Source organism: Oryza sativa, chromosome 3, assembly GCF_034140825.1.
Source record: "Oryza sativa Japonica Group chromosome 3, ASM3414082v1".
Classification (NCBI taxonomy): domain Eukaryota; kingdom Viridiplantae; phylum Streptophyta; class Magnoliopsida; order Poales; family Poaceae; genus Oryza; species Oryza sativa.
The window spans coordinates 4137883-4271078 of NC_089037.1; the positions used below are offsets into that span (position 1 = coordinate 4137883).

A 133196-nucleotide genomic window follows, 5' to 3' on the forward strand; every position below is an offset into this window, starting at 1 on the left:
CGTGCGTAGGAGCATCGTGCGTCGGTGCGTGTCATGTTGCTCGATCGCGATAAGCAACGGAAGCTGCATTCTCGGGGTAGACAATATATTGTCACGAATCACATACTCCGTATGCTCGTATTTCATCGATAACTCAGTAACTCACAATATAGCCTTGTCAGTGTCTAACTGACCATAAGCATTGTCAGTTGTCACCTTGATCATTCAACTGGATTTTCGTATGAGATGTTTGCGTTGTAATAACACCTCTTTAAAGAACATGTAGCTTATTTTTTAAAAAAATCGTACATCGTTTTGATCTATTTACGAGCGCATATCATATCTACTTTTTTTTTATTTGAGACACAACTAAATGGTCGTGGACTCGTGGGCTTGTGGCTCATCAGATACCTCCTTTCTTTAATAAATAACACCATTGACTTTTTATCACACGTTTGACTATTTGACTTATTAAAAAAATTATCTAATTTTAACTTATTTTGTTGTGAGTTGTTTTATCACTCAAAATACTTCCAACATGATTTATATCTTACACATTTTGTATAATTGTTTTAAATAAGATGAATGATTAAACATATTTTTAAAAGTCAACGGCGTCATCTATTTAAAAAATAAAGGGAGTAATTGGTGCCCACTAATAATTATTACAAACTACTTCTCCGTCAAAAAAATCCTAAATATGTATATGGACAACATTTATATCCAGATACATCTCAATTGGACTTTTTTTTTAACTGTGGGAGTAAAACTTAAGATACAAATACGACGCATTATCATCCACTAACAATTACTCATGCAAGCATAACTAATCATCTAAAATATGATATTGTAAAGCTCAATATACAAGTATATCAAATCATATTCCTCACATTGTTTTCATAAATACTCCAACATTCATTATTTCTATAGTATGCAACATATATCATATCTTACTATAAAGTTATCCCCCACTAATTTATTAAGCTTAACATGCAAAGATGCTACATCATCATCCACTAAACAAGATGTCACATCATCATCCACTAATTAACAATATGTCACATCATCATCCACTAACAATTATCACATTTAAACATCATGCAAACATGCTATATATTTATAGTTTTTATAATTTAAGAGCTTTTTAAATACAAACATGTTAAATTATCATCCAACATAATTCATATAATGTTTCAATGTATATATTTATTATGTTTTATGATATCCTATATATTTATATAGTTCATCCTCACTTAGTTAGTGCTTAAATGATTAAACTATGGTCCAAATTATCTTTCTCCTTTTTTCCTCTAATTAATTTATATCACATCAATTGTTTTTAGCATTTAGATTATTAATCTACGGTCCAAACTATCTCCCTTCTTTTCTTCTTCTATAAAGTCATACCACCTTACTTTTTACGTTTGAATCACCATTCTACATACTATTTAAATTTAAATTATCATAAACCACATTAATTTACTTAATCTGTTGTTATCCAGCTATCTTACACGTTATTTTTTATTTCTATCATAATAAATTCCCACAGCAATACGTGGGGTTTCACCTAGTTTACTCATACAATTTGTAACAAAACGTGGGTATCACCTAGTAATGCTCGTTGGCTAAAACTCCAATATTAGAGGGTGTGGATAGTGATTGAGTGGGATTTAGGTCCTCTCACTACCGCAATAAATGCTAGTGCAATCTTTCGTAGCTACAACACTCGCTATTGGATTTTGAGGCAAATTTCACTTGGTGCTCTTGCCATATCAATTGATATGATGCATACATCACAAATCCTAGGTGTATAGTGTCTCTAATGGTGTTACGGCAGAGGATCTCATTTCACTTCGATAGATCTCCGCCTCCTATTAAGTAGTTCTTCTATTAATGTCATCGCTAATATAATGTTCTAAGTGGCTCCTTTGACAAGCAATGTCGTTTTATCCTTTACATATAACCGATGGTAAAATAATTTCAAATTTAATCAAATTTTTACAGCAGAAATAGACAATTAGGAAGTCATTTGAGCTTGTCTTTAAGTCAAACTTCTCTAAACTTAACTAAGTAAATAGACGCAACAACATCTACAATATATGTTCTACAATATACTTATTTTGTTTTGAAAATGTTACTAAGTTTTTATTTAATTTAATCAAATTAAAAAAATGACTTGGAGTAACAAAATGAGCATTTCCAACACAAAAGTAGTACTAGTTCAGAAATACTAGAACGTACCAGGGGCAAACTCCAAAACCTCCCATCCGATCACCTCCGTCCCGAACGTTATCTCTAACCCCTTCGTTTCCCACCCACCACCTCTCTCCGGCGTGCTCGCTCGCACACAGTCCCCAATGGCCTCCCGGAACGCCGACCCGCCGCGTCACCACCCCTCGACGCCGCCTCTCCTCCTCGCCATGCGCCACCTCCCCTTCCCGGGCGTCCACCGGCCGCGCGCGCTCCCCGCCCCGGACCTCGCGCCCCTCGCCGCCCGCCTCGAAGAGCTCGCTGCCGCCGCGGCCGCGCACCCGCTCCTGAAGCCGCTCTTCGCCTTCCACTCCCACCTCGCCGCCTTCTCCCAGGTAGGTCGACGCCCGCGGCCTCCTTGAGCTCGATCACACGAACAGACGTGTATGTGCGAGGGTTGCTCACGACGCGCGGTTGTTGGTGGAATGAGCAGAGCAGGAGGCGGGCGATGGCGACGATGCGCCGGCGGCGGACGACGGGCGAGTGCCCGCTGTCCGGCGAGCACTGCTTCGCGGCGGTGCTGGGTGACTCCGTGGCCGGTGTGGTGGTGTCCAGCGGCATCAACAACTTCCTCAGCCTGTACAACACCGTCCTCGTCGTCAGGCTCGTGCTCACCTGGTTCCCCAACACGCCGCCCGCCATCGTCGCGCCCCTCAGGTACATAGTACTCGTATGTATGTATACAGTAGCTACGCACACGGCGCAACGTAGCACTTTAGTGACAGTGTTTATGGAGCCAACAATTAGCCTGGTCTAATTCAGAAAAGAAACTCAAAAACATTCTCCCTCCGTTCATAATATAGACATATAGTGCATATTTTCGTAGTCTAATTTTAAGCTTAGACAAATCATTCAATCCAATAAAAATGATAATTCTGAATTCATATCGAAGGTACTTTCTTATTTTGTAACTGCAATCAAAATAGTGCAAAAAAAAAAGTGCATTGACACATCTGACTTTGTGCAGCACGATATGTGATCCGTATCTGAACATTTTCCGGGGAATCATCCCGCCGCTGGGGGGAACGCTCGACCTGTCGCCCATCCTCGCGTTCCTGGTCCTCAACGCCTTGTCCAGCACCGCCGCCGCGCTCCCGGCCGAGCTCCCGGACCCAGCACCGCCGACGTCTCGCGGCGCAACCTCGTCAAGCTCCGTGCTCACCGCAAACCGGAGGAAATGGATGCGGAGAATCCGCCCGGTAAAATCGCAGGAAGGAGAGGAGGAAATGTGATGCTCTATCTAGGTGGGACTTCGTTTGAACCAGTTTGGACAGATGGAATCGCTGTCTCACTGACATGGTGGCCATCAGACTAAGAGTCTGGGCATGTTCAGACGCGAACGATCATCAATTAAGCAGGCGGAATTGTTTTGGTTGTGTTGCTTCAGAAGATTTTTGCTTGTACGCTGTAGAATCCATCCCATTGAGGCTTCGTGTTTTCTGCATGTATGCAGAGGAACAACCTGCTTGACTAGTTTGACATGTTCCAGTCTTTTGGATGAGTTTGTTACTTTGTTGATGAATCGCATGCTCACTGTTTATACTACATCACAGCAGTACACGAAGCATTTTTATTCTGTATGCATCCAGTGAATTTGATTTTGGAGTTGTTATTAGGCTATTAACATCGTACATCACACTTCAAGCGTGCCCCTCCCCCCCAAAATTCTTTTCTTGTATTTTTAAGGGTCATGGGTTTTCTGCAAAGCTGAATCAAACCAGTCGACCATATGTATCTAATGCTCGTTTGAAGGGGAACCTTGAGATCCAAGCAAGAAGTCCAACACGATCTTGTTGAACCGATCCGGGTCCTCCATTTGAGGCACGTGGCCTGTCTTCTTGATGATCTCCAATCTAACATGATCTCCCAAGCAGCTGCAACCGTCATAAGCACAAGGAAAAAGGTTAATCTGCAGTTGCAAATTTTGTATTGCTGTGAATTATTTTACCTCTTGACAGCAAATGCCTTATCCAAGGGGAATATCTGATCATGGTCTCCCCAGATAAGCAATACATCCTGAGCCAATGGTGTAAGCTGGAATGCATCCGTGCCCACAGTTGTAGCATTCATAAGCTCGATCTTCTCTTCCCTCTTGTCCGAAAAAAGTTTCTGCAAATTGCTGAAATGCAACATTAGTGTGTTTGCTAGCATAACAGTGCACCCAAGCTATGAAAGAAACTTGTGCTCTGCACAATGTTCAAAATATAAACATGAGAACACGAGGAATTCGCTGGAATTTTGAGTGATTTATATGGATCCTTCGTCACCTTCATGATGTCTCGGATCACGAAGTCCGGTAGCATGGCGCCGGCCTGCTTCCGGTAGAAGGTCAGCTCCATGAGCCGGCGAGCTCCGCGCGCGTCCAGCGGCATGAGCACGTCGGCCGGGTGCGTCCACCCGCTGCCGGCGCGCTCGAGGAACGCGCCGTCGTCCTCCGCCGTCTTGAGCAAATCGGAGTTGGATATCGCCACGGGGCCGACCCTCTCGGGCCCCGCCTTGCGCGCCATGGCGTAGGCCACGAACCCGCCGTAGCTGGTGCCGGCCACGGCGACGCGCGCCGCCGTCCCCACGAGCGCCGGGAGCGCGTCGAGCAGCGCGGCGGCCTGCGCCGACTCGGACGGCGGCGGGGAGGAGGAGGAGGAGGAGGCGCCGAAGCAGAGGAGGTCCGGGACGATGATGTGGAAGCGGCGGGAGAAGGGGCCCACCTGGCGCCGCCACTGCCACGTCGCCATGGGGCCAAAGCCGTGGATGAGGAGGAGCGGCGGGAGGCGCGGCTCCCCCGGCGGCGCCCAGTAGTGGATGGTCCGGGCCTCACCGTCGCCGGAGGTGGAGGGGAGCGTGACGGTGCTGGGGCGGAGGCCGGCGGCGAGGAAGGCGCGGCGGGCGATGTACTCCATCAGCGGGATGACGCCGAAGCCCATGGTGACTTACGTGGACGTGATCAAGTGATCGAGACGGGGCTCTAGTAGAGAAATTGGATAGTAGCAGGTAGTACTAGCTTGGCATACGCTGATACGCAACGCCGCCACGGTGAGATGCATACAGAGGAGAAGGAAGAGCGGTGGGGTGTAAATGTAATGACGTATACCACCCTAACCAGCTCTATAGCTGCTTCTATAGAGGGCTGTATACATAGGGAGTGGATTTTAATCCTGGGTGGGACGTCCCCTCGTATATTTTTCTTCTAAATTTGATACAAATAATTATAAAAAAAGCCTATAAAAATTAAATGTAGAGTATAGTTATATCTATTGGTTCATAAAAAATTAAGTTCAAATTCGATCTACACACCAAGAAACTAAAAAGACATATTCAAATGTGAACAATATATGGTACTATTCATATGTTAAATTTGTTTTTTTAATCTCGTTGTGTGAGTTGAGTTTTGATCTAAGATTTTGTGGAGTTGAATAGAGTGTTGTATAAGTATTGTTAAATTTTTCTAGATTTTTTCATAACTATTTGGATTTTTTTTTTGATTTTTTTAAGTAAACGAGGGATATTCCCTCGAGGGTTCCCCTATATATGCTTATTTGATTGATGTTCACCAGAACTTTTGGTGATGTGATAAATTTAGTCATTGTTTGGTTTGCTATTAGAATCTTGAGGGTGCCAATCTATTTGAAGATAGGATTTTTGGTAAGCATGTTGATATTTAAAATCTTCACATCAAACAATAATCCTACCTACTCTTTCAAAGTTTTGATTTAATTCAGCAACAGATACAAACGAGATGCACCAACATTACCAAAACTTCACAGAATTTAGCTTACTGATATTATGGTAAGCTAACCAACATTTGCCCTGACTCTCCATTGACTCCATTCAATGCTTTAGATGGCTAAGAAAACAAATCAACAATCCACCCATTTTCTTTAATTATTTCTCAATGTGCGTTCTCAAATAATTCGTAGTACAAATTTTAGCTATGAATGGACGAAGGTGGCTAACCATCTTATTTCAATCAATCAAATATTCGAGTGGGCATCCGACTTATTGCGATGCGCCATTTGACGAAGGATCAGGCTTGTGAGTAGCCAGCAAGAAGTCTAGCAGGATCTTGTTGAACCGGGTTGGATCCTCCAGCTGTGGAGCATGGCCTGTTTTGCTTATGATTTCCACTCTAGCTTTCCCATCCAAAGAACTGGACAGAGCGAATTTTGTGCAGGAAACGTCAATCCGTGTTCAGTTAAATACTGAAATGGAAGCTTCGTACTAGTATGTTACTATCCATTACCTCTGAACTGCATAAGCCTTCTCAACCGGGAACAACTGATCTTGCTCTCCCCAGACAATCAACACTTCCTACAATGCCAATGAAACATGAAAGGTTTCAGCTACGGTAAGTGTCAGTGAATTCACTGGTTGAAATACTGTAATAAGTCTGTCACTTACCTGAGATATTGGAGTTACTGGGAACTTGTCTGTGCCAACTGTGATCCCCTTGAAGAGTTGAATAAGTTGCTCTCTGTTCTCCGTGAAAAGTTTCTGATATAGTAGAAGATAACAAAACCATCTATTTCAGAGGACAGTGGCGTTTGGCTACTTCTGTGAGTAATCTGAAGTTCTGAATGATATACTACCAATCTCAACAAACATGAGCTGTGTAAACTGTAGCACCCGCTAAAAGTAGTTGGGTATTATTGCAGTGTGCATGGCTTTGCCTCTTGCAAATGGATGCTAGATTCATTACTTAGCTGTGAGTTGTCGTCATTTGTTTAGATGCCAGTGCAAGTTCAAAACCAACATTTTTTTTACGAGAACCGAATATATTACTGTGACGATCCAGCCAAATCGCTGGTCACCAGACGTTCCAGGCCCAGGCGGAATATCGGCCCAGCTGGAAATGTTTTGGAGATTGCATCCCATGGCTGCCAATTCATGCGGCACCTTGTTACATTCCCGAGGACAGAAATTAACCGAAAAAGAGAGAAAACAACTGGAAATTACATTTTTGGCTTACTACTGAGAACAGAAAAAAAAAGCAACTGCGTATTTCGATCAACAGTTGCATATTTTGATTCATGCATTTCAACCGTCAGATGGAAATGACAGGATATATAATCTTCTACTATGCTTATTTGGTACTCCCTCCATCTCATAATATAATAAGTTTTAGAGTTGAGCGTGGTTATATTAAGAAAGTAGATAGAAGTAAGTGGTGGAGGGTTGTGATTGGATGAGTAGTGGAGGTAGGTGGGAAAAGTAAATGGTGGAGGGTTGTGATTGGTTAAGAAGAGAATGTTGGTGTAAAAGTTATTATATTTTGGGACGGAGGGAGTACTACTAAGAGCAAGGTCAATAGTATAGCCAACTATTAGCTCCAAAACATCTATAGCCAATCTAATAGATCATTCATACAATAGTTAAATATAAAAATATACTACACCATTAATATCTGGTCCCATCTCTCATACACACATAACATTTTGGAGTCTGTGTTGCAGCCGGCTACAAATCTGTAGCCCGCTTTCTTCTCTCTCTTCACTTTTCTTCTCGATATATGGTTATAGCTGGCTTATAGCCTGCTATTGTACCTGCTCTAAGAGCAAGTTTAATAGTATAGCCCACTACTAGCTCCATATCATTTATAACTAATGTAATAGCCAATTCATACAATAGTTGCTTACTATACTATTAATACCTGGTCCCACCTGTCATACACACATTACGTCTTGGAGTCCGTGCTGCAGCTGGCTACAGATTTGTAGCCCACTGTTCTTCTCTCTCTTACTTTATCTCTTTAAAATATTATTATAGCTGGCTTATAGCCTGCTATTGTACCTGCTCTAAATGGTAGGAGTAATTTACATGGTTGTTTTCAACATGATTTTAGTAAGATTATAGATATATTGTTGGTTTATGTCTCTTTGAATATGTGTTGGACGAGTGTGATTTTGTGCGTGTAATGTTATGCGTTCTTGTTCATCCGGCGTTTAATTAAATTAAAAAAAAAACATGTTTGCTCTCCACTGTCAGTCTTCACAGTTCAGAGCGTATATAAAAATGCGAGCAGCAGTTCCACGGATCGAACAGGAACATGATGCCCTTCTTATACTTTTTTTTTAAAAGAAATCCAACTTTATGCTACGTACGAGCGATTCGAGACGGCCTAGTTTTTGAATTGTCAGCGCGAGAAGTAGTGGGAGTGGTTTCAGTTTTGACCTGGATGAAGTCGCGGAGGATGAAGTCCGGCATCAGCACCGGCGGCGGCGGCCGGCACGAGGCCATCTCCAGCAGCTTCCGCATCGCGGCGGGCTCGGCCGGCAGGAGCACCTCCTCCACGCCGCTCCACCCGTCGCCGGCCCTCTTCAGGAACCCCCGGTCGTCCGCCGCCGTCTTGAGCAGGTCGGAGCTCGCGATCACCACGGGGCCAACCCTCCCGGCCCCCGCCGTGCGCGCCAGCCAGTACGCCACGAACCCGCCGTAGCTGGTCCCCGCCACCGCCACCCGCCTCCCCTTCATCCCCGGCAGCGCGTCCAGCAGCGCCGCCAGCGCCGCCGCCTGCGTAGCCTCCGACGGCGGCGAGGCGGCGGAGTCGCCGCCGAACGAGCTGCCGCCGAAGCCGATGAGGTCGGGCACGATGAGGTGGAAATGCCGGGACAGTGGGCCCACCTGGCAGCGCCACTGCCAGGTGGCCCGTGGGCCGAACCCATGCACGAGCAGCAGCGGCGGCAGCAGCGGCTCCCCCGTGGAGGCCCAGTAGTGGACGGTGCAGGTCGCCTCGCCGCCGTCGCCCGGGTACGGCAGCGTGACGGCGCCGGGGCTGAGGCCGGCGGCGGCGAACTCCCGGCGCGCGAAGTAGTCGAGGAGCGGCACGAGGCTCAGGCTGGCGCCCATGGTGGTGATGGTCTTCTCCCTCCACTGAGCTCTCGCAGTCTCGCTCACGCAGCAGCAGCGCGCCTCGTGTGATAACGTCTGGTCGAGGAAAAAACGTAAGGCTCACACTTAACACTGGTGGTTGGGCGTGTACCAAACTTAATCGCGAGTTAAGGAAAGGAAAATTCCGGTTCGTTAGTTGGTGGTGGGCTTCTTTGAATGGGAGGCGATGTTATTGACGGGGTTAAGGAGAGCCGTCCGTTTGGTGAGGGCGGGCTCCATGATGCTGACACGTGTATATCGCCAGTGGTGCATTGTACTAGTACTCCGCTAGTGGAGGTGAGAGAGTAGCGGCCAAGGGAAGAGATTGCCGCACTGGCCTTCTCAACAAAAGGAGAAAGATAGTCGTCAAGTGAAGGACAGCATGAGATTGCCATCTGAGCTGCACTGTGCTAAATAATACCAAGTGGGCAGTAGCAAGCAGCAACAGATTAATTACTTTATCGACCTGTCAAGAACATATGCATCTGACGATCTCAGAATGATCACAACAATAAATTAGCCACTTTAGTGGTACTGCCATCTGCCTGCAGTTCCATAGTCAAGAGGAAAAAACAGAGTCCGTGAGCATCACATTTTTTTATTGGGAGATTTCATATTTGACAATTAATCAATAGTTCACGGTATATATTTTTTACATCCCAAATAGGGTCATTACACTATCGGCATCTGAGGATAGAGGGCAAATCCGGGTTACAGTTGGATTGGTTTGGGCCTTTCCGAGAGCTCCTGCTTCTAGTACTTCTTAGCAGGGCTCTAGTACTGGGCCACTCCCAACTTCCGGCCCATTTCACGAGTCCAGGAGGAAAGACTTGATGAAGCGGTTCACTTGGTCGGCTCCCTCCAACTGCAACGCGTGCCCTGCGTCCTTGATGATCTCTAGCCGTGACACGTCTCCCAGATGCCTGCAGCCACAGCCATGCGAAGGCACAGTGATCACTGCTTTTTTTTGCAATCAAGCGTCCATCAATTCTGCATTAATGCGGTATACCGAAGTGGTGAAATTAGGTACTTGATGTCCAATTTTACCTTTGCAGTCTGTGGCCGAGATCCAACGGGAACACCTGGTCCTTGTCACCCCACAGAATCAACGTTTTCTGTGGTGCACACCAAAACTTATTTAGGCTGAGTTTGAGTGGGAGGAGATTGAGAAGATTGAGAAGATACGCAAAACGAGGTGAGCTATTAGAGCATGATTAGTTGAGTATTAATTATTTTAAATTTTAAAAATGGATTAATATGATTTTTTAAAGCAACTTTCGTATAGAAACTTTTTGCAAAAAACACACCGTTTAGTAGTTCGGGAAACGTGAGCGCGGGAAACGAGACAAACTCACTCACAATCTCCTCCTGCCGAAAGCTCCCTTAGTTGCTTACAAACAATAAAATTAAATAAAGGGTCCAAGGGAAGATATCGATCGGGCAACAGTACAGAAGAAGAGAGAGAAAGTACAGTGTAGACACGCATATGACAGAATGAAGTAATGAACAGCATTACAGCAACAGTACGGGATGATGACGCTTTCTGTGTGGACTCCGTTTGAGATTGATGACTAGACAAACGATCATGGGATATCGATCGATCAGATCACCTTTTTTTTTTTGGCCCGGCAATCAGATCATTTGCATTAGAGTATTTATTTTCTTTTGTTGAGTGCTGTGAAAGCATGGCATATGAGATGCACTTAAAGTACAGTGATAAGATGGGTGTGATTTTAACCCTAAAATCCTGTGTTCAATTTTCAATGTGGTGGGACGTTTCTTTCTCTAAATCTCGTTTTTAAAAACATGATATATGTATGCTATTTTTTGAAAAAAAAATTATCCGGCCTCTATAACCATATTGGCGTATGTATGTATACACAGCCCATACACTGGAAATGTGGATGTGGCATACCTGAGTGAGAACGGGGAGGGGATCGATGCCAGCTCCGTTCTTGAGAAGCTCGTGTAGCAGCTCGGCCCTCTCCTTCCTCTGAACCACGCACATCAACTGTGCAAAAAAAAAAAAAACAGAGTCAGTACAAAATTACATTCTGACATACTGAAATGCCATATATCTCCCCGTTTAGAATCGAGTCCAGTTCGAACTGCATATGTCCTGAACTCCTGATCAAATGCTCATCGTTAAGGGAGGGAAGCACACGTGAGTCCCCTATACTTTTTTTAATGCAATCAGTACGAGATTGTACTATTTTATTAAATATAGCGGTAGAAAAATACAACCTCTAAAGAAAGAAAGAAAAAAAAAACTATACAGACTATACGTGTGGAGAAAGAAACTCGCTATTTTTTTTTGCTTCAGCGAGAACCCAAGTTCGTGCTTCTTCCTTCATTTTAGCCAACAGCCTAGGAACCACTCTTTATATTTGAAGATACGCTGATTTCTCTCCTTCCAAATCTCCCAAACAACAAAAAGGAGTAGAGTACGCATTGATCTGCTGATTGGCGACCAACTCGGAAAGGGGCACACGGCTGATAGAGGTGGGTGCACATGCAATTCATTGCTCGATCCAAGCGGCGTATCCCATGTAGGATCGAGTTCATCGCGAAGATCGTATCCCTCCATACCGAGGGACATTCTATCGTCCGTGCTAGTTGCTGATATGTCCCCTGCATATGCTCTGCTCTTGGAGTTACTATGTGCTACTGTACTTTGCCGTTGTATACATTCAGTGCGTGCACCAGCTGGCGTACGCGCGCGGTCGAGAGCTGGTCGTTCTTCGCTTCCCCCACCCCCGACGTTATTACGCACGGCGGCGCACGGCATGGCGTCTTCATCTTATACCCTTTGACTTGGTCGGATCCACGTCAATGGTGTCCATACATGGGGTTTTGTTTGTTCTGTTTTGCAAAGTTAAAATGAGGCAAAGCTTTTTCCCTCCATTGAAAAATCAAAGAAAGTTACGAGAAATGTGAGATCTTGTGCTACAAGTTCGTGTAGTGCAGATTGGTGCTGTCGTGTTGCAAGCTTGCAATAAGAAAAGGTTACGCTTTCACCGTCCTAGACCAGCTCGAATCACACGCCAAAGTTCGAGGCCATACTTTAATTGGAGTGCTTGATCGGTGTTACATCCACCAAAAAAAAAACAAAAAAAAACAAAATACGAGTAAGTGGCAGCTAGTGGAGCAGCAACATTATTTTGGGGCTGGCCCTCGCCTAATTTTCGAGTCGATTTTGCTAGATATTTGTCATCAAATTTCTCCCCCTAATATTTGTCAGATGTAATTACAGTACAATCGTAGTGTAATTACACTGTAACTTGCATGTAATTACACTGTAACTATAATGTAACTTGTATGTAACTTTCAAGAATCTCTCGGTAACATGTTATTTCAGTAAAATAGAGGTCGTGGGAACAAATTCTTTCATATATGTGTGTGATGTGATTTTTTTCTTCCTCCATAGAACAAATCTTGTAATAGATCTAACGATTCAAAATTACGTGAAACTTACATACAAGTTACACTGTAGTTACATGCAAGTTACAGTGTAATTACATACAAGTTATATTGTAATTACACTACGATTATACTATAATTACATCTGTCAAATTTTTAGTAGAAAATTTGTCGACAAATGTATAGGTGGTCCCTTTTCGAGTAGTATTCCTGAAGACGACACGTGGGCCACGTAAGGGCCCAGCGCCCATGACAGAATCCACGAGATTTGACGTAACGTACGGCATCACCGCCACGTCAGTCCAGATCTACCGGAGCACTTTACCTTTACGTGCCCGTGCCACTCTCCTCCAGCACTACACGTGTAGGAGTACTGAATTGCCGATCTATATTTTACTCTAGTATTTTTCAAATTTGCTACTAAATGCAAATCCAAATTAATCTCTGGTGGTGCCGTATGGTGCTGTACGATCTGATTCTGGAATTGCTCACATGCAAAGGATAGCGTGTTCTACTCTGGCTTAATTTGGATGTGTCCACCTGACCATGCAATTTATATGGCACTGTTATCAATTGTTCTCGCTTAATTCCTGCTACCATGTTTGGCCTAACTTTATATTCAAACTCGTGGAGATCTCAATTAGGCTTATACTTAAAAGTCAAACGCATATGTATATACAGTACGATCTAAACGAACACTCCAGTCTAAGCTGGAGTTTCGTATATAAACTCTACTAACCTCGCTCGACCGGCAAGATTGCTCAAAAACCGATCAATGTACATGTTTTTCGTGAGAAAGAAACTTAGGGGGTTCTGCATCACAATCCGGCACGTGCACAACACATGCATATACGCCACCGTACAAAGAGTGCAAGTTCCCCGTACTGTTTTTGTACCAATTAACGAGGTTTTCCTTAAGAGGCTTGTTCCATTCTATCAGTAAGTGGAAATGTTGCATGTGAATCTTGCAGGAACAATTAAATTGCTCCCCAATTTTAAATATACGTCACTGGTGATTTTTAAAAACAAGATGTTTGCCTGTTTCGGATTATTAAAATGGATTTAGTACAAATATAAAAATACAAGTCAGATTTTAAGTATCTTCATATCAATGCAACATACTCCCTCTGTCCCATAAAAACGAATCTAGAATCGGATGTGACATATTCTAGTACTACGAATCTAAACAAATGTATGTCCCATTCATAGTAGGGGCATCTGCAAATTTGCCACCGGTTTTTTCAATTTTGCAAGAATACCACCCGAATGATAGTTTTAGTGATATTTTTGTAATTTTCTAGTGACAGTCTTACAATAACAATTATGTTATATATGGTACTAGATTAGTTTTTTATGAGACGGAGGGAGTAAATAATACTTGTATAATTTTATTAAATAAGATAAATGATCGGACACCATTTCTAAAAGTTAACTTATATATTTAAAACCCGATGACGATACTATATACAACATCACGAAGTTAAATTTGTCCCACATGATTTTTATTCATTTTCTTATCTTGATGTTTGAGATAGACTAAAATATAAGATAAAATTAGTGCATGCAAAATGAAGCACATGTAAGTTTTAATTATTACAAACATAAAAATAACTTCTATTTGCTAATATTTAAAGGCAGCTTCTATATGAAAAGTTATTTTAAGAAAATAGCGTTTGCTAGTTTAAAAAAACGTGCTAATTATCTGACGCTAATTTCTAGCTAAAAAACGTGCTAATGAAAACCTTGGTAAATACACATATTAATAAAAAGAAAAGAACGGGGCCTGTAATTAAGACAAGGCTTTAGTAGTGAAAGTTAATCGTGCCAGTTAATTATTTGAAAACGGCAAGATGTACTCTTGCCTTGCACAGGCTAGTCATTATTGGATGGATTAGCGAGTGTGGTAGTAGGTGCTGGAATGTGCTGAGCTGAAGCAAAGCACGTGCATGCTGAGCTAGCGCGCATAGCACAGCATCTGCTCGATCCATGGGAGTAGCAAACAAAACTGCGCCTAAAAAACCAAGCAAACACACAAGACGACACGGGCCATCGATCGGACAGAGGCAAGGCACTGACCTTGATGAAATCGTCGAGCACGAAGTCGGGCATCCATGGCGGCGGGCGGTGCATGGACCGGCGGACGAGGCGGCGCAGCCCGTCGGCGGTCTCCGGGAGCAGCGACTCCTCGACGGCCCTCTCCTCCCGCGCCGCCATCTCCCTCATCTCCCCCGGCGTCGCCGCCACGCCGCTGGTCATCACCACCACCCTCGGCACCCGGTCCCTGCCCTCCACGGCGGCCAGCCGGTACGCCACGAACCCGCCGTAGCTGATCCCGACCACGTCGTAGCGGTCGACGCCGAGGAGCCGCATGGCCTCGGCGGCGCACCGGGCCTGGAACGCGACGGTGCGGAGCGGCGAGGCGGATCGGGAGTGCGCGCCGAAGAAGAGGAGGTCGGGCGCGTAGACGTGGAAGTGGCGCGACAGCGCCGGGAGGTTGCGCGCCCACGTCCACTTGGAGTCACCGCCGAAGCCGTGGAGGAGGAGCAGCGGCGGCTTGGCGGACGGCGCCGCGGGGCACCAGACGCGGACCGTGGTGGCGTCGGTGCCCGGGAGGCGGAGGTGGACGGGGCGGATGCGGAGGCGGGCGAGGAAGTGGAGGGACAGCGCGGCGTCGCGGAAGGCGGCGAGGCGGAGCCGCACGAGGAGGACGAGCAGCCGGAAGAGCAGCAGCGACAGCGGGAGCAGCGCGAAGAGCGCCGAGGCGGTGGCGGTGGCATGCCGCTGCTTCATGGCGCGGACACGCGGTGCACTGTGCGTGCACACGACGAGCAGAGGCCGAGAGGGGTGTGGGTGTCGAGGGGCAGAGAGGATGATGGCCTGCCGTTGCTATTAATAGCGGGCTCCTTGGCTTCACAGAAAAATGGCTATGGATCGATGGATCAATTAGCTCGACCGCGGAGTATATACAATTAAAGAATTGGCTTTGATTCTGTTGGAACTTGGACAGTTGGAGTGTTGGGATAATTCAAAACTCCCTTTTGCAGTAGTTTCCAGAAAATAAAACTCTCTGTTGCAGTAGTTCCATTAATCATGTACTCTCTTGCTCCAAATGATCTATGTGGTGCCTTCTCTGTCTCAGCTAACTACATCTGGAGGGCGATAACATATTAGCATACATGGTTAATTTCATCGTGCGACATGCTTCGTGCATGCCTTGAGCTGCTATGTCAATTACCTCTTCAAATCTGTGTGTACTCTGCACTGGCATCAGAGCCATCAAGTGCAAGGGACCATGCAGGTACAGCGGCGACACCCAGACAGGGACTCAACGAACGGTGAGGAGCACTAGATCATTCGTTTTTGATCCGATAATTGGCAGGAAACTGGTGACAGGCTGACAGCGCTCTGCATTCTCAAAATAATGATGTCAAATTGGTCTCGATCGTTTTGATTTGTTTACCCTGCTTGTTTTGTTAGCGCTTCATGGCCTGCTTTTTCTCTAATATGTCAAAACGATTTATTAGAAAATAAAAATATATTTATAGGTAAAACTTTTATATATGTATTCTTACTGACTTAAAAACTAATGTAAAAAAACTATGCTGAAAAAAAAATCTCAAAATTAAGTTTAAAAATTTTAAATATAACTTTTTCTTTGGGTTAGGCCATCGGATGGGAGCATCCAATGCTCTTGCCTCCGTCAGACAAAGACCACGGAATGGTATGGTCGTCTGTGCGTACGCCAAACAGAGTCACTGTCTATTATTCACGTTTTTTTTTAAATATTGTCTAGTGTTTGGTTCTGACTTCTGAGAGGTGCTCATGAAAAGAATCAAGGCTGTAAACGATTCTAGACTTGAGGTGTTTATAACAAAAAAAAAAAGGCAATATTATACTCCCTCTGTTTCACAATAAAAGTCATTCTAGCATTTTTCACATTTATATTGATGTTAATGAATATATATATATATATATATATATATATATATATATGAATGTATTCATTAGCATCAATATAAATGTGAGAAATGTTAGAATGATTTACATTGTGAAACGGAGGAAGTAGTACCGAAGAAAATCAAGGCACTCGTTCAACAGAAAAAAAAACATCAAACGTTGGAGGGAAGAAGACATTGAGATATAAAAAGGTTCAGATTAGAGCTATGGCATATGCTGTCCTTGCTGGTGGAAATTCGGCTGAGAGCCGCGCAGCCAAGGCCCATGGGCCATGGACAACAGGCCACGATATTGGCCCATCTGTCACGCGCGAATCATAATGGGCTTTATCCGCACGAATCCTAGAGCCTTGTCGTTGGCAGAACAGCGCACATTATTCGGCGGGCATCGCCATACAAGTCTTATACTCCATGTAAATTTGATCCTAAATAAACCATTCTAATCCATGAAATTGATCGTATGGAGATTTAGAATTCAAGTTTCCTGTTTCAATGAACCATAAAAGGTTCCATTAACGATGAAATCACTCCACAATCCAATACAATGCAACTGTGCAAGTGCTTCTAATGTCTTCTTTTGAAGGTTAAGAGTCATCATCCCTGATCTTTCATGGTCCAAATCTAACAGTGGACTTCCTGTGAAGTTGTGAACCACATTGTCACCAGCAATACTTAGTGTGGGGCAAGCAATACTTAAATTCATCAACACCAAGTTTCCAGCACTGCCATTTTTTTCGTGGACGCGCAAAAGTTTCCAGCACCGCCATCACCCAGTTTACTCAACAAATCATAATGACTTGGATCATGAACCATGATTTCGTCAAAACTAGCCACGCTGTTAGAGTTTGTGTCGAATGTGTACGTAGTTGGTTACAGTTTAGGACTTGGAGTTGTAATAGGTATGAGTCGGACTCTATCCTAGGTTCACTCATAAATAGAGGGGCATGCCTGTTGCAACCGCATGGCGACTTAGCATAGCGAGAGGGAGCGGCTGCCGGCATCGACCGGCCGTGAGTCGTTGTAACTCTGATACGCTGTATATGCTGGATCGGGGAGGAGCGCCCGTAATCAGTGCCCCGGAGATGTAGGCTACGGCTGAACTCCGTTACCAAATATCGTGTCTCGGTGTCGTCATTGTTTTGGATCTCCTATGGCGTTTTCTTCCGCGTTTAGCTACCGATGTCGATTTCGGGGTTGGTTTTTATAACAAGTGGTATCAGAGCCTGCGGGAGGTCCATGGTAGAGGCGCGATGGAGGTGCTCCACACTGCGTAGCCTGCTGTAATGCCCAGGGAGGGGCATTGGCGCAAGGTGGAGCACGGCGGCGATCAACGGAGTCTTGATCGGTGGATCGAACACTTCTGGCGGTGGCCGGAACCGTCGATGGCTGCTTTCAACAGGGAGATGACTAGACGTGGTGCTCAGGTTGATGGCGGTGGAAGCGATTGGCGATCCAATCGATGGGTCGGACACTTCGGGCGGGTGGCTCGGACTTTCCGGTGAGCTACTCTCGACAGGGAGGCGTGCGGCCACACGCTCGGGTTGATTGAAGCTGGAGGCGATCGGCGTTCTCGATCGGTGGATTTGAACACTCTGGGCAGGGTGGCCCGGGCCTTTCGATGAGTTGCGTTCGACGGGGAGATGGCTAGACGTAACGCTCGGGTCGTTCGGCGGCTGGGAAGACGGCATGTGACTTGTCGGCTTCGGCTCGCGACTAGATTGATGGCGTTTCAATCGGAAGTCGGAGCGGGTGGATCCTATAGGCTGTTTTGGAGGTGTTGACGAGGTATTTGCACGATGGAATTGCTTCAAAGGCGGCGTATTTTGTGGCATATGGCTGAACAAAGCCTAGGGCGAATAGAGCAGCATCTAGTAGCGGTTCAATCCTGGAGAGGTTTTGGTTCAACCTGTTTTTCCCTCTAGCAGACAAGAAGTAAACCACATGGGCTGTAGATCAATGACAACAGTTGTTGGTGGAGTCGTCGGTGGTGCTTGGCATTGGTGCTAGATGTTGTCAGAGATACGAAGAAGCCCAGGAGGTCAGGGTCGCGGCGGTGTGCGCGTCTTGCGTCGAAGCCGAGCAGGTGACGGAGATCAGGGCGATGCCGAGAAGGAGCTGGCTAGGGTTTTAGCTAGGTCGTGCAGGGTTCGGTCTTGAGGGTTTGTGGTGTGGAAGACACGGACATGGAGTCGTCTCCGGTTCAGTCATGGCACGGACACAATCGAAGACAAGCAGTGGATACCAAGTTTCAACATGAAGGGGAATCGGATGAGGACTACGATTCGTTCATGAATCGGACTCGATTTTTCCCAAATAAAAGCAGCAGAGGACCACGGGATTGCAACAACGCAATCGAAACAAATCACCTAGCAGAGGGCGAGATTCGTACCCGATTTTCACAGAGGCGGAGGTGGTTTGGGCGGTGAGGTCACGGGCGGCTGGAGGCGCATCCTTGCAGGCGGTGCGTGGCGGCGTGGTACTCGGCGGCGTCCGTCGGAGCTCGAGCAGGAGCTTGCGGCGGCGGCTGCAGCGGTTCTCGGCGAGGAACCGGTGCAGGTCTTCAGCGGCGGCGCTCCAAGGCGGTGCGGCAGCCTCTTGCGGGGCCAGCGGCTCCCCAAGGTCCGGCGGCGCGACGGCTCCTCGCAGGTCGGCGCAGGCACTGGACGGCGGCGGGAGGCGGTGGTGGTGTGCGGCGGCGCAAGGCAGCGGTGTGCGGCGGCTTTGGCAACGAGGCGGCGGCGCATCGGATAGGGCGGCAGCACGTGCGGTTTCTGGGAGGAGCGAGAAAGGCCGAAGGAGGAAAGGGGATCGGCTCGATCTGTTTCCCTTTAACCGCACGTTTGACTGGTTTTTTTACTAGAAAAGAAAACCGACCGGTTTTTTTCTGGAGAAAAAAGAAAAAGGGGTTGGTTTTGTCCGGCTGGTGACTGTGCAAGTTTAGTCGGTGGGTCAATTAATCAGGGCAGATCAATTTAATAGGGCAACAGCTGTTGAGTTGATTATCGTCGATGGCGGTGACAGTTGTTTCCAAATTTGAGGTGGTGAAGTTCGATGGCATCGGGAATTTTGTTCTTTGGCAGATGAGGCTGAAGGATCTGTTGGCTCAACAGGGGATATCCAAGGCTCTTGAGGAGACGATGCCGGAAAAGATGGATGTTGGCAAGTGGGTGGAAATGAAGGCACAGGCAACTGCAATAATACGCTTGAGTCTCTCGGATTTTGTCATGTACCAGGTCATGGATGAAAAAACGCCGAAGGAAATTTGGGACAAGTTGGCAAGCCTGTATATGTCCAAGTCGCTGACGAGTAAGTTGTATCTCAAACAACAGCTGTATGGTTTGCAGATGCAAGAGGAGTCAGATCTTAGGAAGCACGTGGACGTCTTCAATCAGTTGGTTGTGGATCTAAGTAAGTTAGATGTGAAACTTGATGATGAAGACAAGGCCATAATTCTTCTGTGCTCGCTTCCACCATCGTTTGAACATGTGGTGACTACCTTGACGCACGGCAAGGATACTGTCAAAACTGAGGAGATAATTTCGTCGTTGCTTGCACGAGACTTGAGAAGATCAAAGAAAAACGAGGCAATGGAGGCTTCTCAAGCTGAGAGTTTGCTGGTCAAGGCAAAGCATGATCATGAAGCAGGGGTGTCGAAGAGCAAGGAGAAGGGGGCACGATGCTATAAGTGTCATGAGTTTGGACATATAAGGAGGAATTGCCCGTTACTGAAGAAGAGGAAAGGTGGCATTGCAAGTTTAGCAGCTCGTGGTGATAATTCAGATAGCAGCAGTCATGAGATTCTCACAGTGTCTAATGAGAAGTCTGGAGAAGCGTGGATGTTGGACTCAGCTAGTTCCTATCACGTGACATCGAAGTGGGAGTGGTTCTCTTCATACAAATCTGGTGATTTTGGTGTTGTTTACTTGGGCAATGACACGAGTTATCGTGTTATTGGAGTGGGCGATATCAAGTTCAAGATGTATGATGGAAACGAGGTGCTACTTTCAGATGTGAGACACGTGCCAGGACTAAGGAAGAGTTTGATTTCTCTTGGGAGCCTACATGAGACAGGTTGGTTGTATCAGGTGGATTCTGATAGGAAGACCATGAATATCATGAAGGACGGCAAGACTGTTATGACTGGTGAGAGGACAAGCTCATGTTTGTACAAGTTACAAGGAAGTGCTGTTGCAGGTGGAGTCATGGAAGATGGGCATGCTGGTGTTGCTGTGCACGATCCTGAAGGCGGCAAGCCTGGCGTAGGCTCGTCGGGCGGCTCGGCATGAGCTGTGGCAGAACCAACTCAAGTCCTGGTACACGGAGGTTCGAGCAAGTAACAAATTCAGGTTGGAGTGGCATATTCGCCAAGGTAGAGTTTGTTAGAGTTTGTGTCGAATATGTGTACGTAGTCGGTTACAGTTTAGGACTTGGAGTTGTAATAGGTATTAAAACTAGAGTATGAGTCGGACTCTATCCTAGATTCTCTCATAAATAGAGGGGCGTGCCTGTTGTAACCGCATGGCGACTTAGCATAGCGAGAGGGAGCGGCTGCCGGCATCGACCGGCCGTGAGTCGTTGTAACTCTGATACGCTGTATATGCTGGATCGGGGAGGAGCGCCCGTAATCAATGCCCCGGAGATGTAGGCTACGGCTGAACTACGTTACAAAATATCGTGTCTCGATGTCGTCATCGTTTTGGATCTCCTATGGCATTTTCTTCCGCGTTTAGCTACCGATGTCGATTTCGGGGCTGGTTTTATAACACACGCCTTGTTCCAAAAGTATCCGTAAACCATCCTATCCTATATCACGGCCCGGATTAGGAGCAGCTAGCGTCTTTGCAGGGTGGTTCTAAGTCCGAGTCATAGAGTATGTTTGCTTCTTCCCCATGGCGTCTTCTACCTTGAGTAAGAGATGACAACCGTAATTAGCACATGACAAGCAAGTCTAAGCTCTACACAACACTACTAGTTGCTCGGCTAGTAAGGTGCAGCCCGTCGTTGATGCCGGCTGCCACCAAGATCAGTGCGCCAGGGCCGCATGCTAATAGGTTGCGGAACAGGTTTAGAAATGGCCCGTGGAAGATCATTCACTTTCCAATCACGAAAAGAACCTGCAATTACAGTAGTACAATTAGTAGGAAACAAGAGCGATTTGATAATTTAACACTTCTCAAAATAGGATTCGATTATTTGATATACTAGTCCACTTTCATTCACTCAGATGGACCAAGCAGTACTCCTTCCTTTAAAAGCTTAATGATTAATTACCTGGACTTATCTTCAAATACTTTGACAGCGTACAAGGTCTGTATGGGTGGCAGGTCTTTCTTTCAGGACCATATAGTGCAAGCGCTTCCACTGTCTTCCTTTGAAGGTTAAGAGCCATCATCACTGATCTTCCACGGTCCAATTTGACAATGGAACTCATATGAACCACATTATCACCACCAATACTTAATGTGGGGGAATCAGTACTCAAATTCATCAATACCAGGTTTCCAGCACTGCCATCTCCTAATTCACTTAACATCTCATAGTGACTTGGATCAGGAACCATGATCTCATCATAACTAGCCTTGCAAACCTTATTCCAACAATTCCCATAAACCATCCTATCCCATATCACTGTCCTCCAACCAACAAAGCTTTTAAGCCAGATATCAGGATCAGGAGCATCTTCTTTGCAGGGTGGTTCTAAGTCCCAGTCATAGAGTATGTTTGCTTCTTCCCCAGGGCGTCTTCTACCTTGAGTAGGTTCTTGAGTGGGTTCAACAGTAGGTATCAAAAAGTGCTCCATCTCAATAAACTTGATCACTCCACCCATACAATGAACATCTCGAATCATATGCGGAGAATCATGGCAATAATTACCCGGCATGAGCTCTGGCAGACGGATGAAACGTACCACAGGGTGATCAGCAAGCACGTCGCAGATCAAAATGCCCTTCCAAAGATCTACCCATCCTAGCAGGCTTCCTCCAAGCTGGATCGTCTTGTGTGGTAAGGCTGGGTAATACTTACTATCAACCCTTTCAAGATTGCAAGAAGGGTCCAATGGCACTGATTTCATAGTCCACTGATCCGATGCCGAGGAATAAAGGTGGAGAGTAAACTCACGAATATTGCAAGAGGTGAACAGGAGAGCAGCCAGGAAGAATTGTCCATGGTCACCACACCGGATGATACCAATGTCCTCGCCGCGATTGTATCGTGGATCGTGGGTTGGGATCCGGCGAAGAGACGGCGACTCGGTGCCGGATCCGGCCTTGTACACGAAGTACTCCTTGTCAACCCTCCCGGAGAACATCCCCGAGAAGGCCATCGGCATGAGCAGCAGGAGCAGGTCCTCCGACTAGCAGGCGACGGAGGGCGCGGCGGTGAAATCGGCCGCCGTCAGGGTGGGGCTGTGCACGCACGAGATGGCCGGTGGGTTGTCGACGCAGAAGGAGACCTCGACGACGTCGCCGTGGCTCGTCGTGGCCGTCGCCGTCGTGGCATTTGTGCACTGCGCGTGGTGCACCTTATCCTCGAGGAGCATCCACGCGGGAGGCCGGAAGGCGGTGGCGAGGCGGGTTTGAATCATCATCGTGTAATGATCTAGGAACTAGGGTTTTGGAGTACCTCTCTAGGGAAGAGATCGAAGCAGCTATTCGATTTATGTACGGGATTTTTTTTTTTGGGATATGTACGGGAAAATTAATTTTCCGATCTTGAATTATTGATTGGGATTTGCTACGGGTGGCGCCACCCTTTTCTCCCTGGACCTATATCTACTGTGTGTGGATTTTAGTTTAAAAAACTCGGCCCATTCCTTGTGGATAAGGCCCATCCAACAGCATGTCTACTACCACGCGGCCCAAAAAGCGCTTGGTTGCTATTGGGCCCATGGGTCAGGGTGTGAGGCGGTTTCACCAGTCGCTAGCTCAAGCCTCTAAACCCTTCTTCTCCCCAGCTCACCCCGTTCGCCGCCGCCGACGCCGCTCGCCGGGGGCTATCGCCATGTCGCCGGCCGCCGCCTCACCGGATGATCGCATCCGGAGCTACGAGGATTTCGCGAGGGTGCACGCGTACCTGCTGGCCGCATCCGGGATCCCGCCGTCGCTGCACCAGCGGCTTTACCGCAAGCTCGCCGACGAGGTGTTCGACGGCGGGGAGGCCTTCTCGGTAGAGCCCTGCGAGGGAGGGAGGCAGCGGAGGCTCGTTCTCGCCGCTGAGTGGACTCTAGGGAGGGAGTCCGATGTCTTCCTCGTCGACCACGCCTGGTCCTTCCGCCTCTCCGATGCGCTTAAGCAGGTACTAATACTATCCCTGGGACCGTGGTTTACTTCTGTGGAATCAGTTGCGCTAGTTTGTTGGGAAGTGATTAGTGCGATTTTGGCGGCTTTTGTGCTGCCTAGCTGTATTATGGCCCATAACGTAGTGTATTACTGATGAATGGGAGCGCAATGACGACATTATAACGGACTTGTTGATTTAATTTGTTTACTCTTGTGACTTCAAGTAGGGTTTATGCTGTACTATTATGCCATTTACTTTTATGTTGGATACATGGAACGATTTTAGCATGGTCCTTGCTGATTGTTAATGTGTTATTACTGTGAATTGGAGTATTGACTAGTTAAGTGAGCGCAGCTACAGTTCGAACTAACTTAAGAGTGTCATAGTTTTTTTTTTTGGGTGCTGTTAACGTCTTGTACTTATTAGCTTTCTTATGCTGGTTAATAAGTGGTCGACACTGCAAAATCAGGGTCCGTTTTATTCTTTTCATGCTATCATCTGATAGCTATGTCGACTGACCAACAAATACACATTTTGTGAGTGTTCATTTACAGAGCTTTTTACTTCCATGAGTGCTCTTATGCTCTTATTTTGGTGATATGCAGTTGAGGGAAGTACCAGGACTGGCTGAAAGAATGGCAGCATTGATGTGTGTGGATCTGGACGAGAGAACTGAACTTGAAGAAGCAGATGAACAGGACAATGGGAATGGAGGGAGTTTGGAGAGTGCCTTGGAGGTAGTTGAGAAAGAAAGGACTAGAATCCAGGAGAAGGGAAGTGACTTTGCAGCATGGCTGGAACTTGAGGAGCTTGGAATTGATGATGACATGCTAATAGCTTTGGATCTATCTTCAAAATTTCCGGTCCGTTCCCTTTATATATTATTTATTCATGTTTTTACTTTTTAGTTGCCGTTGTCTGCAACATACACCAAAAAGTTGTTTATCTGCCTTATCTGATAAAAAAAAAACCCTGCTGTGCATATCTTTGTAGATGATCCAATCCAATAATTATGGTTTGAATTATTCTTCAGGAAAAGAAACTTTCCAGTGTTAAAGATCGTTTCAGTAAAAAAAAAAGTACTAATGTTTAGTACTGGTCTTGCTCCCCAAAAACATTATGACTTTGAGATGTGTATTTTTACCATAATTTCATGTTTCTTTGAATTTTGTGTATGTTCTGAAGTTTTCCTTTTATTTTCTTTGTATGCCATTAGAATATGGTAGCCCTCAACCTATGGGGAAACAAGCTTCAGGATCCAGAGAAAATAATGAAAGGAATAGGGGAATGTAGAAGGCTAAAGGCACTTTGGTTGAATGAGAACCCTGCACTGAAGGAAGGGTCAGAATCAAGCCTTATTTGTTTTTGTTGAAGTTTTAATTTTGTTAATTCTGTTGTGAATATTTTTCATTTCAAGTTTTTCACTGTTATAGCCTGATAAGTCCAAGTAGGAAAATAACTCTGGGGGTCCTGATGGAAGTTGACCAGCAACTAGTTATTGTGGAATCATGTAGTTATCTCAACATGATTGATAGGAGAAAATTGTAACTTCTGTGCTTGAACAGAAAGCAAGTGAACAACATCTTAAGATAATTGAGATATTATTTTGCTTAGTTATAGTATATGTCCTCTTTAATTTGAAGAATAAAACCATCTTAGGATGAGTTGGTTCATCATGAGGTCTTCCCATGGTTTTAGTGGGATGACTTCCTTCTTCATCATAGTAATAAACATGTACTAACAAACATAAACTTATAAAAAAAATGCTGAGGTGATAAATGGATCCTCAAACCAAACAAGTGACCAGTTTTGGTTGGGCCATTCGCCATCTCTTCTTTTGTCATGTGGCATTCTGATGTTTTTTTCCTTAATGTTGATAGTGTTGACAAAGTTATTCTTGACGGTCTACCTGAATTGGAAATATACAATTCACATTTTACGAGGAAAGCTGGAGAATGGGCTTTAGGTTTCTGTGGGGATATTATTGGAGCAGACAATCCCTGTTCCTCAGCGGAAAGCATACCATTGGAGAATATTGCGTCTCTCGATCTCTCAGATAGGTGTATCCACAAACTACCAGTGGTAATAGCTATAACTGGTCTTCTTTATTGACATTATTCACTAATTCATTTTCTTGATCAAAATTATTCACTAATCCATTTGGCACATTTTGACTTTAAGATGTTATTTTCCAAACTGTACAATCTTGAAATGTGGAACTCTTTTGCTGATAATTCCCTTCTCTGCATATACAATTCAACAGGTGTTCTCTCCTAGAAAACTTTCCTCCCTGTTGAGCTTGAACATCCGTGGTAATCCTTTGGATCAAATGTCCAGTGACGATCTCTTGAAGTTAATTAGTGGATTTACCCAGTTACAAGAGTTGGAGGTATTACCAGCCTAACTGCATGTCTGTCTCATAAATAAGATCACCTTCTTTATAAATTAATAAGATGATTGCAATCAAGGTTTTCATGGCAAATTTCTTTCCACAGGTTGATATTCCTGGCTCTCTTGGAAACAGTGCTATTTCCATTCTTGAGTGTCTTCCTAATCTATCTTTGCTAAATGGTATCAATGTGGCAAGTATAATAGAGAGTGGTAAGCATATAATTGATTCTGCACTTAAACCACGTCTGCCTGAATGGTCACCACAAGAATCCCTTCCTGAAAGAGTTATTGGTGCAATGTGGTTATATCTTATGACATACCGGCTTGCTGATGAAGAAAAGATCGATGAAACACCTGTTTGGTATGACTACTTGCAAGTTGCAACCTTTTCTCATCCCTTTATGGAGCATTGTGCGTAATTTTAATAACTTCGAGGTGAAGTTCTGCTAAAAGTTTGAACATAAATAATTATGATTGTGTCAACTAGCCCCTAGCCATAGGTAGGTTTGCCTAGTGTAGATATTCACCTTTAGACGATCTAGAACATTGCTTTGTTTTCACTTTTCTGCAGTCATAAATATTGAATCGAATGGCATGAAAAGAAAATTTTGTATCTGATTAACACTGTGTCTACTATTCTGTGGGTTTGTGTCTGGTTATTCATGTAGGTATGTCATGGATGAGCTGGGTTCAGCTATGCGCCACAGTGACGATGCAAACTTCAGAATAGCACCTTTCCTGTTCATGCCCGATGGTAAACTAGCTTCTGCCATAAGGTATTGTCCTTCGAACTTCAGCAACATGTTAGTAATATGTAGCTTGCTAATACCCAACATTTTCAGTTACACAATTTTGTGGCCTGTTCATGATGTTCATACTGGAGAAGAGTGCACTCGTGATTTCTTGTTTGGTGTTGGCGAGGACAAACAACGCTCGGCTAGGCTTACAGCCTGGTTCCACACACCAGAGAATTATTTTATCCAGGCAAGAAACTTAGTCTGTAAACTTGTGGTGCTGGGATAAACGGTCTTATCTTTTGTCCATATGTTTATCTTCCTCTCCCTTTTCAACCTTTTAGGAATTCAGAAAGTACAAGGAACAACTTCAATCAAGCAGTATCTGTCCTTCAAGAAAAGTAACACCGGTGACCAAAAGTATCCGTCCAAGTGATGGCCATGCACTTCGAGTATTTACCGACATACCCCAAGTAGAGGAGTTTCTAACACGTCCAGAATTTGTTCTCAGTAAGGAAAATTCCACCCTACCTTATCGTTTATCTGTTTTTTTTTTTGGTAAGGGTCAACTGTCTTTAGATAGAAATAAACTCTTAACTTCTGTTTATGTAAAACATTAACTTTAAGCTTGTAATCAACTTGTCCTCCTTTCCCTTGGAACTTCGTTTATGTAGGAAGCATTGATGTAGCTTGCTGGTGATGCACATTATAGAACATTCATTTATCTGGGTAGTTTGAACCCAATCGTAGATGTTCATTTGAGATTAAAAGCTTTTGTGTTTGCTAGCACTAGTTTACCTAAGGAATCAGCTAGGTATTATGTTTTCTCTGACCAGTCCCAAAAAAAATATTGATAGTGCTCTTCCATCGTATGGTTTACTTATATATGGTCACCAAATGTTCCTCATTTGTATCTATTTTGTATGCCTGCAGCATCTGATCCAAAGGAAGCTGACATCATTTGGGTAAGCATGCAAGTGGATTCGGAATTAAAGAATGCACTAGGACTTACAGACCAACAATATACAAATCAATTTCCTTTCGAAGCTTGCCTGGTCATGAAACATCACTTGGCAGAGACTATCCACAAGGTGAGCTACTGAGCTGTTTAGCTTAGATCTGTTTTTCAGGGAAAACATTGCGTGTAACTTATGTCAAAAAACCATACAATAAACACCATATTCTTTCAATGGCATCTGAAAATTAGCATCAACTTCTACAGGCATGGGGTTCACCTGAATGGCTTCAACCTACGTATAACCTGGAGACACATTTATCTCCACTCATTGGAGATTACTGTGTGAGAAAGAGAGATGGTATGGATAACTTATGGATTATGAAGCCTTGGAATATGGCAAGAACAATTGACACTACTGTTACTGGTGATTTATCTGCTATCATTAGACTCATGGAGACAGGTCCCAAAATATGCCAAAAATATATCGAATGCCCTGCACTTTTCCAAGGAAGGAAGTTTGATCTGCGGTATATTGTTTTCGTCCGCAGTATATGCCCTTTAGAGATATTTCTTTCTGATGTGTTTTGGGTATGACCTTTAATTCGAATGATACTTTTGATCGATCTCATTGTTCACTGTGATACTTACTAATTATTTTGTGACTCTGGTGCATATAACTTATTATTCGCAGGTTAGGTTAGCAAACAATCAGTACACTCTGGAGAAAACAAGCTTTTTTGAATATGAAACCCATTTCACCGTGATGGTATGTTCAAATTTGATTGTAACTATACATATTATTTGTGGGACCATGAATGTTAGTTGCTGTCAGGAGTGTATAAGTAGTGTGTGTTCAGATGTTCTTTCCTGTTCTTTAAGTGATTTTATGTTCTGGCTTTATGCTTATGTTATGTTTATAGTTTTTTTTTTTCTAAGAATGAAAATGTGCTTTAGATGCCTAACTATATTTCCCTTCCAGAATTATATTGGAAGGGATGTTGGCATCAAATATCATGTGAAAGTCTAGATTCTAGAAATATGATATATTTTTTTCTCAGAATTAAAATGTGATTAGGATGCTTAACTATATTTCCCTTCCAGAATTATATTGGAAGGATGAACCATATGAACACACCAGAGTTTGTCAAGGAGTTTGAGAAGGAGCACCAAGGTCAGCTTGCATTTTTCTCTTTATATTATGCGTGTCTAGTTACTGACTTCTGACTAAAATTTTAGTTAAATGGCTGGAGATCCATGGACGCATACGGGATATGATACGATGTGTCTTTGAGTCAGCCACAGCTGTTCATCCTGAGATGCAGAACCCGTTCTCTAGGGCTATCTATGGGGTTGATGTCATGCTTGATAATAAATTCAATCCGAAGATTTTGGAGGTATGCCTTACCTACTTTCCTATCCTGCAACCGCTGAAATTTCGTTGCCTCCCCCTATTGTTGACATGACATGCTGAAACCTGCATATCTACACAACAATTGTAGTGCCGCGGCACATGGTTAAAGTTATATAGTACTGACGTGTGAAAGCCATTGCCCATATGCTTCACTGAACTAATGAAAGCCCTTGCGCATTCTCATTTTATGCCCAGCTCAGAATTAATTTCAGAAGATATGCCAGTATGTTGATTTAGATATTCTTGTTGTAGCCTCACATACATAGTATGTCAGGCAAGATGTGGTACAAAAGTCAGGAAGTAACACTCAGTTAATCTCTGTTTGCCACCCAAGCATAAGCTTCCAATTGAAATTTGACTATTACATTTGGAATTTTATAGATGTTCAGCTATTGTATTATATAAGCATTAAAACCTTCTTCCTAGTAATTCCTCTCACTGTTCCGAAAATTTATAAAATGAAATGCAGGTGACATATTGTCCGGACTGCACGAGGGCATGCAAATATGACACTCAAGCTCTCGTGGGAAGCCAGGGTGTCATCAGGGGCACTGAATTTTTCAATACAGTGTTTGGCTGCCTCTTTCTGGACGAGCTTAAAGATGTATCGCCGCTGTAATCACCACAACAAGGTTGCTGTAACACCGAAGTTCAACACAATACACGCACATGTGAGTTGTGATCCTGTCGTTTTATATGCCATACATATCAAATTTGCTCAGTACAATTACAAAGGGGGTGTGATGCTGCCTCCTGCCTGTACCATGCTTCGGATCAGATTGAAATGAGCTTGACGAATCCTCCTCCTGCTGTTCAAGGTTTTGGTTGGTCAAAAGCCAGAAAGCACGTACCTCATGCTCCAAGGCAAGCTAGCCCTTACCTTTCCGCTACTCATACCCACAGTAACTTGAAAGCATCATCACATGGCAACAACATTCTAGACATATATACACAGGTAGTAGCAGCTACTGATATCTCGACCTAATCATCTAGAGAGTAGAGGCATATACTCCTTTCCCGCCTAAACTGGAGCCAACCTGATCGAGACGCAGCCATGCGAGCAGCCGTCGCCCATCGAATCCTCCTCTCGCTCGCCCTCTTCGCCGTCCTCTGCAGATGCGATCCCGACCTCCTCTTCGACTACTGCGTCGCCGACACGGCGGCGGCGACCGCGGCCGGGGCGTTCCACCTGAACGGCCTCGCCTGCATCGACCCGGCGCTGGCACGCGCCGACCACTTCGCCACGTCCGCGCTCTCCCGCGCCACCAACCCGGCCGCCACGCTCTACGGCTTCAACGCGACGCTGACGAGCCCGGCCGCGTCGCTGCCCGGCGCCAACGCGCAGGGCCTCGCCATGGCGCGCATCGACCTCGCGCCGGGCGGCATGGCGCCGCCGCACTCCCACCCGCGCGCGTCGGAGGCGGCGCTCGTCCTCAGCGGGAGCGTCCTGGTCGGGTTCGCCGACACGTCGTACCGGCTGTACACCCAGCTGCTGCGCGCCGGCGAGGCGTTCGTGTTCCCGAGGGCCATGGTGCACTTCCTGTACAACATGGACACGGCAGCGCCGGCCGTCGTGCTGTCCGGGCTCAACAGCCAGAGCCCCGGCGCGCAGCTCGTGCCCTTCTCGGCGTTCCGGACGGAGCCGCGGCTGCCGGACGAGGTCCTCAAGAAGGCGTTCAAGATCACCGGCCAGGACGTGCAGAGGATCCAAAAACACCTCGGTGGACTATGATCGATTCGAGATTCTACCCATCAGATTTTAGGCACAAACATATGATATGAGTTGGATCCAATATTGAAACCACTGGAGGATATTCTTTGATGCTGAATTTGTTAACACATGCTGAAAGTTTTGTCAACGTGATTCATGATTGTATAATATGTGAAGTGCAATATCAAAATTTGTACTCTGCGTTCGTTTATGCTGGTTGGGACCCTATCCCTTCAGCACGGAAAACAGAACAACTTATTATCGCATAATTAATTAAGTATTAGGGATTTAAAAACTTTCAACTAAAGATTCGAAGCTTTCAACTCAAATTTAAAAATTTCATTTAAAAATTTCATTTAAAAATTAAAATCATTCAACTTGAATTACAAAACCTTCAAACTTAGAGTTTAAAACTTTTAATTAAAATTTTAAAAACTTTTGACTCAAAATATAGGAATCCTCTCTAGTCTGAACCTACCATTTGTTGTCCTTGGTTGAATTATATTCTTAAATTATACACACATGTTCTTTGTGATTCGATATCTTTGAAATACTGCTACCATTAGTTGTCATTGGTTGAATTATGTTCTTAAATTATACACACATGTTCTTTATGATTCGATACCTTTGGAATACTGTGATTGGATAAGGATAAAGATGAATGGCGAGCCGACCACGTCAGCTTGTTAGAAGAGCACTGGGAACCTGGGAACGAGTTGTTGTGCGAGCAGCCAGATACCAACAGGCCCTACGTCGATATCATGAGAAGCGCATTCGGGCCCATACACTTCATCAACGATTATATCGTCCAACAGGTCCAGAATCAGGCAAGACGCAATAAGCTTTTAGAATTGTTGAGATAATTTTATGTATAAGATTGATATACTATTTGTAAGTTTTGCTCGTATATATCAATACAAATGAGTTCGTACAACTATTATGTTATCTCAGTGCACAATGTTTATCCGTCGATCCCCTGTTTCCATATCGCTATTGTATGAAGTCATTTCCTATCATCTTATTACGTTAGCATGACTAATCACCAGGTCTCAGAACCTCAATCAGGGACGCCCGATCAATGCTAACAAGTTCCCATAAGGTCTCGTTTTTTTTTCCAATAAGAGTTGGATGAAGATTAAGATTTTCGTAGCATGTTTTTCAAACTGCTAAACGATGCGTTTCGTACGAAAACTTTCTATATGAAAGTTGCTTTAAAATATCATATTAATATATTTTTTAAGTTTGTAATAATTAAAACACAATCAATCATACGTTAATACTATCTCGTTTTACGTAAAAAACTTAATCTTCATCTTTATCTTTAGGAGAAAAGAATACCACCTACTCCATCCGTCCCATAAAAAACCAACCTAGTACTGAATGTGACACATCCTAGTATTTTATTGTACTAGAATATATCAGATTTAGTTCTATAGTTCTAGATTTGTTTTTTTAGACGGATGGAATAAGTATCGATAATTTTGAAGATTTTCAAATAAACAAAACAAGTCCGTATATACTTCCTGATACACCAACTCGCCAAGCAGGGGCGGAGCTAGGTAGGATAGGGGGGGTGCCCAGAAACCCGGTTAAGAAATTGTTTTAGCTATAGTTCATCTATTTTCACCATATATGCACCCCCTCAATCTAAAATTAAGCACTTATATCAGTCTAAAGTAGAGTAAAACAAGTGAGTGGCACCTATCTCCATTTCGTTGTAGCTCCGCCCCTGTCGCCAAGCGGACGGAACCTCGGAGGGTTGGAGGTAGGAGTACATATAGATGGCCATCTAGGCCGCCCGGCCCAGCATGGCCCAAGCCTAGTCGTGCCTGGGCCAAGGCTTGTCAGGCCGGCACGGCCCGACCGATGCACCGGGCCGTGCCGTGCCGTGCCAGCCCACGGGCGGCATACACGGCCCAATACTACTCGGGCCGTGCCGGGCCGGCCCGAAGGCACGATGGGCTATTGTGCTGCCTCACAGAAAAAGTCTATATTTGGTCCCTCAACTATGTGGGCTGTGTTAAAATGGCTGGAAATAAGTCTATTTTTGGTCCCTCAACTCTGTGGGCTGTGTTTAAATGGCTGGAAAATAAGTCTATTTTGTATACATATTGTCTTGGGCCATGCCTTATACGATTATATAAGTCTATTTTTCGTCCCTACATTTTTTTATTTGATCGGGCCGTGCCGGGCCGGCCCACCGTGCCAAGGGTGCAGCCCAGGCACGGCCCGGCTGTCGGGCCGGGCCGTGCTTGGGTCGGGCCAAAATTGCGGGCTTCGTGCCGGGCCGTGGGCCGCCATCTATAGGAGTACATGGATTTCTAGGAATTTTTTTTATTTATACTTTTTTTTATTAAAATATTTACAAAAATAATTTGTTGTTTCGAAAATTTACAAATCTAATCGCCTGCCGCCCTTTGGGAGGGCGATTTTTAAAAATCGCCCTTCCACAGGGCGGCAAGGGACCTAAATGTAAATTTTCCAGCATAACTTGTTAGCTCTATAATTTTACAATTTAAAATTATATTATATAAAGTCAGATGAAATAAAACTTTATATCAAAATTGTAGAGCTCAAGGAGATCTACAACTTTGTAGTTAATAACTTTTTCATTTAAGATGTTTTAGATATCCAAATATTCGTTACAAAATATAAAACACATTTTAAAAAATCTCAGATCTACATTTCAAACGACATTGGATGGAGATAAACTTTATATAAAGTTGTAGATCTTGATGAGATCTATAACTTTGTAGTTTATCACTTTTCCATTTAAAATCATTTGGAGTATCGAATAAGCATTATTAGTTTTTAAGCAATTAAAACCGGTGGGAAGGGTTTGAACACAAATAAAAATTTTGTATTTAGGTCCCTTGCCGCCCTTTGAGAGGGCGATTTTTAAATATCGCCCTTCTTAAGGGCGGCAGGCAATTAGATTTGTAAATTTTCGAAACAAAAAATTATTTTTGTAAATATTTTAATAAAAAATGTATAAATAAAAAAAATTCGATTTCTAGCGTGTCGCAGCTAACCCCAAGCCTCCCTGGCGTCTCGCACCCCCTCCTTCCTGTTGCAGCCGCCCCGATTCGACGCCAAGCGCCGCCTCCGCCTCGATCAGCGCCTCGTCTGCCCAGATCTGCCGCATACTCCTCGTCCATCGCCATCCGTCGCCGCCACCAGCCTCCCCCGAACCCTAATTGCCAAATCCTGTGACCTTACCGATCCATGGGGATTTCCTCCGCTTCCTATCATCCCCCAACCTTGCAGCTTCCGTCCTCCGCCGTCGGCGCCTCCCGACGCTGCGGCTCTCCCGACTGGGTCATGCTGGATGAAACAGCGTACATCTCCGACCGCCGGAACAAATCCACCGCTGAGTCCCAGACGAGCGAGGGCCAGATCATCCAGGTGTCCTTCTGGCTCGTCGATCCGCCGGGTCTTTCCTACTTCACTGTCCATTGCCCGGGACTGGAGGAGGACGGCCTCGACTGTGAGCCCTCCGTTCTCGCCGCGGAAGGATCCCTCGTTCTCTTCCGCGTCAAATTGTCCCCCCGTCCCATGAGTGAGCCCATGCGATTACTTCGTCTACAGGGCTGCCCCCTGGAGTCCATGGCTCGACCTGCTTCCTGACCCCAATGTCATGTCCTTCAACTCCAAGAAATTTGGCCTCTTCCCTTGTCGCAGCGGTGTCAGTGAGCACTATAATGTGGCCTTCCTCAATATTGAATGGGTGCCCTCTGATGTAGCTTGCCAGTTTGAGCTATACATCTTCTCATCCAAGAACAGAAAGTGGGACGTTAAACCAGTCTTGCAGGACTTGTCCCGTTCTGAGAATCACAAGGTAGCCCTCGAGCATGAGATCGACAAGCTGATCAATATAGGACACGATTCGTTGTGCTTGGTTGATCTCTGGCATGGTATTATTCTGCTCGAAAAGATGTTCGACGACTACCCAGTTGTGAGATATATGACATTCCCTAAGCCAGTGGTGTACACCACGGATGCCTATGGTGAAACTGTATGCGGCGAAACAGCCCCAGAGTGTGTACGGGATGTTGCCTGCTGCAATGGTTTGATCAAGTTTGTGGACGTAGAATACTGCTACACTGACGAGACCAATGGTAATGGTTGGAAAGCCACAACATGGAATAGGTTGCCTTCTTGGAAAGATTGGCGCAAGCGTTTCACAGTTGACAAAACTGACATCTTGGTTGATCCCAGTTATGCCGCTGTTTTGCCTGAGCTGTGGGACAATAATACCAAAAACATGGAACTGAAGAGACTGATTTGTTCTATCCCCACTCTGAGTATGCTTGATGATGACTTTCTTTACATGATAACCAAGATGAACGAAGAAGACAAAAATGCCTGGATCATCTCTGTTGACATGAAACATAACACACTGCAAGATGTGGCCCCAATTTCTGCTGCAAGGTTCTCCATTCTCAGTTCAATTTGCCATCCCTGTGCAATCTCTAAGTACCTCAAGATTAGCTGGATAAGTGCTATTGCTGTTGGTGATGCAAATGGGTATATCTATGAAGGGCAGTATGTGAGTATTAGGGCCTGTTTGGGAAACAGGGACTTATTTTAAGTCCCTGTCACATCGGATGTTTATACACTAATTTAGAGTATTAAACATACACTAATTATAAAACCTATTCTATAACCTTGGACTAATTCGCGAGACGAATCTTTTGAGTCTAATTACACCATGATTTGACAATGTGATGCTACAGTAAACTTTTCATAATTATGGATTAATTAGGCTTAAAAAATTCGTCTCGCAGATTAGCTTTCATTTATGAAATTAGTTTTTTTATTAGTCTATGTTTAATACTCCAAATTAGCGTCAAACATTCGATGTGATACGGACTAAAAAGTTTTAGCCCCATCTAAACACCCCCTTACTTTATTTGCTTAGCTGATAATCAAGTGATGTCTAACTGTTTACTGTTGCCGAAACCATTATTATGCACTCTTTAGTAACTTCTGCCTTTAAATGCACAAGATTCATTAATCAAGTCTTTCTTGCCCTGAACTCAATACATTTATCATCTGTATGTGTATTGCTGTGGCATTCCAACCTGATCTTGGTTGTTACTGCATAAACATTATTAAGTGAAAATAACAGATAATTAATAAGATCCAGTTAAAAATGGGCGTAGATGTATGTACTAGTACTATATAAAGGAGAACTAAGGGCAAGTACTATGAGCATCCAAGCATAAGCCCCAAGATACCACATAGGGCTAAATAGTGAAGTGGATGAGAGAAGAAGGATGAGAGAGAAATAGTCACCTCTCATGCAAGAGGCAGCCCCTACATAAATTTCAATAAACATGTGAGAGTGTTAGAGATATTGGGGATTGTGTAGTAGAGGTAACCTATTATGCATATCACCTCTTAATTTAATTATATATGTCATACATAAAATTGGATGTGTTAGTCATCTCTACTATAAAACTTGCCTTAAGGTTCAGCCTCTATGAGTTTCACCACCTGCCTAAATAACTATGTCATTAATTGTGGCATTAGTTAGGATTGCATGGAATGATCTTTGAGGTGATAACATTTGTCAAAACTTATTTGCTGGAGCATCAGGGGTAAATATCTGTCAATTGGAAACTGGGCAAGACAAAGTTGTCTTGCTTTTGTAAACTGAAAAGAAAGGAGTTGCAAATATGATACTCAAGCGCTCGTGGGAAGCCAGGTGTCATCAAGGGCAGTGAATTTTTCAACTTTGTGTTCGGCTGCCTCTTTCTGGACGAGCTTAAAGATGTATCGCAGCTGTAATCACATCAGTGACACACATCAAATTTGCTCAGTACAAAGGGGGCGTGATGCTGCCTCCTACCTGTACCATTGCTTTGGATCAAATTGAAATGAGCTTGACGAATCCTCCTCCTGCTGATCAAGCCACGCAGGGCTTGGGTTTTGGTTTGGTCAAAAGCCAGAAAGCACGTACCTCATGCTCCAATTATGATGTGAACTTAATAGGCCTATCAATTGAACAAACCGGGGCTCGCGTCGATCACGTTGCGGCCCATTAAATTTTCGGCCTTTCTTCATTTCTTGCACGTTCAGGGCCCAGTAAGTCCGTTGAACAGAATACATAACATTTTTTTTTAGCAAAATTTGTTACAGGACACCAAAAGATTGCAGTCTTTACTGTGAAACACCCGAAGATCGTGTATTTACTCGTGGACACTGTAAAAAAGTGGTAATTAGCTGCTGGACACTCCTCCCATTATTTTATTATTTCCGGTCAAAATGAAGAGAGAAATAGTTGTGTAAGTACCAAAATGCCCTTGTACAGTGTTCTTCCTCTCACTTCTTTTCTTTTCCCCTTCTTGTTCTTTGCAGTGGAGCAGAGGGCGACGGCGGCCGGCTCGAGCCGGGACGGCTGGGCCATGGCGGGGTGGCGGCGGCGGCGGCGCATCGCCGGGACGGCTTGGCCACAGCTGGGCGGCGGCGGCGGCGCATCGCCGGGACGGCTTGGCCACAGCGGGGCGGGGACGGCTCGGCCACGGCGGGGCGGCGGCGGCGCTCGACGACCACAGTCGGAAGGCTCTCCACGACGGCCTTCCCCGCCACGCGCACGCCGGCTCGTGCTCCGCGGCGAGCTGCCCGAACAGCACGTCGTCGGCGTCATCGAGGAAGAACGTGTCGATTCCACCGTCGTAGTCGGCGTCGCACCGCCGCACGCTGCTCCACCTCGAGCAGCAGGTCGTCACCCACGGCGATGCCCTCCGCGTCGGCGCGGTGCGCGGCGGCGGCGGCGGGCTCGACTTCTTCGCGTCGTGCTCCCACGCCGCCCGCCTCGTCGACCTCGTCACCTCGCCGTGGCCCGCCCGCGTCGTCGCGTCCAAGCACGCCGCCGCCTCGTCGTCCTCGCTAGCACACCTTCGCCGTGGAGCTCTGCCCGGTGTGCCGCGACAGAGAAAGAGAGGAAGAGATGAACAGAGAGAAAGAAAGCAAGAAGAACAAGAGAGAGAGAGATTGACGAGTGGACCCATGGGCAAATTTGTCTTTAACCAAAGTTTTCCTCTCCATTTTGATCAGAAATAATAAAATAATGGGAGAAATGTCCAGGAGCTAATTACCACTTTTTTACAGTGTCCACGAGCAAATATACAATCTTCAGATGTCTCGTAGCAAAGACCGCAATCTTTCGGTGTCCTGTAACAAATTTTGCCTTTTTTTCAGTTATATACGTTGCAAATACGTCATACAAACACAACAGCTAAGCCATGTCACGCTGGTGTACGCAGTAAGCGAAGTTGATTCTTCCATCATCATCTTCTTCTTCTTGATCAGTTTCTCTGGAAACGTCGGCACACAGGCGCAATCTTCCGCCCCCTTTTCGTACGCACGGCGGTGTTGGAAAAACCGGGGGTAGTACGTATTTTGAAACTGGAAAGTGGGAAAAAACAAGTACTCCCTACTAGGCATTTGTTCAAGCAAGAGTGATTTCTTGTTTCAAAAAGGAAGGGAGTGATTTTTCCTGCCTCCTTTGCTACTCTTCTTTTAGGAGACTTCACCTCTAGTCTCTAGAAAGTAAAAAAAAAAAAGGGTGAATAATCCATGGTAAACCGACGCGAGTACACGACCGAGCACACTTTCTCACCTGTGTTGTTGACACTTCCATTGACAAGGCCACGCAAATTTCTTCCCTTTTTTCGGCTGTCATTTAACCACGACGACAATTTCAGATGTACATGTACAGTGTACACATCGTATAAGTCTACTCGTGACGTGAATCGGTGGCAGTTGGTACTTTGATAGGGTAGAATTCCTTCGCCCATCTCGATCAATTACATCAGAAAATTAGCAAAGCGTCTCTTCTTTTTCTACACACCGGATGCTGCTACCTTTTCGATTTCGACTTTTGGGGAGCATCGACGAGTCTGAGTCCGTCACCTCTCTTTTGATCTCTGTTCACATGCGTATGAATTCATATGATCGTTCCGTTCTTGAGGCTACCAATCTACCATCAGTCTGTAATTCTGTATGAACCGTCAAGGAAGGCAATCGAGACTGGACATCTGCTAATCCATTTGCAGCCATCAATGAAGTCTGAAGAGCGTGGTTACTCTAAAATGGACGTTTCTTTCAGCAGCTTTCCAAACATGTGTGAGCTCAAGAAATCGATGTTCCCTAACATGCGTGATATTCTGTTCCTCAGCCCAATCCGTGTTAAATCAGATGACCCATCAAAGATGATACTGAAACCGGGCAAGATTTGGGCCACATGAGAGCCAGTTAGTAGCTTAATCAGTTTGGCAGGCAAAGTCGAAGAGATATGGTGCTTAAATGTACAACCTGCATGATATTTTACAGCAGCAAGAAAGGTGAGAAAGTTGAAACTGTTGAATGATCTGATTTATGAAAACGTACTATATATGTCAGAGATCACCTGGCACAAGTTTTATACAACTGGAATCAAAAGGAGATAAGGATAGAAACCTTTTATTCATCAACAATTGCAGACTCAAGTTAAATAATTCTGACAAGACATATTTCAATTTTCCAAGTCAGATGAAGATAACTAGTAGATAAATACTCAGCTAGTAGCCCCTTGAGGCATATACCACACAATTCAATCTCTAATGCAAGTCAGTTCAAGGAGATGTCGTTTTCTGTTGTTATAGGTAAGGACCAATTCCCCCAAGGCCTACCTCCCTGTAACTCCCAAATCTGTCTTCATCTCAAGTCATATAGATTTGAAATGATTTTTCGTGGGTGATGTCCAGAAATATGATTTCTCCCAGAACTATTCAGTAAACGTAATGTAATTGGATAATATGAAAGTGTTCAATTCTGCACCTAATCCCTGAAATGGACGTTGCTTATAAACTGATAGGTGTTCTGATAGAGATAGAAATCAGACAAATCAGAGTGATCGAATAAGTTGCTATCACTGAAGCGAAAATTTTCCCACAGAAATTTGGAAAGGTCATAGGCAATACTACAATTCTACGATCGATTCTAATCGCAGTGTGCTTTACCCTGCTTCTTCCATTGATACGCCTCGTTTCCTTTAGAGCCGCTTCAACTAAAATCATTATATCTGGGGGCGGCTTCGGAAACATACCTATTTTTCCTTTATTTGGTTGTTGACAAATACACGAAATCGTTACGTTTCTATTAGGTTAGACTCTACAACATTCATACTGGAAGAAATTTCATCATAAAAGGCAGGAATTTTAAAAGGTGCAGACATCATTCAATTTGAATTATGCAATGAAAACAGAAGTGCGAACTTGGAGAAAATAATGGATCTGGAGCTAGTGATATTTTCCTGTTATATTTTAAATGTCGACGCATTAATTCACAGGTCGGCATACTTGAGTTGTGCTAATCAAGTTGGTCACAATTGAAGTCATGTCTGAAGATGGAGTAAACCTGAAGCATTTGCTGCCGTTGCATCCTACTTTGAGTTAACTGGCAAACTGCTCACAGCCACTCTGCATGGTGGCCTTGTCCATCTTGATCAAGATGTCCTTGTCTCTTCTGTGAGTTTTGTAAATTTCGTCTTGCTCGTTGACATAATTAATGCGTGAAAAATGCTCCGATGCTTCCAAATGATCGGGGTATGATCCATGTTCTAGAAGCCTGGTGCTGATATTCTTGCGATTTCTGACACCGTTCGTTGATCATTTTGTCTGCATAATCTAAGCTGAGGATTGATGACACGTTGAAGCTGAATGCAGCCGCTTGGGTGAATTAGGATAGTTACCTGAATCCAACAAGTTACGGTGTTGCCATCATTAAAATGTTGAAGGGTTTGATCAGGACGTGTCCTTTTGTCTCTTGCATACATCACTGTTGAAATGCAATACTGATATAATAGGATTATCTGCCTGCACCTTTGCCCTAAGGTCAAACGCTCAAAGAGACACGAAAAGAAAATGTCTTGGGCTATTCCATGCATGGATAATATGGTAGCCTCACAAAAATGTTGTTTTGATGCCCGGACACTATAGGAGTTTCCATGACATGATCATATATGGATATTAACGTAACTTGATTATTAAAACGGCTGAGATGGTAGAATATAATCCCATATGTTTTTTTTCGTGAACACGTAAAAGAATTGCACGTCAATATATTAGAATAATAGAGTTTTTGTTACACGATGCACTTAGCTAGACCGGCCTATGCCAAGGAAGGAAGAAAAACAAAGATAAAAAAAACAAGGAAGGAAAGGAAAAAACTTGATACGACGGTAACTCTACTCCAAACAGCGGGCGGGGGCAGAGCCACTCTACGCTCCCAAAAATTCTCCAAAGAAAGCGACGGCCGCTAACGACCACAGCCAGTCCTCCGAAAGAATGGACTATAGAAGGGACCACCTATATATTTGTCGACAAATTTTCTATTAAAAATTTGACAAATGTAATTATAGTACAATCGTAATGTAATTACACTGTAACTTATATGTAATTACACTGTAACTTGCATGCAACTACAGTGTAACTTGTATGTAAGTTTCACGTAATTTTGAATCGTTATACCTATTACAAGATTTGTTCTGGTGAGGAAGAAAAAAAATCACAGCACACACATATGTGAAAGAATTTGTTCTCATTACCTCTATTTTACTAAAATAACATGTTACCGAGAGATTCTTGAAAGTTATATACAAGTTACATTATAGTTACAGTGTAATTACATGCAAGTTACAGTGTAATTACACTATGATTGTACTATAATTACATCTGACAAATTTTTGAAGGAAAATTTGTCGACAAATATATAGCAAATTCGTTTACGTAATCCCATATGTAACTCGTGCAGTTACATATGTAGGCGATGATTTATACGGTGATCGGCGGCCTCTAATTTTGTGAGAAGGCTGTTCAATGCAGAGTATCTAGTTCAACCTTTTTTTTTGGGAAATTACCCCCAATTGATTGGTAGCTGTTGTTAGGTGAAACAAGAGATAAAACGATCGGGGGGAAACGACGTGCGCCGTCCAAATGCATGGAATTGACGATTGGGTGAGTTGGCATTTGGCAGCCCAACCAACATTTTTCACATCGCCTCCTACATCTTACCCCTCCCTTCCAAAGTCCCCGTAGCGCAAGTGCGCGACGGTTGCTTTCACAGTTCAAACCAATCCAACGTACTCGGCAGCTCCAGTACTGGAAGTCAACTACTCAAGTAATCAATGGATATATGACATCTGCTATACATCCAATCTGGAATAACACACACCGATTGATCGGGCTGCAAATGGTGATGTGTACTGTGGTTAGCTAGGGGTTAGCTCGCATCGCAGCCGTCGTACAGTATGTGCCTGACCTGACCTGACCCAACGAATATTGCGGCAACGCACGCTGTTTTCCTCGCCATCTCGCCGCACCGCGCCCCCGCGCGCGCGCGTTGCACCGCATGTCACGCTGGCTTCCGGATCGACCCGGTCGCGGGCGCGGACAAGTCGAGGGAAATGCCGCGTGGGTTAATTGATCCGGGCGTGCGTGCGTGCGCGTGCGATCGAAGAGCCCAATCTGTGGCCACCGGTCCAACCGCGCGCGCGGAGCCGGCAGATCAGATCCATCCAGCAGTTGACGCGCGCGGCTAGCTCGTCCGGCCTCCCGTTGTTCTTTCGCGTTGATCGAGCCGACCGACCGATTCGCCTGATCCAACAGTGCGTGCTAGGCCGCGGGGGGCGCGCGCGATTGCACATATGCCTTGGCCTACGCACGTACTAGCAACCTCGCGTACGAATCGCGTGATCGAGGCGAGCCCAAATGTAGGCACGGTTTACGTTGTACTTCACCGCGGCAGTGAGGCAAAGGCATGAACCTGATGCACCTGCACCTGCCTGCTTTTACATACCAACATAACCAGTGCACAACTATGACTGTAAATAGTATGCAATTAATATTGGCATTCTTAACTTATATAAGTCGATCGAATTTACGTGTTTGTGAAATGATACGTTAAATAGTATTAATTATTATTATTTTGATAACTTTACAATCAACATTAGAAACGTAGAAGTTCCTTGAGGGTCAATGAGACTTTCCCAATGCAAACACTTCCACTAAAGAAAACAAAGTCACAAAGAGATCAATGTGCTATTCGCGTCCATGCGGCGCTCATGGTTTCGATCGTCTCTCTCTCCTACCTGCACCATATTGACCGTACGTCGTACAACTACAGCTGCAGGTCAGCTTTGGTCAGGTATATACGTACGTTCCTGTTACCTTCTAGAAGCAAGCTAGCCACATCCATATCAAGTTGCACCCAACACCATAGGATTAAATCCATTACTACTACTAATTTTTTTAATTTGTTTCTAGTGCTCGATCATCATTAAGTACCATATCTCCTACTCGTTTTTATTTGGCGGCACCTAACACCCGGCAATTAAAATTAAACTGTAGCTGTCTATCTGAAGAGTTCCTTTCCCTGCTACTAGCAGCCAGGCTCGATCGATCGTCTCCATCAGCTTGTGTCCAGTGACATATATGATACGTGGACGCCCGGCCTGAAGAAGGTTCTGAAATTTGGTGCTCTGTCCAATCCTTGAGCTCGACAACGATCAGTTGGCAATTATTCTAGTACCTCTAGCTAGATCATAAACGTTTCTAATTAACTTCTTCTATAGCTAGATAATGCCATGTTGCGGAATAGTTAAACAAGTACGACATGTCACATGTGTGTATATCTTGTTGAACAAGATTGAAAAGGGGCATAAAGCTCCAAACCGGTGGATTTAATTAGGACAAGATCATTTTCAGAAACTGAAGATCATCTATGTATGTGTGTGTAGAGACGCTAATGCTTCCAAGTGATAGAAGAAGTTGAGGTAAAACAAAAGGGAGCTAGCACCTTTATGATCTTGTTGGGCCTACTGCTCCATTTTCTTAATACAGGAGGTTGCATGGGACTGTTCAATCATGTTTAAACTACAATTTGTAGTTTTGTACTCTGTTAGGAAACGATAGACGAACAAACGATAAAAAACAATAGATCAATCACAAAAGACACGAGATTTAACGTGGAAAACCCTCCCAAAATAGGAGAGAAAAAACCACGGGCGCCAGCCAGCAAAATATCTTCACTATATCTGAGGTGAGATTGCATCGCCGCACGGCGGCTTACAAGAGGTATATATATAGTGGAACCCTAAAAGGGATGATGATTCGCTCCGCTACGGCAGAAGCTGGCCTTTATTAAGTGCAAATGAATTTGGATCACAACTCAACAAACTCCACCTTGAGACAAATTCCTTCTTGTAGCATGAATCAATCCTTCACTCTGAACACAACAAAGACAAAAAAACACTTTCGGCGCCAAATAGCCTCTCGGGCTAAACCACTATACCAACTAAGCTTGAGCAAAGCTCAACCTTAGCAACAGGAACAGACTTTGTCATCATATCAGCAGGATTATCATGAGTACTTATTAAATGGAAATAAGTTTGGATCACAACTCAACATACTCTGCACTTCGAAGCAATTGCAAATTTGTAGTTTGGACGATTCATGTCGGCACGAAAACAGAGTTCAGAGCCACGGCTCCGGTGGCTTGCATTGCAGATGGTACGGACACAACCTTTACCTGCTCTCAAGACTCAAACTATATCATCTTTGTTTTTTTTTTTTTTCAAAAAAAAATTGCAAGGAGTATCAGCTTTTCCTTGCAGGGAGCATTGCTAGCGAAACAGAAGCAACGTTCCTTGCAAGTTTGATCAATGCAGTACAGCTTCTGGAAAGGGAGCTTTGATAATAGTACAGTTGTACATTAAGTACAAAAGGATGCGCCAATAGTCGACTGGAGAACGGAGCAGAGGACACGTCATTCCAGATAGAGCCATCTCTAGCTGCTCGTGTGTGTTTGTCAGCACATGATGCTAACTAGTACGATCTCCGGGCAATTAACAGCTTTATTTTTTTTATACTTATACTTATCAACTAAAATAGTTCTCAACCTTAAATTTTGAAGTTGATTTTAGAGTTTTTCATCGAAACTTATTTTTCAGCCTTAGCTTTTAGATCGTTAAGAACACGTATATAAAAATTTTATTCATAAATTATTTTTCATTTGCAAATATATTTTTGGCTTATTCCATTTGCAAATATACTATTTAGCTTATTCCTTAAATAAGCCAAACGATAGGGCAGTAAGTTATCATATGACATTGATAAGAGGTTCATCGTTTGTTATTCAGTTTATCCAGCCAAAATTTAAATTTAAAACTCAATTTTAAAGTTAATATTAATGTTTTTGTCTTAATTTATTTTTCGGTGTTGGTTTTTAAGTCACTACTAATACATATATAAAAATTTTACCTTTTCTTTTTCTAATAAGCGTTGCAACCTATGATCAGCAATAGGTGAAATGAAGGGATAATTAATTGAGAGAAAATTAAGCAAGTTAATTAATTACCTTGGTAAAAACACATTGAGGAAAAAGTTTTTTTTTTGCGGGGAGGAAAAAGATAATTTAACCATGTGTGAAAATACACTTGGAGATAACGCGATCCACTTGTGCCTCTTGTCGGTCCAGTTTGAAACGGACGCAAACTATGGAGTACTACCTTTTTTTTTTTTTTGACACGAACTATGGAGGACCAGGAGGAGTACTAGTACTAGTAAAGGGAAGCTTTCAGCATACCAAAGCATTTGAGCCATGCCTTTGCCTGCTTTTCCATCTGATCCGTCCAGTCCTCATCCGACGCACGGGAGGCACCCTCGCCGCGTACCTCCCGTTGCAACTGACGGCGCGGATCGGAGCGTCCGTCGAAACCCCCGTTTCCGCCGGCGGAATTTCACGCATTTCCCCGTGTCAAAATGGTCCGCCAAGTCAAAAGCCCAAGCTAGCCCCCTCTCCATCCACACACCCCCAAACCAAAATTAACCAAACCCCCGCGCCGTTAACCCTCTGAGCTTGTGATGAATTAACGATCGTGACCGATCAAGTGAGCGATTAATAATAACCCAGCGGCACACAATTAAGCAATGCAAGAAGCCGTCGTCGTTAACACCGGCGGCCGGTGGGCACCAACCCGTATTTATATACACTTCTATCCGGCCAAAGCAGCGGGCGCGGCCGGGTAACCCAACCACACACGCACGACACGAAGAACGCCATGGCGAAGCAGGCGTGGAGCTCGCTGTTCGGGTGCTTCACCTCGCACCACGACGGCGGCGGCAAGAGGAAGAAAGGCGGCGGCGGCGGGAAGAAGGCGAAGAAGAAGGTGGCGGCGGCGGCGAGCCAGAAGCAGCGGAAGCTGCAGAGCCGGCTGTCGTTCTCCGACCTGTCGTTCGGAGGGATGGTGTCGCCGGAGGACCTGTCGCTGTCGCTGGCCGGGTCGAACCTCCACGTCTTCACCATCGCCGAGCTCCGCGCCGTCACCAGGGACTTCTCCATGACCAACTTCATCGGCGAGGGCGGCTTCGGCCCTGTCTACAAGGGCTACGTCGACGACAAGCTCAAGCCCGGCCTCCGCGCGCAGCCCGTCGCCGTCAAGCTCCTCGACCTCGAGGGCACACAGGGACACAACGAGTGGCTGGTAAGTACGACACTTAATCACTAGTAGCTGCTTAATTACGCCTCGCTAAAATTTAATTATAAACTACTCCACTGCTTGCTAGCTCCATCGGCTCAGTTCATTACTTGCACGGTTGCACCTGTACGTGACCTCACATTATTACTAGCTGGCATGCCTTGACACTCCAATTAGGCGGTTATTGTTGGTAACTAAATTAATACAGAACACCACTTTGCAAAAAGTACGAAACTGATCATAATGATCAGTTTGATGAATAGTGTGGTTCTTTACCTGCTATACGCATGACGGCATGAGATTATTGCTGCTATCTAGTACCTCTAGTTGATGAGACTTGCTTACTTGTTCAAAGTTAGTTGAGCTGTTCTAGTAATAAGGTTTGAGTTAATTAGCTGGGAATTTAAACCATGATAGGACTTCAGATAAAATTAATTAATTAACCTATATGTACATGTTACATAAGTTCAGGAAAGTATATACCCAGCGTAATTAGCATTATTAACTTGGCCTTGCTACGGTGGGTACAAATTAAAGTATATATTCTGAAATGTCAGGGGAAAGAATTCAGAAAATGATTACATATTTTCTATAAGAAAAGAAAACTTGGTTTTCTGTTGAAATATAAAATAAATTGCTTGTATTTCCTCACTAGCTTAAGTTTCAACATGGAAATAGAGCCAAAGGTCTCGAATTCAAATCTTGCCAGCTGGTGCGTAATTAAATTAAAATTGCATCCACTTTTATTCTATCCTATAGGCTTGATGAGGCCCGCATGAGAGGATATTAGAATATGTAATTACTTGTTTTTCTTTATTAGCTTAATTAAACTTTTGGGTTAAATTGATCGGTGTATGCAACCGAGCTGAACTTTATTTTGCAGTATCTATTGCTTTTTTTTGTTTAAAATGGTTAATTAGTATTCCTTAAAAAAGGTTAATTAGTATTGTGATACTGTATTTGTTTATGAGTACGTACCTGCTCTATTCTTTCTACTATATTTTTTCTCAATATTCCAAACCACTAGTCTTTTCTTATATTAAAATGGTTAATTGGTATTGTAATACTGTATTAGTTTATGAATACGTACCTGCTCGATTATTTTTACTATTCTTTTTCTCAATATTCCAAATCACTAGTCTTTTCTTAGAAGTAGAAGTTTTCTTGGTTGACGTGTTACACATACTGAACTCCATTCGAGAAAGTTTCAGAAGTTTGCTGCTAGATAGTAGATACCATGGAACAATAATTCAATAGAACAGTGCTGCTTGCTTAGCTGAAATGCTTCCTTATTTTATTTTTCTCCCAGTTAAAAGCAATCAAATGAGAAAAAAAAATGTCTGGACTTGACTGACAAGTCTGCAAATGCATACATGGCCCGATGATTATGCAGACTGAAGTCATCTTTCTGGGGCAACTGAGGCATCCTCACCTCGTCAAACTGATCGGCTACTGCTACGAGGATGAACACAGACTTCTCGTTTACGAGTTCATGACGAGGGGCAGCTTGGAGAAGCATCTCTTCAAAAGTAAGCTTGAAAAAAAATACTAATATTTTGTTATTGTTTCCTATATTATGCTAGCTTTCTGCTACTCTGAATATACAAGAAATTTGGTGCAAGCCTCAGTTGTTTTCTGACAAATTAGCAGAAGTAATTAAGAATAAAAGCGTAACTGAGATTAGAGAGAATTGAAACGATTTACATATATATCAACGGTATAAGTATATATTATAGCAGAGTGACAATCTTGCAGGCAACAAGAAAGAGATATTCGTAAAACATTGCTATCACTCTGCTTTTTCCTCGCTGCATCATTAAGCTAAAAAGGATTCGACAGAATCTCTAGGCTGAACATCGGTTGAAATGGACGGCGCGATTTTACCAACTCGCTGGCATAAACTTTTCTGCAAATTGGTGGCGCGGCTAAGCTCGATTGATCGAGTAGCTTTTCTTGCTCTACACCCTTCAATATGTTTCTCCAGTTTTTCCTGATGGTTCAAACTGCCTTTTTAGACCTTTGTTGTGACGTCCATTTTTGCGTTACATCATATCTCACTCTCTGTATGGAGTCATTTTCTCTTAACCACTTTGATATAATTCACACCTGCAACTTGCTTTTGTTCTCCTCTTTGTCTGTCTCTTGTACAGTCCTACTGTCATGTCTTCATTGTCAATTTGCCTCTGCATAGTGAAGAGGAAACAGCGCAGATTTGATGTATAATCATGAGTATGGTAGGGGTAGGACACCTTCACCACTCGTTGTCTACTATGGTTTTTTCACATTAGTACTTGCGTCAAAGTAGTAGACAACCCCTAATATGTGATTTGGATCAACCTCACAAGTCAAAATTCGTGGCTTGTGTTATCGGTAACCACATGATCTAGTCACCTCGATCTATCAATTACTACTGGTTTAAGAGACATAGTAGCACAATATGCTTCATGTTTTATTAATGAAGCAAGGTAGCCCTGAAAACTGAAAAATCACGTGTGAGGGAGTACAGTGATTAAACTGTTGCAAATTAATTAAGAGATAGCAACGTTTCAGCAAAGTTTTTTTTAAGTAAATCCGATGTCATTAGTTTCATGTAGTCAGTCTACTGTCATGGACATGCAGATGCATGCTGACCAAAATGTACATTTCTCTTCTTAATTCAAGCTCCATATGTGCATACTATTATTAGTTCAACTTAATCGTCTTATCTGATTACATATCGTACTTACACACCAAATGTGCAGAGTACGCAGCGTCGTTGCCATGGTCAACACGGTTGAAGATCGCCATAGGTGCCGCGAAAGGGTTGGCCTTTCTCCATGAAGCCGAGAAGCCGGTCATCTACCGAGACTTCAAGACCTCCAACATCTTGCTAGACTCGGTACGTCCTTGACCTTAATTACGTTACCATCGTGGCATCGTATATGTGTTCTTCACCTACTTCCCCAAAAGATTGACCTGCTTGTCATTTGATCTCTAATAAGGTTATTAGTAGTCAGAAAAGTTATATTCTTTTAGATAATAGTCAGAATACATGCATCATGCATGCATGGTTTGGTTGCTTGTACGTTCTTAATTAGTTTCCAGTATGAAACTGTCGTGATGCCAAATGCCAAGTACTAAACAACAAATCTTGACTACTACTCGATCGCCTATGTATACTGAACTAAGAATTGGTCAGGTTTCAGACTTTCAGTTTCAACTATAGCAGCGCTCCCGTTTTGTCATCAATGCGTTAACGTGACAAAGGCCGCGAATTTAGTTCTAAATTTTTTCTTCAAACTTCCAATTTTTTATTACATCAAAAGTTTTCTACACACACAAACTTTTAACTTTTCCGTCATATCGTTTTAATTTCAACCAAAGGCCGTGTTTAGTTCCTGAAAAAAGTTGAAAGTTTGAGGAAAGTTGGGAATTAAAAAAAAAAGTTGAAAATTTATGTGTGTAGGAAAATTTTTGATATAATGTGATGTGATGGAAAGTTGAAGGTTTAGGGTAGTTGGGGGTAAACTAAACACGGTCAAACTTCTAATTTTAGCGTGAACTAAACACACCCAAAGAAAGAGCAGGGTGGTATGACTATTTCTCCGTGGAGAAAAAAAACTGAAAAAAAAAGGTAAAACATGGAGTGATTCATCAGTTTAAACTAAATTATTACGCGCGTGATAAACAGAGTTGTTGGAGTTGGGTGCATGGTGATATTTCCCTCTGAACAATAATCCCTAGCAGGCTAGCACTACTGCTAGTGCATTTGCTTTGGTTACGCTATTATTTCTCCATCAACTGAATCCTGCAGTTGCAGCAGAAAGGTTTTCTTACACAAGTACAATTCTGTAGCAATCTTAATTTTGTTTTCGTTGCTGAATTGTCCGTAGGACTTCAAAGCCAAGCTCTCAGATTTCGGGCTAGCGAAGGACGGGCCAGAGGATGACGAGACGCATGTCTCGACACGTGTCATGGGCACACAGGGATACGCTGCACCAGAGTACATCATGACAGGTTTGACAGCAGAAAAAACTGCAACCTTTTACCCCATCCTAAATAAACAATATAATATAAAATGTGATATATCCTATTCAGATTTGTAATACTAAATCTGTCACATTTCTCTTTTTCTAAAAAAAATTTTGAAATATATGGAGTAAGGGTGAGTTTGAGGAGAGGGGGATAGAGAAGATTGGGAAGATACGTAAAACGAGGTGAGCTATTAGCGTATGATTAATTGATTATTAATTATTTTAAATTTTAAAAATGGATTAATATGATTTTTTAAAGCAACTTTCCTATAAAAAATTTTTACAAAAAATACACCGTTTAGTAGTTTAGGAAGCGTGCGCATAGAATACGATGTCCCTTTCTCACCCAATCCATCCCCTAGAACGAACGCACCCTAAGTTTTACTCCGACAATCTGATCGATGGTTTGTCAGTAGATTAAAAGCAATATAATTATGGTCTTGTTATCAAATTATTTTTAGGGCATCTGACGGCGAAGAGCGACGTGTACGGCTTCGGCGTGGTGCTGCTGGAGCTGCTGTCGGGGAGGAAGTCGGTGGACAAGAGCCGGCCGGCGCGGGAGCAGAACCTGGTGGAGTGGGCCCGGCCGTACCTGACCGACGCGCGGCGGCTGGGCCGCGTCATGGACCGCAACCTCGCCGGCCAGTACCCGGCCAAGGCGGCGCAGAAGGCCGCCGCGCTGGCGCACCGCTGCGTCAGCCTCAACCCCAAGTCCCGCCCCCACATGTCCGCCGTCGTCGAGGCGCTCGAGCCGCTCCTCGCCCTCGACGACGACTGCCTCGTCGGCACCTTCGTCTACGTCGCGCCGCCCGACGACGTCGCCGCCAACGGCGACGGCAGCAGCAAGAGGCGAGCCGGCCGGAGGAGGTCTGACGGCGCCGCGGCGGCGGCGGCGGCCGATGGTGTGCAGCGGGAATGACTCGGTTTTGCTTGCGTTTGTCTGTACTCGTCGAGCTACGTGCTGATCAAGCGATGCCGGTAAATTAATCCGGATCAGTGAGTTGGCTCGTGGGTAAAAAATGATTGTGGATTTGAAGCATGTTATTATTTGTCTTAGGCTTGAATAGCAGAATAGGATTAGAGCGTGTAAATACGAGCATGTCAGACGTACATGAGCAAATTGAGCATGTAAACAGTTTGACAAAATATGGATGGTTTATCACTTCTCATGTTGGGAGGTTTCTCTAGTATCTTCCCAGCGCCGTGAAATATCTCTGTTGATAGACACTGTATGCTGTACGCGAGTATGTTATTACTGTTTGCTGAAAGACTGTAGGTTTTCTCCGTGTGCACTGTATTTAAATTTTGAGAAGCTGCAAGGATTTAGTAATGGTAATGTTGGTGGTGTACGGTGTGGGAATGCAATACAACTGTAACAATTGGACAGGGAGAACGGAATGATTCCGGATTCAGGATTTCTGATGTCAGGCAGCTACCATATGGGCCAAATATATGTTGGGCCAAGAGAGGAGATCACAGAGATAGGCCCAAAACCTCTTTGTAGCCCACAAGGACACACTCCTGGCTAGTCGCCGGCAATTGGACCAACCGCACCACGTTCCGATGTGCCGGTGTAACATGTACCGCGTACGTAATAACAGATGCTAAGCAGCAAAGGCGTAATCGAGCCCAGAGATTTCCCCTAATCTACCTTAGGTTCATCGCCTGTCATTCCAGAAGCACCAGCCGAGCGCCGCCGCGGCGGCCACGTCCACCAGCCATACGCCCAACGCGGCGAACGCCACCTGGCCGCGCCCCATCAGCTGTAAATACGCCACCGCGGCGGTGTGCAGGAGCACGGGCGCGGCCACCAGGCAAGCGAGCGTGCCCCTGTGCATGTCCTCGACGAGGCACGGCCGCAGCATCAGGCGCATGTACAGCGAGAACGGCGCGAGGAAGAAGAGCACCCCGACGCCGGCGCTGGACAGCGCCGTCGTCGTCGCCGGGACGAACATCGCCTGCGCCGCCGCCGCGCAGAGCCCAATTACCACGGAGACGCACAGCAGGACGGTCACCGTGGTCCTCAGCTTCCGTATCTGCTCGCTGCTGGTGAGCTCCTCCCAGCGGAGCCAGATCGCCTCGTCATCCCACCATGGCGACGGCTGATCCGGTGACGACCGTCTCGCCGCCGCCGCCGCCACCGTGAGGCCAGCTTCGACGTCGTCGTCGTTGTCGTCTTTATTGTTGCTTACCATCTTCTCGCCGTTTTTAGTTTCTCCCTGCAGACTCCCGCGATTCGACGCGACGCCGTACGTCGCCGCGCGCGCGCGTATATATCGCGCATCCGACTATCCGACTACGGCTTGCACTCCGTAACATATCCGACTGCGGCTTGCACTCCGTAACGTGTCGCACCAGGATACGGACACACTTTCAAGTTGTAGGCTTGTAGTTGTAGCGCACGTATACATATGTCATAGCCGAATAATCGACTGCGAGGTTGACCCAAACAACGGAAAAACGATGGAACAACGCTGGGACGAGCGCCCGCGGCGGACGTTGGCGGAGATCGTCCGCGGCCGCGCCGCGGGGCGCAGGTCGGCGATCCGCTTCGCCATGGCGGTCTCCGCGGCGTGCGCGGCCGTCGCCGGCGCGACGGTGGCGTGCCTGCCCGGCGCGCCCGCGGGCGCCGCGTTCGGGCTCGGCCTCGCGGGGCTCCTCTTCCTGCTGCCGTTCTCGTCGCTCTACGTCCCCATGCTGCGGCCGCCGGTGGACATGTCCAGGCCCTTCCTGAGCTTCACGATCGGCACCGCGCTCGCGCTCGCCGCGGCCTACCTCGCCCTGCTGCTTCTCGCCGCGACCGACAAGATGCTCGGCGCCGACGCCGTCACCGGCTTCTTGTGGGGGGCCGACCTCACCGGCGCGGCGAGCCTTGGATGGTTTGTCTTGACCACGAAAGACACTACTAGGTCTTATATCATTCGTGAGGAAAGACTGGAGGTGGTCAAAATTGGCTAACCGTGCAACTGATCTATTGCATTTTTCACTCCATTGGACATTGTTACTAGTTAAGCAAAAGCAAATTTGCCTTTCATGAAGATTTGTTTGATGAAGTATGTGTTATTACTACTTCTTTCTGATTACATCGAATTATCATTTTTTTCCAATTACATTAAAATATACAGAAAACCTAGACAACGATATCCCGTTGGAACGAGATACCCTTCTATAAGACAGTACCTATACCTGTTTATAGCACCAGCTGCATGGTACCCGATACCTGTAATACTTGTTATCCGGTATCTGTGATATCTAGGACCTGATACTTGTGTAAGAGAATAGTTAATATGCCTATCCCGTTGCAATTGGATCCCGTTTTGTAGCAGCCCTCTAAAATATAATATACGTGCACACACCATTACACGCGTACACATCCACGAGTGTACACGCAGCAGCAAAAATATGGGCCGGAATGCTGGGCCTGAGCCTTCAAAAACTGGGCCGGACCATACTGTAAACCTGCTTGGAACACAAATGAATTCTGCAAACTAGGAATGGTCTATTTCTAGCAGAGTATGGAAAACTTTGTGTTTCCACATGGAGAATTCATACAGATATTTGTTTTACAAATAGAAGTTTTCATCTATCAGTAAGGTCTGCAAACTAAGTTACATAGATGTTATTTGTATTTAATTAAGTAAACTTCTCACCAAACCAATTTACAATATTTACAACATATTGTGTGCTGCTAGTGTATCAACAAAAAGTTAAAATAAGTTATCTAGCAGCATGATTAATAACGAACTAACGCAATTGAAACAAATTTGCTAGTTAATACATTCTTATCCAATGATTGCTATTAACACCTTGTCGATTCCCCATGGATGTTGTCAAGAATGGCAATTACACCAACCACAAACGCCTGGTCATAACCTGGCTGCACCACCACATGGTAGAAGTCCTTACCAGCCAGCATCCCTTTCACTCCAATCTAGTGAAATAAAATACAACAAATGCTTGTAAACATTTTTTACCATATGATATAATTCCATTCCTGATCAAGTTCATTTCAACTCCATTGCCATGACCGAAGAGTTTCATTACCTGTGCTACGACATGGCCTGCTCGGCTCCTGACAGTGCAAGCTCTCTGAGAAAATGACCCGATCACCTCATAATCCCAGTGCCTCTTTCTTCCCTTTGGCTCAACAGCGACCCTGACATCGCCGTTCATGCAGAGCACCGGCTTAGGATCTTGAAAGCTGAAAACCAGCTTGCTGGGTTCACCATAGTCCATGAGATATCCCTTCCACCAATTGTTAATGCTCAACACTTGAACAACTCCTCCCTGAAAAATCAAAAGTTGATCAAGCATGCAGTGTTCTGAACATCATGGCATCTACTCAGATTGAAAACATTTCAGGTGAAGTCTAATCTTGAGTTGGTTTCACCTTCTTGTGGATGAAGAGGATGGCAGTGCCATCACCGTCCCTGACGATCAGCTGGCCGCTAGCACCGATGATCCCGCAGCCGTCGACGCTGAAGACGACCCTCTGATCACGGTCGGTGACGACGAACCCGCCGCCGTTCACCGTGGGAGGGCGGCGGCGCACCATCAGCACGGCTTGCGAGCTGCTGCAGAAGATCTTGCTAACAACCGGCGTCAGAGCTGCGTACGCACCCATCTGATACGGTAGCTCTTTCAGTTCTTGGAGCTACGAATACTAGTTGTGATCAACGATGAATTGTTTTTACAATGTAGCTTCTGCTAATGCAGGAAAGGAATAAATAGGGTCATTTGAGTGTACGTGTGTCGCATGACTCATCTGTGCACGGATGATGCATCTGCCTAACCATGGTCTATTGTGAGTTTGTGAGCCAAGCGATTTGGATGAAGTTGCAGAGCTGAAGCAACGTATGGCAAACGACCTGGTGATTTGGTCATGGAAAAGTATGGCAAGTGTACAGGAGGAGCTCATAAAGAATCTTTGAATTCGATTGCTTTGGGCCACCGAACTGCTTTATCATCATCGGATTAAGTGTTTACATTCAATTCATGAAGGTTTATGCCTGATTAAGAGCACAATTATGCTCCAGTCAGGTCGCTTTAATTTTGATGAACGACAGATGGCAACGCTAAGTAGGAAACTTGGCAGGTTTTGGAGATAATCAGATAAACCGACCTGAGCTTATCCTTGTCACAAGTGGTAGCTAATCATGTAATCGTGAGAGTATCCAGCCAGCTTTTAATCCTGATTTCCTTTTTCCGGCTCTAAACATGGTCATGAATCTTCAGCGCTAAGCAAAAACTCACATGTCACAGTCACCTAAGCAAACTCTCATAGTTTCATTCACATACTATGAATTTTTATTTATATATTTATTTTTTATAAAAATACAAAAAATATATATTTGAAATTTGTTTTTAAAAATTATATAAATACACTCCTAGTTCTCTTTGCGAGGGTGTCTTTTAAAAATCGTTGTTCTAGAGGATGAGAAGGGGCCTAAATGTATTTTTTTATTTGTATAGACACTTTCTGCTGGTTTTAATTACTATAAAAACTAGTAACGCTTATTCGACACTTTAAATAATTTTAAATGAAAAGGTGATAAAGACATGAAGTTTATCTCTATTGGAGATCGTTTGAAATGTAGATATGGGATTTTATGAAAGTAGATTTTAGATTTTTTTTTAACGGATGTTTGGATTCTTAAACAATCTTAAATGAAAAGGTTGTGAACTACAATCCTCGAGCTCTATAATTTGATTTCATCCAACTTCATATGACATAGTAAATTCCATGTGTACCCTTTAAAACTCACTCAAGCTGTGTTCGGAATCATATGTACCTAGCATGCACAGCGCGCACGGACAACGGAGCAGTCCATTAGCGCGTAATTAATTAAGTATTAACTATTTTTTTTTAAAGATGGATCAATATGATTTTTTTAAGCAACTTTCGTATAGAAACTTTTTACAAAAAATGCACCGTTTAGCAGTTTGAAAAACATGCGCGCGGAATACGATGGAGAGGGGTTGGAACTCATGGTTCCAAACACAGCCTCAATCCCTTTCATATCCCTGAAATTTACTCGATCATTTCTATACCCCTGAAATTTCAACTTGATCTCTTCCATGCCATTGCCGTTACATTTTCCTTCATTTGAATTGTTTGGTTGCAAATGTTTTTTATGCCCTTGATGATTTAGGTTTGAATATAAGCTTAAAAAACGATTGAAAATTTTGTTTGAGTGCACAATATGTGCATTTTATAAAACTAATAAGACTAAATAATTAGTACAGAAATATTTGACATAAAACAAATGTAATAATTTCAAATCTTTATTTGAATTTTTAATAGGACAATGAATTTTTTTCTATAAAGAACATTCATTAAAAAAAATATCATGAGCATATTGGTAATTCTATCTTTTTATGAATGCTCCTTATTTTTTTTAATTTTTTTTAAAATAAAATAAATACATATTTTTTATTTCATTATCGAAAAGTAAATTGTCATAAATAATGTATCGCACAACAAACTCATAACTATAATAGTCTCATGTAGTAAACTTTTTCATTTTCAATAATGTAATTCATAAATTTCTATGTTCATCCAAAGGTAAAATGGTCATTTTTATAGAAATTAGACGGTCAACTAACTGTCAATTGACAGGAGGGGCATGAAAGAGATCAAAATCAAATTTTGGGGGTAAAAAATAGGGGCATAGAAGGGATCAGCTAAAATTTCAAGTGTATACGAGGGATTTTCTCTATGACATATTTGTAATTAAAAAAATACAAAGTTGACAAGTTATACGGGAAAATTTGCATTTAAGCCTCTTCTCATCCTCCTAGAGAGCGATTTTTTTTTAAAAAAATAAATATCATCTTCCCGGTATTTTAAAACAAATATATATTTCTGTAACTTATTTAATTAATAAATATATAAACAAAAAATTCCACCTACTCTCATGTCACAAGTAGTACAAAAAGCAATCAAATTCTCAAGCCCATGGGCTATAGCTTCAACTCCAAAGGCCTCAAGACTGACGAGCTACTGCCATATGGGCTGGGCTTTTCAGGTGGCCGGCTCGCATTCGCGGCTGGAGAACAGTCAGGTCAAACGAGCTTGGTGCAACCGTGCAACACACAACATGTATTATACCAGATTTTTTTTATCGTTTCAAAGTTTTACAAAAATATACTCCTCCCGTCCTATAGGAGGAGTATATTTCTATAAAAATTTAAAATAATAATTTATTAAATCTTATAAATAAATAAATAAAATTCTACCACACCACAAGTCCACTACACCAGCTACAACTTTCTCCTATTACAAGTGCTGGTGGACATGGATTGGATTTTGATGCCTGTCCGAGATGGCACCGACAGACACCCGCTCCAATCAGTCCCCCCTCTGATCACTTTCTCCCTTTTTTTTTCATCAACTCCATGATCGATCCGTCCATTTTGCCCACGTCGTGTTCGTGCATGCGACGGTACGAATAATATATCGCTCTCCTCCTTTGCTGGCTAATGAATGATTTGAGGTCACTGATAAATCGCACATCATGTGTACAGTGGCTTAGCCAAATGATCCATCGCGCTGGCTGAACTGAGCCACAAAAATTAACGGCAGGACGAGTTGAGTTTGGATTGTAATTGTTGTTGCAGGTGAATGGTTACAGTTGAAGAAGAAGCCAGCGTCATGGGGCTCTTGAATTGTGATAGGAGTAGCTTACCAAAACGAAGAATCATCGAGCCCTTAAACACCCTTTTTTTTTTCGGGAAAGAGAGAAATTGAACACTTTGAAAGTCTCACCTCGTGAACAATATGTAACACGCAGCAACGTTTCTTGGAAGGTGGCAATGGTGTATGGGTGAATCGCATCGATTCTTCTCTCGTCATACCACTTACATCATAAAAGAACATTTCCTTTTTGACAAAAAAAGGGTAATCTATCCATCCCAAAATAAATTTATTTTCACTCATTTCACGCATACCTATACAGGAAAAAAAAGAATACTCTCACTTTATTAAATGTTAATGCAATTATTTCTCACTTTATATACTTCGACTTAAATGATTACTAAAAATACGTTTAATTTAGGACAAACTGAAGAAGCAAAAAATAAATTTATTACGGGACAAATGAAGAAAAAACACTAAATTAGTGGAGTGATTATAGTATTATGCACAGAGCAGTGACGAACACTGCACTTCTGACAAATATACCCTTTTTAGAGCTCAACAGCAAACAATGAAAACAAAAGGGAACTTGCCGGAATATAAGTTCACCAACCCTTTTGCTCCACGCTATAAGAGTACCCGCAATGGTAAAGTAAGGTGCTATCTATAAAACATGTACATCTCAGCAATAGACTCGATTAATAGTAAACCACCTTAATAGTATGTCTACATTGGTATCTATAGCTCTCTCATGCATTGCCTCGTTTTTCTCTATAGACTATCTCTAAGTTAGTAGATAGTTTTGCTCTCTCTCTTCATTTAATACATTCCAAGTAGGAAAATATGCTGACATAGATCTCTTGTAGAGAGCCTATAGATAACCATTGTGGGTGCCCTAATTCGCCCTTTTTTTCTGACATTTAACACTAATAAATGATATAACTACCCTAAGACCAGATCTAAGAAAATACAATATCCTAAGACTTCTCTGAAACTTCGGCTGAACAGAAACCATGGGCAGGTTCAAGTTCAACTATCATGGTCAGTCACAGGCACGTGGGTTATTGTACATTTCGCCGTACATAATGCCAACTCATAAACACTTAGAAATCGTCTCTCCTAAGATCTATGTGAAGAGTTTCTAAGAACTGTAGTTTTTCATGGAGAAAAATCCAAGGGTCTTTCAGCCATTTGCACAAGGTGGTGGGCTAGCTGATCTAGGTTTAAAGTCTCTCACATTCTACTTATTTGATAGATCATTTCTTAATATTTACGTTATTTTAACTGTAGCTTCTCATATAATCTCTAGTTTCTCAAACTGTTTAGATTGTTATCTAAATTCTGAAAATTTGTAGTTGTAGAATATAGAAAATAAACTAGAAATTGAAAGCTGAAATTTTCAGTTTTTCTAAACTCTTAAAAACTAACTACCAATTAGTAAATTATTGTAATCTTCTAACTCCCGGACAGGGTCCTAGTCTCGTGCCGCCCTGCACAAAGACAAACAAAAATTCTTGAGAAACCCAAGTGTTTCAGTCATCCGGTCAGCCAGCGAAACCATCCAAAACTTCCTTGTAAAAACGCCCATGTCGCCCATGACTTCCACCCATAGCACGAGCTGACTGCAAAATATAAAAATCCGGCAACACTGACACAGCCACAAGACGCGACACCTCCCCTGAATGAATGAATGAATCCTACTAGGCCAGCACTGCTGCTGCCTGCTGCTCCCAACTCGACGACGCCAACCACCTCGCCTCGCTTAGCTCCCACCTAAACAGTAAGAGCACACAGCCCAAACCGGCGGGAGATCCGAAGCGCAGCCAAGAACGCATCACTGTCCTCTTCGTCTTCGTGCATGGAGTTGACCGGCCTGACGCGGGCGGCGGCGGCGGCCACCGTGACGCCGCCGGCGCCGCGCCGGGGATGGGGCGAGCTCCGGTTCGCGCCGCTGCTGCCCGGCGAGCGGCATGGGAGGAGGAAGGTGGTGGTGGCGGCCATCAGCGAGGAGGTGCCGCGGCTGGCGGCGTCGCCGTCGTCGGGGATCAAGGGCGGCGGGGCCGGGGAGAGGCGGCCGGCGCCGGAGAAGGTGGCGCTGCGGGCGGCGCTGACGGTGCGGCGGAAGCAGAAGGAGGACATCAAGGAGGCGGTGGCCGGACACCTCGACGCGCTCTGGGACATGGTCGGCCGGAATGTCGTGCTCGAGCTCATCAGCACCAAGATCCACCCAAGTAAGAAGAATCAAGCAAAGCACTCCATTTTCTTGGGAGTAAGCTTTTAAGCTAGCACCTCGCCGAGTTGACTTCAAATCTCACCTTTATTCGAGCTGTTTATTTTAGTTCTTCTTTTTTTGGATAAAGTTTAAGCTTGTTTTGATCGTTTTTCTACTTTACTGGGAGCTGGAAATGCAAAGTTGCTAGTACCTTTTTTTGGCTTCAGCTCCGTTTGCTCCTCATGGTCCTGGGTAGGTAGCAGATGGCAGTCAGGGGATTCTGATTAGATGCAGATGATCACCAGATCTTTATAATTTATAATGGAGTTAGTATAATGAGAGCATGGAGATGGAGAGCATGTGTCCGTTGCATTAGGATATTCACACTGCATTTTTTTCCAACTACCTTTTCATGCTTACAAAAGAGTATCCAAGCAATTGGAGCTACTCTATATACTTTTTAAACACTGACATCTTTCAGAAAACTAGAAAAATCCCAAGATTTGCAAGTTGGAGAAAGGAAATAAATGGAATGGTTATTTTAACAGAGCTTTCTTTCTACCTTTAAATCCAAAGCGCCCACCGGAATCTTCAGAGTACTTCAATGCAGAGCCTCCCCTTTTCATGATCACATCAGAATTTTTTGCCCCTTTAGAAAAAAAAAAGCATCAGAATATTTCGTGACTAAATGGATCATAACTGTGCACGCAAGTAAATATCTTTCCCTTGTCTCCATGATCCGCGAAAGTTCTTGTCCCTTTCTTGTCAATTTTTACATGTCTCCAAATTTGACTTGCCTTGCCAACTTTCCCAGCTCTGACTGAGTTGTTGCTGCTGCTGATGATGATGATGAATCTTTCACAGGGACCAAGAAGCCGATGCAGAGTGGCCGTGTGTCCATCAAGGACTGGTGCCAGAAGAGGGGAGCCAAGGGCGACCACGTCGTGTACACGGCCGAGTTCACGGTGGACGCCGACTTCGGCGAGCCGGGCGCCATCGCCGTGGCCAACCGGCACAACAGGGAGTTCTTCCTGGAGAGCATCGTCGTCGAGGGCGGCGGCCTGCCGTGCGGGCCTGTGCACTTCGCCTGCAACTCCTGGGTGCAGTCCACCAGAGAGCTGCCAACAAAGAGGGTGTTCTTCAGCAACAAGGTACTCTGAACATTCCGTTCAATTATTTTTCTTTGGTCCAAGGAAAAAAAAAAACGTGTTTTGAGGCTGTGATATTATCATGGCTAGGTGATCCTTACAGTAGTCATGTTCCAGTTAATAGTGATATTAGTCACTAAGCTGGTTGTGCATCATTGTCTGTGATGGTGATTGGGGAAAGAAGGCCATTAACTACAAAACGAGGTGGCAGGCCAGCCTAAAGGCATGATTTTTAGAGTTACTGCTAGTGTGTCATTGTCAAAAACCCGATTATTTGGCATGATTTTTATTGAGTTATGTCATGTCCAAATGTTGTTTAATTTCTCAGCTTTTAGATGGGTCATAGGCCTGTCAGTAGAACGTATCTATGGCCTGTCCGAGAACGATCTTTTGGCACTAGGTTAAATGAACTGAGTGGGGCACCAATGCCTTATGCATCTTCATGTGTATAATGCGGTGTGGTTTTTCCAGCACTTTCAAACAGGACTGTCAATTCTTTACATTTTGCTCCAAAGGAAGTCAAGACAACTATAAAAGAATTTAGGTTAGGTTGTGATCCCACTTGGCTGTTTTTTGGCCTTCAAATGGTGACTTGATTTCTTTGATGAGAAAGTGATAACAATTCTAAAAAAAATATTCACTTGAAGATTACGTAATTCAGATTTCTGATAATATATGAATGGTCTCATGCAGCCATATTTACCTTCTGAAACACCTCCCGGGCTTAGAGAACTAAGGGAGAAGGAACTTAAAGACCTAAGAGGAGATGGCACAGGTGTTCGGAAATTATCTGACAGAATATATGATTATGCCACATACAATGATTTGGGAAATCCAGATAAGGGGAAGGAATTCATCAGGCCGATCCTTGGAGGAGAGAAGATACCTTACCCACGGCGTTGCCGGACTGGTCGCCCGCCAACGGATACCAGTAAGTTCTGTTTGCACACGATCCTTAGCGGATTATAGAGAAGGGAATTGGGTAAAAGGCAGAAAGGTGCGTGTTATTTTCCAACTATAACTAGCACGAAGCTTGTGCATGTCCAATTCCATTTTGATCAAAGACCAGGTCACTTTCAGATGTGATAGCTTGCCCCTTCAATAAACAATCCTTCACCACGTGGTTTGATTCCTTGATGGTGCCAGGATTTGACAAAAGAATATGTAACTTTTAACTTCTGAATAACGCTTGACTTTATGCAAGACCTAGAAGTCATATCTATCCATAAGCAGGCAAAAATCTATGGCGTACACTCCAATGGGGAAAAAATACCGAGAATTGCCTAATTGAAACAGAAAAGAGCAGCTCAAGAGTATCAGATTAGGATCATGGCAATTTCTTCTGGGTGAAGAGTCTTGTCAGGTACTGAGTATTGCCAATAGTTAGGCTGAAAGTATATGACATATATGCCCATTAACAACCGGGACCAATAGAACTATAGACCTTATGGATGGCCTTTTCTATATTGTTTAGTCTTTGGAATGGTGTTCTTGGACTCTAGCCACAGTACCGAATACAAACTGGCCATGCAAGTCCTAGTGAATATTAAACTAATCAATATAATTTGACATTATCCCTAGCAATTATTAGACTCTCAGGACTCCCTGTAGGATTGTTGCTGTAATGTGTTTCTGGATTACTCGGAACAAGTTTTTTTTTTTTTACGAGGGTTCTAAGTGGTTAATTATTACTTCTATTTGTGTCATCAACCATGCACTTCACTATAAAGTTTAAAGTGGTCCAACGAATGCTTCCAGATAAATTTTGGAATTTCACCTAATCAAACAGTTAAAATGTAGAATTAACTTTATGCTTTACCTGTGTAGACATGCTAGCAGAGAGCAGAGTAGAGAAGCCGCATCCAATATATGTTCCCCGCGATGAGGCATTTGAGGAGCTGAAGCAGGGTGCCTTCTCATCAGGGAGGCTCCGGGCAGTACTTCACACATTGATCCCATCGCTGATTGCATCCATCTCAGCTGAGACCCACAATTTCCAAGGCTTCCACCACATCGACAACCTCTATAAGGAGGGCCTCAGGCTGAAGCTGGGCCTGCAAGAACACCTATTCCAGAAGATACCACTTGTTCAGAAGATTCAAGAGTCGAGCGAAGGGATGCTTCGTTACGACACTCCTAGCATTCTTTCTAGTAAGCAATGATCATTAATTCGTTTTTTACCTCAAGCTGATTTGCCAGCAGAAAAAGTTTCTTCGAATTCAAGAACCCTTAAGAATCACCACTAACAATGTCTCCCTCATTCTGCAGAGGACAAGTTTGCATGGCTCCGTGACGATGAGTTTGCTAGGCAGGCTGTTGCAGGAATAAACCCAGTTAACATTGAGCGGCTGCAGGTAATAAGATGAAATCATGATCCTCAGCTCAGTCACAGAAATTTGTTTTTAATGTTGATCAACATCTGTAATCCATAACCTGATTTTTGGTAAAAACTTAACTGAGATAATTGCCTGGAAATAGGTTTTCCCACCAGTGAGCAAGCTGGATCCTGCAATCTATGGACCACCAGAATCATCAATTACTGAAACACACATAGCTGGACATCTCAACGGACTCACAGTACAACAGGTACCATCATTTTGATGAGGTCTTAAATCATGTCCAGTAGTGTCCCCATGGTTATTCTTTCTGATCACATGTCACAATTGAAGGCAATGGACGAAGCAAAGCTGTTCATAGTGGACTACCATGACGCATACCTGCCATTCTTGGACCGGATCAATGCGATAGATGGACGGAAAGCATATGCGACCCGAACAATCTTCTTCCTGACAGAAGCTGGCACACTGAAACCGATCGCTATCGAGCTTAGTCTTCCTCCAGCCAAGCCAGGGGAGCCTCGGCCAAGCAAGGTCCTGACGCCTCCCTATGATGCTACCTCGAATTGGCTCTGGATGCTTGCCAAGGCCCATGTCAGCTCCAACGATGCTGGTGTCCATCAGCTGGTCAATCACTGGTAAAAAAAAAAAAGAACAAACATGCCATAATGTTGTCACTGCTGCCTTGACAAGAACACCAAATTGTCAGGTAACTTCTGAACATTGTGACTAACCGGGTCCTCTCTTTCAGGCTTAGGACGCATGCAACAATGGAGCCGTTCATCCTGGCGGCGCACCGGCATATGAGCGCAATGCACCCCATCTTCAAGCTCCTGCACCCGCACATGCGGTACACGCTCGAGATCAACGCGCTTGCACGGCAGAGCCTCATCAACGCCGACGGAGTGATCGAGTCCTGCTTCACCCCCGGCCCTGTCTCCGGCGAGATCAGCGCTGCTTACTACCGTAACCACTGGCGGTTCGACCTGGAGGGCCTCCCTTCCGACCTCATCCGCAGGCAATGCCCTCTCCTCCCCATCACCATCCATCATCTGATTCTGAACAAACGACGAAGCTTTTGTACTTTCATGGTCACTGACATTGCCTGATTCGTCTGCAATTCTCAGGGGAGTTGCTGTGGAGGACGCGACGCAGCCCCATGGCGTCAGGCTTCTCATCGAGGACTACCCATACGCGAATGATGGGCTCCTGCTCTGGTCGGCAATTCGAAGCTGGGTGGAGTCCTACGTGCAGCTCTACTACCCGGACGCCGGGACGGTGCAGTGCGATCTTGAGCTGCAGGGGTGGTACCACGAGTCGATCCATGTCGGGCACGGCGACCTCCGGCACGCGCCGTGGTGGCCGCCGCTCTCCACGCCGGTGGACCTGGCGTCCATCCTGACGACGCTGGTCTGGCTCGCGTCGGCGCAGCACGCGGCGCTCAACTTCGGGCAGTACCCGCTGGGCGGGTACGTCCCGAACCGGCCGCCGCTGATACGGCGGCTGCTGCCGGACCTGGAGCGCGACGCGGCGGAGTACGCCGCGTTCCTCGCCGACCCGCACCGCTTCTTCCTGAACGCGATGCCCGGGGTGCTGGAGGCGACCAAGTTCATGGCGGTGGTGGACACGCTGTCGACGCACTCGCCCGACGAGGAGTACCTCGGCGAGGGGCGGGACGAGGGCGGCGTGCCGTGGACGGCGGACGAGGCGGCCGTGGCGGCGCACGGCATGTTCGCGGCCGATGTGCGACGCGCCGAGGAGACCATCGAGAGGCGGAACGCCGACCACGGCCGGAAGAACCGGTGCGGCGCCGGGGTGCTGCCGTACGAACTGCTGGCGCCCAGCTCGCCGCCGGGGGTCACCTGCCGCGGCGTGCCCAACAGCATCTCCATCTGATCTGGCGACATTGCCGATCCATTCATTCCTCTTTGTGTTCTGGATCAATAATTTTAGTAAAATGAATATGAAATAGGAGTATTAATCAGTATCCGTACCCAAACGAAACCAAACCCTCCGCTTCTCCACCGCTCCAGTGCCGCAGCCCTCGCCGGAGTTCGGTGACTGGGGGCCTCCGAACTCCGGGACCTGCAGACGACGACATCCTACGCAGCCTTGTCCCTGCCTCTGCTCACCGGCGACGATCACCTCGCGCCCATTCAGGGACCATGTTAGAAAACAACAGTGTTGTGGTGACAGACTTCTCAGATGATGATAGCAATTGTGAATGTTCTGTAAAAAAGGAAGAAGATTGTGAGAGTGTAAGAACGAGAGCAAAATGGGCTTTTCAGCATCTATTCAGTTTGCAATGTTGAGGTGAAGGCAATGCCTTACTGATCTTGCAATTATGCTCTGCGCCACTGAACTTTGCTTGCTCATAGTCATACCTCGTAGTTGCTGAACATCTCAAGGCGTCACGGCGTCGAAATCGTTTGCAACACCTGCAGGTTGTTTGGAGATCTTACCGCATTTGACGGCTCCATTGTTTGGCTTATAATGGTATATTTGTAAACAATAAGTAATTTGTGAATAAAATTTTTTATATATGTATTCTTAGCGACCTAAAAGTAAAGGTTGAAAAATAAACTTCGATTAAAAAAGGTCAAAATCACCTTCAAATTATAGGTTGAAAGTTTAAATTTTGACTGATAAGCATAAGCGAAAAGATGAGGCCTGAAAATGTGAAACATGGCAAAGACCTGCTGATAAGAATAGAGTGAGCTTGCACGGGTACAAGTTCAGAAACGACCTGAAGATCAATATTTCCTTCAGAAAGGCCTTTCCCTTGTCAAGTAGGAACAGGTGCCAAGCCAGAAATGCCCTGCCTTTTAAGACTGAACTCTAGAAGCAGTTTCCACTAAATGATGTGTTGAGACACTGCCTGCCTTGAAGACTTGAACTCTTGATAACAGGTTGCTAATTTTCTTCACAAAGTCCATCAATGTACAAAGTAAAGGGACACAAAAGTAGGGCTTATAGCATGAGAAAACTAAAAATTTAGTACTACACAGAAGATAAGCTACCTGAACAAAGATTACACACTGGAAAAGTGTCATATCAGCGCATTCACAACTTGTAACACCCAACAACAGATAAGAACACGTGTGATTCCATTTCATTTGTATAAAGACAGGCATGGATAGGCAATTTTATGCATATCAACATCTCTTCTTCTTTTTTTACAACAGGATTATGCAACTAACTCAAGCCAGGCAATGGCAATATCCCCATTGCATTGCTTACCCTAATAAAAAGAAAAACTGAGTAAAGGGCAATGAGACCAACTCCAAGTATCTTGTTAGGCTGCATGCCACCCCGTGGCAGCATAACAAGAGCCCAGATCAATCCACCAACGAGGAAGCTCATTGTGTAAATGAGAGAGCTGTCTTGAGGAAGAACATAAGAGTTTGGTGCTGTTGACCAAGCTCCAAGCAGCATCGATATTCCCAATCCAGCAAGTGTATTGAACATAGGTCCTGCGTAGCATCCAGACATGGCGATCTGCACACCATCTCCTCCATTCATTGCCAAGGCAACATTTGACATTAAGTCACCCATCGAATTACCCCATGCTAACACAGTTAACCCAAGAATTGAAGGATTGATCCCCAATATCACTCCAAAAGCAACTAAAAGTGCAACCAGTTCATTGGCAATGATGTAGAACCAGATAATGCTCATCACAAACCCTCCCAACACCCATGGGAATAAAAATCTCCGTGGAGGTCGTTCATGGTCAGTGAACATGAAAGCGAGAGAAGCAAGTGCCATCCCAGAAATACCAGCTATCACATATGCTGCTATGTGAGCCTTAGTGGATACCCCATCTTGACTGCTCCAAAGAAATGCCAGCAGAACAGGCGCCAAGCCAGCACTAGCAACAGCATATTCTTTCGACCACCGGTCTTCCTCAACTATTGGAATTGTCAACCTTCTTGGTATCGTCAAGGGGAGCTCCAAAAACAAGAACAGCTTGGAGAAGCTAACTGTGGAATTATCCACTTCTTCATCACTCCAACCCCATAGCGGCCTGGAACTGTCAGGTGAACCACCTCTGATCCCATGATTTGAGTAAATGGCCACATGAGAAGCCCACATCCACTGAGGCAAGGATGTGTTTATTTGAGCCACGTCACCATCTGATTCCTCCTCAAGAAGTGAACTGTACACGGACTCATCATCTTCTGTTCCTTGTGCAAAGATACTCCCTCTCACAGGCAGCAGTGGTGTGACCACATCAAACTTAAGCCTCCGTGCATGCTTCCTCAATACCTCATTTGCAGCCACCACAAACGCATAAACCACATAAATCGACACAAACATAATCGCTCCCCAAACGGTCACCTTCCCAACAATCAAAATAATCGACAGTGCTACTAGAGTCATCAGAAAGAACCCAACATCCCTCACAAAGCATCTTCTATCAATCTGCACATTCTTCTCCGCCACGCACAATGACACAGCTCCGACAACAACACAAGTCACAAAGACCGCTCCGCCCAACACACTGTTCAGCCCAACATCACCAGCGCCGGTCCCCATAAACGCGGCAATACTCGCAAACACATCAGGCGCGCCATTTCCAAAGGGGAGCAATGTCACTCCGGCCACGGTCGGCGGGAGCCGTAGCAGCGCGGACATCTTCTCAAGGCTGCAGCAGAAGTAATCCGCGGCCGTGTTCCCAAGCATGTAGAACAGAGCCGCTAGGCACACACCGAGCACCGCATAGCCGAGCACCCTGAACCTCTCGCACCGGCAGTAGAAGAAGCCCAAGTAGTCGACGAACCCGCCGGAGCTACACTGCGGGTGCGCCCGGAGGAACTCGCACTGGGACCCGAACCCCTCGTGCCGCGCTACCCCGGCGCACGCCACGGAGGGATCCACCGGCGGCTGCTCGCCGTTTAGCTCCCCGATCTCCGACAGGTTGGACGCGGGGCTGATAGGATCGGCATCGGAGAGGAATCTACGGTGCCCCGTATGCGAATCGAAGCTCAATACCCGTGGAGACCGCACCAAGCTCCCGCCGGAGCGGCTGTAGAGCAGGAAGAGGAACAGCACGAGGGAGGCGGCGGCGAGGGGCCGAATCCGGCGAGGATGCGGTCCCGCCGACGAGATCATCTCCGGCGAGGTCAGTGCCTAGGGTTTCCGGGGACGGGCATGCCGAATTTGGGGGTGGCAGCGAGTGATTCGGGCGGAGGGGAGGGGTTTCGTGGGGCGCGGGTCGTCGGGGTTAGGGTTTGCCTGCTCGGAGGATTGGAAGGTGCGGTTTGGGAATTGCGAGACGGAGTTGACGACTCGAGGAGGAAGGAGGCGAACGCGGCTTCGGTTACCTTTGCTTGCTGGGTTGGACACCGCGCGAGTTGCTCTAATGGGCCGTATGTAACCATGCTTGGATTGGGCTGATCATATGCTCGGGGATTAAGTTTACCTTATGTCCCTTAATTAGTTGTTGAGTTTGAAATTCGTCCCTGAACCGCCCGTCTCTCAACTTACACAACTGGGTCACATTTGGTTCCAAGACAATATTCATCATAGTTTTAGCTGATGTGGCGACTGAGATAGCGTGGGACCTATATGTCAGATTATTTCAATCTTAAAAAAAAATGATGAACCTCACATGTCAATGATAAACTCCCTCCTTCATTAGCTCAGCTTTGGAAATGAGGCCTTCTAGTGAAGCCTACTCAATGGGATGTGTTGTTCTTACCCTTGATTGTATGATGTAAATTCGAGTTAAGTTTGATTATTTCAACGAAATTATTTTTTTAAAGAAAACAAAACCATAGTAAACAAAAAGAACACAGGATTATGAAACAAGTAAAATGTAGAGGCTGTGAGGGCTACCTCAAATCCTACTAATTGAAGAAAAGCCACATGAGTGACTATTTGGATAAAGCACACGAAAACAGACACAAACTATAGAGAGATAGGCAGGGGGTTTTTTTTTCAAGACGTTAGGTATTATGTTAAATTTTTTCCCAAATACCTATGTATTTACTATTTCTTCGATGAAAGGGCCTTAGTGGAAAGCTTTCCATATGATTGAATTTCTTCAAAATTTTTAAAACCCTTTGTTCCAAAGGAGCCCGAGGTGTCTTTATTATTTATTAGGAAAAGAAAAACACTGTAATGACAAACCAGTCTACCTAACCTACCCCAGAAGGCCAGGAGAGTTGCAGCCTGCTGACAGCTCGCCAACAGGCTCCGCTCCGCCATCTAGGACCTTCTGGAAGATTCTGCGGTTCTGCCCATGGTGCCAAGGAAAGATATTTCTTTGGTTTCAAGGTCCTACTTAAATTTCAAGTGGCTGTCCATGTTCTCATAAATCTAATCAGACAAGTTGCAAGAGGGGCTCTATCAATGCAGCTCAACCTGATACATAAACACCAACGCAAGCTGCTTTCTTCTCCTGGCAAAGAAAAGAACACTTGTGATCACTGACAAACTGCCTTCTCCTTTTTGCACATAATTAATCCTCTCATGTTTTTGGAACATACCTCTCCAAAAAAATAAGGTTATATGCCATGTCACAGCACATCCATATGATTAATACAGTTATTATTAGAAATGGGAGTGTGTGGTTTCAATTATGAGTTATCATATTCAATTCTTAACATGTTTATAATTTCTTCTTAAAAAATGTTTGGAGGGATATCTCTTCCTTCAAATCTTTTTTTTAATACAGGGCTGATTTGGTTTGAGGTCTAAATTAGGCTTACCAATATTTGTCAATTTCAATAGTGTTTAGTGTCTATTTGGTTTGAAGACAAATTTTGGCATGCATAAGAAAATAGGCCGTTTCAATAGTGAACTTAGACTATTTTGGCTTCAATCCAAATATAACTTTACCTTACCAAAATTAGTCATGCCAAAATTTGGCATTGACAAAATTTGGTAAGGTCTATTTAGATCACAAACCAAACCAACCCACAGTTATTATCAGGTAATTTTGCCAAAGTGTCCAACGCGGCCGACGCATTAGCTCACGCTCTGATGAATAATTTAGGTAACAAAGCCGTCAAAAGGTGAGGAGATCCATCATGAGGAGCACAACGCGAATATGCCAGGAACACTATGCAAGAGCAGGGAAGAATCTGGGCATGATAAGATCGATCGAAAGCTACACAAAAAAAATGGTTTTTAATCCAGCGTGGTCCAGCTTCCTGATGGAAATGGCGCTATAAATTATTATCAGGTCAAGAACAAAAACATGTACGGGAAAGGCATTGTAAATTCGGGGTTGGATTAAAAAGTTCAGAAAAAGAAATAGTGGGAAATTTCGGCCGGCCATATCATGAATGAACTCCACCAAGTATACACTTGTGTAGTGCTTGACAAAGAAGCGATGATGATTGGTACTGCAACGAGTCGATCTCATGTCAGTAATTCGTGATAAATCACACTTGTAAGTTGTAACTGAACTAATTACAGTGGATTTGTGCAATTTACTTTAGTTGAAAGGTTTAAACTGTTTTCAGATTTTCGTAGACTTGATGAGCAGCAAATTGTAGAGCTACATATATGCCGACTAAACAGTGGCTTAGTACATCGTATTATTCATATCCGACAGTTTATCAACACTCAATTGCATGCATGTGCGTGTGATGGTGACTTCTTTGATTATGAGACCAAACCAAACCCCTCAAACACTCACTAAAATCACAGAATTTGATTCCTCGTGTCGGCTAAGTGACGATTTTTTAAAAACAAAATTATGGGGGGAGAAATCATGGAGCGTTGATTAGGGATGGTTTTGAGGTTCATTTTGGAGCATGTGAAGATCAGCATCACGACTGGGCTGATTATCGCTCCATCCAACCCCACCAAACCTTGGAAGATTTGGCATCTGTTCCAGCCAATCAGCGACCCTGGAATCAACATCAGACGCCCTTAAAAAATTTCAAGTTGCAATTAATGAACGGCGTTTCCAATCCATTGCAAGCTTGATCCTCATGTTTTTATAATAAAAAGGGTCATTCTTGAGTTCATTTTCATTTCAAGCAAAAGTTGACTTTGCTAGTTTAAACCTCTTTCTGTATTCAGGCTGAAGAAATGATAGAGGAACATGGCTCTGGTTTCCCCTGCAGGCCAACAGATAAGAACAAATCTTGCTTGAAATTGAATCACTAGTGTAGGATATATTTTTGTATTCTGTAACTTGCCTCGGTTTTCAGCCTTTCAGGTTGGTTTTGGTATTGGTCTTTTGCTTTGCTTCACTGCTCAAACACCTGCAAGTTGAATTTTTTGCACTAATGATATTCTGTATGGTGAAAAACTTATTATATATCCAACCTGCACCTAACTGTATAATTGGGCAAAGGTTCTACTCGTGCGATGTGATGTGAAAAATGTGCAAAATACAGCGTAAAAGCTCGTAAAAGGTGAGAATATATAGCTAGTGTTAAGATGCTCCAGCTAGAGCAGCTTGCTTCTGAGTCACATTATGCTTGAATTTGACAGAGCTCCAACAATTATGTCTCAGAGTCCAACCAAAACCAAGAAACTGTACAATGTGCTCAGTTCTTTTATGCTTCCTATCTTAGCCGAAATGGACAGAATCTTTGATCTCCCAATGCTCTTGTCATGGCAAGCATAAGCATAACACAAAGATGAAAAAAAAATGTCAAAATTGGATTGAGCAGCATGAACAGAGAAAAATGGAATTCTTTTTTCCACCTTAGCTCTCAATCTCTCATTGTCCTCCAGAATGTTGTTTCCCATTCCTTCACAGTTACACAAAGCTGGAGAACTTGCAGGATTTTGCGTACAAATTGAGCACGTAATTATTGCGAGCTAAATATAATCAAGCTAGGAAAATTAAGCAGCAATTAAGGTAGAGAGATTCAAATTAAAAGAGAAAGAGGCTAGGACTAGCTATAGCTAGCGCCATGGGAGAGCAACAGATCTTCGATCTGTCGTCTCAGGCGTCATGGAACTCCAGCACCACCACGGCCTTGGCCTTCTCCTTCCTGCCGCCCTCGCCGGCGCCGCGGAGCAGCCGCCGCACCGCCGCGATGAGCCGCTCCGCCGCGGCGGGGGACCTGCAGCCGAGCGCGCGGCAGAAGGCGGCGTGCCTCGCGATCGCCGCCTCCACCTCCACCACCACCGACCCGTCGTCCCCGGCGCCGCCCCCGGCAGCGGCGAGCTCCTCCCCCACCGCCTCGCCGCACAGGCCGCACAGCCACCGCCCGCCGTACCGCGCCCGCACGCCCGCCGCGTACGTCGGCGTGCACTCCTCCCTCAGCCCGCAGCACGCGCACTCCGCCCATTCCACCTCCACCACCGCCGCCACCACAACGCCCGGATTAACCTCCTGCCCAGCCGCCGCCGCCGCCGCCGCCGACATATCCCAAAAAAACTTCCGATCGATCCCTATATCCAGCGAAAGAAGCTGCAACCCGTAGAACACACCACCAGATGATCGGATCGGATATACCGCCGGTGCTATTCGCCGGCGGCGAGGAGGAGAGGTGGCTCGTCCATGGATGAGGAGGAGGAGGTGGTGGTGGTGGTTCTTGGGCAAGCGAGGCCCGGTTGGTGCAGCGGCTGGTAGTGCGAGGCGCGCGCGTCTTTTGTATGCGACGAGGAGGAGGAGGAGGAGGAGCAATGCGTGCGAGTGTGGGCAACAATGGCGGGAGAGGAGGTGGTGGGGTGGGGCCCACGAGCAAATTAATCATTGAGGTTGGGATTTTCATCTTTGATTAATGGTTTGATGTGGTAAGCTTGACACTTTGGCTTTTGCTGAGCTGGCAGTGACTCAGTGACTCGCCCAGTGAGCTGCCAGTGACGTCGACGTTGTAGTGATGGCACGATCTTGATCTTGCGAGCTTTGTGATTGTGTTTAGCTAAGCAGATCGGTTTGTGGTTTTAAAACAACCGCTAATTCCACGGGTTTAAGTGAGCTACTACTCGTACTACTTGCTAGCTGGAAAAGGGCTCAAAATTGTGGGCTGCAGCTGCAAGGATGTTACGAACAGCAGTATTACTGTTGTAAGAGTACTGGAGTACTATGTTGTTTCGAACTGTTTATAACTGTTGTACTATCACCAATTTGCAGCATTATCATTCGTCATATGATATCGAAATTATGCGTTCTGGATTTTACTGCGTGTGGTGCCATGTCAGGGGATACAATCATACAAGCTGGCAACTGATGCCAGCAATGCGAACAGGGTACTCCAGTACAGAGTCATGCACAGCTTGGACAGCTTTTGCTTAAACTTGCTCTTTTGGACAGCTCGCTTACTGCTCTCATTATGCGGTCCCAACCCAAAATTTTTTACCCTGCCACATCGAACGTTTGAATAACTTCGTGAAATATTAAATATAGATTAAAAAATAATTAATTACACAGATTACGACTAATTTGCTAGACGAATCTTTTAAGCTTAATTGCTCTATGATTTGACAATGTGATGCCACAGTAAACATTTTCTAATAACGGATTAATTAGGTTTAATAATTCATCCCGCTGTTTACTGACGGATTCTGTAATTAGTTTTTTAATTATTGTCCAAACACTCCATACACATCAAAACGACGCTCTATATAATAATAATATGACATACCAAAGCTTTACGGCATGATCTGAACACCGTATCGTGCTCGTGATGCTTTCTGAAGTGGAGTACTCTACTAGCTTTTGGATGCCTTTGCCACGCTAAAAAACTGCAGATTACGGCGCGTCCAATCGAAATTCGCCAGGTAATGTGAACCGCGCTATGGTCGCTTTTTGTGCGTGTGTGAGGTGTCCGAAGTACTAAGAGCTGCAAAGTCAGTTTAACTGCTTCTGTACTAGCGGCAAATTTCCAATTTGCCAATTCGATTGTGTTTGTCCAGAATTGGTTGCTAACAATTTCCGGTGACTCTACCGGTCAGAAACAATTTACTGGTAATTCTCTGAAGTTTCTGAAGTCTGAACCATCTCTTTTCGGACGGGGACACTTTCTGTTCAGGAAAGCTCTGTCTCTTTTTTCCTGGCTTCAGGACATTTACATCAACAAAAACAACTTGATCCACAATCTCGATTTTTACCGAGTTTTCGCATCCCCTCCTGAATTGAATGGTTCTAGAACAAAATAATGTGATCCAATGAAGAATAGATGCGCCAGCAATATCTTAGTGCATCCACAATGATTATCTATAAGCTCTCTACAAGAGATCTATGTCAGTATATTTTCTTATTTGGAAGAGATTAAATGAAGAGAGAGAACAAAACTATCTACTAACCTGGAGATAGTCTATAGAGAAAAACGAGGCAATGAATTAGAGAGCTATAGATACCCATGTAGACATACTATTGAGATGGTTTACTATTAATCTAGTTTATTGCTGAGATATACATGTTTTATAGAGAGCACCTTACTTTACCATTGCGGGTGCTCTTATGCCTACCCTTTATTAAGACAGGCATGAACAGAAGGCCAGCCAATAGAAATCTGAGTTGCCAGTTGCCACACAGATGTTGGCAAGCTCATACAGGTGGTTCTCAGCCTCTGATTGTTGCCAAACCCCTGGTTCAGAATTCAGAGTTCATCAGAGCCTCAGAAATGGTAAACCTTCGGAGTTCAGATGGACCTCAACAAAACAATACTAGGTTGTTCTGTCGCCAAATTGTTCTGTAAATTCTACACATACTTGTCGTAAATTTGCGTGCTGATTGACCATGATGCTGCAGCAAATCTGCAAATGCAAGTGTAACCAAAGAGCGTATAGGTTGTTCTGTACTTTTCTGATAAGAAATCGCATCTGAAAGGAGAAGGAAATAATTAAAAAAAAAAACAGTTTGGCTGTTTGTTTGTCCTCACCTAGAGAGACGCACCGAGGACCACAAAATCCCATGCAACCAAAGAATCATTCGCCACAAAGTATTCGCTCCTCCACCTCGCACCCTCGAACAGCGCGCACGATGCTAACCCGAACACAAAAAAAAAAAATCACAAAAGTACAACACCTACCATGACATGTGGGTCCCACTACACGTGGGGCCCCACGGATCAGTCGCACGGCTCACGTACAGGCCGGTACAGCGCCCCCGCGCGGGCCCCAGCGCATAGACAGGTGGGGCCCACGGCTTCCCTCACGGGACAAACAAACACGCCACAGGAGTCGCCATTTCACGTGCGGGCCCCACATGTCAGCCGCCGCGGGGTTCGGTTTGGCTCCAGAGGTAGTACGCTTTAGCCGGGGCGACCGACGGCCGGATGCGCGCGCAGGGGCCGATCGGACGGCCGGGAGGCGCCCGTGGGATCCTATCGCGTCCACGAATAATATAAGGCTACGAGTCAACACAGCGAACAAGAAGTGATAGAGAGAGCGAGCTAAAAAAAATCGCCGCAGAAAAGGAGAGAAGAGAAAAAAAACTTTGGGCGAGAGGAGAGGAGGAGGAGGAGGAGGAAGAAGGCGCAGGTGAGATCTCCGATCCTTCTAGAAGCTTCTGGAATCGCGCGGTCCAGGTAGAATTATACACTTGAGGGGGCTGATGCGTGGTGGTGCGCCGCCGGAGTGGTAGGTGGCGGTCGGGGGGAGTGGGAGCTTCTAGAAGGGCGTGTCGTACGTGTGCGAGTGGGTTGGGAGTCCTCTGGATTTATCGGTTCGTCGATCTCGCGGGAGGTGAGGGCGCCGATGGTTCTAGATCGCTGTAGATGATTTGTCGATGCATTGAATTGGGCTTTGGTGCGCTTGGTCTGCGCGCATGGGGGTTTTTGTGGATTGATTTTGATAAGAGTTGCTGAATTTAGCTAGTTTTTGCGGTTGATTTCGTTGGGCTCCAAGTTGCCAAATGCTGCTTACGCATCGCTCTAGGTGGTTTTTCGTTGGATCAAACTGGTATTTTGGTGGTTAGATTCGGGGCGTGTGAGTGGTCACCATTTTTGGACTAACGAGGTCTCCCCAATTCAGTAATTTATGTTCTTACTGCTTAGTGTTACTGTTACGTTCGATTGACTTCTTCATGGAAGGACTGTACAAGCTCGATCAATATCGTTCGGATGTGGCTTGAGTGTGAAAACTAATGCCTTGTGTCTTTTTTAGCTTAGTAGTAGATGTCTCTGGATGCATGCGTTGGTGGATAATAGTTTGATGGGGTCATCTCCGCGTTGGATAGCAATTAAGGTTACTGTTTTTTTTTTGGCTATTCTTCTGTCAGTTCTGTTGATTACAACAGTTTTTAGCTATTTTGCTTGAGTCATCGTCTGTTGACAGTGATGACAGTAATGTGGTTCTCTTGCAACGATGATGAACTTATAATGGGCACTCTTTTTCTTTCTCAAAGATTGTTCCATGATAAAGGAAAGTACATACTTTTAGCTATGCCATGCTTAAAGTCACCAGTATTTTTCCATTTATCGGATACCCCATGTAACAATGCTACAATTAGTTGTCGTGATCTATGTTTTTGGGCTGAAATGTAAGCTGGAAACCCCAGTGTGACTCTTTAAAACCTGCTTTCAGAAAAGCAGGGCCATCTGGCTTATCATCTAAAAGAAACAATGCTACAATTAGTAGCTTTTGCCCATAGTTGGATCTCCCATAAGACAATGCTTTTTGCTCTGGTACTTTTTGCATTCAAAAGTATCAAATGGACAGACATTCAGTTTATTTCGTCTTGAATGCATCTTGACCGACAAGGGATGATCAGAGATGGCCAGCTTGGCGACTGTAGTTTCTGTCTGTAGGCAACTGATTTGTTTTTGCGTCTTCTCAAGTGCAATCCTGGTGTGTCAACTTATTTGTGTTCTGATGTGAACTTCTAAGATTAATTTGCAGGTTTCCGTCTCCATTTTTAGCTGGCAGAAAAATGGGAAAGAGTTTATTTCTGTGTGACTTGGGGCTTACTTTTACATGTCCAATTCTCTTTCTTGCATTCTCTTTTGGTATGTTTGACTTGCAGCTTATAGGATGGATATTTTCTTTAACTTGCAATAGACTGATAGTATGATTCTGATAATCACGTGCAGTCTTCATGGCCATATATAAATGTTCAATATCTTGATTCTTCCATACCATATGGGATTTCCAATTTGTCTGATGTATTCACCATTTATCAACTTGAACTATGTAATAAGAACTTTAGAGCATATATTTTGCACCGAATGCAATCCACCATTCATCTAGTTGGATAATTCAACAGGTTCTATGCCAAACCAGACTTAAAAATGTTATGGTCCTGTTTTTTCTTCAATATCATTGGGGATAAGTTGAGTTCCACATAAATGTAGTTGTTAGGTTTCTTTGAATCTTTGTTTCTAGCAAAACCATCAGCTGTTTCTAGGAATCTAAGACTGCCTTGCACAATTCTATATGATAGGAATAGGAAGAATATCTCCAGCAAGACTTTCATCTGCTTATCATCAGTATGTCCATCGAAGAGAGAACATTAAGTTTGATAAACAAGACCACTGCGTTAAATCCAAATGCACAAGAATTTGTACCTTCATCCCTCAGATCTATCAATGATGTTTCAAATAGATCAGACACATCCAGGATTTCTGTATCAGGATCCTCCAAAGACACTATTGCAGATCAACAAGATCCTGTTATACCAAGTAACCCTGATGAAGAAGCACATCGGTACTGGCAAGAACAGCTTCCAGATGATATTACCCCTGATTTCAAAGTTCTGGGACAAGATGAGATGCCTGGACCTGATAATATTTCACTCACTGGCTTGTCAATAAATGATAGCATTGGTGCTTCACTATTTTCTCCAAACCAGACATCGAATTTGCAACACCGTGCTTCTCCTTTTATTAGGGACACTCTGAGCACACGATCAAAGATCGAGTTTCCTAGCCCAACTTATGTAGAAGAACAGTCAAGAGCTACTATTATGAGTCCAACTGCAAGCGCTATGAGTCCAACTGCGGCTCCGTGGGTAAAAACAGTAAGAAATGGTGTGCAATACAATGCAAACAGAAGGGATGCCAGCCATTACAATGGAGATTCTAGCATTGGTATAGTGTTGATTTCATGGGTGTAATTTTATTCACTGAAGGTAGTAGTATGAACCCTAACCTTTAGAATTTTCAGGAGCTCCAGTGCAAAACCTTACTGATGCATACTTCGGAAGCAGGCGCAGCTTTAGCTCAACTATGGATATCATGAGTCAGCTGGAGGTCTGTTTTTCTTCTGATATTCATCTCAATTTTAAATCTACCAATTTTTTCTCTCTCCAACTGTGCCTTGGGGCTTGGACAGTTGAACTACATATGAATCATAACTGGCATGCTCATCATATATTACAGAAAATTTCATAACAAGCAAAATGCTTCATAGTTCTTTTGTTTTTTTTTTAAAAAAAAACCATCAAACTACTTTCACTATATGGTTTTACATCAACTCCAGACAAGTTGTAACCTGAGCAAAGATGTCTGACAAAACAATACTTTGAACATTTGGCAATAGTCCTTGATTGAATGAATGCTAGACTATTGAGTGGATCTTGCTTCCTGTCACCCAATTCATACAAGTATACAGCATTATAACACTTTTTAGTTCCAGATTATTAACATTGTAGTATGATACTGATCTATAAATAATGAGACCCCATTTAATGATCCACCGATATGTTTTTCTTCAATCAACTGAAGTTTGCACGTTCAATACTGAATATTCCATGTCATTTTTGGCATCTGGGCTGTATTATTGTTTTTTTACTCTTTATAATCAGGAACATATGTTCAGTTTGATTTTTAAACTGGTGGCACTCTGTAATGACCTCATGTGTTTGTCCGAGACTTAATGAATGAAATAGATATTTGAAATTTGTGACTTTGAAGTATATTTGTTTGAGTCAATCTGATGTTAATATAAGGAAAAGCTTGGTGGACTTCTAGTGACTGAAAACTATTTGAACCCACTGATTCTCCTAATCTACAACCTATTAATTATTTCTTCTCATAAAAGTCACTCAGGCAACTGATTTAGAACATTATATTGTTGTTGGACAGCTTAAACTGTCCATGCTAATTATGATTCTACTGGGGCTGTTTACTTTCTTGCCAAAATTAACCCTACCAAATTTTGGCAAAGCAAGGTAACAATTCAACATTGACATAAATTGCCTCAACTACCAAAGTTGGTAATTCTAGAATCTTCCTCACAAAAACTTGGCAAAGGTAGCAAACCAAATACAACTTTTACACATCTCAACCAATTTGGTAAGGTTGATTTTGAGATTGAAGTGAACAGCCCTGAAATGGCATTATGTTCTCAAAATTATCACTTGCATTCAACTTTGAATACGACTATAGTCTAGAAACTAGGTGGGATTCTATATGTAGATGACTATGATGAGCGAGGATTATTTCTTGAGCCCATTCATTATAGAAACTGATATAACAACAATGCCACTGTTGGTTCTCTGTTTTAGATACCACATAGAAGTGGTTGAATCATCAACATAGTGTCCGAGACTTAATCAGTCTCATTCATTCTGGATCAGATTAGTCTCTTAGCGAAACTCCCCTACTTTTTTACTATAAGTTCAAGAAATATTTGCTTGGAAATACCATGTCGCGGCCATGTCTGTTGACGATTTTCTTCCATTTGGCCATGCTTGATGGGAATGACTAAGATATGATTACATGCATGATGTCTGCTTCAAGCATTTATTTAATATTATCATATGTTCATTAGCAGAATAAAGTTGATGGACGATTCAATCAGAATCTGAGGTCACTGTCGTTTGGACATTCAAGTCCTCCATCACCAGCATCATATGGTCAAAATGGTCTTGCAAACTATAACAAAGAAGCTTTTGGTCTGGCAAACAATACATATAGATCCCACTCAGCTGTACTCGCAGATGATATACTTTCCCCTTCAGCTGGTCGGGAACATATTTCTCTGGATGCTCCTAGGGGGAGGTACAATACAACTAATTTGCCTGTTTCTGGTCTTGGTTCAAGCAGAGGCTCTCAGTTCATGGCAAGCTCATTCAATGGCAATCATGACATAGTCTCAAACAACACCCTGCAAAATATAGCTGGAGTTCAAACAGGACCTGCTTGGCTTGAAGCTGATACTGCAGGTAGTGTTGAATTATAATGCATGTTTTTTCATGGACCTATCACAGCATACATGCCTATTTACCTTATGGTTGAACTTGTCTGTGATGACAGCAAACATGTTTTTGGAATCAAAGGATGAAGCTCATGATTTTGCAAGCCTACGGCATGCGCTTCTGGAACAGGTGCATATGCTCTACTTTTCGATACTAAATTATTGTTACATATTTTAAAACCAAATTATTGTGCATGTGAGCATGTTGTTAAATAAATATTGACAGTATTATTATTCTATTTTAATGGGACTAAGGTTGTAAGTATCGACAATATTAGTAATCATCAAGCCCTAAAAAGTTGTAATTGAGTTACATGGTTGGTAACATAAAAATACTAGCAAGAAAACTACTTCATATCTTGTCAATGTGACAAAAAAGTGCTCTGTATCAAATATTTCACAGAATGAGTTCTTTTGGTGATGTGGTAGGCTTATATGTTATATGACTAGTTTTCAAATCCAATTTGGTATGACTTTTTTTTTTTTTTGGGGGGGGGGTGATGGTGGCACAAGATTATTCATTGGATTTTATTGACAATACATGAATATTAGATATGGTTTTGGAATTGTTGTTTATAGTACTCAAATATTATGCCTCAGGAAGATACCTTGAATTATGTAAACAACTTACTTTTTCTTGGTTCTTTTAATGTATTCGCTCACAGTCCGCTGCTATGCATTCAAACTTTTGACAGGATAGGCAGGTTCTTTTAACTGGTGCCAATCCTTTAGCAAAGGAACTAAACATCAAGGAGCTTTACAATTTGCAAAGCAGACTAGCTCAGGAAAAGGCTAGAGATGTATATCGCCAAAGGTTAGACGCTAATCTCATTGACATCATCACCTATTAATAGAATTATCGTTTATATAAATTCTTACTCCCTCCATTCCACAAACCTAGGACTGGATATGACATATCTTAGTTCAGATTCATTGTACTAGGATATGTCACATCCAGTCCTAGGTTTGTTTTTTGTGGGATGGAGGGAGTATATGTTGATATAATGTGTATCATGAGACATCAACACACCTGCTCATGAAAATGATTCTGATTGCATTTGTCAATCCTTTTCAATGAGAGAATTTAAAACAATGCATACACTTGCATTTTTTGCCTTGTTGAGAACTTGTATTACTATTTGGACTTTCGAATAACACTAGGACATGAAAATTACCTAGATAATGTCATAACAGGTCGTACAGGTAGCATGAATTCAGGTTACTACTAAGAGGTTTTTAATTCTGATTCAACAATAACTAGCCAGGCCTTTGCACTACTAGTGTAATATATTATTTCCTTTTGAACTACTAAGGTAGGTTTGCATACCGAGCAAGTTGCTTGAGTTTGCAAGCGTGCACTCCTTGTCTGAATACGGTGTAGTAGTTCCTACAACATGCTCTATCTGTTTAAGATTCTATCTTTCTGTTTCTTACCATATGATGAAAGTTCTAATCCATTCCATGGCTTTACCAGATTTCAAATGCCAGAATTTCAAGGCCTGGTTCAGGAGCAAAATACCCCAATTGACCTGTGTGGTCTTCACGTAAGCGAGGCGATACACGCCCTGAACTATGAGCTCAACAACCGGCGGAAGATTGCTCGATCCACAGGCCGTCGTCTCCAGGTGATCATAATATCAAGCACACGTACTCCGGCGAGGCTGACCGCCGCCGTCGAGCAGTACCTCCTGGAGCACGGCATTCAGTATACGCAGGCACAGCCGGGCCTTTTCCGTGTCCTGTTACAGTGAAGTAACAGGATGGTAGGCTCATCATGTTTGTGTACACCTTTGAAAGAAGAAGAAAAAAAAGAGGAGGAACAAAAAAGAATTGACCCCTGTACTACTGTATATGGCAGAGATGAGTAGTACTAGCAGAATAGAAATTTGAAATAGCTGTTGTAATATTCGTATAGCAAGGCTTTTTTTTTTGTCAGCAAAAAACGTTGTAAAATTTGCGGAATTAGGCGATATGTTCTTTCAATGTGGCGTCCCTAGCTGCTCGTTCCAATCTAACACGCATGCGATGCAGGATGCTATTTGGACTGGAATCAGCTGATTTGCGTGCAGATTTGCGAAAGTAATACATGACGCGACACACCATGATTGAATCTTCGTTTAAAATCAAAATGGTTGACAACTTTCTTTGCAAGATTTTTCTTTTTAGTGCGTATAGCACTGTTCAACCGGTTCGTGCATTTCTTTTTTGTTGCTAGCAACTTTAGCAAAGATGAGAAAGGGCAAAATGGCGAATAGCTCAAGGTCGCAACAAATGCAAGCAGCATACAAGTAAATCGTAGTAAATTCAACCACAACGATAGAGGATGATCCAACAAGTAAAGCTGATGACTGTTTTTTGGAGTTACATGAAATGGTTCACTGAATGTTTCTTGGCTGAACATGAAATAAAATGACACTGCTGAAAGACTAGAGTGCAGTGTGAAGCAGTAACATGTCCAACTTCATTGTAGCTCAGTCGCGCTCACTTATGGCTGTTAGGTGCTGATCGATCTCCTCTGTCGTGAGTGCTCTGAAAACACGATCATCTTTCCTCACAACACCGACCTGCCAAACGATAGTTTATCTGATAAGCACAGCGAAGCAGAACTAAAAAAACTTTCAGAAAAGACTTGCGTATAAACAACAGCATACCTCAATCTCGGTGGCCTTGAAATCTTCCTGAAGAACTGATTGCAATGCAGAAATTGCAATCTGGGATCATAGGACAAAATTAGCAAATAATAATCCAGTAAGAACAAAAGTAAATGACTGGAAAAAGACCTCGCAATGTTTACCTGGACAGTTTCCTCGTAGGAGAACTGTGGGTCATCCTTCATTTTCTTCTCCAGAAAATTTATTGCTTCCTGCTCCTTAAGACCGGCGCTAGTTGCCTGAGAATAGAATACCAGGTGTTAAAGGAAACAAATTTCTAATCGTCCAACAAAAGACAGAAGGCTCAACATTCGTTCAGCTGATAAGTGAACTACAGAATGAAAAAGGAAATATAGTTTAACACTCTAATGAAGCATACAGAAACTGTGTATACCTTATGTCCAAAGAAGTGACCTGCCGGGTCACATTTGAATAGTTGAGCGTTTTTCTCTTCGTCATAGCCCAAGACCATAGCAACTGTGGAATATACCAAAAGAAAATGAATATGGAGGGCAAATAAGATCCAAGCTGATTGGTTTAACATTAACTATAGAACAGAAGCCAATGGAACAATAGGTCACTTGATGATACGAACCTACTCCAAGGGGCCTCATGTAGGCATGCTGCGTGTAGACTTGTGCTTTGTCTGCTATCCTGAAACATAAACCAGAAAAGTTAGCTATCACTTTGTTATAAGAAATGCAAAGATCATATATTCAACCACAACCCTATTTTCACAAATAGAGAACTTAAGGATGAGACATGATACCATTTTGCTAATACGTCTACGGGCATCTCGTAGCCCCATTTGAAACGGAATTCAGCTGCCTCATTCCTTGCTTGGTAGACTAAGGACCTTGCATCAGCTGAAAAACAGAAAAAGGAAAACAAAGTTTATGATCAATGAAGAATGAAGGTATTCAGGAAAAACAAAATAAGAAAATATGGTCTCAATGCCAAATTATCACTAGCAGAACAAATTATGTGGAACCTAATGCTACAACATATATACTACTAGAAAGCAAGAGCCTTCATAAGGAAACTGATGGCAAATATGAAAGAGCTTAATTAATATGGTATGCTTGCATTTGATCCAAATTTTGTGGTGTTTTCGCAGTCCCCAAAAGAAAAAGGGCAGTGCTTTCTACCATTGCCCTAAGAGTTAAAACAAACAGAGCTAAACATACTGATATACCATCCAGTGCCTCATGTACAACCCAAAACAACCAGGAGAACCATGCCCTATATAAAGCTCTAGCATCATCGCAAAATTAACCGGCAAAATCACTGTGGGTGGTCTATTTCCACAGCATCTATCTCAAAATTGATATCTGGAATAACTTAATCTTAAACCTAAGACACACACAAAAAAAAAACAACTTTTTCTTCATCATCAACACGCACAAAAACATAACACTAGTTATATACAGTGAAGCAAAGCTGCAGAGCAAACAAACCTGTGAGGCCAGTGGCGAGCAGACCGATGTACTTGGTGATCGGGAACAAGTGCGTGACGCTCGTATGGTCCAGCAACTTGTCCTGCAAAATCAGAATCACATCACAAGGAGCAAGACAAATCAGTCTCCTCTCCTGGTCTCTAATCGCCGTATAAACAGCATAAAGCCGCGATCTTTTTAGATCGAAGCGAAGAGAACTCACCGGCACTTTCTTCTGTGTGACGACGCAGACGGAGTCCTTGCCGCGGACGCCGATCGACGTCACCCCCGCCGACTTCACCGCCTTGAACGCGTACTCTGCACAACACCAAAACACCAGATCAAACCAGATCAGATCAGCCTCCCAACATCACAAAAAAAGCAGATCTAACCTCGAGCGGGGAAAAACGAGGGCGGGCGAGGCTAGGGTTTTAGTAAGGGGGGAGACCACGCACCGACTTGGTAGAGGCGGCCCTCCGGGGAGAAGATGGTGATGTGGCGGTCGTAGCCGGCGCCCGTGCCGCGGCTCATCGTCGCCGGATTTCTCGCCGCCGCGGGTGGGGTTTCGCGTTCGCTTTGCTCCGAGAGAATACGGCGAGGCTTGTGTTTGTGCTTGGTTGGGGAGGCAAAATAAACCAAAAATAGAAAATAGACGCACGCGACGGCGGCTTCTTCTTATTGCGCAAGAAGAAGAGTGGAGGGGGTCCGGGTCGGAGTCTCGCTGCAGTTTCGGTCGAGCCGGACTCGAGGGTCCGACTCGGGCTATGGGAGTGGGACGGGGGGTTGTGGCCGCATCGCAGTGCTGGTCGCTTCATAGCCGTCAGATCATGCGAAGTCAATCTCCTAATAGCCTGTGTAGTTTGCGAAAACGTCGGATGTTTGACCGGATGTTGGAAGGTATTTTCGAACACGAATAAAAAAAACTAATTTCATAACTTGCCTGGAAACCACGAGACGAATCTTTTGAGCCTAATTAATCCATCATTAGCACAGGTGGGTTACGGTAGCACTTATGGCTAATCATGGACTAATTAGGCTCAAAAGATTCGTCTCGCGATTTCCCCCTTAACCGTGCAATTAGTTTTTCATTTTATCTATACTAGAAAAAAAATGCCCGTGCGTTGCAACGGGTAATTAAAGACGTTTTTATCACTGTGCATTATACTTCTTCGTTGGTTCTGGGCCGAAAATCCATCCCTTTCTTCCTTTTCAGTTTTAGCTCTGGTTGTTGTCTCTTTCCGCTCGGCCAGCCTCTCTTTGGCCTAGCTTATAAGTGTAGCTGTAAACCCAGCTCGCACAATCAAATGCAATCTTCAACCTCCGAAAGACGGTATCATGCCTATAGATGCCGAAGGCATCCTACCCATCAAATACAGCCGAGTCTTTGTCGACCTCCCAAACTTGGCTCACACAATCAAATGTGATCTTTAACCTTCGTAAGATGGCCTGTACTCCACATTCTGGAGCCATCAGAATTGATTGAGGGTTTTAAAACAGCTTGGAAAACTCGTTGGCCAGCCATCATCAGTAATTGTTAAATGGAGACTAAATCTGACGAATTAAAGCCTACTTGGAACTGAAAATCATGGCAAAAATGATAAGGCAGAAGGGGAAAAAGGCATATTGACGTGGTGGGGCAGATTGATGTGGGACTATGCTAGGGTTCTGCCAGATGACAAAAAAAAATAAACCAGGTGGATAAAAGCTCGGAAGCCTTACACATGCGCAATAGAAAAACCGTGGCAGAAAAGATATCCAAATTGACAAAAAAAAAGCAACGATGGAAAAAAAGGAAAAAAACGGATCTAAGATATTCGGATTGAAAAAAAAAAGAAAAAAAACGTGTGCAACAGGCGATGGAAAAAACGGATCTAAAAGTCACGACCAAAAAAGATCGGGCGGAAAAAAACCGGAGAAAAAAACCACGTGTGAAAAAAAAATTGGACGGAACGCGCGAGGGAGAAAAATCAGGCGAGTGACGTACGAAATTTTCTGGACAAAAACATCTTAAACTTTTATAATAGGTAAAGATTTAATACTCCATGCATTTGTCCAAATATTCGATATGATATTTTTGAGAAAAAAAATTTAGGAACTAAGCAAGGCCTAATATTTGACATATTTTTCTTCGTTGGAGTGGATAATCTGGCCTTTGCTTCGGTTTTTGTTTGAGGAGGGGGGGGGGTGTAGGTTAATTAGCGTCTCAAGCTTGTCAGGCATAATTGTTATGTTGTTACATTTCCTATGGGATGTTATTTTGTTTTCAGTAGCAGGATCAGACGTATATGTGGGGTGTAGTATTTTTTTCCATAAATATAGTTTCCCAGGTCTTGTATTTTTTTTCTGCTATATAAATAAAAATATCATACTATCTTGTATGGGTTGTTTAAAAAAATACAGTTGATACTTTTTGAGTTTTTTATATTAACTTTAAAGCCGCTGGTAATATAAATACAAAAGTTTTATTCATGAATTATATTTGGTTGCTTCGTTTATTACTCTGTCACAGAATATAAAGACTTTTTTTAGAGTTGCTCCTTTATTAGTTTTTTTTTTGGGCTCATTATCTGTAGCTCAAACAGTCAAAGCCACACATAAGAACAACGGTGGAGTTAGAAATCTAAATATTTATTTACTAAGGGGAGTCAGTACTTGATGGTACTAATTATGTTTAAAATTCAATCAAGATATAGTTATTGTCATTGAAAATCTAAAATCATGTGGGAGGCCTTCGCTGACTCGAGAAGTTGAGATGATTAATCCTCAAAAAATCACCAATAAATCTACATAACGCCAGTTCGGTCAGGATTTTGCACATCCTCGGGAATTGGCAGTAATTTGAACCATCCCAAACAAGATCTAGGGCTCCTTTAAGGCAAAGGAAAACTAGAGAAACTAGCCGGGACCCGCGCGTTGCCGCGGGTGAAATGGTGGGCATAAGAGCAAAGTATTGACATCTCATGTAGCTCCTCAGAGCTCTACCTAATTATGTCAAGTATTAGCATTACCGTTACAGTCAACCACAAAATCGAAGAGTACCTCAGTAATAGAACAGTTAAATCGAAGAGTGTACTTCAGTAATAGAACTGGCTTCTTTTGCCCAAAAAGTACTGCAAGGTATACATGCTTTAGCTATGTTATTATTGCTGAAACATCTTTGCTTGTCACACCACCGGTTACTAATCAGTTTATATGTCACACCGCTTTGATTGCTCCTTTGGGAAAACCAGTTTGCCAAGTGCTAATTTACACCTAAAGTTTAGTATCTACTACGTATGTTCTAAGATTAATATTTTACACTTAGATTGGTATCTATGTGTTAAGTGTTAACGGTGTCAACACTATGATATGCTCTAGTTTACAACTAAAGATTAGCGCCTATGTAAATTACCAGAAGGCTATATATCAAGCTATATGAATCTGAAGCACCACATAACAAAGACATATGCCATTAATTTTGTCAAATGTTGCTGGAATATATGGTCCAGTAGAAATAGAACAATAAGTTAGATAATGGAGATATGTTTCACTGGACTAACAGTTATCCGATGCATTTTGAGCTTTAAAGAGAATATAAGATGGATGGTATTAGTAGTTTACTAACAAATTGTGCTTCTATCATCTTGTTTCGGCGCAAAAGGAACAGTACATGCAGTTGGCTACAATGAGGGCATGATGTGACAAACAGTTAATTTGAGGTTCCAAATATGAAGATATCGATAGTTCAGAAATAATTATAAGTATGTGCTAGAAGAGATCATGAACATGATATATGCTATTCTTGCCAAATTCCTATGCTTCATCTTTCATAGAGCTGCAGAGACCAAGGCAGTTTGCTCAAAAGTAAAATAAATAATTTAAGATGCACAAGGTTTGTAGATCAAACCTTTAGTTTTTAAACTGTATTACACCAACAGTGACAATTAATCCCTATACACAGATATGTACAGTTGTACACTCCGATATAGAGAGATGGGGAAGCAAGTTGGTTGAACTGCACATATGGTTGTGTTCTTAACAAAACCTAGCTATAAGAATGCATCATTTCAACTGCATAAAGGAGGAAGATGCACGTATCTTTTTAATTCAATGTTGTTGCCCAGTTGACATATTAACCTGAAAAAAAAAACTGAAATAGGAATCCCACACCCATGGTACCATTTGTTTGACCCATCCAAACACATGGACCTGCTTACCATGCATAAGAATGCTGAGGACAATAAAAATGTATGCATTATAGAATCCTAACATATATAGCATTAGCTGGTAGCCTGGTACCTCCAACAACCTAGCTCTTTTGAGTCAAATAAGTTTCCTTCTTCATGCTAAATCAGTACATCTCATGACATGACATTTTATTAACCATTCGATATTCAATATTGAGATTTGTAGGTAGTTTTTTTAAAAAAATAACATAACCGAGTAATTTCCAGATATCTCAATGTAACTTAGCACATAATATAAGAAATATTAAATAAGTGGAGATAACCATCTTGTACATGGATTGAAATACCTGATTATAAATTATAGCTTGTTTTACTAACTTGCTGCAGCCATACATCAAGAAATCAAATAGTAGTACATTGCAAACTCTGAGAAATCACCATGTGGGTGCTCACCGGCACTGAGATGGTCCTGGCTCATGCCACGCTTTATGGTAGAATTTGGTTGAAGATAGCAAACCCAATGCTGGGAGGTACTGTTGGCGATGCCGGATTCAGGACTAATGAATTAAGTTAGGAATGATGACCAAATCAATGAAGAACAGGTTACTTAAGCCCCATCTATCAGCCATTGCTATTAATTCCATTGAACAACTGTGCAAAAAAAAAAAGAGGCCATTTTTGGTTCACGAAGATCCAAATAAATCAACTAAGTATTTAGGTATAAAAAGTATACGGTACAACTACAACAGTTACAACCTATGCTCAACATCCAAGTTGTTATTTGCTTGCCATAGTGGTACTGCAAGCCCTGAAAGCCACAGGATGGTCAACTCATGCCAAAAACATGCTGAAAGCTGAAAAATTTGCAGAATGACAACATAGAAAAGAAGGATATCACTATACATGAGAATTTGTAGAACAATTCTATGGTTAAGAGTTTTTCATGTAGGTCCAATTACAGCAAGTATTCAAAAAGACAAAGTCATAGGCAAAATTTAGAGCAAACCTTGTGGTGGCATAACTTTATATTTTGCATGTCCCATTAGTATTTCATCACTGGCCAAGTTTACTCTCGCAAAATTTACTCCAAGGTTTAGTAATATGCAGCCTGTTACTACCCAATAGTAACTTGCAAAAGACATACCAACTATTGGGCATTGAGCACGAAAGTAAGAAAGAAATATAGGAACCCCATTGCAACGAATTCAGATCCTCTGCAACAGGCAGTCTTGGATGATATTGCACTTCTGCAGAAGAGGAACAACTAAATAAAAAATAATGTACAGAGAAGATTGCATGTAAATTTAATAATAATAACAATTTGGTGATTTCCTATTTTCATGGCCCACACAAGAACTGAATAGTAGCTCCTGAAAATATTTTGTAGAAGGAAAAAAATAACCTGTGCACGAAAGGTCATGATAGGCATCCATGCTTAACTATCTGTTCTTTATTTGAGAAGTTGTCAACCATCTGTCCTAAAAGTGTGGTGGTTGGAAATGTATGGATGGCAGCCCATAGTCAATGAACGATGTTTTTAATATCCTGCAGTGGTTCACTGCGCAATATTGTCAATATAACTATAGAAGAATCAACTTGGATGTCCCTAGATGAAATTGTGAACATGAGATCCAAATCCTCCTAAGCAAATAAAAGATTGAAACTGATAGCAAGAAAGAAGGGGAAGCACCTAAGAGAATTCATCAGGAGCAGCTGACGAGATCATGGGACCTGCATGAAGACCTATCAATCAAATCAGGAAAATTGGACACGAACTGGAACAAAGAATCATTAAATCTATAACCTCTCATTGAGAACTGACGCGACGAAAAGACGGCGGCAACGGCGCTGGCCTGTGCTTCCCCGAGAAGCGGCAGTGCCGACCAGCTCTGCGAGGAGGCGGCACAAGCCGTTGGCTCCGCCTGAAGGCAGCGGTGGCCGGCTTCGGAAGAGGAGGGCGGCGGCCGGTTGTGGCGCTTGCCCGATGGCTCCGTGAGAAAGCAGCCAGCGCCGGCTAGATCTGTCGCGGCGCTGGTCCTTCGCTCGCTCGACAAGAACCTGGCGGCACCAGCGAGGGCGGCGAAGCCAGCGCCGTGATTTCCCTCGCTCCGCAAGAACGCAGCGGCGCCGGCTAGGGCGGCGAACCAGGGGAGGATTTGGGGATGAGAAAAGGAATCAGGGAGGATGATTCACGAATTAACTTGAGAACCTGGGTAAGGGGACAGAGAGGTAGATCAGGATAGCGGTGGTGGCGCCATGCTTCGTAGCCACCACAGTCGCCGAGGTCCGGCGGCGACGGGCCGAAGGAATCAATCCGCAAAAGGCGGCGACGGCGGTGACGGTCGGGCGTCGCGGGAGGAAGATGGCGCGGCGGTGACAGCCGGGCGCCGCGGGAGGAAGACGGCGCCAGCCGAGCATCGCAGGAGGAAGACAGCGCTGCGGCATGGTGGGAGGAAGACAGCGCGGCGGCGGCGCCGAGAAGACGAGGATTTGGGGATTTTTGGCAAGGAGGCGGCGAGGATGTCTAGGCGGTGGCTGGTGTGGTGATTGAGTGGACTGAGGGGATGGAGGGATGAGCGATGACCATGTGGACGGCTGGATGGAATCACCAGTTGGACATCTGACGGCGCATGCATGGCGAGGGACTGTAGTACTGTAGCAGCATTTCTCTGGCCTGAGATGAATCGCAACACTGTTGCTAGTGGGTCACGAAAACTAAAGATTTGATATGATATGATTTGGGAGGATTAAATTTGTATGGCAAAAAAAAAATCCTATATGGTTCTTTGGAACAAAGGAATGGTTCTTCTCAATTCCTTTAAAATTCTTATGGAACGGGCCATTTCGAGCTCTTTTGAAATCCAAAAGTCCATAGAAGTGCTGGAGGAAGAGTAGCATGCATTTCTGTCCCATGTTTTTTTTCTTCCCGTGACATAAAGTTCTAGTATTTTTTTCCTGTGTTATCCAAACGGCAATTTTTAAAATTTCCCAAGGTTTTTAATTCCTGTAGGAATTGAATAGGCATGGCACTTTATTGCTATGCTTTTCCTCTTACTGCGTTTCCACAATCCTGTGTTCCAAAAGAGCCCTAGTCATCCTTTGGAATGGAACAATGCTGGAGGATTTCTCAAAAATTGAACTAGTTTCCGCGGAAATCCTGCAAAATTCTTCCAAAAGGAGACCCTAAGCTGTACTGTTTAGTGATACTCAAACAAATTCTGCAGTTCTCTATGTCATAGTTGTCTTCTTTTTTTTTTGAAGAACATTTTTACTACCATCAAAACAAACACTTATAGTAGAAATGGCAAGAGTCACAAGGCAGAGTGATCCAAGCAAATTGTCCGAGTTGAAATGACTCGTGTACGATCTCTCACTCTCCTGAAGTCCTGATTGTTAGAAGTATAATATGTTAGTTAGATATAAGAGTCAAATACAAATATAGAGATAAGATATATCCTAGAGATAAAATTCTAGAGATAAGATAGAGTCCTAGAGATAGAATCCTAGAGATAAATCTACTCTTACTTGTATTGTACTCCAAGTCTCTATCCTCTATGTACTCCTATATATATCCCATGAGAGGGTCGATCCAATATATCAGAAAACATCAGAATACAACATATTAGATTTTCTACATGGTATCAGAGCCATATACTAGCGTCAACCGATCCTTTGATACAATCCATCCATCCTTCGGCGCTGCCCCAGGGAGACGAGATGAATCTGTAAGCTCTCCCTGGGGCAACACAAGCTAGCTAGCCTCTCCTGTATCATCTACAGATTAGATTAGCCAAAGATCATTAGATGTGTTTTCCATTAATTATCATTAGATTAGGGGAATGTTAAAAGTATAATATGTTAGTTAGAGATAAGAGTCAAATACAAATATAGAGATAAGATATATCCTAGAGATAGAGTCCTAGAGATAAGATAGAGTACTAGAGATAGAATCCTAGAGATAAATCTACTCTTACTTGTATTGTACTCCAAAGTCTCTATCCCCTATGTACTCCTATATATACCCCATGAGAGAGTCGATGTAATAGATTAGAAAACAACAAAATACAACAGTTTAGATTTTTCCACATGGTATCAGAGCCAAAGACCAACGTTGCTTGATCCGTTTCTACCTTCCGCTCGCGCCGCCCCGGGGAGATGAGATAATCGCCATATCCTCCCTGGGGCGCCACATCTACAATCCTCGGGAGAAGAGAAGGAGCGGAAGCCACGCCAGTATGAACAGGAGAAAAAGGAAGCAATGCATGAATCAATCCCATCTAGCAGATCAAGAAAGAACAAAAGGAGGAAAAGGAGATCGGTCCAAGCAATCATGCCGTACGATGGAAAATCAATCTCGCCGAAGCATGCTCTGACAGATTAATCTGCAAGACGCTTCATCAACGATATCGACCGCGTCCTCTACGACGGCAACGACCGCGACACCGACGACGGCATCGATCACGTCATCTACGACGACAACGACTGCATCAATCCAGCATCACCATTGTGATGACCGCTACACGGCGCAGAAGGACCAACCAAAGTGGTGGCCTCATCGCCAACGACATCCTCTGATATATGCAAGACGTCCCCAACGGCATCATCTGACATCTACAAGATGCAAGATGCTAACAATTGCAGTTTTTGTCTTCACACCATGGCGTAAATATTTTTTTTCGCCTTCGGCTATTTGCGGCTACATCAACTACCACGACCACGGCTACTTCATGATCGGCTACATCGACGAACATCTACAACAAAAATCATTGATGGAAACTCCAGTCAAAAGCGTCCGTGTCATCGCTATCATCCATGACACTCCCGCTATGACTGCGGGAGGGAATAGAGGAGAGTCAAGGGACGACACAGAAGGGGACGCAGGCACCAGGTGGAGGAACGACCATCAGAGATGCAATCGATGATGATGACTCAAAGAGATGAAGAAATAGAAGATTTCAAATCCAGTCGCAATCGTTAGCTTTGCTCCCGTTACGACTGAGGGGGAATGTTAGAAGTATAATATGTTAGTTAGAGATAAGAGTCAAATACAAATATAGAGATAAGATATATCCTAGAGATAAGATAGAGTCCTAGAGATAGAATCCTAGACTCCAAGTCTCTATCCCCTATGTACTCCTATATATACCCCATGAGAGGGTCGATCCAATATATCAGAAAACATCAGAATACAACATATTAGATTTTCCACACTGATCGCCGAAAAAAGTACACAAGAACTCCCACTATCCTGCTTACTTGCTTCCTGATTTGAGTATGAAACCGTCAATTTCAGAACACAGCAAACACATGATATGGCAACAAACACTTGAAAATTTATGTGGCTAAGTTTGTCACACGGCAATGCTTCTTGGAAGCACCATACTGCGATCTATCTTAATGTTTCTTTTCTCGGCTCTCGGTGCAATTTCCCCCTCTAGTACTGACTTTCCCTTTTCATCTCAGCTGCAATCAAGAATTTTGTTCATCGGTACTGGGTCCTGCTTCCAATCAAGCTCAACTGGGAATGTGTACAGCTCAAGATATATAAAATTGCATCCTAGTTTGCTGGACATGGCAGTGGCCATGAGCCTATCCTAAGATAAGATATCAACCAAATCTCCTGAGTAATTTGGTCACATGGAATATCTGTTCATCTCTCCTCAACTAGGCCAGATCCCTATTTGGAATGTTAAGGAGTACCAAGCTGCCATTCATCTTTGAGCTCTGCATTTCTGCCATAATTCCTGTGAGATGTGACAGTAATCACCTTGACACTGTAGTAGTCAGAGAGAAATTCTTCATTCTCCAATCCTGCATACGCATGCTTCTGTAAAGTTGCAACAAGATCAGAGTTTACCCCTATATATAGTGAACTTGGAGTCTTGGATCATCATCCATCTTCTTCTTCCCATTGAGTCCATTCATCCACATTTTTCTTCTGAACTCGCACACAAGAGGTCACGAGAACTGCTCATGAGGGTACACACTCGATTCTCTGGTTCTTCTGAACTTTTTTACATCGAATGACAAATGCTAATTCAGCAATCGTTGCTGCTGCTGGTTCTACTTCGGTTTCAGGCTCTGAACTGGGTGCAGACAAGGCTCCACGGGACGAGGAAACAAGATCACACTGCAGTGTCATCTCGACGTAAGTGACGATGGTTTTTTTTTTCTCCTTTCAGAATTCCCAGCGTTTCAGAGTTTCAGTCACGTAATTGTTGCTGAATCTTTGATCTCTTGCAGGCGCTCATACCTCCGGTGATCTCCACCGGAACGGCGACGAGCTCGACGACGGCTGGGCGGCGGCGATGCTGTCCATAGGCACGTTAGGGGGACCGAAGGGCCGTCATGGTTCTGGCACGCCGTGGACGACGGCGGCGGCGGGCGCCGACGAGCTCGACAGGCTGCAGGAGGAGCTCAGGCTGCTGGTTCGAGCTCAGGCGGTGGTGACCGGAGGCGAGGACGACGACGGCGGCGGCGGCGGCGGCAGGCAACGCAGGTCACTGAGCCGCACGTCGAGCTCCACGAATGGCAGAGAGGTGGTGGCCAAGCTGAAGCAGAGATCGATCAGGAAGATCATGGCCGCTGCTCTCGGTGGCCTCCTGCACCGGCCGAGCTGCAGGGAGACGATGCCTGAAGCGACTGTCAGTGAGGTAGTAGGAGTAGGACTACTCCAATATAAAGAGCATATTTGTTCATTCGATTTTCAGAAATCAGAAGGAAATTCGTATTGGTTCTTGTGATTTCATGCTGATATGTTTCGCAGATTATATGGTCATTGTTGCACAAGAACACGCATCCTGAAAAACCGGCGTTGCCACATACTGTGATGAAAGGTGATCCAACGGTTCCGACGCCACAGAAGGATAAACAAGAGGGCACCAAATGGATCAGAACAGATTCAGAGTGTAAGTTCATGTTCGTCTGACAGAAAATGAGAATAGTATATTGTAGCGGTTCTTGCAGGCTAACATATATAGAATCTGATGTTTTACATCCTTGAATTCATTCCCCAGACATTGTGTTGGATCTGGAGATATAGACACCCCCGGTGGCAGTAAAGAGGCAACAAGAACAATTTCCTGGATTTTTTTTTCTTTTCTTGAGAGAGGAGACTAGCGTTTCTTTTTTGTACGACCGTACTTCAGTACATGTACATGTCTGTTTACAAAACGTGTTGTCAACTTCTATTACAAAAAAGGGTTTCCCTTTTGCTTACCAAATAAAATATCAAAGGAGATTCGAGTCAGGTCCTATATCAAACTAAAGGGTCAGTTCTAGTTGTCATACATCCTGCCTTGGTGTAAGCAAACAAAAATATGATATGGTCTCTCCCCAACCTTCAAATGTACATATGCCATATGCTCACTCAAGTGCACAGTGCGCCTATAATCTCTGGAATGAACAGATGTTCAAGCAAGCTGTAACAAATACATGATTTGCCTACCTGTCGAATGTTATCATGCATTTCAACCTATGACCTGCAATTTGAGAAAGGGAAGGTAAGGCTTATAATCTATGGAATGCTGTCATGCATTTCAACCTATGACCTGCAACTGCAAATTTCCTTACGAAAGAAATTGGTAAGGCATACTCAGGTGACTGTAATGACCATATTTAGTCATTTAGGTTCAAGATCCGACCTGGTTCACCAAGGGGAGTGCATAACGTTCCCATTCTGTCGACCATTTGGAAGATGACCCAGTATTCAAGGCACCAACCTTGAGGGATTTCAAGTCATCGCATTCTTCCGGAAACCCCTTAAAGAGCATCTGCATGGATTTGCGATTGCAACAATTAAAATCTAGACACAGCACTTTCAACAAGTATTTAAAAAAAAGATATGAACATAAAATATGGAAATAAATAATTAAAAGTGATCATCACCATAAGTTCATCGGCAAGCTCAGAAGATGTTGAAAAAAGAAGTCCATTATTATTTATTTTTACAAGCTCATCAATGCTGCACATACGAAAAAAAAATTAGGACATACTTTTAATTCAAACGACATGAAGGTCAAAGCCCAAATGTAACAAATCAAACATACGGGAAACATGGATTACCAGGAGAATGAAGCAGCACAAACTGGTAATCCACAACCGAACATATCAACCACCTAAAAGCAAAATCGTCAAGTTACACGCAACAGATAAAAAATGCCTATTTTTTCAACAGAGCGGATGCTTATGAGTTATACCTTCATAGGTAGGTCTAGCCCTGAAGAGGAAGTATGCAATGATACACCTAGATCAGCCGATCCTGTAATTATTCAAAGAATCAGCATTTATGCTACAACATGGAATTCTTTTGGCAATCAACTAGTTTACCAAGCAAAAGAGGGTAGTCCTCTGATGCAAGCCACATAGTCCGGAAGGCAACACGCCTCAGTTTCAACCTCTTTATTTGCTCCTCATACTTCATCCTATCAGGTCCTTTGCCTTCAAAATTGATATTCATGGATATCATAACAATACTCAAAAACTGGTTACTGGAGCTAATTAGCAGAATGCACAAACCAGTGATAATGAATAGCAGTCTTGGGTAGACAAATTGCTTCCCGTTCTTGATATCAATCCAAAGCTTTCCCTCGTCCATTGAATCATCTTCTCCTAAAGTTGCAGCAACACGTCTATCGTACATAAGTGCTGCTTCCAGAAGTATGCTGAAATCTTCATCTGGTGTCCTGAAATATGTGGCAAAGGAAAAGATTCTTAATTTTACTTTCATTTTAACCACATGTGCTGAGTATAAATAATGATACAACTAGGATCACCCAGATCAAGAGAACAGACCAGCTTGTGCTGCTGACAACAAGAGCTGGTCTATTAGGCTTCAAGAAAATTTCACCATCGACCCAGCTTGTAAATACAGTAGTGTTCCTGTCTTCCACTTCTTTCTCTGTGTTGTAAGAGCAAACAGTAGAAACTATATCAAAGTGAAATTTTCTTACAGCAATCAAATATTTAGAGTGGCTGGAGAACATACCAACAGAAATGCAATCGTCATTGCCCATAGCACTACAAATGGAATTCCCCAACCTGCTAAACAACTATTTCATCTAATGGTCAGATAGGCAGTACAGCAAAGATGAGGAAATAAATGAAAACAGATGCTCACCTCATGTTTCTCTGTCAATGAAGCAGGATGGAAAAATTCAGGAGATTGATCGTAAAGAACTGTTGCGCTGAAATCCAACCAGTTAAGTTAATATAAACTGTAGCTAGCGACTTCAAAAATAAAAGTAGTTGTGTGCTAACACAACAGCCTTAAACATGAAAAGTGCCTGAAAGTTTGATCTTACTTGATTCCCCATTTTTGATCAAGCTCGTGTTTCATTGCTTTTGTAACACAGAAGGCACCATCAGCCATCCGTCCAAAATGCTTCTCGAACCTAGAATGCAAAGAACACACCACTATATTAACACACACAATCAGTATGCTACATCTAGCAGATAAACAAACAGGACAGGAATTACCAGAAGTAGATTTTAACAATGATATGGCTTCTGCCATGAGACAACCCAAGCAGTGTATATCCAAAGTTATGCCAGTCCACAATAAACTTAGCACCTCTTAGCCAGCTAGCCAGTTTTACAGCAGCCAATGTTGGAACAGAGGGTGGATTCTGTTGGACAGAAGATGATCGAATAAAAGAATCAGTTCCATGCTAGTGTGTGAGATTTTCGAATTAACAAATAAATTGTAAGTATCAAATAGAAGGATTTCTAGGTAATAAAAGTCTATGTCAGTTAGTAAGGCCAAAAGATACTATACAAAATGACAAAACTTCGCCTAAGTAAAGGCTGCACTTATCATAGCTGAAATTTTGAATTGAAAATGGTGTAATGAATAGGTACTGCATAAGTATAAGTCTACAGCATGACTTGCTAATTAAGCTGTGCAATACTTTGGTAAGACCATGGATTTACTAGCGTGATTGATAGATGATGAACTATAGAAGAATTCCACACTATTGACTGATAGTAATTGCAGAAAACTATAAATTGTCCATGTAATTCTGAACCATGCATGCGACTAAAGAAGCTCAATGCAATTTTGTGAAAACTGACCTGAACAATGAAGACATCAGGGCGAGGAATCTTGAAACAAAGGTACCAAATCAATATGATAAACTGGATGGCAGCTTTAAGTAGCAGTGTCAGGGCACCGGATATCTTTAATATTCCTGTTAACTGCACTGATTTCTAGAAGGTACAATTCAAAAGTTAATAGTACACAAAATTAGAGAACAGCGTAATGCTTTCAAACAATCAGTACCATTTCATGGATGTGAATTGATGGATTTTCTCTCAATAATAGATGCGGGTCACTTCCTGCTCATTTACCCAAAGCAGAACATAGGTCAAATTTCAACAAAAGACGCAACAGAAGGTCGAAAGTTGTTGGAAACTCAGCCTGTATGATGTGCACTAAGTGGAAGGTATAAATGAATAAAATCCAAAAGTACAATGAAACTGCAAAAAGAATAATACCTCCATTTGCAACAATGTCCACTTCCATACCAGCCTGTCAAGAAAAATAAAGAATGACTAATTAACTAAAACATAGAGACATATGCACATAGAGTTGGTTCTTCCCAACACATAGCATGTCCCAATATCACAATTTTTTTGCCACTTGAAGAAAATATATATGCTTAGTAAATGCAAGGCAATTTTCTTCTCTTCATTTCAAAACCTGTCTTATCTAACAGGACTAATATTTGCACGTGTAATCACACTTTCAGGGAGAAAAAAAAGACACATTTTTAAGGGAGAACCAAAAATCAAGGGCATTAATCAACCCGAAGCTATGTCCGCTCACGCTTTCAGGGGGTGCAAATGACCACCACTGCATTAGTTACTTCATCTGTGCAATCGCACAACTGACACACACCACATCTCCTTTCTTTACTAGTTATTACCCTGCTATCTAACCGAGGACCATATGCTACACTAGAGAAGTGATGAATTAAGTGCAAAATTCATGAAGGAATATTAACTATCACAGCACATCGAAATACACCTACAGCTAGCTGGAGGGACTAAGCTTTCCCAATCAAAACAAAACAGAACTAATATGAGATGATGGGTTTGGGAAGGGGATCAATACCTGGTTGGCGAGGGAGAGGGAGTGGTACTGCATGCGCGGGCTGCGCCCAATGTCTCCCAGAACTACCACCGCCGCTCGCTTCCTCCTCCCTGCCTCTAGTGCCACGGCCATTGCCTACTAGCCTTCCGAGTTTGGAAATTTCAGATTCAACCGCCACCAAGAAGTGAGGTTCCTGAAAAGGCATTTAATTTAGCTAGGTATTAGCTCCAAACATCCAGGAAGGGAGGAGTAGATAAAAAATGGACAACGGTTCTCTTGGTTATTTTTCTGTTCACCGCATTTATGCTCAATTAGAGAATACGTCTGTACTATTTTACATCAATACAACAATGTTCTGTTGACGGAACAAGAATGTAGGGATGCAATATATGCTAGTGAGTTTATACTCATGTAAATTAATTCGTTGTTTCGCATATTGTTGAACGCAACTGGAGATTCATTAGTTTGTACGAATGATTGGCAACCAACACTCGGATAGTATCGGTACTGTGTATTCCACAGTTCTACAAGTAGCAAAGGGGACTAGTCCTAATCATCAGCAATCGCTTAGGAACATACATGAATTTCATTGTCCTAAAGTCAAGTCAGGTTGTTCTGACATTGATCTGGAATGGGCAAAATCGAGCGGAAGAGGGGCGAGTTTCTAGGGTTGGGGTGGGTGGGCATACCTGCTCCGCCGCCGCACTTCGGGTGCGTGGGGGAGAGCGGCGCCGCCTGCTTCCCCACCCGTGCGCTGGATCCGATCGCCGTGCGAGGGGAGGGGGATACAGGGGGGGACGCCGGACGACGGGACGATTCCTCCGGCTGCCTCCGACGGGCGACGGCTCGTCTTCTTGCTCCTCCCCGAGGAGTCCAACCACCGCGACTCTCGTCCTTGTTTGGCAGGCCAGAATTCCGGCCCATTCATTGTAAGTGGGCTGGGATTTTAACTAAAGGAAATCCCGTCCTATATATGCACGTGGACGGGCTGGGATTGAGGCCCATTCAGAAATGGCCTTTGCTGTATTTTTACTTTTTTAGTCAACATGGATGGTCTGGCGTCCTGGCGATATCATCAGAACTTTGTCGCATTCTTTGCACTGTAACTCCCTGACGAACACACCTTCCATCCATGGGAAGTACTTGGGATTTGGGAACAGGCGAACGCTGGCAGCAGTCTGACCTTGGGGCAACGGGTTGCACAGCAGATAACTGTGCAGAATCTCATGTAATCGTGGCTATGTGACGGGCTGTGATCGCCAGAGTTTTTATCACGCTTATTGTATTGTTTCCGCAACCGCTAGCAGTAGATGCGGCAGCCAGTTGTCTGGCCGGCTACCCAACGCTTCAAGCCGAAGACGGTGGCCTGAACCTCCCTCGGGGACCGATGGCAGCCGGAAGATGGCAGGAAATACGACGACGAGACGCATCTCGTGCCCGCGATCAATTGGATGCCGGAACGCGTGTTCGCGACCACAGCTGGGTCTCTCCAAGTCCACGGGAACCATGGGGGGCTAGCTTATAGCTCTCGAGTCACGAGTCCAGACTCGATCATCCACAACCGAGTATGGAATAGTAGGTAGCAGAGCTGTCCAGAAAAACGGGAGCACATGAACGTCGACGCCTCCTGTTTGGGCCTCACAAGTCGCGTCACGTTCGTTGGGCTCTCAGGTTTTTGGTAAGACGGGACAAACGTTCCGCGAGACACACAGCTAGGTACACACGTACTACGTACGTAGCGTCGTCACACGCAGCACGGCTCCTATTTATGTACGTACCAGCCGCACGGCCGTACAATACGGATCACAGGATGTTTGCCTCGTACTAATGTACTCCGTACTGTTCTTCGGAGGTGCTACCGTTCATAAGGAAAAAAAATGGAGAAAAAATTATGCAACTTGCGGTAGAACCCAGTCAGTGTCTCATACTTTCCCTCGCGAAGAGGGAAATGAGAACCGTACTCATTTGCGAATTGCGATGCGGATTCAACTAGCTGACAGTGACAATGAACACGTACTCAACGCACCACCGCCCACCGGCAGCATATCGAGCAACACATTTTTCTTCGCCCCCTCCTACTACTACCCATCAGCTCGCTCGCTCGCTCGCGCGGTCACACGAACCTTGCGTTGCAACAAACTCCGGCATTAGAGGGGACACGCTTTCTCCCCCCGATCCTGCAGGAGGCAAACGCATCCATGCATGGTAAAACGAACTAGCCCCTCCTCTCACCTTTATTCCGGCCGCGTCCGCGTCCCCGTCCACCACCCCAAATTCGCTCCCACCCGCGCAACCGCGTGGAGCTGGAGGCCGCCTCTATCGGTCTCGGCACACCGTTAAAAATCCGCTTACTAGTTTTATTTCCCATATGGTAATATAAAATTTAGAAGAAAAAATAATAAATTAAAAATGAGATAAACAGGCTAAAAAAAATTCGTTTGCCCGTCCCGTTTGCATCCCTACGCGTGGGTCGGTCTCTCACGGGAAACGCGCCGCGCGAGCTAAAACCCCTCGATCTGCCGCGTGATCGATGAGCGAGATCGACGGCCGGGTCGCGTACTCGCGTCGCGCACGCGGGCCATGTGTGTGTGGATGCGATCGCGCGCGCGCGCGCGCGCGTCGTCGTCTCCTCCCGTGTGCGGTGCGGTGCCGGGTTGTTAGGCAGCTGCACGGTGGCTTGGCCGCGTCGACGTCGCGGCCGGACGCGGGTCGCGGGGCGAGAGATGCCCAACAATTAGGCGCTCGCGTGACGGAAAGGCAGGGCTGGCACGGGAGGATGCCATATGCAGATATGCTAGCTGCGCGATGATTATTGATGAGTGTTGAGTGGTACGCCCAGCTGGTGCATATCTGCTTTGTCGCATGGGAAACAAAATCTAGCACCGATGGGAACTCGAGAGAGGTGCCGGCCGGCCGGCCGCGCGCACATGTAACATGTTGCCCATGATTTCGCCAGTTGATTAAGTTATTAATTAACTTCCCCCTTGTTGATGGATTATTGATTGGTCCCGTACGTCAAGTTGGGCAGAGAAAATTAGCGAGCAATACACACTGTCTAGCGCATGGGGCACTTCCAGGAGTAAGGCTAACTGCTACAATTAAGTGTTAACAATGCAGGAGTATGTATGATTGTTTGGTATTAGCATCTGTTGCCGGCAATGGTCACTAGCAATAATATCAATATAGCAGAACAACTATGAAGTAGTTTTGCTCAACTGATTAGGTTTTTTTGGGTAAAACGTATCCAACTATAGGAAACTATTTCAATCCCTCGAGGGATGCCCTCTCATTTGTCTAAAAACCATTCAAACCGTTATAAAAATTTCTTGAAAAATATGACAACACTTATACAACATATATATATCACTCCACAAAATTTTAACTCAAAACTCAACTCACACATCAATATATAATAAGGACAAATTCAGCGCACGAATAATATTCACGTCCGAATTTGTCTTTTTTGCCTCAATGTGTAGGTCGAATTTTAACTTGATTTTTAGTGGAGCGGTAAATATCACTATGCTCTATATTATCATTATTTTTTCAAAAAAAAAATACAACTATTTATATTGAATTTGAAAGCAAAATTTATGCAACAGAACATCCACTCGAGTTATTAGAATCCATTCCCCATTCAATTGGGCTTAAGTTATAGATTTGGAATGAGGCTCACATTTAATATTTGCTATAAAATTCAGTAGCTATCAAGTACTGTACGTTTTACCTATCAATGTCTTGGAGGTCTCTAGTGCTGGCTCAATCTCTTGAGATGTGCGTTTGTGCGCTTTACGGTCCTTCAAGCAAAATTTATACTATACTATAAAAGTCGGTATCTATCAAGAACGGTAAATTCACCTTTTTCTTTTCGCGTACACTAAAAGAAAAAAGTTAGTTTAAACTCACCTTTTTCAGAAACATATAGTATCTCTAACCTTTAAACTATGTTTATTTACTTATTACTACTATGTTGTTTTAAAGGAAAATCCACAAAGCTCATTCGTATTTTCTTTGCGGGGCATTCATATGACTATATGAGAAACCGATCATACATTCATACCTAGCAGCAGAAGAATTATAGTGCTCTATAAATCATAGAACAAATCACCAAGCGTAACGCAGATCTATTTCACACGAGTGCTCTATAAATCGTGGATCAAATTACCATGTGTAAAGCAGAATTTCTCAGGAGTGCTATGTAAAGGTTGTGTTTAGTTCCTGAAAAAAGTTGAAAGTTTGGGGAAAGTTGGAAGTTTGAAAAAAAAAGTTAGAAGATTATGTGTGTAGGAAAGTTTTGGATGTGATGTGATGCGATGGAAAGTTGGAAGTTTGGGATAGTTGGAGGTGAACTAAACACGGCTAAAATCACAGAACAAAATCACCATGTGTAAATGCAAGAATTTCAGAACAGTCGAAGGAATTTTATATCATTAATCAATTCAGTCCCCATAGGAATCGAAAAAAAATTCAAACGGGATACAATATACTACAGTACTTGTCAGATCCATACACCCCTCTCTAGTCCTGATCTACCGACTCAAGGCCATTGCGCTTCAGTGACCGTGCTTAATTATACGCCGCGATAACTAGGGTAACTGCTAATCACGAAATCTTCATACTTCCATGGTAATCAACTCAAGGTCAGGCTCGGCGAAATCAACTCAAGGCCGTTAATGCGACGAGAACCATCTTCCAACTCGACCGGCCTTGCAGCATCGGCTACCGGGTGACCACATGGCGATCAATCGATCGAGCTCTCAATTCTCAAATCGCAGACGTGACGTCGTGGCGATGATCATCAGCGCGAGTGCATGTGTCCAAGGCTTCCCAGCGCGAGCCAATCCTCGCGCCTCTCCACGGCCGCCTTCGCTTTCTTCGCCGGCGGCTGCTCCTCCTCCGCCGCCGCAGCACGGACGACGTACGACGACCGCGCGGAGGCGGGGGTGGCCTTGCGCTTCGCCAGGAACCGCTTCAGCGACGCCTTCCTCGCGATCGGCATGTCCACCAGCGCGGGCGGCGCCTCTGGCGCGCCGCCGCCGCCCTGCGCCGCCGACGCGAACCGCATCAGCTCGGCCGCCATGGCCGGCGTGCAGCGGTCGATCACCACCACCTTCCCGGCGTAGAAGATCGTGAACTGCTGCCCCCCGCCGTCCACCTCGCATCCGGGTTCCTGGACCACAGGCGCCGCGGCGGCGGCGGCGGCGGCGGCCATGAGGCCACTCACACCTTGAGCCACCGGCGCCGCCGTCGACGGCTGCGAGGAGTTGGCCTTGACGTACTGGCTGAGCACGCCGCACGCGACGGCGAAGCGGCGGGTCATGGGATCCGTCGACGCCATTGCCGTCTTCTAGCACGGACAACTAAGCACAAGCACAAAGAGAGACGAGAAGTCTAACTTTATTGCGAACGATCTGTACTGTACGTCGCTGATCACATATGGTTGGTTGCGAGGTTGGCTCAACCGCTCTATATAGAGGGCATGCGGGGCGAAACGTGTGGTCGATTGATTAGTGGAGGTTGCGCGCGCGCGCGAGCGTGAGGAAAACGTGGCCGGGCGCGCATGACGCGACGAAGACGCGCGCGCGAGGCCAACCGCCATGCAAACCCAACCCCCTCCTGATTCGGTTTGAAATGGTCTTTCCTCCGTTTCGCGTCGACGTACGGGTAACCGCCTCCTCGTTCCGGGGAGAAACACGTACTACGTACGTACACTCTCTTGCTTTTGGTTGTTACATCGATCGATAAGATCGACGGCCAGCCCACCGTTAGATATCTGTCAACTCGCCCGACAGGTTCGGACCATATCTGTTAACTCGATCGATCTGCATGATTCAGATGACAACGAATATTTCTTTTTAGATTCACAACGGATTAATCAATCAATCAATCAATTAATTAATAATCTGTTGAAAATCGAAATGAGCCACTTCTATATACTCCACATGCGCAAAAGAATTTTTGCGCAACTCGCACGGTGCCATTCTATTCGAGGAACCCAGGAGGCCTAAAACCAAGCCGAACACGGCCTAACCTGCACAACCCAGCACACGGCCTAACTAGATGAGGCTACTACTAGCTACTAGTAGCTACGTTACCTGCCGCTCGCGGCCCGTCCATTCATCCGAGCCTATAAAAGAAAAAAAAAACTTTGCCGGAAGCAGCAATGCACGTTGTTCCCGTTTGGTTCGTACGCCGCGCCTTGCCGTTCGTTCTGTCGATCGGCCGGGGAGGATGAATGGACGGACGAGTTGGGGAAAAAACGCCTACCCGGCAAAGCAGAACACAGCTGCGCGATGGCGACACGCAACGCCGGGTCGTGAGGGCCTAACCGGCTAAATTCTCTGTTACGTACGTACGAGAACGGATGGGTCGTTCACGCGGCAAAAGCGGTAGAAACCCAACCACTCGATGCCTACGATACGACGTCCCTCGCTTAATCTAATGACGTTTTTTTTTTATCTAGGACTCGCTTAATCAAACTGATCCTCCCCTGCGCCGCTGGCCGATAGCTTAACATACTAATGGGGACAAACCGATCGCTCGTAAACTATGCTTAGCGTGTGATCAGCTTGCAGCGAGTTGTTTGTTGTTGCAAGATGCTACAGGCCGGTGCATGCGCGACGTGTACGCACTCACTAGCTTAAGCTCGTTTAATTAGTTTTTCTTCTCTGTGTTTCTTTCTAGCAGCCGAAAGCGAGAGCTGGGGGCTGCACGCCAACGCGACGAAACGTCGTCTCGTCCTAGCTAGCAAGGAACTTTCTTGCCCGGTTCGATTGTTGCCGTCATGTGGTCGTTGATCGATAATACTATGCTAGAGAACTATGGTGCGCACTGGTGCGCCATGGCCCCACATGTAAGCGACTGCGGCGCCCGGGACGATCGCCATGTGGGCCCCACATTTCGTACGCTGCTGTCTGTAACCGCGACGACTCTGAAAATTGAACGACCGGATTTTGTGACATGTGTGCCCTTTGGAGCGTGTCGTCTTCGGTAGTGTCGAGTTTTCTTCTTCAAAGTACACAGTTGAGTGCTGGCTAATTAAGCCTCGGGTGCAGTGGCCGAGTGGCGCCACCACCTCTGCACGTCTCGTGCATGGCATTGGCCTTCATGCTGTTTTCCTTTTCGATTTCTAATCGATCGTCACTTGCTTTTTCAGAGACTTTATTTCTTTGATTTACCCTAATATACATCATTCTGAGAATTTTCTGTTGTTAATTAGTTGAAGTATTTTATTAAGAGAACGTGCACTTTGCAACCTTGCAAGTACAAAATATTCATCGAGACGGCTGGTCGTGCACTCATGCATTTCCTAGAAGCTTTACGTCGGGCCAGTTCTCGTCGAAAAATAATCCTTCGCATGCATAGACTCTCTGAGAAATTATAACAGTTTGCCAGTTCTCGTCAAACCTTGGAAAAAATGGAGTACAACTATCAAATAATTTCTTTTTATTCTAAAAACATGACGCATAGCTTAACTGTTTTTCCTAAGGCAACGAGACAACTCTATATTATGCATGTATGACGGAATTGGATTTTTTTTTTCATTTTTTAGTGTCTCTGAACCATGGATTTGCTTGGTTGCGTAGGCTGTTTTTTTTAACGGCTCACATCAAACAGTGCAAAGTTTATATTGATAGAGTAGAAAAAATTATAAGATTACAATCATAGGAGGTCATAACCAGAAAAAAAATAAAGAAAAGAATCGTTCATTGTAAACATTCCATCAATGCACCTAGGTGCCACATGCACAGTAACACATGTTATATATAAGTTGGTTTGATGCCAAGAAAAAATATACTACAATCGATTAAAATGCCATCTTCAACCAATCTTCACGTTTTAGTCACAGTCAATATTGTTTAGACGAAAGAAAAGGAGGGTTTCCTGTAGAAAAACGGATAGTCAAAAGAAAATCTTTTTCACCCCCACCTAATTTTGGATCGTGCACAGCCTCCAGCCTCAGACTCAACGTGCACACGGGCGCACTTGCTTGACACGTTTCTTTACACACGATGGAGCATACATGAGGGCCCAAACGGTGCCCAAACCTAACCACCATGTGCGTGCGTGCGTGCGTACGTACTGTACATGCCCCGCTAGCCGTAGCCGGCCAGAGTAAACCAAAAATTAGGCCATGTGTAGTTTTAGGGGTGAAAAATTTTCACGAGTCACATCGGATATACATACACATATTTAAAAGCGTAGACTAATAACAAAAACAAATTACATATTCCGCTTGTAAAGTGCTAGACAAATTTATTAAGTATAATTAATCCGTCATTAATAAATATTTACTGTAGTACAATATTATCAAATCATATAGCAATTATGCTTAAAAGATTTGTCTCGTAATTTACACGTAATCTGTGTAATTTTTTTTATTTAATACTCTATACATGTGACTAAACATTTAACGTGACAAGGTGAAAAGTTTTTACGTGGGAACTAGATAGGGCCTTTAACCGATAAGAGCAAGATTAATAATACAGCCAACTTACTGGCTATAAGGTTCTTTATAGTATTCTCTCAGCGTACCTTTATAATATAGTTAGCTTTTTATCATTAATATTGGGTACACTTGCCTCTCTCACAGAGTTTCTTGGTTCTTATGTCCAAACCGGCTGTTAAGTTTACAGCTCGCTTCTCCTCTCTCTCCTCTCTTCTCTCCTCCACCTTATCATTTAGCAGGCTTACTATTATATTTGCTCTAACCCAAAACCAACCAGACCATTTTCCCAGCGTTGTCATTTGCCCCATTCGCACGCCACCACCACCGGTGGATTTACACCGCATCGCTGGCGCGGCCGCACGACGCACGTGATCCCCCCCACGCAGCCACGCTGCGGAGGCAGAGGTAGCGCGCGCCGCCGCCGAAACAACCCAACCCAACCCAACGTCCCGACCCGATCGAACAACCACCGCGAAAACAGCGAGAGACGTGCGGCGCGTGCCCGCAATTTCTCGTCTTTTTTTCCGCGCGGGCGCCGCGCTTCCCTCCGCTCGCGTTTCACGTGCCGCTTTCCTACCCGAGAAACAAAGATTATACTAGGCGTTTAGGCCTCGTCTTCCTTCCTTCCACATGTACACCTAGTATATAACAAGAGGGAGACAGGCTACAGATTCACGGGAAGGTTTCGTCCTCGTTTCGTTTCTTGCAGCAGGAAGCCAAAGTGTATTTCCCGAGCTTTGATGTGAGCTAGCTGATTTTGCTAGAGCTACAACATGGCCGGTAGTAGCGAGCAGCAGCTGGTCGCCAACGCGGCGGCGACGACGGTGGCCGGGAACGGGAGCAGGTTCGCGGTGACGTGTGGCTTGCTCAGGCAGTACATGAAGGAGCACAGTGGAAGCAACGGCGGCGGTGGCTTCTTGCCGGCGGTGACGGCCATGAGCCTCATGACCGGCGGCGCTGATGCGGAGGAGGAGGCGCCGGAGGTGAGGAAGACCATGGAGCTCTTCCCTCAGCAGGCTGGGACGCTGAAAGACACGCAAGAAAGGTACGAGCAAACAGGCCGGAATACTGGCACCTAGTACGCGAGAGTTCATCGACGAAACTAGTAGCTGGTTCGATGCTAAAGCTGCAAGTGTTTTTTTCTTCTTTGTTAGGAAGGAGATCACCGAGAAGGCGCAGCTGACCATCTTCTACGGCGGGAGCGTGGTGGTGTTCGACGATTTCCCCGCCGAGAAGGCCGGCGAGCTGATGAAACTCGCCGGCTCCCGCGACAGCACGGCGGCGGCGGCCGTCTCAGACGCCGGCGCCGCAGCGGGGCAGCCTTGCCTACCAGGTAGGACTAGTACTCCAAACACACACGTACACATGCATGCACCGGGCAAAGTTCACTGACGACCCGATCCACACTGATCACCTCACCAACCAACTGACGTGTCTACGTTTCTGCAGACATGCCCATCGCGAGGAAGGTGTCGCTGCAGAGGTTCCTGGAGAAGAGGAAGAACAGGATCGTCGTGGCGGAGCCACTGCCGGAGTCGGAGAAGAAGGAGGCGGAGTCGAGCAAGCGTGCCAAGAAAGACGATGGCGGCGCGTCGTGGCTCCAGGTGAACCCCACTCTCAGCCTGTGAGCCGAAGAAACTGAAGATAGCTGGATCAAACAAGGAAAAATTAATTACTACTACTAGTAGTACTGTATTGATTTACCATTTGATTTCCACGTGTCTGTGGAAAGTGTGGAACCGTGTATTATTGATCGTTTTTCCCCATTTCTTACTATTTTGCAACAGTTGTTGGTTTCTTCCGGGGGAATTAGTAGCTAGGTAGCAGCTATGATTGGTTAAATTAATCTGTCAGCTTATCTGTTTGTTTGAGAATTCTTTGATTATTTGAAGAATTCTTTCATGCATGCTGATCTTATATGTAAGGATCCATGCACACGGATTGATGCCTGTCGGACCTATGGCTTGTAAATCCAAATAAAATGGTCAACAAATGGTATTATCCTCTTCTGATGGTTCATGTTCTCATGCCATGTTTTCAATATGATCAATCTCGACGGCTGCATTTGGCTCCGCATTTATAGCTTAGGTAGCTAGAGTGTAGATGTAGTTGTGGTTTTCGTCTTTTTTTTTAATTAACCGTGTAATTTAAGATTTGGTCTCGTTTTCCTTTTAAAATGAGACATCCTTTTCTTTATATAAAACGTTGGCAACGGTCTAACTGTTCGGAAAAAAAAAGATATAAGCAGCATGATATATATTCCAGATGAGATAATGTGATATTGGGATGCATGGTATTTGAATTGTGATGCGAATACGTGGGAAAAATAGGATTATAATATTGAAAATTGATATGAATTTAGGGTGTAATATAAAAAAATAACTGTTAATCAATCACATAAATGCCGGGGCCTTGATGGAAAGTAGGTTCATACGTGTAAAGTTTCATGTGCCGAGGAGTAGGAAGTAGGAACGAGTAAGAAAGAGGAGACGTGCATGAATGTGTATTATTTGTAGTCGTTACACGTCGTCTTCCCCGAGACTTGGCGTGCGTCTACATGTTTACCATTTCAAAGCTCCGACTAAGCTAATTAAGAAACATGCGTCGTGTTTAATTACGACACCGAACATCGGGTCAGTGTAGCGTGCGTGTGCTTGTAGTCAAGAGTGAGGGGGAGTAAACTAAACGGGAGTTGATCACAATGGAGAGCCAAGTTCAACCAGCCTTCTCTGGTTCTCCAAAAAAAAAAAAAAAACAGCCTTCTCTTGCCACGATATTCCATATTGCGCGTTTGCAGATTCTGCTGAATATTCGAAAGTTTCAGAGGAAAATGTACACTAAGAATCTTTCCTTTATCGCTGATGTACCAGCATATTACATCGTTAGCGTTTGGAATATATACCACTCCGATATATAGTTTGCATTTTTGAAAATGCATCATTAATTTTGCACCGTATAGTGTAGTATAAAAGGTGGAGAGGTATAAAAAATTGCATTATAATATATATTACCTTGATACCTCTTTAAATAGTTTTTTAAATGCACTTGATAGTATAGTGGCAAGGGGTATGTGGTTTCAACTATAAGATCCCGTATTCAATGTCCAACATACTTACAATTTCTTCTTTAAAAATTGTTTGGAGCAACGCTTCTTTCTCCTTGCATCATTTTTTATACTCTTTAGGCAGTATCAAATTCATGATGAAAAAAGGATTGACTATAGCATCCCCAAATATTTCCAACTCAAAGAGGAATTTTACAAATACCTCTTTAAATAGTGTCAAGTTCATCAATGAAAAAGGATTGACCATAGCATCCCCCAAATATTTCTAATTCAAAGAGGAATTTTACAAAGAGGTAACGATCAAGTATTTCTAACTCCAACAATTAAGTCTTTCTAGAGTCCCCAAATGGCAGCCACCTTAATCCTCCACCAGTCATGTATCAGCTTCCCCCCTGTTTCCTCCTCTGCAACCAGCTGTTGTCATGACTTATGTTCAGAATATCGGTTTCGTAAAACATATCGTTATCTTGCGAATGTTCAAACCTATTTTTAAAATTTTAAAATGTTTTTTAACCAACAGTAACCGATTGGTTGCCAGTATACGAGTAGTACTAATTGGGTGTGTTCGGCTGGTATCTTTCAACTGTGGCTGCAGCTGCAGTAGTTAAGAATTGCTGCAGCTTGCAGCAAATTTCTGATGTAGCAGCCGCAGCAGCTTGTATGGCTGCCGAATAGAGCCATTGTCGTTATTTAGCCAGAAGAAAATTTTGGGAAAGACTAAAATATAATTTTCATACATCTAATATACATATCCAATATACTAAGAGTATGGTACTTTTTACCGGCATATATATTTAACCAGATATATGCAGTCATTTTAATTTGAAAACTTTGTCCCTCAAATAACCAAATCTAAAATTCACTTATATAGATATTTGAACTCAAAACATTAGGATCCTACTCGGGTCACTACAACCAGAGTATCAGAGTGTTCTTCCGCACCCAATATGCTTAGTAATGGATCACGATAGTTTGAAAATTTGACGTGTCTCTATTTTCCTTCCGCTGACTCCAAAAAGAAAAAGAAAATCATTATGTGGATATGCACCATTTCTGTCTGCAAATTAGAAACATGGGTGCTGCTGAATGAGCGACCTGTATAGCTCAACAAATACGACCACGGGCTTAGAAAAGAAAAACAATTGAGCGAAAAATTTGTCTGACTAGTTCAATAATGATCTACTCCACGTCTCTACCACTACCTACTGCTGACTGGTTCGTAGCTGCGCTCCTGGAATCATGGAGGCCCTTGCGTGGTGATGATCGATCATCACTGCAATTAACATGCGTGGTTGACTCCAATTATTCCCATTTACTTATACTTTTCTATCACAACAATAATACGCTCATCCAATGTACTAGTAGTACTGGTATCTGCAAAATTTTCAACACAAAAGTACTACGAAGTCATGTAGCAGACGGCTGCGCTCGACGGATCAAACCAAAATAAAAAAGAACAAATCAATTACGGCCCTACCACGCCTCCACAGCCGAAAGAATCAATCCAACATCGTGTGCGCTAGCTGGTGCGAGAAAGCTAAACTTGCTCAATCTGTCTGCCTCTTTTCCCTTTTCATTTTCCCTATTAATGCAACAAATTGCTTAATTATTTACGACTAATGTTTTTAATAAGTTTGATCATTTATACAGTTTATTAAAAACATACGTATGAATGTTATTTATTTTATTGTGACTCGTTTTATCAATTAAAAATATTTTAACCATTACTTATACTACTAACTTATAACTTGTAGTATTTGTTGCACATCTACCCTAAACTTTTAAATGAGAAGAATCATCAAACGGTATATCCAAAAACCAGCAACATCGTCTATAAAAGAGAATAAAGGGAGTAATTTAAAAATTATTATAATAAAATTCCACGCACGTTGCTAAACACGTGACTAATTTAATCCGGCAGCATGACGCCGACCTCACGCGGCAACTTAATTATTTTCTCCCCTCTCCCTTTTTTCTTCTCTTCTCTGCAAGTTGGGCTACGAGTCGCTGTCCCTGTTCCCCGTTTCGATGAAATTAAGCCAAATGTGCGAACACATGACCCCGTACAAGCAAGCAGTATACCACCGCTCCAAATTAAATTAAATTAGATAAGTTAACACGGCTTAATTTACCAATCAATTAGGCCGGATATGATTATTGTTAGTATAATTAATTAGATATATTCGATCCCAGTTCGATCGCTATCAAATTAATCGTTCACGTACTTGAGTTCCCTCGTGATTCATAAGTCGAGGCCGTGGAGTACGTGTACAGTGTACAAGAGGGGGTAGCGAGAATAAAGGGATTGAAACGGACTTTGATGGGATGAGATTTATCCCGTGATTCATGAGCAAAAGATTAAAGATTCATGAGCAAAGATTTAAGATTAAGCCATACACATGGACAAGTTGGGGGAGAAAAATGTGAAGGGTTTGTACGGTTTTCACTTGATTTTCGTTTGGGATCTTGACTAAAGCATATGCGCTACGTCCACGTTAATTACGGAGTGCGACGCCACTGTGTGCGCGCTAGCTAGTAGGAGTAATTGCCAAGACATACATAACGCATGCAATGGTGTGTGCAAACATAAGAAAAGAGAAAGAAATAAAGAGAAAATAGATGGACCACTATCCGCGACCAACCTCGTGATAAAAATTAGAAAAGAAAATGATGAATTGAAGAAGAAAAAAAATCATGTACTCCTACATGCGGTTGTTAGGGCAGTCCCAGCCCATAACACTAGACATGGTTTCTATAAACTCCACATCATCAAGAAACTAGTACTAGACACTACTATTCCAATGCAAACACCACTATTTCATACTTCAATTTAATGCTACTTATATCACATGATATCTTGGATGTTGTGTAGAAACCATATCTCATACAAGACATGGTTTCCTTCTCTTTCCTCATTTATTCACTTGCCACATCATTTTTTATTCTAGGTGGTAACTTATTTAATGCTATGGACACCATCCTAGTCATTGGGTTGGGAACGCCCTTGTGCTCGCCGTTTAGTTTTTCTTAACTTTTGGTTAATTACTCCCTTTTTTTCTCTGGACATTTCTTAAGGGGCGCACTTATGGCGCATGCGTACTATAGAATGACGTGTGCATGCTTGTGCGTCATTTATGTAATTGCAAAAATCATGTGCACATATCAGATAATGTTATTTTTCACCATTCGCATTGTATACATCACGCTCTGATGTATAGAAAATTTTATGTGTACTATCGACATTTTTTCCTCAAATCCTAGACCGGCCGCTCTATCCCTAATTCTCTATTGATGTTGTATATTTCCACAAGGTTCACCTGTTGGTGGAGATCACAATTATATCTCTATTTATCTTTTTCAGCTTTAATTAATTTATATCTCCATAAATAATACATATATTGGTAGGTTAAGACTGTTTGCCATTGAGGTGGATTGCGATAATTTGTACAACTTCTTATGATATTTTGGCTTATCCACACAATATTTTTTTTATATCTTAGATATAACCAACAATATTATTGCATATATTTTGAAACAATTGGAAGGGCATGATAGATGAATAAAATATTTGGTCTAAAATTAATATGATTTGTAATACAAACCATAATTATATGTTTCATCTCTACATAAAATTAAAAATATAACTGTCGTGCCTGTGTCCGACTTATACTCAATAAAACCCCCCTATGTGAAAAAATATAGATGCATTTCAGTTTGAATAAGTTTTTAGATGTTGTTCATAAAAATAGATTTTCTTACAATATATGGAGCCAACATTTTTACAAACCGATATATATTTTTGATTGATATAATTGTTATATACTAAATATACTTATAATTTGATTAAGATTAATTGTTGATGAAAATCTATACCTTTTCCAAAATATAACATACTTCATAATATATTTCTATGGAGGAAGTACAACTCAACACAAGTACACAACTATAAATTAATCCTATGTGTAACCTAATCCGTGATCATTCATTCATCAAAAAATAGATATTTCATGTGGGATTGAGGGCATCGTTTTGGAGAGCTCAAGTGAGACATGCCAATCACATTTTAGAGTCTTGTACCATGTGACACGGTCAACGTTTCATAATAAACGGCACAAGTTCCTTTTTTACCATCTCTCTTTTCCATTGTTCTCTCCAATATTATCTAAACATATGTGACGTAACTTTTTCATGGAGGAAGTATGCACAACTCAACACAAACTATAAACTGCTCCTAATTATGACTTAACCCATGATCCATTCATCAAAAATAGATATCTCATGTTGGATTGAGGATATCGTACTAAAAACCCAATCAAGACATGCCGATCACATTTTACATTTTACAGTGATATCGATGTACCGTTTAACACAGTCAATATTCCATAATAAATGCCACGAGTTCCTCTCTTACCACCCCCTCGTTTTTCTACTGTTCTCCTCTCCAACATTGGCGTAGTGGTAAACAAAATCGTTCTCCTCAATGCAATTGCAGCACAGAAAAAAAAAGGCGGTTAAACCATATTCTTAGTCTTATAAAAGAAATTGAAGAGGCCGTAACATTTTACACGAGGTGCGAATTAAAAGAGAGGCAAACCAGGGACCGTGAAGTCGTGCATGTGTGCCTTGCACCACAGTACACATATAATTTGATTTATTTTTTGTTCAAAGAATATTTTTCCCAAATATAAAATACATCGTATTTTTTTATGGAGGAATTACAGCTCAACATTATCCTACACGTAACCTAATCCGTGGTCATTCGTTCATCTTAAAAATAGATACCTTATGTGGGATCAAGTTCATCTTTCTAGAAAGCCAAAATGAGACATGCCAATCGCATTTTACAGTCTCGTACCATGCGAAACGGTCGACATTTGTAGCGCCCGTTCCGTCGTGGCGCCTAGCGGGAAAACTATCTCTTAAAAACTCTATTTGTGAAATCTGTTTCTTTGCTTGTTGTCTAGTGTCCGTGCCATCTCAGATCTCAAATCCCCGATCTATCGCCGAGTTCAATCCCGAATCCAAATCCTTCCCAAATCAATTCCTCCGCAAAAGTCTAATTTGCCTCCCCGGGTTCGATGGGCCGAATCTCTCTCGGCCCATCTCCCCCTCCCTCCCCGGCGCCCTCTCTCTCTCTTTCTCTCCCTCCCCCTCCGCTCCGCCCGCGCGCCGCGCGCGCGTGCGCGAGAGCCGCGCCGAGCGCTCCCCCCTCCGCTCTGCCCGCGCGCGTGCGCGTGAGCCGCTCGCGCCGAGCGCCCTCCCTTCCCCTCGCTCTCCTTCTCCCCGCCTCCATCCCTGGAGAGCTCCCCGCCCGCGGAATCGGCCCCGCGCGTTGTTGTTCGCGCGTGCGTCCACGTGGTCGTCGCCCGCGTCGCGCCTGCGCCGTCTGCGCCGCCCGGCCCCGCTGCCCTGCCGCTCCTGCAGCCGCGCAGCCGCTCGGCCCCGCAAGCCAGCGCGCGTGCCCGAGCTGTGCCGCTCAAACCGCCGCGCCTCCCGTTGCAACCGCGCGCGCGTGCCGTGGTGGCCGACCGCCTGGTCGCCGCCGCCGTCAGCCTCTGCCGTGCCTGCCCGCGCCTGCCGCCCGTGTCGTCGCCCCGCTCCAAACCGCCCCGCCGTCATCGCCGTCGTCATCGCCCGGCCCCCGCCACTCCGCGCGCAAGCTGCCAAGGGACGGAGGCAGAGCTCCTCCTCCCTCTGCCGAGTCGCCCCCGCTCCCTCCTCCTTTTCCCAAAGAGGCAAGGGGACAAGCCCCCTTTTATCTCCCTCTTTTCCCCTTTTTCCTCCCGCCGGCGTCATCCTCCTCCCTCCTCCCTGTCGCCGCTTTGGCCGCGACCGCCGAACGCTAGCCCTCTCCTTTGACCGCCCTAAGTCGGTTCCCAAACTGACATTGCCATCCTATAAACCCAAGCTTCCCTCTTTTCCTTTCCTCTCCCATTCGCCTCCACGCCATTGCCGCCGCCTCCCGTGCTCTGTTCGCCGTCGCCGTTCGTCGTTGCGCGTGTCGGAGGAGCCGGCACGAGCAAGGACGCGGAAGGGGACTCCGAGCGCGCCCTCTCCTTCCTCTTCCCCGGCCCGAGGCCGGAGAGATTACTCCCGCGCCGTCGGCCTCTCGTCACTGCGCCCGCCCGCACGGTAGTGCATCTCCCCGTTCTCCCTCCTCGCTCCATCTCCTCCCCTTAGACTCGGGTAGTAGCACGAGTAGCCTCCCCGTAGCTAGCCGGCGTCACCCCGACCGTTGCCGCCGCTCGCCGTGTGCTCGCCGTCGTCGTCGCCCGAGCTCGGAAGCGCCGCTCGTCGCCGGCCTCGCTCGGCGCAGCTCCGCCCAATCCAACGCTAGCATCAGATTCCCGTAGCCGCGTAGATAATCTCGCCGCCGGGAATTGGCCCCTCGTGACCTCGTCGCCGTTTCCCCCTTCTCCCGCCGCCGGTTGCCGCCGCCGCAATTCGCCGCCGTCGGGCATCCTCTGGCGAATCCGAGCCGTTGGCTCGTCTCCCCTCGTCCTATGCAACCACCCGGTGTGCTCGCTTTCGCCTGTATCGCCATGGTTCGCTCCGCCGCTCGCCGCTGTCGTCCGCCGTCCGTTCCGGCCGGCGTCGTCGTCGACCTCCCGCCGGCCCGCGTGGCAGCCACGTAGGCGCCACGTCGGCGCCAGCTCGGCCAAAACCGGGTCGAGTCGACCCCGGTTAGCCGCTCCCTCCCCGTGCGCGCGGTCCACCGCGAACCGTGAGGCTGCGCGTGGGCCCACCGCATCCGCGTCCTCCACGAACCGCGCGCGTGCACCGCGTCTCTCCCCCATCCTAGCGCCGCGCCGCGTGCTCTCTCCGCACGGTGAGCCGAGCCGCTGACAAGCGGGTCCCACTCGGGACCACGCGAGGTGAGCCCGGTCCACCGGCTCTCTCTCTCCTCCCCTCCCGCGCGCGCGTGCCTTGGGCCGGCCGGCCCATTTAGCTCGGCCGAGCCGCCCCTTTTCTCTCGGGCCGCGCCCTAGCCGCCCGAGGGAAGTCTAATTTCCCTCCCTCTTTTCTTTTCTTTTCTTTTTCAAAAAGGATTTAATTAAGTCCTTTTCCTGTAGACCAAAAATCCAATAATCTTAGAAATTCAATATCTTCCCAACCGTAAATCCGTTTGACTCCGTTCAACTTCCAAAATCCCTCAAATCTCGAGATCTATCTAATGGCACGCTTAGAGGTCATTAATAGGGCTTTATTTTCGCCGTTTGTTGAGTTGTCCCGTTTTGCGCGTAGTTTCGGAGCCCGAAGACCCGCAGTGCGAGGATTTCGAGGATCAAGCTCCAGATCTCGAGCAAGGCAAGCCACCTTTGAACATCTTGAGCTTATATTTGAATTTAATTATGTTGCTTGAAAAATATTATGCATTGATAGGATCGCACTTAATCTGTTTGTCCCGTCTGCAAGGCAGATTGGCGGACCTACCTAGTTTGTTGCATTTGATCCTTCCTTTGTTAATTGTTATACCATGTTCCCTTGTAACCACCCAGTTGCGCCTCGGAAATCGTGCACTCTGCACGAGTATCGACGGTCGCCTTCAAACTTAAAATCTGAAAAACTTCTTAGGTAAAACTTGGGTTTTACAAAAGACTTGGAAAACCCGACACCTGGGTCGGTGCTTGCGAACTAAATGAATTTTCCAAAACCGCGGACCGGGGAACGTACCGGGTGTACGGTTTCCCGCTCTTGCACTTAAGGACCGTTTTCTTGGAATTTCATCCAAACATAAGACAAGTACGACCACATGGGTGGAATGGGACACCCCTGGCTGAGTAACTAGCTTATCAGGGGAGCCTTGATGCCGAGAGACATGTGGATTCGCCGGGGTGGTGTCGGGGAGGACCCCTGGGTTTCCTGGCACAGTATGGTCTGGGACCTAACCTGTTGTTGGTCTGGGACCCCTCTCGTCGGCATATGGTAAACCTGTGTCGGCTTTGGAAATGCCTTGTCATGAAAGCTTGGAGGTCTCCCGACGTGGCTGATCCCCACGGGCTGGGTGATCCGGGTTAGTAATGTCGTGTGGATAAAGTGTACCCCCTCTGCAGAGGTTAACAAACTGTTCGAACAGCCGTGCCCACGGTCATGGGTGGATGTGAGGTGATTCCTAGCGTAGTTTTGTTTGACTACTGCTTGTGAAATTGCTGTTGTGGAAAGGGGTTCGATGTTTGAAAAATCTGCAGCTGATGGGATCAGCTAGGCCCGGGTGGCCATTTGAAAGTTGTTGGCCCGGGTGGCCGTTTGAAAGTTGTTGGTCGGGTGCCAATCTTGATCAATTCTAAAGACTGATACATTTGCACATACTCCGACCGGACAAGACGCACTGTCTCATCCATGTCGTTTGAGAAGCACTCACTTAGTTGCTTTCAGAAAAGAGTTCAAATAAAATCAATTGCAAAAACAACAGCCTTTCCTTGAAGCCTGCATTAAACACTTATTTCCCATGGCTTGCTGAGTACTCCCGTACTCACCCTTGCTCTATATAAATAATCTCCCCCCCAGTTGCTGAAGAAGATGAAGCGGATCCCGCTGACGAGGAGTTCTTTCAGGAGCAAGCCGGCTACGATGAGTTTTAGGGTTTCGGCCTAGTTCCCAAGTCGCGCCTGTGTTGTTTGGTCCAAGTCCTGGCTTCCGCTTCCCTTTTGTAATGCAGTTGTGAGCTCGGGATCTGTCCGCAGCCCGACTTGATTGTACTCCTACTCTATAATAAAGAGACCTCTATTGCTGTGATATTCTGTCTTCCTGTGATACCAGCACTGTTTCCTGGGACTGGTATCGATTAATAGGTTAATTTGGAGCGTCACGGGCTAGTTCCGGTCGGTACTAGTTCTGGGCGTGACAACATTCCATAATAGATGACACGAGTTCATCTTTTACCATCTATCTTTTTCAGTGTTCTCCTTTTCCGGTATTTATCTAAACGTGCATCATAACTTTTTCATAGAGGAAGCACACACAACTCAACAAAAGCTATAAATTGCTCCTAAGCATAATTTAACACACGATCAATTCATCCAAAAATAGATCTCACACTGGATTGAGAACATCGTTCAAAAAAAAAACTCAACCAAGACACACCAATCATATTTTACAGGGTTGTACCGTTTGATACGATCGTCGTTCCATAATAAACGGCATCAGTTTCTCTCTTACCACACCTCGTTTGAGTTTATCTCTTACCACCCCCTCGTTTTTTTTCACTGTTCTCCTCTCCAACAATGGAATAACGGTGAAACAAAACCGCTCTCTGCATTTCTGCAAACAGTACAATTGCTTAACCCGTGGTACCAGCCGTTTTTTAGTCTTGTTACAAAAATTCAAAAGAAGCCGTAACGTTTTACATGAGGCGCGAATTGAAAGAGGCGCAAACCAGGGGCCGTGCTGCCGTGCGTGCGTGCGTGCCCTGCCCCCCAACTTGACAAGTGGATGGAGGGAAGGGGGACAACCCCGGTCGACATGCGAGCGGATGGGGAAAGCGGGCCGCACCACCCCCCACCACCCGATCCATGGGCAGACGCAGCAAAAAAAACATCACGAATTCACGCACGCACACGCATCCACAGCTCGACCGTTCTCCCAGTCCCCTCCCCCACCCCCACCCCGTCGCTGTCGTCTCTCGCCACCGCATACCGCCCACCCAACCCAACCTCAAAAATCACGTGTTCTTCGTGCCCAACCGCACCGCACGTCGTCCGTCCCCACCCCAACCTGCCCCCCTCCCTCTCCGCTGAAAAAATAAGTCGCGAAAACCCCAAGACTCTGCTGCTTCCTCCTCCTTCCCCAACTTGCCTCCAATTCCAAGTTCCAACCCTCCACCTCCCTATATAACACAGCTCTTCCCACCCCGTCAAATCCCACGACTCAAAACCACCAAAACTCACCAAGCAAAGCACCAGCGAGGAAGAACAAGAAGGAAGGTGAAGAGAAGCCGCGTTTTGTTTCTCGCGAAAGTGTTTGTTGATATGGCGATGGAGGGGAAGAGCAGGAGGTTCGCGGTGGCGTGCGGGGTGCTCAGCCAGTACGTGAGGGCGGAGCAGAAGATGGCGGCGGCGGCGGGGGCGGCACCGGCGAGGGCGGTGACGACGCTGAGCCTGATGCCTGGGGCGGAGGTGGTCGTCGAGGAGGAGGAGCGGAGGGAGGTTGGGGAGGAGGAGGCGGGGCCAGCGACGGCGCCGGCCGCGCCGCTGACCATCTTCTACGGTGGGAGGATGGTCGTCTTCGAGGACTTCCCCGCGGACAAGGCGGCGGAGGTGATGCGCATGGCCTCCTCCGGGATGGCGGCGGCGCCGGCTCAGCGGGAGGGCGCCGCGCTCGCGGACATGCCCATCATGAGGAAGGCGTCGCTGCAGCGGTTCTTCGCCAAGCGCAAGGACCGCCTCGCGGCGACCACCCCCTACGCCCGCCCGTCGCCGGCGGAGACCAAGGCCTCCGAGCCGGAGGAGAAGAAGACGCCCACCTCATGGCTGGACCTCGCCGCCTCCGCCTCCGCCGCCGCGCGCCGTGACAGCCTCACCATCGCGCTGTGATCTGCGCGGCTTTGACCAAAAACGACTTAAGACGCGCGCGCGCTCTCAGCGCGCAAGAGGATTGATTCACTTTGCTCATACCCATGGCGACGTAGAGTTTTTACCGCTTTTGCTATACTTCTTTGTAAAATTCGATAGGGAGATTGAATTGATGGGAAACCCCTTGTGCCTGTTCTTTTTTGTCCCACTGTATCAAATATTCTTTCCTGTGCAAATTAAGCCAACTTTTTAGTTGTTACCTCAACAAAAAAAATTATCTCTCTCCCGGTTAATTTTTCAACTAGCAAAATAATTCCAAAAGAATTACCACTGAATTACTCCAGATCAAGCAACACACACCAAAAAAATTAATTAGGCTTGGTATGAAAGTAAAGAAGCCACACGTGATGAAACGGGGCACAGCATGTGGCGGGAGGATTGCGTACGCGTCAATACACGCGACACTGTGTGGATTGGAATCGGGAGCAAGCTAATCGCTTCTTCTCCTCGTCCACATTTAGGCGTATGGCCCGCCCAATCGCGCGTGCTGAAAATTCACGTGGCCAGATAGCGAGTCGTCTCGACGACCTGCTGCGCGGGGTCGGTTCCGACCACGTTTCTTTCGCCTCGAGATCGACGGATCATCTAACCGATTTGAACGCAAATTTTTTATAATTTTGGCCTTCTTAGAGCAGGTACAATAACATACTATAAGCCAGCTGCAAATATATTTTAATAAGATAAATGAGGAGAGAGAAAAACAGCGGACTACAGATTTATAGCCAGCTGTAGCACAGACTCCAAAACACACTATGTGCATGATATGTGGGACCAGATATTAATAATGTAATATGTAACTAGTTAGCTATATATACTATTAAACTTGCTCTTATACATACGAATTGCTTTTACTTTCTTGATGTGCTTTGCCGACACGAGTTACGTGCCATCATGTTTGGGATTTTTTTTATAGTGGGGAAAGATGATTACATGCCGAACTTAATTTAGTACTAGTACAGTAGTACATCATTGAACGTTATTTGGATGTGAACATTTTTATGTTTCGTTTCACATGTAGGAGTAGGTTAGTTTGAACGTTCTGGCAGGGGCTAATTGATGTTGGATGGGTCATGTTTGGTTTTTTTAGATAAGGAAAGTATTCCTTGAACTTTATACCATTGAACTCTACTTGGACGTATAAATATTTTTATGGATTGTTTGATTCGACTCCAAAACTTGCCCTACCGAATCATTGATAACTACAAAGGTAATAACTCTTATGTATTTGGATTGCAACCAAACATGTGCCAAATAAATATAGTCGAGGAATCTTATCCTACAAAAACGAGAGTACCGATTCCTGCCTCGTGCAAGAAATTTGAACATTCCAACAGGGATAATGGCGCCGCACACATAAAATCTTCTCATGAATCAATTCTGGTTGAAACGAACCGCTGCTACAATAGAAAAAAAAGAAGATTATGGTTTACTAAAGGCATGCAATGATGATTAGTACTTTGTGTCTGATGGATCATTGTCATGATTTATTTCGAAGCAAACGAATTAGCTCTGCCGCCATGAGTAGTACTACTATCAGGTACTGTTAATAGTGGCATTGTCCAATTTCTGCACTGAAAACAACCCATAAAAGGTTAGACAGCGCCACTGATACACACTTAGAAGTCAAGATTGGATCTTGCCTGCCAGAAAAACACGGCGGTTAGGGGGCAAAGAAATCAGAATTAACCCCCAAAAAAAATGTCAAACTAGGCAGCATGCCTAACTAGACACGGTCGCCTGCACGGATTCACTTTAATGATGATCAAAATCTCTCTGCAAATCTTCAGAGATCGATCGAGACATAATAAAAACACAGGTGGTGCATGTTTCGTCCACAAGGAGCACTGTATGTGGAGGAGTAATTAAGTGTTATTTGTTCTTCGTGAAACACAAACCAAAGTCAAACCCATGCGTCCTTAAACAATTAATTAAACTACTCAGACTAATAATACTACTACTAGCAGCCGATGGAGAGCTAGCCAAGGCCAAGGCGACGACTGCAAAGTCAAAACGCTTCTGAAGAATATGTGCAGGCTAATGCTTGCAGCTTGCTTCCTTCCAAGTTCAGATCAGCTTCCTGCAAGAAATATGCATGCATGTGTGCCACCATTTGGACCTGGTCAGTGAGACACAGGCACAGCAGCAGGAGATAGTAGAAACTTAATTCGAGATAGTCGAAACTTAATTTGCTCGTGCTTCCTGCAAGGAAGCAAAGATGTTTTCTTCCTTATTTGAAAGATCAACAGGTGAGAATTCAACGACTGATGTTAGAAAAAACGATGACTTCAGCTAGACAGCTGCTGTACGGTTGTTTATTAATCTGGGCGATGGCCCTGATGAATTTTCGTCTCTGAGAATAGTACTGGTACGTGCTCCATCAATTTCATATTGTAAATCATTTTAACTTTTTTTTCTATTTATTCTTTTTAAGTTTAACTAAATTTATAGAATAATATAGCAACATTTTCAACACAAAATAAATATATTATCAAAATATATTCAATGTTACATCTAATGAAACTAATTTTGGTGCTATATATGTTATCAAATTTTCCTATAAACTTAATCAAACCTAAATAAATTTGATTAGATCAAGAAAAGATTAAAATAATTTATTATATGAAACGGAGTTAGTAGTATACTGCTCCAAATACGTGACAAAACTGACACTGTAATCCAGTAGGGCCGAGGGAAAATATCTAGCAGCTGAAACACCTCTTGTTGGTTTCGGTACCAGCCTGAGACTGCTAGTTGGGTTGCAAAATTGCAATCAACTTTAGGTGGCGCTAGCTGTGTCATGTGTGCGCGCGAGAGAGAGACTCAGAGACCAATTACAATTACAGCATGTGCAATAGGGAAAGATCGGTATGGCTCGGGTCTGGGTGCTTTCCCTTTCTTCCGACAGATAATTTTCAGCCACAGTTGCAGTTTTTTGCCGAGAGATCGAAGCAACCGGCCGGCCACTATCTCTCCCTCTCCATCTCCCTACCTTTCGTCTGGAAAAGGATGGATTTGCACGGTGACTCGGCCGTGCCGAGCCAGACGAGACGCGAGTACGCGTTACGCCGGTCGCCGCGCTCGCCTCTGCCTCAGCATTTGCCCGTTGCCTCGTTGCTGTTCGCACCAAGGCTAAGTTTAGTTCCAAAATTTTTCTTCCAATTTTTCTATCACATCAAAACTTTTCTACACACAAACTTCTAACTTTTCCGTCACATTGTTTCAATTTCAACCAAACTTTTAATTTTAACATGAACTAAACACACCCCAATACTACCCTTTCTCCGGTCAAAAACAAGCATCGCACGGTGATGACGGGAAACGGCGGCAGGTTTCCTTGGACGATAGGTTGCCGGCACACCGCGATGTACTTCTTCTGTCTTAAAAAAGACAATTTTTATACACGTATTCAGAGAAACAAGTGGTAGGAGAGTAGCGTGGCAAAGCACAGCGAAATATTAAAGCTAGCGAGAGCTCAAAACAAACGTTTCTGTTCGAAGTCACAGTTGTACGCACATGTTTTAATTTAGCACGGATGAGGGGAGTCCCTTTAACATGTCTTGATCATCTCGGCATCTTCTGCTACATGGTGGACAATAGTGTCGTTGTCCATGGGTCACAAGGGTCATATGTATGTGATATGTCCCCCATAAAAGGAAAATTGAAGGAATGGTGGAATTTGGTTATATTACGGGTCTCATGGTTATCGATATTACCTAATAAGTCCAAACGGCTTATTCAGAATAAAAACTAATATATAGGTAAAACTTTTATATATTTGTTCGTATCGATTTAAAAAAGCCAAAAAAATATGCTAAAAATATCTTAAAATTAACTCAAAAATTTAAGTTAAAAAAATGGTTTTTCCTTTGACTTATTAGGCCAACCGACGGGACTCTAGGCTTAATAGAAATTATAGAAATTATAGGTTTGTTTGACTGTACTTCCTATGGCTCTGTTCGTATGTCAAGGTTCTCAACTCCTACTTCTCGTTTTTCGCGCGCACGTTTTTCAAACTGTTAAACGGTGTATTTTTTGTAAAAAAAATTATATACAAAAGTTGCTTAAAAATCATATTGATCTATTTTCTTTTAAAAAAATAATTAATTAATCACATACTAATAGACTGCTATGTTTTCCGTGCCGGAGGGATGGGTTCTCAGCCCAGGCAAACGAACAGAGCCATGCCTGCAACTCAACTAGCCCATACAGTGACTTGTGTCAGCAACAACGGCTGCATTGGCTGCGGAACGACGGCCATCATGTAGCCGAACACGGGTTAGGGTACATTTGGTTTTGTGTTAGAATAGATCTTACCAAATGTTTTGGTATTAGTGTGAAGAGAGACATGGTGCGAATGCTTTTGGAGCTACTGAATTTTGGAATGGTTGTTCGTTTGTGTTTCTTTGCAGCTGGCTGTGGGTGCGGCCGTGCGGGTGTGCTGTATTACAGTGCAGGCAGTAAAAATTATGTTGGGTTTGGTGGTGTTGTTGCGGCTGCACAGTTGCAGCAATCTCTTCGGATCAACCCCAAAGTGTTTAAGCAATATTTAGTTTGTTTCTTTACTAATTATTTTTGCTAGGAATTTCTTTACTAAAGTTTGATAATACTGAAATATTACACCGATACTCTCTTTCAGACAAAGGCATGATCCAGAATTAACTTCTAGCTACTGATGTAGGTAGACATGGCTCTTCTAGCTACTGATATTGCTTTGGTAAAACTGCACAGAGGAACAATTATCAATTATTGGGCTATGTTTTCTTTCCTTTTCAGAAGTCACAGACCATTCTTGTATCGAAATGGCAGCCCAAAATAAGACTGGGCTAGATTTGTAGGGAAACGGAAATCTCTTCCTGTTACCAGTAATAGGTTATATTTTAAGCACAAATATAAACTTTTAACTGAAAAATTTTAAGCAAGAGATAGAAACTCTTTTTTTTATTATACGGTAAACACATAGGAGCACTCAACATTACACACACAACATCACACTCACACCCCACGAATGTGCTCCATAACGCACTCTAATAGATGGAAACTAACGACATATCTCTAATCTCGCTAAAATTCTCGGCCTCGTCTTTTCGTTTATGCTTATACTTATCAGCCAAAATTTGAATTTTCAATCTTAAATCTGGAGTTGATTTTGGGGTTTTTTTTCATAAGTATTTACTTTTAGATCGCTAAGAACACGTATATAAAAGTTTTATCCACAAATTATTTTTGTTTGCAAATATGCCATTTCGCACGTCTGTTGAAAACTCATCTACGTGTGTGTAATATTAATTGTTTGGTAAATGGAATCATGCACCTATGACTTCAGTACCACATCACTTGTGCTTTCCTAGAAACTTAATCTGCAAGTGCTTTCTGCGAGGAATCAAAGATGTTTTCATCCTTATTTGAAATACCAAGGCCTGGTTTAGTTTCCCACTTTTTCTTCAAACTTCCAATTTTTCTATCACATCAAAACTTTTCTACACACATATAAACTTCCAACTTTTTTCTTCAAACTTTTAATTTTAGTCAAAATTCCAATTTTAGCGTGGAACTAAACACACCCCAAGTTAACTTACACGAATATGCATGGATAGTGAACGACCTCAGCCAACTGATGTATGGTTTGTTTAATACTATATGCGATAACCTGAGTGCAAGTTTTATAGTAGAGATAGCTTCTACCACCTTTAATCTGATGCACGTTATATATAATAAATTAAGAGGTAATATGTACTACCAATAGCTATAATACTCTTATGTTTTTATTGAAGTTTTATGTAGAGGTTGACCCTTATATAAGGAGTAGCTTTCTCTCTCCTCCACTTCACCATTTTTTAGTCTTACGTGACATTTTGAGACGTGTGATTAGCTGCTCATTTACTTGCTTTGATGAATTTTCGTCTCCGATAATAGCACACTCGTAATCTAGTACTAGTACTGAAGGAATATCTAGCAGCTGAAACGTAGGAGTACATTCTGTACCAACCTGGCCATAAGTGTCTTCTCAAATATACTTTCCCAACTTGTACTTACTAGTATTTCTTTACAACCTTTTGCACGTTTCCTAAACTGAACAATATATTTTTAAAATAAAGTTCTATAGGAAAGATGCTTTAAAAAAATCAAATTAATCCCTTTTTAAGTTTTTTAGCTAATGCTTAACTAATACTTCCTCCGTTTCATATTATAAGACTTTCTAGCATTGCTCACATTTATATATACTAGAAAAGATGCCCGTGCGTTGCAATGGATGAAGTCTATTTTAATCTTATTATTGTTATAGCAAATATGCTCGTGCGCTGCAATGGAAAAAAATAAAATTATAATAATTACTATATGATTAGATATCGTTTTTATAATATCAGCTCTTTAAGAAAAATATATTCTTCAAATAGACCTAGTAATCTTATGTGCAATTCATAATTTACCATAATAATAATAATAATAATAATAATAATAATAATAATAATAATAATAATAATAATAATAATAATAATAATAATAATAACAGTCTTCAACCTAAAAATTGAAAGAAAAATCATAAGATGGAACCAAGAATTGAGGACAATCTCATAACGGAAAACGAATAGGAGTAGAGAATTATTGTTTTTAGGGTAACTGGAGTCTAGTTTAATTTTTCATTATGAGGACGATATACAAAAATCGTGTATAACGTTTAACGAAAGCACTTCGGTTTTTAGTAGTGTGTGATCTCCAACTGCTCTTTGTTAGACGAAACCAGGCATGGTCAGGACGGTTACTTCAATCCTGAGACCAGTCATTAAATCAAAAGAGTTATCAAGGTCGAAGAATAAAAAAGACGTTTTCTCAAATATTTTATTTAGTGGGGTATAGGATTAGAAATATTAATATTAACGTTAACAGAAAGTCGAGTCAATCTCCTGTTAGTTATTAATTTCTCTAGCGAACAACTGTGTATGATATCACAGAAGCATGAGGTCTCCTTGAAAGCCAGGCATTAGTTTGTGCGTTAAAATATTTCTTGTTAATTATCCGCCTCACACCCTCGATGATTAGTTTTTTTTTACGGACCTCGCTGATTAGTTGCTCTAGACGGAAACGGATTCGATTTACATGGCGGGGTTGTTTGATGGGGAAAACGCTTTGTAGACGATATCAGTACGAATCGAAAACGGACGACATACGAAAACTTGTGGCAAAAACATCTTAAACTTTTATATTTATGGTAGTATGTGCTAATCCTTCACTTTGATCCTCGTGCCGGCGGGGAGGGTTTCTAATCCCTCCAAATAGCTAGTCGGGTTTCAATCAACTTTAGGTGGCGCTAGCTGTGGGAGAGAGAGACAAATTACAGGCAGCATGTGCATCGACATTCTCCGTGTTCTTTGCTTTTCCTTTCGTCCTTCCAAGAGATAGCTATGAACCACGGTTGCATTTTTGTCGAAGCAACTGGCCATTTTTGTCACACACTCACACACCCTTTCGGCTGGAAAATGATTGGTGGCACGTACGGCTGCACGGTGGATCGGCGAACCACAGGAGTGTCGCTGCTATTCTGTTCGCACCACGCGTTGGATAAATTGGATTATGGCTTTTATTATCTGGTCCAAACAAACACCACTCGCACGCCTGAAGATGACCGGAAGAGGCAGGTTTCTTGGACGATAGGTTTCACTACAGTATACCGCCATACCGGCACACCAGCAAACGTACGGTCTAGGGGTGAAAACGGTACGGAAACGGACGGAAACAACCTTTATCGTTTTCGTTTTCATATTTTTTTTCGGAATCGGAATCGAAATCGGAAACCCCGGAAACGAAAACGGAAACGAATATTATCGAAACCGAAAACGGAGCAAAAACGAACCGGCGCGGATACGGTAACGAAAATTTATCGGAATACATAAACCCCTCAAACTGAGCCTCACAGCAAAATATATTCTTCTATAACTTCAAATAATTTGCATAACAAATATTCTAAAAGAATACAGCAAAACAGAATGGTATAAGCCTATAAGGTATACACAATTCAGGTGCTATACTGCTATCAGCCTATCACTCCAGGAAATGGGTTTGAGAACAACAACAGAACATCAGTCCATCAACACTTAGTTCATCAATCATCACAGAACAGCAATAGTTCATCAATCATCACAGAACAGCAACGCACATCAGTCCATCAGTGTTTCAGTACTTAGTTCAATCACAAAACACATCACCCTATAAATACATAGTTCATCACAAAACATAGTTCAATCACAAAACACATCAGTACATGGTTCAAACATATCTCATCCACTTGTGCAGCAGGAGTACACTAATTTGAAATGGAAACTTGAAATTAGATGTAACTTGAAAATTAAATTGACCAACATTTTCTTCAAACATCCATTGGCGCAATGCCATCCTCATTAGAACATTCCGCTTCTACTGTCTCTGTCTCTTGTTCCGTTCCATTAGCCTTCAAAAAAAATGATAGAGCATTAGTAAAAGTGCAAAGTCAATCACTATATACACCTGCTGCTGCTGGTTGCTCAGATGCTGCCGCTGGGCTGCTGGCTGCTGCGAGGCGAGGAGCCGTCGGCGTTGGTGGCAGTGAGGAAGAGACTGCAGTGGTGGTGTCGTCGTCGCCTCGTCGGTGTGGTGGTTGTTCCGTCGGCGGCGGCGGTGGTGGCGACGGTGAAACGGCGAGACGCGGTGGGACGGCGCCTTGAGATGGCGGGGACCGAGCAGGCCGGCGGAGGTGCGAGATGGTGGCGGCGGCCGGCGGCGAAACGACGAAGAGCAAGGGCGGCGCGAGATGGTGGGGGCGAGGACGGCGGGGGCCAGCCGGCCAGGCGACCAGCAGTGGGCGGTGGGGCGCCGGCGCCACGGGCGGTGGGCGTGAGGGCACGCCGGCGCCGCGATGCCGCGATCTGGACGCCGCAGCCGCCGCTCCGCCTCCAACTCGCGAGTCGCGTCTGAGTTCTGAGTCTGACGGTCTCTCTCCTATAGGGTTAGCCGGTTAGGGTAGATGCCGCCGCGATTTGGGTTGGGCTGGGAAGCTAGGGATAAATTATGGACTATTGAATCTATGGGATTTTTAACTTCGGAAATTCCGACAATTTTTCCGGAATGTTTCCGATCGTTTCCGGGTTCCGACGGAAACTGCTTTTATCATATTCGATTCCGTTTCCGAGAAAATATTTCCGTTTTCGATTCCGATTCCGAGAAATTCCGAAAAAATTCCGACCGGCCGATTCCGTTTCCGAAAACATGACCGGAATCCGGAAAAATTCCGTACTGTTTTCACCCCTAGTACGGTCCCATCGTTAGCTTATTCGTGGAATAAGCCAAACGATATATTTGTAAACGAAAAATAATTTATGAATAAAATTTTTATATATGTGTTCTTAGCAATCTAAAAACAAAGACTGAAAAATAAATTTCGATAAAAAAACTCAAAATTAGCTTCAAATTTAATGTTTATTTAATGTTAAAAATTTAAATTTTAGCTACTAAACATAAACATAAACGAAAAGATGAGACCTGTAGACACGTAGTGCAATAGCAAGACCTATTGTTGATTATGTGTTAGCAATAAAAAATAATTTAACGATAATTTTTTTATATATGTTCTTAGGTATTTAAAAATAAATATTTTAAGATAAACTATGATTAAAAATCACAATAATCAACTAGAAAATTTACTTTTAAAATATATTTATTTTATTAAAAAATAAATTTAAATTTAGAATTATAAGTATAATCAAAACAACGAGCTGATACTATAGTAGTAGCATAGCACTAGTAACATCCGAAGCACAACGAGAAATAATTTAAAGGGGTAGAGATAAATCTGGTGAGAGCTCAAATCGGCGTCCCCATTTGACGCACAGTTAAAACGCACATGTTTGAATTCAACACTTGCCGAGTTGATTCCCCTGCACATCACGTCATCTCGGCATCTTCTACTGCTACATGGTGAACGAAAGCGTTGTTGTCCATGGGCCATGGCACAGGGGCGTCTGTGATATGGGATATTTCCCCCAGGAAAAGGTACCCTGTACGAAATGAAGACATTGGTTTTGTGACAGTGGTAACAAGGGTATGCTTAGTTTCGTGCTAAAATAAGTCTAACCATAATTTAGGAGTGGTATTTAAGTGTGAATGGTTCTGGAGTTACTGAACTTTAGAATGGTCGAATTGTTTAAGTTTTGTTTAGTTTGTTTTAGTATTTACTAAGAAGTTTGATATTACCGAAATTTGATAACGTTACAAGCTTACAAATGGCAATGAATCAAAGGCGCTATTACTATTTTTTTATATATGGCGTAGGCTTTTGTACAATTGTGCGGGATACTAGTTAGCTATTCAGTCATGGCTTATTTTTGAGAAAATCTAAGTTTTGGCATCCACAAGTGTCAACCTCTTCTCCTTTTTTTTTTCTATTAACGAGTGTAATATCTACAAAAGTACAAAGTTTGTCTATAAAATGCCACTACCGTCATATTTGTCGTCTTTCCATCCATACTTCCATAGCGTTTTATTAGCCCATGTGGAAAGATCATTTTGCTTTTGTGCTTGGACTCACCTTGCCACTCGGCTTTATGGTGGAGCTGTGCATCCAACGATTCGATTGTGTTGATCCCATCTAGATTCGCGCGGTCATGGTAACTGAGGGCAACGGAAACCTTATGGTTTGTCGATATGCGAGGACATATAGGCAGCTGGTGGCCTAAGGGGAATTGAACCAGTGGCAATGCCTTGGGTAAGGATGAGCCGATTGCCCAAGGAGGATGAGGTGGAGGTGGGAGTGCGCATTGAGGATAAGCCACTGATGACGTCTTATGCGAGGTTGAGCTTGTCGTGGCGGCCAGAGAAAGGACGCAACGGAGGTGTCTGGTGAAGGAATCGAGGACAAG

The 133196-nt window shown here is 44.0% G+C and overlaps 19 protein-coding genes and 3 long non-coding RNA genes across 42 annotated transcripts; 10 read left to right on the forward strand and 12 right to left on the reverse strand.

Moving 5' to 3' along the window:
* Window positions 1-2299: 2299 nt before the first annotated feature.
* LOC4331815 (ylmG homolog protein 2, chloroplastic) lies at window positions 2300-3774 on the forward strand. Its single transcript, XM_015773451.3, has 3 exons — window positions 2300-2564; window positions 2663-2886; window positions 3197-3774. The coding sequence occupies exons 1-3, from the start codon at window positions 2337-2339 to the stop codon at window positions 3459-3461; spliced, it is 717 nt and encodes a 238-aa protein (XP_015628937.1). The 5' UTR covers window positions 2300-2336; the 3' UTR covers window positions 3462-3774.
* LOC4331816 (uncharacterized) lies at window positions 3646-5305 on the reverse strand. Its single transcript, XM_015773449.3, has 3 exons — window positions 4497-5305; window positions 4178-4338; window positions 3646-4103 (listed from the first exon to the last, which is right to left on the reverse strand). Exons 1-3 carry the CDS (start codon window positions 5148-5150, stop codon window positions 3965-3967), a joined length of 954 nt encoding a protein of 317 aa, XP_015628935.1. The 5' UTR covers window positions 5151-5305; the 3' UTR covers window positions 3646-3964.
* A 776-nt stretch (window positions 5306-6081) lies between these two features.
* LOC4331817 (uncharacterized) lies at window positions 6082-9149 on the reverse strand. Of its 2 annotated transcripts, XR_003241423.2 has the most exons (5): window positions 8395-9149; window positions 7006-7100; window positions 6625-6717; window positions 6467-6534; window positions 6082-6373 (listed from the first exon to the last, which is right to left on the reverse strand). XR_003241423.2 is itself a non-coding variant. In XM_015773351.3 (4 exons), the coding sequence occupies exons 1-4, from the start codon at window positions 9067-9069 to the stop codon at window positions 6223-6225; spliced, it is 987 nt and encodes a 328-aa protein (XP_015628837.1). In that variant the 5' UTR covers window positions 9070-9149; the 3' UTR covers window positions 6082-6222. The 2 variants fall into 2 exon arrangements, 1 of the variants encoding a protein (XP_015628837.1); XM_015773351.3 differs by lacking the exon at window positions 7006-7100.
* A 523-nt stretch (window positions 9150-9672) lies between these two features.
* On the reverse strand, window positions 9673-19258 carry LOC4331818 (uncharacterized). Its single transcript, XM_015777175.3, has 6 exons — window positions 18856-19258; window positions 15746-15915; window positions 14587-15659; window positions 11006-11101; window positions 10138-10205; window positions 9673-10013 (listed from the first exon to the last, which is right to left on the reverse strand). The coding sequence occupies exons 3-6, from the start codon at window positions 15298-15300 to the stop codon at window positions 9899-9901; spliced, it is 993 nt and encodes a 330-aa protein (XP_015632661.1). The 5' UTR covers window positions 15301-15659; window positions 15746-15915; window positions 18856-19258; the 3' UTR covers window positions 9673-9898.
* Window positions 19259-23373: 4115 nt separating this feature from the next.
* On the forward strand, window positions 23374-30043 carry LOC4331821 (uncharacterized). The gene is made up of 15 exons (XM_015777807.3): window positions 23374-23762; window positions 24353-24610; window positions 24964-25088; window positions 25628-25829; window positions 26011-26136; window positions 26243-26499; window positions 26807-26914; window positions 26981-27122; window positions 27217-27382; window positions 27806-27963; window positions 28095-28418; window positions 28522-28596; window positions 28932-29001; window positions 29067-29224; window positions 29711-30043. Exons 1-15 carry the CDS (start codon window positions 23469-23471, stop codon window positions 29858-29860), a joined length of 2613 nt encoding a protein of 870 aa, XP_015633293.1. The 5' UTR covers window positions 23374-23468; the 3' UTR covers window positions 29861-30043.
* Window positions 29964-31117, forward strand: LOC107278121 (germin-like protein 3-1). Of its 2 annotated transcripts, none has more exons than XM_015777812.3 (2): window positions 29964-30105; window positions 30235-31117. In XM_015777812.3, the coding sequence occupies exon 2, from the start codon at window positions 30296-30298 to the stop codon at window positions 30971-30973; it is 678 nt and encodes a 225-aa protein (XP_015633298.1). In that variant the 5' UTR covers window positions 29964-30105; window positions 30235-30295; the 3' UTR covers window positions 30974-31117. The 2 variants fall into 2 exon arrangements, with proteins under 2 accessions (XP_015633298.1, XP_015633299.1); XM_015777813.3 differs by having other exon boundaries at window positions 29971-30105; window positions 30197-31117.
* Window positions 31118-34234: 3117 nt separating this feature from the next.
* On the forward strand, window positions 34235-35973 carry LOC9272394 (uncharacterized). The gene has a single exon (XM_066308361.1). It carries the CDS (start codon window positions 34590-34592, stop codon window positions 35541-35543), a length of 954 nt encoding a protein of 317 aa, XP_066164458.1. The 5' UTR covers window positions 34235-34589; the 3' UTR covers window positions 35544-35973.
* A 985-nt stretch (window positions 35974-36958) lies between these two features.
* LOC136355596 (uncharacterized) lies at window positions 36959-37889 on the reverse strand. The gene is made up of 2 exons (XR_010739879.1): window positions 37251-37889; window positions 36959-37159 (listed from the first exon to the last, which is right to left on the reverse strand). It is a non-coding gene; the product is annotated as an uncharacterized lncRNA (long non-coding RNA).
* An 8121-nt stretch (window positions 37890-46010) lies between these two features.
* On the forward strand, window positions 46011-51756 carry LOC4331822 (serine/threonine-protein kinase RIPK). The gene is made up of 5 exons (XM_015775390.3): window positions 46011-46481; window positions 47869-48004; window positions 49217-49353; window positions 50348-50471; window positions 50950-51756. The coding sequence occupies exons 1-5, from the start codon at window positions 46059-46061 to the stop codon at window positions 51405-51407; spliced, it is 1278 nt and encodes a 425-aa protein (XP_015630876.1). The 5' UTR covers window positions 46011-46058; the 3' UTR covers window positions 51408-51756.
* Window positions 51757-54049: 2293 nt separating this feature from the next.
* On the reverse strand, window positions 54050-55316 carry LOC4331823 (protein LURP-one-related 6). The gene is made up of 3 exons (XM_015775391.3): window positions 54879-55316; window positions 54533-54775; window positions 54050-54419 (listed from the first exon to the last, which is right to left on the reverse strand). Exons 1-3 carry the CDS (start codon window positions 55110-55112, stop codon window positions 54288-54290), a joined length of 609 nt encoding a protein of 202 aa, XP_015630877.1. The 5' UTR covers window positions 55113-55316; the 3' UTR covers window positions 54050-54287.
* A 4467-nt stretch (window positions 55317-59783) lies between these two features.
* On the forward strand, window positions 59784-66165 carry LOC4331824 (probable lipoxygenase 6). Of its 2 annotated transcripts, NM_001402056.1 has the most exons (9): window positions 59784-60355; window positions 61201-61487; window positions 62178-62415; window positions 63312-63635; window positions 63753-63838; window positions 63963-64070; window positions 64154-64458; window positions 64572-64838; window positions 64948-66165. In NM_001402056.1, exons 1-9 carry the CDS (start codon window positions 59983-59985, stop codon window positions 65714-65716), a joined length of 2757 nt encoding a protein of 918 aa, NP_001388985.1. In that variant the 5' UTR covers window positions 59784-59982; the 3' UTR covers window positions 65717-66165. The 2 variants fall into 2 exon arrangements, with proteins under 2 accessions (NP_001388985.1, NP_001388986.1); NM_001402057.1 differs by lacking the exon at window positions 62178-62415.
* On the reverse strand, window positions 60301-61201 carry LOC107280435 (uncharacterized). Its single transcript, XR_001544563.2, has 3 exons — window positions 60899-61201; window positions 60548-60584; window positions 60301-60439 (listed from the first exon to the last, which is right to left on the reverse strand). It is a non-coding gene; the product is annotated as an uncharacterized lncRNA (long non-coding RNA).
* A 743-nt stretch (window positions 66166-66908) lies between the features above and the next one.
* Window positions 66909-69114, reverse strand: LOC4331825 (cation/calcium exchanger 4). Its single transcript, XM_015776692.3, has one exon. It carries the CDS (start codon window positions 68933-68935, stop codon window positions 67016-67018), a length of 1920 nt encoding a protein of 639 aa, XP_015632178.1. The 5' UTR covers window positions 68936-69114; the 3' UTR covers window positions 66909-67015.
* Window positions 69115-72427: 3313 nt separating this feature from the next.
* LOC4331826 (uncharacterized) lies at window positions 72428-73361 on the reverse strand. Its single transcript, XM_015776693.3, has one exon. The coding sequence runs from the start codon at window positions 73161-73163 to the stop codon at window positions 72738-72740; it is 426 nt and encodes a 141-aa protein (XP_015632179.1). The 5' UTR covers window positions 73164-73361; the 3' UTR covers window positions 72428-72737.
* A 2761-nt stretch (window positions 73362-76122) lies between these two features.
* LOC4331827 (polyadenylate-binding protein-interacting protein 7) lies at window positions 76123-82864 on the forward strand. 12 transcript variants are annotated; one of them, XM_066308366.1, is made up of 9 exons: window positions 76123-76225; window positions 76850-76930; window positions 77585-77691; window positions 78126-78771; window positions 78848-78933; window positions 80459-80849; window positions 80941-81011; window positions 81577-81695; window positions 82356-82864. In XM_066308366.1, the coding sequence occupies exons 4-9, from the start codon at window positions 78174-78176 to the stop codon at window positions 82630-82632; spliced, it is 1542 nt and encodes a 513-aa protein (XP_066164463.1). In that variant the 5' UTR covers window positions 76123-76225; window positions 76850-76930; window positions 77585-77691; window positions 78126-78173; the 3' UTR covers window positions 82633-82864. The 12 variants fall into 12 exon arrangements, with proteins under 12 accessions (XP_066164463.1, XP_066164465.1, XP_066164460.1 ...); XM_066308368.1 differs by having other exon boundaries at window positions 76855-76930; XM_066308369.1 differs by lacking the exon at window positions 76123-76225 and adding an exon at window positions 76308-76429.
* A 254-nt stretch (window positions 82865-83118) lies between these two features.
* On the reverse strand, window positions 83119-85628 carry LOC4331828 (proteasome subunit alpha type-6-like). Its single transcript, NM_001402058.1, has 9 exons — window positions 85424-85628; window positions 85192-85286; window positions 84990-85071; window positions 84302-84398; window positions 84128-84186; window positions 83927-84009; window positions 83676-83771; window positions 83533-83592; window positions 83119-83445 (listed from the first exon to the last, which is right to left on the reverse strand). Exons 1-9 carry the CDS (start codon window positions 85497-85499, stop codon window positions 83353-83355), a joined length of 741 nt encoding a protein of 246 aa, NP_001388987.1. The 5' UTR covers window positions 85500-85628; the 3' UTR covers window positions 83119-83352.
* Window positions 85629-89424: 3796 nt separating this feature from the next.
* LOC4331829 (uncharacterized) lies at window positions 89425-91692 on the reverse strand. 6 transcript variants are annotated; one of them, XR_010739883.1, is made up of 6 exons: window positions 90939-91692; window positions 90825-90865; window positions 90537-90692; window positions 90141-90381; window positions 89891-89942; window positions 89425-89785 (listed from the first exon to the last, which is right to left on the reverse strand). It is a non-coding gene; the product is annotated as an uncharacterized lncRNA (long non-coding RNA). The 6 variants fall into 6 exon arrangements; XR_010739881.1 differs by having other exon boundaries at window positions 89891-89988; XR_010739882.1 differs by having other exon boundaries at window positions 89738-89942.
* A 3018-nt stretch (window positions 91693-94710) lies between these two features.
* Window positions 94711-96383, forward strand: LOC4331830 (protein DEEPER ROOTING 1-like). The gene is made up of 5 exons (XM_015774869.3): window positions 94711-95113; window positions 95213-95282; window positions 95378-95787; window positions 95901-96042; window positions 96151-96383. The coding sequence occupies exons 1-5, from the start codon at window positions 95108-95110 to the stop codon at window positions 96174-96176; spliced, it is 654 nt and encodes a 217-aa protein (XP_015630355.1). The 5' UTR covers window positions 94711-95107; the 3' UTR covers window positions 96177-96383.
* Window positions 96060-101143, reverse strand: LOC4331831 (UDP-glycosyltransferase TURAN). Of its 2 annotated transcripts, none has more exons than XM_015774867.3 (17): window positions 100916-101143; window positions 100248-100419; window positions 99629-99662; window positions 99414-99469; window positions 99206-99340; window positions 98612-98760; window positions 98437-98526; window positions 98253-98319; window positions 98121-98184; window positions 97928-98033; window positions 97652-97818; window positions 97463-97573; window positions 97333-97394; window positions 97199-97251; window positions 97022-97097; window positions 96778-96906; window positions 96060-96615 (listed from the first exon to the last, which is right to left on the reverse strand). In XM_015774867.3, the coding sequence occupies exons 2-17, from the start codon at window positions 100356-100358 to the stop codon at window positions 96604-96606; spliced, it is 1422 nt and encodes a 473-aa protein (XP_015630353.1). In that variant the 5' UTR covers window positions 100359-100419; window positions 100916-101143; the 3' UTR covers window positions 96060-96603. The 2 variants fall into 2 exon arrangements, with proteins under 2 accessions (XP_015630353.1, XP_015630354.1); XM_015774868.3 differs by lacking the exon at window positions 96060-96615 and adding an exon at window positions 96651-96684.
* A 3483-nt stretch (window positions 101144-104626) lies between these two features.
* On the reverse strand, window positions 104627-105664 carry LOC4331832 (protein TIFY 11a-like). The gene has a single exon (NM_001417242.1). It carries the CDS (start codon window positions 105562-105564, stop codon window positions 105025-105027), a length of 540 nt encoding a protein of 179 aa, NP_001404171.1. The 5' UTR covers window positions 105565-105664; the 3' UTR covers window positions 104627-105024.
* A 3687-nt stretch (window positions 105665-109351) lies between these two features.
* On the forward strand, window positions 109352-110692 carry LOC4331833 (protein TIFY 11c-like). The gene is made up of 3 exons (NM_001417247.1): window positions 109352-109720; window positions 109830-110008; window positions 110125-110692. Exons 1-3 carry the CDS (start codon window positions 109449-109451, stop codon window positions 110301-110303), a joined length of 630 nt encoding a protein of 209 aa, NP_001404176.1. The 5' UTR covers window positions 109352-109448; the 3' UTR covers window positions 110304-110692.
* Window positions 110693-121509: 10817 nt separating this feature from the next.
* Window positions 121510-122611, forward strand: LOC4331834 (protein TIFY 11b-like). Its single transcript, NM_001417248.1, has one exon. It carries the CDS (start codon window positions 121708-121710, stop codon window positions 122269-122271), a length of 564 nt encoding a protein of 187 aa, NP_001404177.1. The 5' UTR covers window positions 121510-121707; the 3' UTR covers window positions 122272-122611.
* The last annotated feature ends 10585 nt before the right edge of the window (window positions 122612-133196 follow it).

Coding starts and splice junctions, on each gene's coding strand:
- LOC4331815 (XM_015773451.3), top strand. CDS start 2,337: ATGGCCTCCCGGAACGCCGACCCGCCGCGTCACCACCCCTCGACGCCG. Junction 2,565..2,662: donor ACCTCGCCGCCTTCTCCCAG/GTAGGTCGACGC, acceptor TGGAATGAGCAG/AGCAGGAGGCGGGCGATGGC. Junction 2,887..3,196: donor GCCATCGTCGCGCCCCTCAG/GTACATAGTACT, acceptor GACTTTGTGCAG/CACGATATGTGATCCGTATC.
- LOC4331816 (XM_015773449.3), bottom strand. CDS start 5,150: ATGGGCTTCGGCGTCATCCCGCTGATGGAGTACATCGCCCGCCGCGCC. Junction 4,339..4,496: donor TGATCCGAGACATCATGAAG/GTGACGAAGGAT, acceptor AGCAATTTGCAG/AAACTTTTTTCGGACAAGAG. Junction 4,104..4,177: donor AAGGCATTTGCTGTCAAGAG/GTAAAATAATTC, acceptor TGACGGTTGCAG/CTGCTTGGGAGATCATGTTA.
- LOC4331817 (XM_015773351.3), bottom strand. CDS start 9,069: ATGGGCGCCAGCCTGAGCCTCGTGCCGCTCCTCGACTACTTCGCGCGC. Junction 6,718..8,394: donor TCCTCCGCGACTTCATCCAG/GTCAAAACTGAA, acceptor CTACTATATCAG/AAACTTTTCACGGAGAACAG. Junction 6,535..6,624: donor CAGTAACTCCAATATCTCAG/GTAAGTGACAGA, acceptor TTGGCATTGTAG/GAAGTGTTGATTGTCTGGGG.
- LOC4331818 (XM_015777175.3), bottom strand. CDS start 15,300: ATGAAGCAGCGGCATGCCACCGCCACCGCCTCGGCGCTCTTCGCGCTG. Junction 11,102..14,586: donor TGCTCGACGATTTCATCAAG/GTCAGTGCCTTG, acceptor TTTTTTGCACAG/TTGATGTGCGTGGTTCAGAG. Junction 10,014..10,137: donor CTCGGCCACAGACTGCAAAG/GTAAAATTGGAC, acceptor CTGTGGCTGCAG/GCATCTGGGAGACGTGTCAC.
- LOC4331821 (XM_015777807.3), top strand. CDS start 23,469: ATGTCGCCGGCCGCCGCCTCACCGGATGATCGCATCCGGAGCTACGAG. Junction 26,915..26,980: donor AAACTAGCTTCTGCCATAAG/GTATTGTCCTTC, acceptor CAACATTTTCAG/TTACACAATTTTGTGGCCTG. Junction 29,002..29,066: donor GTTTGAGAAGGAGCACCAAG/GTCAGCTTGCAT, acceptor CTAAAATTTTAG/TTAAATGGCTGGAGATCCAT.
- LOC107278121 (XM_015777812.3), top strand. CDS start 30,296: ATGCGAGCAGCCGTCGCCCATCGAATCCTCCTCTCGCTCGCCCTCTTC.
- LOC9272394 (XM_066308361.1), top strand. CDS start 34,590: ATGTCCTTCAACTCCAAGAAATTTGGCCTCTTCCCTTGTCGCAGCGGT.
- LOC4331822 (XM_015775390.3), top strand. CDS start 46,059: ATGGCGAAGCAGGCGTGGAGCTCGCTGTTCGGGTGCTTCACCTCGCAC. Junction 49,354..50,347: donor CCAACATCTTGCTAGACTCG/GTACGTCCTTGA, acceptor AATTGTCCGTAG/GACTTCAAAGCCAAGCTCTC. Junction 50,472..50,949: donor ACCAGAGTACATCATGACAG/GTTTGACAGCAG, acceptor AATTATTTTTAG/GGCATCTGACGGCGAAGAGC.
- LOC4331823 (XM_015775391.3), bottom strand. CDS start 55,112: ATGGGTGCGTACGCAGCTCTGACGCCGGTTGTTAGCAAGATCTTCTGC. Junction 54,776..54,878: donor TCCTCTTCATCCACAAGAAG/GTGAAACCAACT, acceptor TTGATTTTTCAG/GGAGGAGTTGTTCAAGTGTT. Junction 54,420..54,532: donor CAGGCCATGTCGTAGCACAG/GTAATGAAACTC, acceptor TTATTTCACTAG/ATTGGAGTGAAAGGGATGCT.
- LOC4331824 (NM_001402056.1), top strand. CDS start 59,983: ATGGAGTTGACCGGCCTGACGCGGGCGGCGGCGGCGGCCACCGTGACG. Junction 60,356..61,200: donor CAGCACCAAGATCCACCCAA/GTAAGAAGAATC, acceptor AATCTTTCACAG/GGACCAAGAAGCCGATGCAG. Junction 64,071..64,153: donor ACGGACTCACAGTACAACAG/GTACCATCATTT, acceptor TCACAATTGAAG/GCAATGGACGAAGCAAAGCT.
- LOC4331825 (XM_015776692.3), bottom strand. CDS start 68,935: ATGATCTCGTCGGCGGGACCGCATCCTCGCCGGATTCGGCCCCTCGCC.
- LOC4331826 (XM_015776693.3), bottom strand. CDS start 73,163: ATGTCGGCGGCGGCGGCGGCGGCGGCTGGGCAGGAGGTTAATCCGGGC.
- LOC4331827 (XM_015774863.3), top strand. CDS start 78,174: ATGTCCATCGAAGAGAGAACATTAAGTTTGATAAACAAGACCACTGCG. Junction 78,934..80,458: donor ATATCATGAGTCAGCTGGAG/GTCTGTTTTTCT, acceptor GTTCATTAGCAG/AATAAAGTTGATGGACGATT. Junction 81,012..81,576: donor GGCATGCGCTTCTGGAACAG/GTGCATATGCTC, acceptor AACTTTTGACAG/GATAGGCAGGTTCTTTTAAC.
- LOC4331828 (NM_001402058.1), bottom strand. CDS start 85,499: ATGAGCCGCGGCACGGGCGCCGGCTACGACCGCCACATCACCATCTTC. Junction 85,287..85,423: donor GGGCCGCCTCTACCAAGTCG/GTGCGTGGTCTC, acceptor GGTGTTGTGCAG/AGTACGCGTTCAAGGCGGTG. Junction 85,072..85,191: donor TCACACAGAAGAAAGTGCCG/GTGAGTTCTCTT, acceptor CTGATTTTGCAG/GACAAGTTGCTGGACCATAC.
- LOC4331830 (XM_015774869.3), top strand. Junction 95,788..95,900: donor CTGAAGCGACTGTCAGTGAG/GTAGTAGGAGTA, acceptor TATGTTTCGCAG/ATTATATGGTCATTGTTGCA. Junction 96,043..96,150: donor GATCAGAACAGATTCAGAGT/GTAAGTTCATGT, acceptor TTCATTCCCCAG/ACATTGTGTTGGATCTGGAG.
- LOC4331831 (XM_015774867.3), bottom strand. CDS start 100,358: ATGGCCGTGGCACTAGAGGCAGGGAGGAGGAAGCGAGCGGCGGTGGTA. Junction 98,761..99,205: donor CTGATGTCTTCATTGTTCAG/GTCAGTTTTCAC, acceptor TCTGTCCAACAG/AATCCACCCTCTGTTCCAAC. Junction 98,320..98,436: donor GATCAAAAATGGGGAATCAA/GTAAGATCAAAC, acceptor GTTGGATTTCAG/CGCAACAGTTCTTTACGATC.
- LOC4331832 (NM_001417242.1), bottom strand. CDS start 105,564: ATGGCGTCGACGGATCCCATGACCCGCCGCTTCGCCGTCGCGTGCGGC.
- LOC4331833 (NM_001417247.1), top strand. CDS start 109,449: ATGGCCGGTAGTAGCGAGCAGCAGCTGGTCGCCAACGCGGCGGCGACG. Junction 109,721..109,829: donor CTGAAAGACACGCAAGAAAG/GTACGAGCAAAC, acceptor CTTCTTTGTTAG/GAAGGAGATCACCGAGAAGG. Junction 110,009..110,124: donor GGGGCAGCCTTGCCTACCAG/GTAGGACTAGTA, acceptor ACGTTTCTGCAG/ACATGCCCATCGCGAGGAAG.
- LOC4331834 (NM_001417248.1), top strand. CDS start 121,708: ATGGCGATGGAGGGGAAGAGCAGGAGGTTCGCGGTGGCGTGCGGGGTG.